Raw genomic sequence first — 144,179 nt, 5'->3', positions numbered from 1 at the left:
GTAGGAGTACTGTTGATTTATGTTGAATGTGTGTCTTTTGAATTTATGGAGAAGAGTGTGGAATAACTCCTCAAGATTGTCTTGTGTGTCCTCCATTGTTTTCTTCACTGTGATCTTGACAGTGGTTGGACCCTCCCTCGCATCTTCCCTTGCTTTCTCTGCTGTGGCCCATTGAGTGAATGCAACCTTTGCTGAGCCATCAAATCTGGAGAGCTGAACAGTCTTGTCTTTGCATTCCTTGCACTCATCATACATGCACATTTTCCTGGAGGTGTCACAGGTTATCATTTTAGTCAAACTCTCGAGATCTGAAGTATCTATAAGCCTCAAATTATGCAACTTCTCAATGACAAATCTGAGATTTTCATGGATCTTGCACAGACATGTGTTCCGGTCTGAGAGAGTGGGATGTACAACCCAAAATGGGTGAAGCTTACAGAAAAGGGAGTATGATATGGTGTTTGTGTTTTCAGTAAGACATTTTTTGTGAAGATTTTTCACCCAGAAACCTTTTCTGCTTCTTCACCTTGTTCTTGGTAATTGTTTGTTTTCGTCCAGTCGTTATCCGACTGTTGTCATCTGGAATGAAGAAGGTTTTGACTTTGGACTTGAAAGCAGCAGTGAACCTGTTTGTGGGATTTCTGTTGGTGGAACAGAGGTCTTCACTCTGAACACTGCGACACTTCTTTGAAAATCCAAGGGCATTTTCGGCAAAACCTTGTAGCCTGTACTTCTTCACAATCCTCCCCGCTGTTACCTTTGCTATTAGTTGTTTTTCTTTTTCTTTTCTTGCTTTACAGTACTTATTATTTATGTCTTCAGTCAAGGCTTCATGATAGAGTAGTGTTTTTCAGATTTTGGAGCTTACTCTGCCCGTCTTAGTTAATTCATTTATTTTTGAACGAGGGGAGTCATTCTTATTTAACCCCCTGAGGTCGGATGACGCGCGGGCGCGTCAACTCAATGTTTACTAAATGTTTCTATTAATATCTCCGCGATTGTGCAGCACACATAAATGGTTCTGATTTTGCCATAATCGATAGATTCTCAGCTTCAACGTCCTTATTCTCGCAAGATCGTACGTGACTCATACAGAGAGCAAGAGGGAAGACAAGATGACCGTTCACCTTGCGTGATTGGTGGGCTAGCTTGCCTGTCTGCATTTTGTGTGAAACCAACCAATAGATGCGGTTGAAATCCCTAAGTACCCTCCCATCTCCTCACGGTGAGGAAAATACCAAACTGACACGGAGAGAGAAAGAGTAAAAAAGTCCGCGAAAGAAAAAGTCAGTGAAAAAAAACATGGCAAAAACATATATAAAGAAGAGGAAAAGGAAGAAGAAGACGGGGAGAGATAATGGCGAAGACATTGACATTGAAAGACGTACTTGCGGCGGTTTTGGAGAGCAGCGACGAGGATGAAAGGCGAGTTTCCGAGCCTGATGGATTTTCTTCTGATGAAGATGAGGATTATGATCACAGAAGAGATCCAGTTGAAGACGGGTAAGCGTATTTATTTTATAAAAACATTGTTCGCATGGTGCTCTTTGTGCTAGGCAAACTGTGACCATCTTGGCTAAAATAAGCTGCGATGTGCTGCTTTGTGTATCTGAACTTTGACAAATTGACTGCGCCTTTAGCAAAGTGTTTACTTTATGTAAAAGTTATTTTCTTGTGTAAAACTGGGGTACACTTACAAATAGTAACATTGTAGGCATGTAGGCTGTTCTTGGTGGTCTCCTTTTGATAACTAATGTAATATTTCTTCACCTCAATTCACAATTTGAATAACATTATCTCTTGTAGTGATGAATCGATATGTTTTGGCCAAATTGATAATGCAAGTCCTAACTTATTTGTTTTTGTGTTTTTTCAGAGAGGATTCACAGCTACCAGGGCCCAGTGTAACACAGGCAGCCTCACCTGTGCCTGCCACCAGTCACCAGGTCACCACCAGGTCACCACCAGCCCTTACACAGCAACCATCATCACCAACCCGGCCAGCCAAGAGGTCCCGTACCCCCCCAGCATCAACCAGCACTATTTCTAATATATAGTTCATCTTTGGTTTGAAAAAAAATGTTGAAAAGTTGACATGTAATGCAGACAAGAAAACATGAAAATGTGTACATTTTGTGAATATTGTTAGTAGTGAGTTTTTTTTCACAAAGTAAATGATTTGCTTGAAAGAAAGACCTGTTGTAATGCTACTTTTTCATTTGCACACATCCCATAAAGCTTGATATGTAGTAGGAAGTTATTGTAGTCCTATTTTATCTCAGTCCCTCTAACATTTGGTGAAGGTAGAGTCACAGACAAAATGTCACTTTAGACAATTATTATTCATTATTAGCCTGGAAATCCAGACCTAAATCTAAAAGATTAATGGTCTGGTGTCGGTCAATGAAAATCGGCCAGCTCGAGGGGCGGCACCAAGCATGCATTTGAAAATCTCACAGCACGCAATTGGATAACACTACGACCAATCACAACAATAAACCCCATACGCTTAGCTACCAGCGGAGCTAACTGGTAGATTAGACTCTTCCGGTCGGCAAAACAGCAAAAACACCCTTCTTGCAAAGGAACGATTCGAGCGCCGTCTTCTGTTCCTCTTTTGGGAAAAAGCCAAGTCTAACTCGTTCATTGTAGTGGCCAAAGCCGTTTCAAACAACTGCTATTCATCCATATACACTGAAAAAATGGCAATGGGCAGATTGTTGAATTTGCACAAATGCATTTCGTATTTCCTACATGATTATTTTATGTTTCTCATCTAAACATATTTTAGTCTTGTGCCATTCATTTAATGCTGAAGGATGTTCAACCTTTTAGAAATAATCATGTTTAAATGAAAGAAATTAGTTATGTTTTCTCTGGAAACTCCGCCCCCTGCGAACACGCAAAGGAAAAAAAAAACCAGTTAACTGCTCTGCTGCGTGCTGCAGTCCGCCATTTTCTCTCTCGCTTTGGAAGGTGGAAGCTGCAAGTTATCGTGGTGGAACGCTGAAGCCTGAATGTAATTAACATTTTGAACTAAAATGTCATTGAGAAACAGTTAGTAATCCGTTTGAACGTATTTTCACCGAGGTAACGTTTTTATGTAAGTTACCTTACTGATTTTATGGAAAGGCAAAAGTTAGTGCGAATGTTTAACGGTGGTTAATGGTCACAGTAACTTGTTAACCCCTGTTTAATAGCATGACTTGTATTAACGTTTTTCAAATTGTGTGTAACGTTACAGTCCTTAGGGCATGTATTCATATTTTATTCTGTGTATGACAACTAATTCGCGTCAGGGATTGATGGCGCCAAATACTTTTGGGTGGGGGAGGGGATATTACTTAAAATAACGTAAAAGGCCGTCTAGCTGAACTGTAAGTAACGTATATTTTTTAAACTTGATTACAAATAAAATACTTGTTATTCTCTGTTTATTGTGAATTCTTTCAAAGAAAATTGGCGCCAAAATTGGCGCCTTGGCACTTGGCGCATTAATTGCAACGGAAAATCCTGTCAGGGTGACTTGAGCCAACGGGGTGGGGGAGGGGATGTTACAGTAATCGACTTAAATTGGGAAATACTGAAATCTCATAAGATGCATGCCACACTCAAATTTACTTTAATATTTCAAATCTTACAAAATTGCCTTAAAATTGTGTTTTATGCTGTAAAAAAAAAAGCTTCAGGTTGGCCCAGCCAATATGCGCGACTCAAGACACTGTTTCTATGGCCTGTAACTTTAGCTCCAGTTGCAGTGACATGCTTGGCTCTCTAATGCTGCCTTCACGTGCTATCGGAATTAAAATAAATGATAATAATCATAATTTTGTGTGTATGTATCATCCGTGCATGGAGACGTGAAAGAGGAATCAAGTTGGAGTTCACGGAAACGGCAGCGTCTTCTTTGAAAAGCCCCTGGCTGCAGCTTTCCCGCGGATAAATTCAAGTTAGTGAACATGTTTAACATTAACGTTATAATGGAAAGTAAGCTTGTCAGCTACTCAGCTAACGTAAGATCAGCATCGAAAGATCAGCTGATGCAATAGAATACCTATTGACATTTTCGTCAACGAATAAAAACTAGACGAAAATGTTAGATAGTGACGATTTGGGAAGCGATCCATTCAGAACTGATATTAGATGCGCACATTTGTACTGTAACGTGCTGATGTACCCAGCGGACACGAGTTGGCATGCGCTGCATGTCTCATCTTTCTGTGCGCACGCACACACCCGACCCGAAGCGTGCAGCCATAGACACCTATACAGCGCGCGAGTATTGAATTGAGCTCTGTTTCGTGTTTGAATGGACAAATACACACAACATTATGTCTAAATGTCCGTTTTGCAGAGTATTCACATAAAATATGTCGGTTATGTCTTAAACAGTTGTGAGTGTATCGGATGTGCATCAGTGTAATTCTGGATCCGCATGTCATTGGAAATGATCCGATGTCTTAAAGTGAGGGGTAATAAACCTAATGCGGTCTGTGTCCTTATTGGGTCCTAATATTGATCAAGCAACAAAAGAAAAGCATTCACTGCTCATTAATAGCTTTAATAAGGATTCATTATATTTTATTCATTTAAATATGTCTACTTGAAAGAATAAAGAATGATGTATGCAAGTAGTTATAAATAATGCATATATCATTAATTGAAAAGAAGACTGTGTTCTACTTTAGGAAAAGTGGTTTTTTCATTTAATCTTAAGATATTTTTAAAATCACAGTAGTTAAATCTGTATCTGTATTGCATGCTCAAACTTTAAAATCAATTATATTAACAAGTTAATAGATGTTTTATCCAGGAGATACCACCTGCTGTTGGTGTGGCCCGAAAGAGGCACATGGCAAAACAGAGAAAACGGACCCTTGAAAGGCTGGACCAGGCCAAAAGAGTAAAAAAAAAAAAAAAAATTTAAGTGCAAACTATCAAGACAAAACTTTTGCAAATGATAATCTTTCAGGTCAATGGTGGTTAAACTTGCAAGTAATCCGCAAATCGCACGCGCGCCGAAAGTCTAACGTTAGTCAGTAGGAATCACGGATAGACTACGATCTATTAAAAAAATTAACTACTAGTCACTAATGAAAGCTCATTGTAAGCCTTATTGTTAACACTGCTACAATAAGAATTTATCAGTTTTTCTTTCTTTTTTTTAAAGAAGGAAATATGCTCAATTCTCTAAAATCCTCAACTAGCCTACCTTTGGGATAATGTTATTGCTTTAAAACTAATGCATTATTTTTTATATTTTACAGATATCAGATTCATCTCGTCAAGTGCAATTTGACTTGCAAATGCTCTATAGTTGTGGTGAGTATTTTTGTAAATCTACTGCAAGTATATTTGATTGCTTTTTTCTATTTTCTATTAAGGCTGGGTAAAAAAATATTGATTTCTCGATTTAAATCGATTCTCATTTTTACAAACCGATATTGATTCTTAAATACTAGGAATCGATTAGTCATCCTGTTTTCAGTTGATGAATGAATGGAACATTGTAGCGCACATCCCATCCAATAACTCACAATAATTTTTGTGCTTTGTTATTATTGATTTGAAACAAAGTCTCAGATATTTTCTTACGAAATTCAAAAACATAAATACCGTTTTGATGCTGTGGCATAAGATTGCTCAGGCTCAGCTCAAGAGAAGCACATGATCTTCTCTTCCTCCTTAATAATACCAGGTACAGCGCAAAATAAACATGAATGAGCATCTGAAAAGTGTGTTAAAAGGTAGAGTACAACTTATCGAAATCCGTGTTCAATCACTGTTTCAACCGTGGAAAGACGTCAGTAAATCAGCTTGTAAACAATGTCATGTAACATCACATTTACCTCAAAAAACATATCCAGTGATGAACTCCTTAGTCAGCTAGAAAAATTTACTTGGAGCATTTTGCTAAATATATGCACCAAATTAAATATTCATTATAATTTATGTTCTTCAATATTTAATGCATGTTTGAATAAATCTGTCAAGTTTTTATGACAGCCACCAACGCAGAAAATTTGCCATGTATTGTACCTGATATCCAAAATAATCGATATTGAGTCAAATTGAAAGCTGAATTGAATCGAATTGAAAGTTTGTGAATCGAATTTTGTAATTTGTGTCAATACCCAGCCTTACTCTCTATGCAAATGTAAAAATGAATTAATTCTTTTTTTCTTTTTCTTTTTTTTTCTCTCTCTCTCTCCAGTGAATGTGGCAGTGTAAAGGGTGCTCAGTAGCAGTTCCAAATAGATTGGCATTACTAAACCATTATAAACTCAAACATCCACACTTTGGACGTACAACCCATTATCCATGTACGTATTCAGAATGCCCATGCACATTTAAGACATGGAATGCATTAATTGTACATCAAAGTAGAGTTCATTCTACACAAGAAAGTCAGACACTAAAAGATTTGTCTATATTCAGCTGCCACTTATGTTCATGCAAGAACCTAGCAAATGAAAAGTCTTTCAAAAGCGAGGAGGGGAGATGGGAAGAAGATTGCAGACCATCATGGAACCCATGGCTCAAGTATGTCAGGATTTAGTTTGTGTATACACATTTTATTGAGAAAAAGACTGATATATAATAAGAGAACTGGGGCTGGTTGCACCATCTGGATGCACACCCAGTTGTAAGACTAGGTTGGACGTAAAAAGCATATTAAGTCAGTTAGGAATAGCAATATGGCCACTCAAACACTTTTGGTGGCTTAACCTCATGCTGGGAGTTTAGGATTCCATGAGCAATCAAGTCATTTATATAGATCAGTGGGGGTATTAAAAAAATGTCTTTAAAAAAAACCTCTGCTCTGCTTGTCACCCATGGCCAGGATGATGATGTCGATATAGGCCGAGAGTGTATTATCAAGGGGCTCTGCGTATACCTCAACGAGGACCCAGACAATTTAGTGAAAGAGTATGTGGTGAGTCCAATTTATCTATTGTAAAAAAATTTTTTTTTTTTATTCCTAGTTAGATAATTGATCAGTCCCTTTCACAGGATTTTTTTCACGGCCTAAAATGACTAAATTTGCAGTGAAAATATACCACAGATAACAACAACAAGAACGTAGTATCATGCATTCTATCAGTTGCTGTTCTGGCGCCTCTGTCCCAACATACTGAACAACGAGACGTATATTCACATGAAATGTTAACGCAGCGGAGCGGGACACTGCAGTTCACAAAAGTTAATAATTTGCATGTGCTTTAATGCCTTGTTGGTTAAACATTTAATTTGCGTGCTGATGCGCTGTTCTAACGTGTGCGTTTCTCAGCGCGTAGATGTGACGCTCACATGAACTAAAAGCCTGTCTACCAGCGCCTGGATATTGGACTAAGTTATCTTTCGAGTCTTATTGTGCTAATACCGTCAAATTCACACAAGGTTTACATAAACAAAGTCTGTTATGTCGATGCGTCGCACCGACTCTTAAAGGGATACTCCAAGGGATACAAATGTCATATTGCGATAATTGAGGTCAATATTGCGATTGCGATATGCGATATAATAAACAAATGGTTTCATCATGAGTCAACTTGCTTGCTTCTCAAGGAAAATAAATGCACACACAGATTAGTGATAATCTGCCTAAAGAAAAAAGTTATTTAGTCAAGAGCAGTGAGTGTTTTTCTCTGTTCCCTTTGTTCTTTGATTAACTTTAGCGACAGATATAATTAGTGGCTACTGTGTACTGTCCCTTTAAGACCAGTCACTGCTGTCAGAGACGCGGATCTCACACACACCTCATTCTTCACGAGTCACAACTCTACACATTCATCATAAGACTACTCTTATGTTATGGTACATTTTGGCATAATTGTTTGTGTTATTGTTTGTTCCAGATCGAAAGAGAACTGTATTCTGGCATGCTGTTTTGTGCGCACGCACGATATTAGCGCAAGTCTTTCTGTGTGTCAGTCAGGATATTCACAGGCAGCGCGTTCATTTTGGCATACATGCGTGTTCGTTCTACCGCGAAAGAGAACTTGATACTGGCGTGCGTCTATCTGTGGGTCGTGCGTGTCAGGAGGAGATTCACAGGCATCGCGTTCTTTTTTGTCTTAACGCGCATGAATGGTTTAAAAGCATTTGCATGAATAAGAGCGGGATCATGTAACACTAGCCAAAGGATGCCAAAAATTAACAGGTGCTGCGTTAATTGCGTTAACAGGCATTTGTTTATTTAATATAAAATCGCAGCATTTTGCATCATATAATCGCGTAGGCTTGACATCGCGATTGCGATACAATTAATCGTGCAGTTCTAGTTATTTCCTTAACTAAGACGAGTTGATACATACCTCTCTCATCTCAGTGCGTGCACTCAATCGCTCTAGTGCGCGGCGACACTTTGATATGCACTTAGCTTAGCCCAGTTCATTCATTAGGAACCAAACAGAGATGAAGTTAGAAGCGACCAAACACCTCCACGTTTTCCCTATTTAAATACAGTTACACGAGTAGTTATACGACCAAGTATGGTGACACAAAATAAAACGTGTCGCTTTTCTTAGCAGGTAAAAAGGATAACTATAATGTATGGCGGAATAGCACTTGAAGTTGAGAGCACTTCGACTGTGTGTGCATGTGTTCGCTTGTTCGGGAAGTCGCAGTGACATAAACCGTTACATTCCAATAATTTTGAAAGAACAAAGTGTTTTTGGCTAAAAATCAACTTAAACTATTACACAGTGTAGCTTTAATTACTTGCGTCTCGACTCCCTTTGCCATTGTATGCTACTGCGACAAAGCATGTCGGTACATTATTATAGGTTATAGTCTATTGCTGAACTGATGCCAAATCGTCCCTGTCTGCATCGTGATGCATCATAGAATTTCGACACCCCTATTGCATATGGACATATATTTTGAGGCAATCATTCCACATCGTCACATAGCATGTTTTATTGAGTATTGAGAAAAATACTAGTAAAGTTTCAGAAAGCACAGATCCAAAAAAAACATTGTGATTATCCATACGCCTGCCGTAAGGTTGCTGACCACTTCACAATTGGATATCTTGGATCTAAACTTGTAGGACTACCATCCACAATAGAACTGAGGTCTAACAGTAATCTCATTTTGTCTGTGGATTCTGCAGGATGGTGACGAAGCCTTCATCCAAAAATCCACAGAGGAGACCACAGTGGGAATTTACATTCTAAAATTCCGTGACAGATCAGACGACATCTGGATTATCCTGGAAGGCCAGAGCATCTTGCAAGGCTTAGACAACTTTGCATTAGCTACGGCAATGCTTTTTGGTCTTATGTATGCCTTAAATCTCAACTACCCACCTGAAATGAAAAGTACATTTGAGGTACTGCAGAAGATAGTCATGGAGCTTGAAGGCTCCACTCTATCCAAGAAAGCACAAGTTCTCAGAAACAGACTCTATGAGTGAGCTGTTTCCATGGTACGGCAGGATGGACACAAGGTTAGTTTCCCATTTCTTGCAATAAGGACCATTTCCTTTACATTTCACACACTCGCAAAGAACTTGCTTTGGTAAAAAGTTGAATGTGTTTGATATGAGTAGGTTGGCCACTGTTTATTTTTATGGCTGTTTTAACATGTGCATAGTTTTTGGTTAAACCTATTGGTTAAAAGGACACTCTGATAAGAGTAAAGTGTGATAAGAGTAAAGTGTGATAAGAGTAAAGTGTGATAAGAGTAAAGTGTGATAAGAGTAAATGACCCTAAATTGTGATAAGAGTAAATGAGATAAGAGTAAAGTGTGATAAGAGTAAATGACACTAAAGTGTGATAAGAGTAAATGAGATAAGAGTAAAGTGTGATGAGTAAATGAGATAAGAGTAAATGACACTAAAGTGTGATAAGAGTAAAGTGTGATAAGAGTAAATGACAAAGTGTGATAAGAGTAAATGACAAAGTGTGATAAGAGTAAATGACAAAGTGTGATAAGAGTAAATGACACTAAAGTGTGATAAGAGTAAATGACAGTGTGATAAGAGTAAGGTTGGGTATTGGTTGGGTTTTATCCGATACCAGTACCTACTCGGTATTTTTCAAACGGTTCCGGTGCTTAAACGGTTCTTAAACCGGTACTTAAGAAAACGAAACTGCACACACTTTATCAAAAAAATAATATCTGTGTGTGTTTTCTGAAAAAGATTTTCTGATTTCTGATTAAATTAAAAATTGTGCTGATGTAGCCGAAAACACTTAAGTTAAGATAAAAAAATTGTCTTCTAATATTATTTATATATATTATATATATATTATATATCAATTATATTACATATTATATATTATAGACTTTTACAAAACAGAGAAATATCTGACACTGAGCAGAAATATTTAACACACAAAGTATAGCCTCATATAAATATACTTGATATACTTCATACTTGATATGCAAGATTTGCAGTTGGCATTAAAATACTAGTCTTACCCGAAGAGGAACACTGCAGCTGAACTTGAACTTTAGTCAAGAATGTCAGAGGTTTTGGGTTCTAATCCGCATGCGTAGTTTTTTTAAACCGATAATGCTCATCAGTGGTTGTATATCAAGCAGGGACACTTTGTGTGCATTATATGTTGTGATTTCACCAGAACGAATAGATATGAGGCGCCGTCTAGGGCTTAAATCGAACTTCATTCACGCACACATAAAACGCTTGCATACACATACTAAGTAGTCACACATGCATGTATACTGCTGAATGCTCCAAGCCTCCAACTATATGAAATGCACAACGTCACATCTAAAGTCGCTCACGCACACACACACACAAACCGCGCACATACTCATCTGAGACGCGAGCACATCACACACACACACACACATAAACTCGCGCACATACTCATCTGAGACGCGAGCACACACACACACACACACACACACACACACACACACACACACACACAAACTCGCGCACATGCTCATCTGAGACGCGAGCACACACACACACACACAAACTCGCGCACATACTCATCTGAGACGCGAGCACACACACACACACACACACACACACACACACACACACAAACTCGCGCACATGCTCATCTGAGACGCGAGCACACACACACACACACACACACACACACAAACTCGCGCACATACTCATCTGAGACGCGAGCACGCACACACAAACTCTCCAAGCACATACTCTTATATAGACGGCGCCTCATAAATAGATCGATCTCTGCAACGTATTGAAGCGCGCGTCCGAGTGCGGTGTGCGCGAGCCACAAGAGAAAATAATTTTCAGCGCTAGATCGTCTCTTATTTAACAAACGAACGAAATGAATGCTCTGCTGGTTAACTGGAGATGTTTTGTTATTGGATCATTCGTGCCGCGAGATGTTTTATAGGGGGCGCTGAAAAAAGTCAGGCACCGAAATCAGGCACCGAAAGTTCCGTTCTTACTCGGTCTGGTTACTACCGTTTACGTCAGAACCGGTTCCCTATTGGAACCGGGTTTCGGTACTCAACCCTAGATAAGAGTAAATGAGATAAGAGTAAAGTGTGATAAGAGTAAATGACAGTGTGATAAGAGTAAATGAGATAAGAGTAAATGACACTAAAGTGTGATAAGAGTAAAGTGTGATAAGAGTAAATTACAAAGAGTGATAAGAGTAAATGACAAAGTGTGATAAGAGTAAATGACACTAAAGTGTGATAAGAGTAAATGACACTAAAGTGTGATAAGAGTAAATGACACTAAAGTGTGATAAGAGTAAATGACACTAAAGTGTGATAAGAGTAAATGACACTAAAGTGTGATAAGAGTAAATGAGATAAGAGTAAAGTGTGATAAGAGTAAATGAGATAAGAGTAAATTACACTAAAGTGTGATAGGAGTAAAGTGTGATAGGAGTAAAGTGTGATAAGAGTAAAGTGTGATAAGAGTAAATGACACTAAAGTGTGATAAGAGTAAATGACATTAAAGTGTGATAAGAGTAAATGAGATAAGAGTAAATGACAGTGTGATAAGAGTAAATGAGATAAGAGTAAAGTGAGATAAGAGTAAAGTGAGATGCTGTCATTGTTCATTGACATTTGTTCATGGATTTTAAGCTTTTTAACACACAGAACTACTTGCTTCTGTAGCCCATACTGTGAAAAAATGAGTTGTACTGTTAAAAGAAATACATCAATTTGACTTCTATTATGCTTTTAAAATTGAAAACAAAAATGTCAAGGTATGCTTTGGACTACTTGATACTCATACTACTTGATACTTATACTGTTAACATTTTCCTCTACACCTGTTTGACGGTGTCCTTGTCTTCTACTGTTTTTTTTTGTTTGTTTTTTTGCTGTTTACTGTATCTGAATGATCATTACTGTTCACCTTTTTCACAGCATGTTTGACTGTGCCTTGTCTTTGACTTAAAGTGATGAGTTTACTTACATGAGTACAAATGTGCTGTCATTGTTCAAAATCCACACAAAGGGCTTACTTCTAATAGCACTTACTGTGTATAAAATTGATTGTAAATGTAAAAAATAATACAGTGATTTGATTCAAGAAATGTGTTTGCTTGTCTTGCTGCTAAACTGTACAGTAATGTTGTGAATGTACTTAAAAACAAGTGGATGTAGAAAAATACATTTATTGCTTAAAGTCAGCTTATAGTATTCTAAAACTTAATCAGGTTAGTTTTATTTATTGAAACCACAGCATATATGAATGGAAAAACATACAATTTTTTAGTTTAACAAGCACAAATTATGTATCTTGAACATATATAAATCATATTTATTTAAACAAACAAATTATGCATCTTTAACATACAAAAATCATGTTTGTTTAACAAGCACACATTATGTATCTTTAACATATATAAATCATGTTCGTTTAACAAGCACAAAATATGTATCTTAACATATAAAAATCATGTTCGTTTAACAAGTACAAATTATGTAGCTTTAACATGTATAAATCATGTTGCGTAAACCTAACTTTATTATGTGCAACCGATGTGCATATTTTTTTTATGTTAATCCAACAGGTTTTTTTTTTTCAGTGTAGGCATCTTGCAATGTTTACTAATGACTTCGACGTCACAGCGCTGTCGTCTTCTGTTTAGCTCGCCTCTGGCCCGCCTATATCAGATAACCCGATATGATTGGTGCAGCTCAGATCGAGGGGCATATTTAATGAGCTCCATTGATCGACACCAGAGTAACTCGCTGAGCAAATTCAACTTGTGCTCTCGCGAGAACTCTGGTTTACCAGGGTAATTCATTATAATATAACAAAACAAAAATCTACTGGTAACTTAGGGGTTTAAATCATGTACACCATATAGAAAAACAATTACTCATCAATGATAGGCCTGCTTCTTATTCTCTACATGTATCCATTTATTTATAATCCTAACTGCACACAACCCTGACCTTGAAGATCCTAACTCCTGCTTTGACTGTTGGACAGGATCTGGACTCAAAGGAAATGTGTCCTGACTGTGTTTCCTAGCCTCTGCTTTCTCTTTTCTCTTCTTTTTCTGCTTACTAACCCGATTTTAATCCAAATTTTAATCTTAACCGTTCTATTTCATCAGAAACGATCTGTAAACAGGGCTTTAAGTGTAAAATACCGAACTTGTCCTTTAAAGCAACAGTACATTATTTATAAATAAAACAAGTTAGTGTGATGGGGTGGCAAGTCAAACTGAGGGACGCACACAAATAACAAAATATTTACAAAAAATACGTTTTATTTTGAATAAAATATATCTTTTGTGAAAAGGGACACACATATAATCCTAAAAATAAATGTTTTTAAAAAAAATACATAACTTATTTGCTGATTTTTAAGATGCAAATGTCATGTTGGTCAACACGGACATGTGAAATTGGCTATGAACTAATGAAAAGTTATTAAAATAGTATGTTTTTCTTTAAAAAAATGTATATTTTTATCATACACTGCAAAAACTCAAAATCTTGCCAAGTATATTTTTCTAATTTCTAGTCAAAATATCTCATCACACTTAATATAAGACAAAATCACCTAAAGACCAAGATTTAAGTGAGATAAAGGAGCTTGTTTTTAGACAGTGCATCTTGAATATCTTGTTAAGTGAAACTGTCTTGAAAATATCTTGTTTTGAGTCATATCTCAGATGAAACAAGCTTTTTTGACATGTCATAAGGTTTTTAAGCTGCTGTGTTATTTGTAAAAGACAAATCGTCTTGTTTCAAGAACCAGACTTTACTTGAATTAAGACAACAAATCTGCTTTATTGAAAACTGCAGGTCAACATGCCCAACTCACAACAACTCACAATGCAGAGTACAGTGAGTACGTATAATATTTAAGTATTGACAGCAAAAAAACTTTATTTATTTACGTATAGACAACTTTACCGACGTACACATTTGTACGTATTCCTATTTAACTTATGCATATTAATATTGTGGCATTAATGTTTTGACTCTATTGCATTCAATTGTCTTATCAATAAAATTTTCAGTCACATTTATTAATAGTTTAATGTTAACTTACTCATAAATAATAACATTTAGCTCTGTTCGTGCCTTCTGCTGCAAACTTGTTTTGGAGGATTAGCCTACATGGTGTTAAACAAGAATTTAAAAATACCTTCTTTAATCGTTTAACCATTTTGTAATATTTGGTTTATTTACCGTGAGACACAAAAGGCGTTTTCTCTTATATACCCATAATACACTAAAACACAACATAAATTCACAAAAGACATCAATTTTATTAGCTTGGTGTAATCCAAATCTTTAGAATCCATGCGTTGTTTGCAAGAAACAGATCCAAATTCAGCCCTTTATCCAGTGATCTTCAACTCCATTTCTCAGCAGATAACGTAAACGTTAAATCCCGGCATTGTGGTGAATTCAAATTCAAAAATTGCGCCTGAAGCGTTACGACATGTTTTACGGCAGTGATATCAAACGCTCATTGGCTCTCGCATGTTTCGTCACAGATTGCGACATGCCGTGTTTAAGTTGGTGTACTACATTTGAAATGTGCTGAGTCTCAATTCGCACACTATCCGTCCTAAATAGTATGCGAAACTAGAATTAGTACGTCCCAAATCGTAGTATGTTCAAATGAGTATTCCAAAGATACCCGGATGGTCTACTATTTCCGGTTAGAATTCGAAGTGCAGATCAATGCACACTCTAACGGCTAATATTGCCCACAACCCATTGCGTGCGGGAGGGAGGAGCTTTGTGGTGATGTAAACATGGCAGTCGGATGCAGCAGCGGAGATACGCCCTCAGTTTTTAAGTGTAAGAATTAAAATGTTTAACCCTAATTAAAGTTATATTTTATTGTCTCGTAATATTAATGGGTTTATGTTGTGCCAATAAAGCACCGTGTTTATCTTGTAGGGTCCGATGAAGATACTGAGCGCCTCATTGCAGGCTACAAAACAATAAATAAAAAGGCTCTAGTAAAATGTCATGCAAGTGTCTTTTTTATGTATTTCTTTTGATGTTTCTGTCTGACTTATTTGTAGTAATACTGTGGCTGTACAAATGTTAACTTTATCAGTCCAACCAAAGAAACATGGTTACTACACTTTTACTATAGTAAAAGCATGGTTCATTTTCATCTGGGTATTTTTGAGTATTATACATAAGTATAAGATTAAGTATAAAATACGTTAAACAATAGTTACACTATAAACTTTAAATATTTTAACTCAGAAAATAAATAGCTTTCGTTACACACATTTGCACATGAACGTCAGAACCAGCCGCCTCACAAACGACCTGCGTTTGGTTGATCTACGACGACGCCCTGCTTCACTCCTACATTTGGTAAAACACATTGTAAATGTATTGTGGAAAAAAAGATGGGATTAGTAAATAAAATTATATTGGATATATAAGAATGAATAAAATGTAAAATGTTTTGTTAACAGTCGCGGTGTGCGTAACTAGGCAACCACGTTCTCGTTTACGTTGCATGACGTCATCGAAGTATGTCCCAGAACGTGCATACTCTTTTGCTACACACTCAAAAGTATGTACTTTTTCATCACAAAAAAAGTACATACTTTTAGGTCGTAGTATAAGTAGGCGAATTGGGACTCAGCCATGGAGAAGCGCGCGCGCCTTCACAGAGCGAACCGAAACCGGATTAACATTTTCATGGATTAATAACTTAAATTCTGCTCTGTAACGTTACCTCATACACAACTATTATATACTGCCAGAGAGGACTGCGACACATCGTCATGTGAACGACTTTTGGTACCGGTTTTGACATGTTCTCACTAAATAAATTATTGTGATTAAACGTGTAACGTTATGTCTGTTGTTTTTCTTTATAATTGTAGTTATGTAGTTTTAAGAAATGGTTAGGTTTAGGGGTAGGATTAGTGGCTCAAACTATCTTTTAATGCTATTATATTGTTAATAAAACTGCCATTTCCCTACACATATCTGTCCATTACTTTTTATCCTTTTAATATTGTCTATAAAATGGGTATGTTTAGGTGTGGGAGTAGGGTTAATGGATCTTACATTTATAATCTATAAAATGTTCTACTGTGTTTTCATATTGCAGTTCCATAAATACTGTGAGCCAAAATGTTGCGAAAAATGAAGCTGTTTCCCTTTTATGCAGTACTCTGGGACTTTTTGCTGTTTAAATAAAAATAAAAGGTTAAATGCAAGTCTATTTTTCACTTTTTTTTTCACTAGTAAACAGTAGTTAAAGTCTTGACTCTAGAAGGTAAAATGTCTTGAATCTAGAACAGTATTACTTTTCTTGAGCTTACAATATACACTTAAGATGATGACAGGATGGTAAATTATGGCTTATTATGGCAAAAGAGCACTGCCTAATACGAGTCAGGAATGCTAACTTCAAGACATTTTGTCTCAAAATGCCAGTTTCCAATCTTATTTCAAGTTGGTGGTGACTTAAATCTAGAACAGTGTAACAATTATAGAACTAAAAATGAGTTAAATACATTTGAAACAAACAGGATGACTATAAAAAAAATGCTACTTTTGAGGGGAAAATACTATTTTTGAGCATGACAAGCTTATTATGAGACACAAAACATCACAATACTAGTAAAATATAGCTAAAAATGAGTTTTCCCAGCTAATTTCAAGATCACTCATATCTTGTAAGGCTTAAATATAATGTCTTATTTCAAGAAATCTTACCAAGAGAATTTTCACTTGTTCCATTGGCAGATTTTTTTGCTTATTACAAGCAAAAATATCTTGTATTAATTATTTTTTTTTTGCTTATTTTGGGAGTGGCCTTTTTTCCAGTGTATATCATGTTAACAAGAACACTTGAATGAATAACTTTAAAATTTGTAAACTCATTTTGGGACATGTTTGTGCCTTATGCATCTCATCAAACTTTGAGGTCCCAAATGGCACCCGTTTCGTAGAATGACTCATACATCACGCAGAGAGCACGAGAGACAAAAGCGATGTCAGCTCGCAGTGCTTCGTACATCGTAAAAACAATGATTATCATAATAGACAAAACACATCACACATGTAACCCAGACTCAAATTAGTCAATTTGCAGTCAATAGAAAAAAAAAAACTATTTTTGGCATATTCACCCTTCCAGTAAAACTGTTTATGTGGAAAAAAGACGGTGATAAAAGAAAATTGAGATAAATAAAATGCTTTATTAATTATATTAGTAATATGCAAATTACTGCAGTAAAATTGATCCAATTAGAGTTGGAATCTGCACTGCAGGTGTAGATTTTCCAATTGAGTGTAATCAGCAGCGATGCTGACTCCGCCCACTGTGAGACGCGGACGAGACTGATAGAGGGAGATGAAATGGAAAACGCATGAAAACAAAGCTTAAGAAATTTGAGATAAACGATCTAATTTTGAGAAATCATTAGTAAACGACTATTAAACAAAGCAGATAAAAGTTATTAAGTGTCAATTTGAAAAGTTTTGTGAAAGAGCTTACCTGTTATGGCCTTGTTGATCCGGAATATCGAGCCTAAGCAGAGCCCGTCTACAGAGAGCCTTGGCACTTCCTATTAGCCCCATTGTATCGATCTTGGTTGCAGTTCCATTAGAATTCCACTGGAGGTGATCGCGGGCAAGTGCAGACTGAATGGGAGTCTATGGGGCTAGACGGCTAAATGTGTCTCTTTCACCCGATTGCCGTTGAGAAATCTCAGATTTTATTGTAGGTTTTGCAAGTTCAACATAGGTTATAGGTCGAAAGTTCAATGAACGAGTACTTATTTCTTTTCGATTTCTTATGGTGCGTTCACACCGGACGCGAATAGCGCGTCAGGCGCGAGTGATTTCAATGTTAAGTCAATGCAAAGACGCGTTACGCGTGTAAAAAATTCCTGCGGCGCGAATGAGGCGTAGAGCGCGGCGCGGTAGACGCGAATACGCCTCATTCGCGCGTCAAGTTCGCGCGAATGGCGCGAATTGAGCGTCTGGCGTGTTAAGCGCGAATGTTTTATGTAGTTCTATTTGTGCATTCTCGTGTTTGACGCGAATTCGCGTCTGCCGCCCGAGTTGAAAAATCTGAACTTCTGCGTCAATTCGCGCCGCGTTAACCAATCAGGAGCCTGCTTGCTGCTGTCACGTGGTGAAGTGACAGTTTATAATGTTATTTTATGTTTGGCCTCAATAAATTATTTTGTAATATGACTAAAATGCTTGGTGTGCAAAGCAAATCTTTCACATAAAAACTCGATTTCAATATATGAGAGATACTCATTTTGTTTTGAATGCTATTTATTCCATATCTATTCTAGATTATATGAAACATTATTATTCTAATGTAAAGACAACAAACACAATTTAGTGTATAAAAACTTTGTTAAAAAATCACAGGACAGGTTTCACTTTTGGAGGCTGGCTCCATTTATTATCAAAACAAAAATAAATGTTTACATTTACATTTACATTTAGTCATTTAGCAGACGCCCTTATCCAAAGCGACTTACAAATTAGGACTAAATTCAGCGAGTCATCATAAAGAGGCAAAAGCAACAACAACGCAGGAAGTGCTCAAAATAGGAAGTTCAGGTATTATTCAGAGTAGCATAAGCCTGATAAGTGATGTTTCAAAGGGAAAGGATTTTTTTTTTTTTTTTTTTTTTTTTTTTTCTATAAGGTTAAGTGCTCACGGAAGAGATTGGTTTAGGTGGGTGGGGGCGAGGGTGAACCTCGCGCCGGGCTGTAGAGTGCGGGCTCGACAGGCATAGACCACTCGAGGCCGAGGCCTTATACGGCCTACGCTGTCCTCGTCAGCGTCCTCACCGTTAGGTCCATCAAACCTAGCTCCTGGAGCAAATTGTGAAACTCCTGAAACCCTCCGGAGGGTCTGGTGGACCCGAGTACAGCGACGATGTCCCCTACGCAGCTGTTTCTGCTCTCCAGAGCATATACGAGCGGTAACTCTCTCGATTAATGCTAATGCTCGATAAACATCTAAAAAAGATGGCCGCCAAAACTTTCACCTCTGACGCGCGTAAATTTCGCTTCAAACTTTTGTTTTTACGCGCGTTAGACACGCGAATTAACACAAAGTGGTCAAGCGTCAAACTAGACGGGGTAGACGCGAATTTGACGCGCTATTCGCGTCCAGCATTACAGTTTGAGTTGTTGTTGCCCATAACACGCTAGCATTCTGCTAATGACGTCAGCATTCTGACGTCATTGACATTTTAAAAGACTTTTTAAACCAAATAAGTGACTCTAAAAAATCTAACACCCAGCAATGTGTAATTTCTTTGCATCTCCTTTCGAATACAACATTCAAATTACTAGGCAAAAAGTTATATCCTGAGAAAAGTGGATTTTGAGGGTTTTTCGCCATAGACCTCCATTCATTCTGCACTCGCCTGCGAGCGCCCCCGCATGGACAGAGACGTGTTACTGCAGCCAGTCCAGAAACCGGAAGTAAGCAGAGAGTGCCAATTCTCTTCCTATTAGACATTCTCTGGCCTAAGTTAGTTGAGCCATCGCTGGAAAAAAAAAAAGTGTTGAAGCTCATTGAAATTTAAAGACAGCTGCTCCTGCAATAATGTCAATAATTGAGGTAGGAGAATTGACAACTATGAAGAATGCAACTGATCATGGAAATGAAAAAATGTACTAGCCAATGGCGATTCTATTGCCAAGGTGTATGTAGAGGGTTGTAAAAAACTGTTTACTGACTTACTGGCTGACTCTGGACTAAATGCTTCTGATGATTCAGACCTTGTGGGTGAATGGTGGAGCGTTGGACGAGAACATCCAGAAACTGAAAAATGAACAGGAAGGTTGAAAGACTTTGTTTTGAGCCCAGACTTAAAAATACTTTATATTCCATTTGCATTGTGAGCAAGTAAAGTAGAATAAATAAAAACATGAAATTACTGTCTGAAGATGCAGGACTCTCTGGTTGTCTAATGGCGGTGTTAGCCAATTCTGGGGGTGCAGGTAACTGGAGCAGCATTGCATTTTGTCAGGGTGTAAACTCAGGATTTCAGGCTCAGAGTCAGAGGATTCTACATGCTCTGTGTATCCATAATCAGATTTGTTATCTTGTACAAGTTCTTGAAGTCCATCACTTCTATCACTTGGTACTGAATGAATATCAAGGTTGTCATCACTATCTAACTGAGCAATGGCATTAACTTCTGCTTTTCTTTTTCTCCAACTTCTTAAGTATGTCATATCTGCAACATTAATATAATTGTATGTTGACATTATAGATTTTTGAAATTGATTAGATTTTTAAACATATAAACAAAAAGCTTAATAGTGATTGCAAAGAAACCCAAAACACAGAAATTGGTTAATCAACTTCCCAATAATTATAGGAGGTACATTTATGTGCAGACATCATGATGCTTGCTACAATTTAAATAGTGTATTCCTGGATTCTCTCAAGGACTGCCAAGGATATTAATTCTCAATCTCGAACTTCACCATATAGCTAACAATGGGGTTTCGTGCTTGCTAAAAACACAAAACGGACCACTTGTTTAGCCGTACGGCAAAATTGTGTCAGTTAGGCAAGCTAGCTAGCTAGCTGAGGTAAGCGCAAGTTTAGAAATAGCCTAAACAAAGCTGAAATTTATTAATCTGGCTATCTACGATGTAACATAACTAAAAAATAAATCACAAACAGTTAAACCTTAATGGCTTATTAATATCCGCATTTTGGGAATTTCACACAGATAGCTAGCTAACTGTCCATCGGTGTGGTGTGTACACGTGGTAGCTAGCCGCATAATGTCTAGCTAGTACGTTTACAATAAAAAAAAGTCAGGTTTGGTTGAAATAAGGTTTATAATGTTACACTTATTTTGCCATCATAGCTAATTATTTTGTCATAGCTACTTATTTTACACAGCTGCTTACGACGTTTTCGCTTTCTGGCGTGAAGAGCTTTCTGGCTGTTGGCTTGATGGGTGGAAAAATACAGAGCGCGCGCTTCCTCTGCTGCATGCATGTTCGCGCGCGCGCCTCATTGCTGCTTCTTCTTTCGGTTTTATGGCGGTTGGCAACTAACTTTAATGGTGCATTACCGCCGCCAGCTGGGGTGTGGTAATTCTTTCCAAGTATGAATCCTCATTGCACGTACAGTTTCAATGCATTTTTTTTATAACTTTGACGGAATATGTAAAACTCTTTACATTTATTTGAGATAATAATGAACATGGTTTGGTAGTTTGTTTTCTCCGTTGTTCAAGCATGTATAACAGACTATCCTAGCTGTCTTAGATGGTCAGTTGAAAACACGTAGTCAAACAGTCCGGCCGAAACTACTTGGTTGAAATCGCGTCGTAAGCCAGTCCAAGGCGGACCAACTTATTTTCAACCATATTTCAACGTTGAAAGATGGTAATTGTTTACTGGGCTACAGATGTATTCGTCGTCACTGCCCTGAAGCGCGAAAATCAGCCTTTTAACTTTCAACCGCCCGTTGGGCTCATTGTGTTGTCTCGTTCTTCATCGAGCAAGGATACGTGAGTATTGCGTTCAATTTACCTCAGCTAAATAAGATACGTAATTATTCAAACACATCCTACAACTTTATTTATAATGTGACTAATGTAGCCTCGCTCGCAATGATTAGTTTTTCATTTGATTTGTCTGCTATTTTGTGTCATTCGTTTCTTTGCTTCTCTGGATTTGTTGATGTTTCCTGGACTGATTCTGGTAACCGACCTTTGTCAACGGGCTTTCGACTACTGTCTGCCATGTACAGAACCCGGTTTTGTTCATTAAATGTTCTGATCTTTGCTTTTTATGTTTTATTTATTATACTAAGAAGAAATTTGTGTATTCAGGTTTTTTTTTTACCCACAAATGTATGACTTTTGGAAGTGGAATTTGATTAGGCTACCATATGCAGTTTTAATATTGTTGAATTAACGTAACCTTCTGTCATTTTTACTCTTCAAAGTGTACACTTGCAGATGTTGATTATAATTAGGCTAATTTACTGATAGCCCCATTAAATAATACTAAGGATAAACAATATTTAAAAAATATATATAATTATCTAACATCTGACTAATTAAAAATTAACCTCAAAACATAAAATGATAAATGGGGGATTATCTATAGGCCTATCTAGCATAAAAACAAAAAATGGTCAGAACGTCGTCTCTCAGTTGCTGAATGTCACGCAACAACGTTTTGCTACAGCCCTGTCACGTGTTACAATGTTGCGAGCACGTAGACAGCGACGTTGCCATAGCAGAAATGCAACGTGCCACAGACGTTGTCACAACGTAATGTGTTTGCTGGGTTTACGTGCATGGTGAGGATTCATCAAGCCGCGCTGAGAGAAAAGAAAGATGGCGAGCCCCCAGACTGAATTTGGATCTTTTACTTCTTATCCATTTAGGCCTTGTTTACACTGTCAGTGATTTTTTTTTTCTCTCGATTTTTTTATATTTTTTTCTCTTATGTGACACAGATCGGATGTGTTATATGGCAGTGTAAACAGGAAAAAAATGCATGCATTCGGATATTTCGAGATCGGTTTCAGGCCTCATTCATATGTGGAAATAAATCGGATATGTGCCAATGCGACTGTCATGTAAACAGGCAGATCGGGTTTTCTGAGCCATTAGGCAACGTCTCCGCGGTTTAATGACGAGAGAAACCCCGACGTGCATCTGCAAAGGGCCTGACGAAACGTTGTGTCGTCGTAGGAGAGGAATGTGAAAAAACGATGACAACATATTGTTGTACACAAAAAATTTCGGACCCACTGCTCCTCGTTAAAGCCAATATTTAAACACAATATGCTCCCACCAGTCCTGAGATCTCTCTCACACACAATAACTGAAGCATATGTGCAATGATGGAACTTTTCGTCCTCCTCCGCCTCATAATCATGGTGATGTTTGGCGAACTTCACATATATCGCAGAGCTAGCATCAAGCATATTTTGCGTGATCCGCCCATCTGTGCAAGATAATTTAACCCTTTAAGCATGCGTGATGTTTCAGATAGTATGGCAAGTGTAAACACATAAATCGGATATGGGTCACAGTTGAAAGAACGTGTAAACGGACGGTCAAAAAAAATCGGTTAAAGGTAACAAATCAGAATTGGGCATCAAGACCTGCAGTGTAAACGAGGCCCAAGTGGTGTCGTTTTTTCCTTCTGAACTTTGATGGACTCGGGTATATTTTTCTTTCTGAACTGAATTTATCGAATGGACTGATGTGTGTATAACCTTTATTTTTGTAGTTTTGTGACCTTATTTACAATTTGTTTTGTATATATATATATATATATCTTAAAAGAAGTGTTATTTGGTTATATATACATATTGTAAATTTTTTAGGTCAATTCATGTCAATTGTTACTCTAATTGAATCATCTGGGTTAAAATACTGATTTGAGTTTGCATTTGAAGCAACTGGTTTAAACTACTGTAAAGACAGGAAAATTAGGACCTTAAATTGAAACTAAACTTATTAATCTACAACAAATAGTCATATTTAAATTAGAGAAACCAAGAAATTCAAACCTAAGCCGAAAAGAAAAGAGGGAATTTATCAACCAGAAAGTCAAGAAAGAAAAAGTTTTGTTGAAGAATTTATTTAACTTGTTTTCTTTTTGTGTTCATCCACTTCTTTCAAATAAGAACTTGATTAGGGTTGATCATATTGTATTTCTCCCCCCCACTACGTCATACATCGTGTCAGGAGTTACTTTCTTTTGGCATAAGTCGACTTTAGTTTAAAAAAATTATATTTTTCATACACAAACGCATCGCTTCGCTTCAGAGGGCCTTTATTTACCCCCTGGAGTTACTTTTTACTGGATTACTTTTATGATGGATGGATGCACTTTTTAGGGCTTCAAAATCACGTCTGTATTTGTCTGAAAGAAGAAAGTCATATATACCTAGGATGGCTTGTGGGTGAGTAAATCATGATGTAATTTTTTATTTTAAAATAATAAAGAGTAAAGACACTATAAACTATGGATGAATAATGAAGATTAATGTTACTAATAAGGATTTTTGTTACCATTACTAATGGTTCAGAGACAACAACAACAAAAAACCAGGGCACAGAGAGAGCTAACTATGGAAGGAATATAGTAAGTGAGAATATAATTGTGAAATAGAATACAGGAACAGAGGTGGCAAAATTGTATTTTTAAAATGGGCATAAAAGAGAAGAGAAAAAAAACCCCCACAGGACAAAGAGGTATCCATGTACAGAGCTAGAAAGCAAAGAATAGTGTGTATGATGGAGACACGGACACAAAGTAAAGCAAAAAAACCTTGGATGACCAGTGCGGGTGAATCCGGTAATTCCTCTCTTTCCATGCCGTTCCATGCCAGTGCGCTCCATGACGTTCGCTCAAATCACGCTCCAACATGAAACTACCCTGCTATTATTTTTGACATTACCTGTGACAGTGGCAGCAGCCGAACGCTCCTTCTCCAAATTAAAATTGATAAAGACTTATCTGAGGAGCAGCATGAGTCAGGAGAGGTTGAGTGGGCTGGCTATACTATCCATTGAGCGCACCAGAGCATATATATATATATATATATATATATATATTTATTAGGGGTGGAACGGTACACAGAAGTCACGGTTCGGTTCATCCCTCGGTTCAGACATCACGGTTCGGTACAAGTTCGGTACAATGGAGGGAAAAGCAAAACAAAAATGTAGAAGGCATTTTTTTTTTATTGTGCATGTGTCTGTGTAGGCTGTTCCACCAAAGGAAAATAAATGTCTCTTTAAATAAGTTTTATTAATAAAGTAAATGCATAGAACCAGTGTATTTGTAGTGCATTGCCAATAGTTTTATATAATTAGTTTATTAATTAAATTAATAAAAAGACAAAAAGACCTTGAGATATGTTTGGTAATTGTACCTGAATGAATTTTAAATTAATTTGCTATATTTCAGATCCATATATTTGTTTTCCTTAAAATTTTAATAACACTAACTTTATTCTCATCTGAATTATAAATAATTTATTTCTGTATAAAATAATACTACCATTAAAAACAAATTTGATTTTCTTTTAATCAATGTAGAGTGTAACTTACTCACTGTGTTGGGTGACAGTTGTTGGTTACAGTTTGACAAGAGTTTACAGTTTGACAAAAGCACAATGTTGTGTTTTATTTATTATTGAGTGTACACAAATATAAGTAAACACTTTGCAGTTTGAATGATGTCCAATGAACAAAATTAGTATGTTTTTATGTTTCCATTGTTCGATAGCACCCGCGCCTCTCTGAACACACACACGCGCGCGCGCACGCACGCAGGCACACACACAACATATTCCAGCATTGCAAACTTGACATCGCAGCCTGTCCATTATAGCCTGTCTATGATTATAGCCATAGATATTATGTCTATGATTATAGCCCATAAGTTATAGCCACGGAGCTTCAGAGCTAAGGCGGAGCTACAGATTAGGTGTCCCTAAAGAACCCGCGTATCTAACAGTAGTTCCGCATTACATTAATTAATTTGCACGCAAGTTTTATTTATTTTTATACCGTGTATTCTCCGTGTGTATTCATGCACCGAACCGTGACGCCCGTACCGTCTTTTTGTTTCTTTTTGTTAGCGATTGCTTCGTTATATCAAGTTGGAGTCTGCATGTTGTGTTATATAGAGTCGATGGAATAATTTCTATTCGAAGTTACATTATTTTGGCAGTTCAACTCTAAGCTAGATCTATTATGGTTGTCACGAATGCGAAATGAACAAGTAAGTTAAGTTATCGATTGCTTGGCGCGCCATTAACGTTACATTTAGATTAGCTCATGTTGCTCCCTATCACTCTCCCAACCTTTAGTCAGTTCTGCACGGTTAAAGTAATATGTAAAAAGTAAAATGTCTTATTTTGGCACAACAATGAAAAAATAAATATATAATATAGTGTAATTTGACATTCATGTTTATATACATTGGGCATAATACTGCACTAGTTGTATTACTTTGTGACAGCAATGTTTCTTTAACCCTAGGAATAATGCACAAATTAGAAAAAAACGACATGCTTTTTCTTACTTTGTAATCATCTCATAAAAGCTTTTATTGTAACAATAATACCCCTTTTCCACCAAGGCAGTGCTGGTGCCGGTTCGGAGCCGGTGCCTACTCGCGAACCAGTTCTTTCTGTTTCAACAGCAAAGAACCGGTTCTCGGCCAGGAAAATTGGTTCCAAAGCGGCACCAACTCTTTGCTGGACTAGAACCGTTCTTTTACCACGTCATGCTGGGGGCGGGGTTATTGCGAGCTACAACTAGACAGTGACCGCCATTGCTAAAAACAAAGCGCTAGCTAACGTTAGTAGAAATTATTGCTGAAAGATGGAAACTAAAGCGAAACAGTGGTCGGTGGAGGAGACTAATTGTTTGTTGGCGGTATGGTCCTCGGCAGAGGTACAGGAAAAAATCGAAGGTGCTTCAAGAACAAAACATGTGTTCGAGCAGATCCAGAGGGAGATGGCTGCAGCGGGGTTTAACAGAACCATAGAGCAGATCTAGTTAAAAAAAACTAAAAAAGGATTACAGGGACCAAAAGAAGGAGTTGGGTCTAAGTGGTGATGGACGGCCACGTTGTAGAAATCCTCATTTTGAGGTTCTGGACTCGGTCCTCGGCGACAGACCAGCGTGCCAGATCACCGGGGCATTAAATTCTGCCACTGCCATGCTTGAGTCTATGATGGATGAGACGCCGCTGCAGGGTATTGCCAACAACTTTACTGATTCCGGTAAGATTAACTTTTCTAATGTTTCACCTTTGTTACAAACCAACTATACATTTCTTAGCTGTTTTGTTTACAATGCTACTTGTGCTTGCTTTTATTACATCAGGGAATAAATAGACATAATCTTTGACATAACCTACCAAAAAGACATAACCTACCAAATAAATCAATAATTTAACACAAAATATTGATTTAAAAAAGAGTTTATTGATTTAAAAACGATTATATTTAGTGAACTGAACTGCGTCCATAGCAACGCACTGTTTTTCATGGCAACGGTCTGTTATCCGTTATTAACGTTTGTGATTAAAACACGGTCTTATTTTTGTTGTTTTTAGAGTTGTTGGGCATTGATGATAGTGAATCTGACCGGGAGCTACCGCTACCACTCCACTGCAGCTCACCAGTACCGTCTTGCAGCTCAGCAGCTGAAAGCTCCACATCTGCTTCTTCCAGTCAGCAGACCAGAAAGGGTAAGGATTCTTGTTATCAAGAAACTGAAATATATCACTCTTCATTAAATTTGATTACATTTGCATTAAGTGCCTAATGAACTAGTGGTAGTTTAGGGATATGATAGTAGACATATGATATAAGGTGTATCAGTGTAGTAATACAGTATAATATAATATTATTTTGTTAATATGTTGCATTGACTCTTGTGTTTGATTCTTTACAATTGCAAAATACACAAGGAAGATCTGTGTTAATTGTAGTGTTGTTTTTTTTTTTTTTTGCACAGGCAAAAGGAAACGAGACATGAATGGGGAGCTGCTGGAATATTTCGAGAGGTCTGATGAAAGGTTCCTGCTGCACTGCAAGGACATGAATGATACCTTGATGAAGAAAATGGATGCAGACTCAACTGCAATGCTTGGACTCATGGAGCGTATGGTCATGGTGATGGAGAGGCAATCCCACTGATGACTGCTACTGAATCAAAGAAACAATGTTGCACACTGCACTGTACACACTTTAATAAAGTTTTTAAAGTGTTTTGTTTTTTTTTAATAAATGTTTTCTACAGAAACTTGTCTGCTGTAGTATGCTTAATCAACACAAAAACAAATGCAAGTAATCAAGGTTTAATTTTTATTTATTTTTTTACATTTGTGCAGATTAAACTGCTGAATTTCAGGAAACCAGAAAGAGAGAACTATTAACTCAGCAAGTATGTTACATCTGGTGTTATGGCAGTTTAAATATTTAACAAAAATACAGCACAGGTAGAATAACAATGAGTTAAGAAAAAAATAAATCAGTCATCCCCTCTACAAAAGTACTGTATTAACGCAGCTCTGATGTCAGCCCCTTCTTGATTACCATGTTCAGGTACTGCCTGGACAGGAGGCTGAATGTTTATAGGCCTATCTTGATGCTCCTCTGTAAAGTTGTCCCCATGTTCCTCACAGATGTTGTGAAGCACACAGCAGGCGAGTGTCATTTGCTTGCTCAGCTCCAGCCTGCAGTCGTTTCTTTTTAGGAGGCACCTCCATCGACCTTTAAGTCTCCCAAAACACATCTCCACAACTGAACGTGCACTGCTCAGCCGGTAATTGTAGGTCTGTTGTTCATGTGTCAGTCTGCCAGTGTCTGAAAAGGGCTTCATGAGCCAGTTCTGCATGGGGTAAGCTGGGTCACCAATTAAATAATGTCCAACATCACACCCAGAGATGTTCATTTTGTTTTGGCCCAATAACTCCCCGTCATTTAGGACTTCCCACAAATGTGATCGTCTCAGTACTCTTGCATTGTGAACACTACCTGGATAGCCAACGCATACATCCCAGAAAAGACCTTTACCATCAACCACTGCTTGGAGAACAATCGAATGCCATCCTTTCCGGTTGTAATAGTCTCTAGGGTACTCCTGTGGTGCTATTATAGGGATGTGACTTCCATCTATTGCTCCAACACACTGTGGTACTCCCACGATTTTGAAAGAATGTGGCCAGTTCTACAAACTTGTCAGCGTCAGGAAATGTAATGTGCACAGGAAGCAGCACCCTGTTGACTGCATAGCAAAAGTCTTGAACACAGTTAAAGACGGTGCTGAGGCCTACCCCAAAAAGATGGCTTATGGTCCTGTATTCGCTGCTGGTGGCCAGTTTCCAGATGGCAATTGCCACTCGCTTTCGGATTGTGACACACATACGGTAATTTGTGTTCCTTCTCCCCATGACAGGCCTGACTCGACCACAGATGTACTCAAATGACTCCCGGGACACTCGGAAATTCTGCACAAACTGCTGAGCGGTGAAATCCGGAATGATTGTGTCCCACCAGTGGCGAGATCGCGGGTGTGCCCAGACAACAGGCGGTCTCCGTCTTGCGATGTGCCGCAATACTAACGTTGCTTGTAAAGATAAAAATATTTTTAGTTGATTTCCAATGTAATCGATAACGTTAGATAGTCTGCGCCACCGGTACATACGGTAGCTAACGTTAGGGACATTAGAGCTAACGGCCTTGCTTTTGCTAACATCAATAATTAGAATCAAAACATGTTATATAATTACCCTTTTTCTCGAACGTAACCTCCGTCTGTAGTATTCCAGTCGAGCTGCACAAATTTGTTCTATGCGCCGTCTTCTAATCCCAAGAAAGGATCGCATAGCCAGGAGAAACATTTGCAAAAAAACCATGTAGTCCGCCATTGTAAATGTTTATGCTTGAAGTTGGCGCAGCCGCGCAAGCGTTTCTGGGAAAGCTATGACGTATGGCAATGTAAACAGTGACGTAACGACGTCGTTCGCTGGGCTCTCTAGTTCAGTGGAAAAACAAACAGGTTCGGAGAAGGTTCACAAGTTGAACCAACTTTGAACCAGCACTAGTTCCGAACCAGTTCTTTTTTGGTGGAAAAGGGGTATAATAGATGTTTTGGGTTCAGGCTTGGGCGTCAGTTTGGTTTGAAATGTGCTGGGGACAGAGACGCATTCGGAAGTGCATTTTCAGAAGTGCTGGGTACAATGACGCATTCATTTTTTTCCCTCTCTTTCGCGCAGGTTATGTTTTGAAAGACGATGTCCTGTAGCTCAGGCACTTTTCAACAGGCCCACCCAAAAAAAATAAATAAATAAGCTCATAATTTGTGCTAAAATAGTGTTTAGTTTTAAAAACCATTTTAAAAAGCTGGTTATATTTTGATGTTTCTGCGCAAGTTCAGCAGACAGTGAGGTTCGGGTTTGTTCCGATCAGAGCTCGTGAGTGGAGAGCGCATTTCTGAATATTCCGCTCCGCTCGTTCATTCCGCAGGGTCGCTCGCTCACCAGGGGTCTCATTTATAAAACTGTGCGTAGGAACCTTACTAAAAGTGTACGTGCGCCCGAAAGCCAAAAATGCCGTGCGCAAAAAAATATTCAGACTTATAAAACCGTTCGTACGCCAGAACCTGCGCAGAATTCACTTTATAAATCCCAGTCAGCGGAAGATTGTGCGCACATGCATCTCCACCCCGAAATAACCATATATGGAGTTTACAACGCCTAGTTTTACTATGCAGATCCTCAAATGCATATCATTTGCATATGATTATTCATCCACGTGATAACGTTTAACGGTACAAGATACATTGCATTAATAAAAATCATGTAGTTTCCTATCCTTGCCTTGTTTTTGAATACATAAATCAAATAGTGTATAAAATACATTTCAGAGAAAGTTTTTCTCAATCTTTTCCACTGGCCAAATTGTATTTTTAATTGATTTATATTTTTAATGGAAACAGATAGGCCTTGGGCAATATTTGCACGAAACTATTTTCTCAGACAATCTGGTATTATCATGATAAGCAATTATCTCTGTGGTTAAAACATTAAAACACAGCACGCCACAGGAAAAGTGTTCAAAAACATCGCATCCACAACAAATATTTCTATTGATTGAATTTGAATATAAAAAATGTTGTAACTTTTCAGTAATGATTTCATGTTTAAGTGTTTAACTCCATTAATTTGAATGGCATATTTAATCTAAATGTTTATATCAGAAGTAAAACATAGTTTAAAATCATTATTTTATTTATTTAAACTGTTATTTGCGTCAGTTTCACTAAATGGTTTCACAGTTTCACTTCCGCTCGCTCGCGCGGACATTTAAGAAGGGATGGATATTTGCTTCAAGTGACAGGCTTGGTGAGTGAAATTATATTTGTATTTAACTTTCTGTATATTCTGTATATGTAAAGACACTTAACTCCAGCTCACCATCGGTGTCGCCAAACTGCTCCATCTCCAAAACGTTCGTACGCATGGGTCAGAGTTTGCATGCAGGTGCGCAAATTTTCCCGTCAAGTTTGTTTTTATAAATCACAACTTATGCGTCAGAAGTGGCGTACGCCTCTTTCATGGCCTGTTTTGTGCGTACGCAGCGGTTATAAATGAGGCCCCAGATGTCCTGTTGCCTGGTTCGAAATCGAAAATATGTGGAATAAGGGCTGCTTCCGACTAAAAGTTTTTTTTTCTAGTCGACTAGTAGGCTAGTTGTTCATGTAAGTCATTCGTGGACAAATCGCCCCTTTATATTCATTTAATTACTTATAGCCTACAGGATAATGAGCGTTTACGTAATATAGCCGCACTCAAGCGCACGACCGCACGCATAAAGCTTGCCACGAAGAACCGGTAAAAGTAATGATTATGAATGCGTCTAAATGTGTCTAAATACGCTGTGAATGTGCATTATATGCTGAGTTTCGGTTCAATTATGAGACGAACTCCAGTTCACTCGCCGGCGCCTCCATGTTTGCTATATGATTCTGCTATATTTACCTCTTATTTATTAAATCCAGGCAATTGGTTCATGAAACATTGATTAAAATTAAGATATAATTAATTCCAAACGAAATTCAATTTAAAGAAAGGCAGCTGTTCTGTTTGAGGTCTCTGTGAAAGTTTTAAAGCAGTCTTTTAGTGCCGCTTTCAGAGCGCTCACGTCCGTATCAGAGAACTTCAGGCGGCTTGACACGTTGTTTTTTCCCTCATAAATGTGAACACGAAAAATAAAATAAAATGAATATTATAATGGATTTTTGTTGGGTCAGACAATGATTACCAAATTTCTCTCTCATATTGCTCCTCATAAACCACTGAAAACGGTCAAAAAATCGAACCAAAAGTCAAATTATTATGACGGAAGTTAAAAGTGGTGGGTACAAAATGACTCATGATGAAATCTGGTGGGTACGCGTACCCACCGTCCCCACCGAAATCGACGCCTATGGTATGTTTTTTTATTATAATAAACTTTTTTTTTTGTAATTTTGTATAAATACCCGTGTCTCCATACTTTTCTGTCTTTAGTGGGGAACCTGTGCGCGGATAATATTCTCTGGGTGAAATTCCCAGGGTGGCGTAGTCTAAACTAAACCATATAACATATATAGTGTCCTTTGTATTTTCTACTTGTGGCAACCACAGGGACAGAGCAGACTCCCCAGACCAATGTTCAATCTTAAAAGATTGAGCTTGGTCTGGTGATAGCCAGACTATGCTTATACCTCAATTCAAATTAAACTCAAATTCAGGGAATAAATTGGAATTCTCATTTAAATTCTGAATGATACTCAAAATTGCACAAAATTTACTCCACAAACAATTTAATGAAGTTGCTGAAAAAAACACCAAACACAAAGTATCAGTTCCATTAAGCCCCGAAAATACCAGATTTGGTAACAGCATTATCTGCTTCAAAAGTAATGACTTAATAAAATGATACATCTTCTCATAGCCATTATCCTTTTACCTCCTAGAATGAAGCTATACGTTACCTTAGTTGCTGCATCTCTCTCCTTCTGCTCTTTCTCCAGCTGTGTACGCAAATATTTCTTCTCCATCCTGTCCTCAGTGATAACCTCTTCCATGTCTCTGCACTGAAAAAGTTTTTTGCAGCTTATTGATACTGATTCTCTCAAAAGGAATTTTAAAAGGAATGCAAATCAGGTTACAGTTAACATGTAACGCAAATGCTTTTCATATAAAAACCTTTTTGGACAGCTCTTGAATTCGTGCCTGGCTGTTGTTTCTTTTATTCTTTAGAGCAGTAATCTCTTGCTCCTTCTCCTTCATGTCTTTTTCATACCGCTGGATCCAAAACTGGAACTTTTCCCCTAAGTTCTTTTAGGCACAAACAGTTCAGTGACAGCAATTAATCCTGGTGTATTTGCATCAGAATAGGCTTAATTAAAGTGCTTACAAACAGAACTCCAAGCATAACCAACAAGACAATTTAGTCAGCCAGCTTCATTACCAAAGTTTCAGTGGTGAGCAGCATGGAAATTCTTTCTTAGAGTTAGAATTCTCAACTCCTCTCCGAGGCCTCATGGGACAGTACAGTGTTTATCAGATGTGCACTTCAGAATCTCACTGGAAGTCAAGTCATATAGTAGGTGATCTGGGTACTTGTAGCCTACTGTATTATGAGTATTATGAATAAGAATGTACTACTCATCTCACATTCTGTTTTTCACCTACTATAAAGTAGGGACGTATACACATTCGGACACAGGGATAGTTCAAAATAAAATTCGCAAACAGCATAGTAAAGTCGTCTGGTTGGAACATCAACTCTCGAACTGTGGTTAGAAGCATAGTTACTCATTATCAGGAGCACAATAACAAGGGGAAGGTTAGGATGATTTCAGGGGGCCTTATCAGAGAGGCCATCTAAATTGCCATCTTGAATTAAATAACATAAGTTATTATTCCATCACATGTGCATGACATCATTAACAGCAGTCCTATAATGTTGAACCAACATAGTTCAAATGACACTATTACTAAGACTGCATTTACACTGCTGGTCTTGATGCCCAATTCCAATTTGTTGACTATTTTGGATTTGTTTGATGACCAGCTTACATCTTCTTTTAAAAGTGAAAAGTGATCTGCATTTACACTATATATTTAGTGAAACAATCCAAGGTAGACATACTGATCCAGAAAAAGGAAGTAAAAATGGCGCGATTTGCAATGGATGCGGAGGAAATTACAATACAAGCTTTTGCCTTCCACACCATCTTTAAAAATCATCAATACATTGAGTTGAGCCTTCGTCCTCCATTGCGCCATTGAAAAGATTAATGTGATCGCAGTTGGTGTCCACCTGAGTTGACGTTATTTGCCATCATCGCTTTTTCAATTATGTATGACTCGCATTGACAGGGGAATATCCTGAAGATCTTGATTTGGCTTGCAGCTAAACTCTGCAGGACAGTGGCCCACCAGGAGCAAGACTTGACACCCTACTCTATACCAATTGGGGTACAATCAGAGGTGCACATCCCTGCAAGTACAAATCTAGTTTGTTTTACAAAGCTTTATGAATTACGTTACATAAAATTAAGTTGTATTTCACTTACTGCATGTTGTCTTTTTAGGAAGCTCTCCATCTCCATGTGAACATTCTTTTCCTCCTCGGTTTTCTCTTGCACCATCTGAGAGTGCGACCAAAGGTGGAAGTTGTAAATCAAAATATGATGGTATGTGGGTTTTACAGTATGTTTGGGTATCAGAATTATTGGAATTGGAATTATAAACTTGTTAATTGGAAAGTGAATTTAAAAAGTCCTGACTTCTGTCACTTGACCGTATTGATGTAAAAATGACCAAAATGGCAGTGGCAGTTAAAATTAAAATTAAAACGCCATTGTTCCTGAATGGACTTATAAATTGTTAATTAAATGTTGGCTTGTCTGAAAGTTTAAAAAGTAACACAAAATGATGCAACATAGAGGTTGCAGAACAAGTTGTCAAACACACCCGAACTTCATCTTCCAGTTCTTTCTCCTTGTGACTGTTGAGTCTCAGCCCTTGGCAGACTAGCTGTTCGGCATAGCTCTTCACAAATTTCTCTTGTCGGTTTGTCCTCACTCTCATGTTCTGTGCCTGCACCCTCAGGTAGTCCAACAACTCCTCAAGCCTCTGGGAAGAAAATTGTTTTTTTCAGCCAAACTGAAAGCCACATGTGTATTTGTCCAACATTTTAGACCAATGTTCAAAAGTAAAGATGACGCAGTACTTTTGTGTATCAGCTTTTGTCAACAATTAGGATTCCTTGCATTGTGACATTAGCTATGTTTCCATCCAAAGGTTGTGAATTTAACTAATGTGCAAAATTGGAATATTGCATGAAACATTTGCTTTCTGATAAACTGGCACTAAATATCATTACCTAGTTATGGCATGAAACTCTAGATGGCGCAGGCTGATAGGTCCAACTCATTTGGTAGCGATCACGTCATTATCTACATAGCAAAGCTGATTGGTTGTTGTTGCATCAGCGGCCTATGAGCTGCGGCTCAACATTCAAACAAATACCGATAGTGTTGCTGTTAGCAGTCTGCAGCGTGCTTTCAGAACGCATCTAGAATCAACATCTAAGATAAATGATTGATGTTTTATTCCACATCTCTGTGCATATTGTGTGGTCCAGTTATTAATTCCTAAATGGAGCCATCTTTACAAGTTTTAAACTAGCTTTATGTTAGAAATGTTTTAAACTAGTGTCATGTTAACATTTGCACGAATCACTGAAATGTGAAGCATATAGCAGAAGTGTTTATTGTATGCAACAGCAGTATTGCTGACATACTATTGTATGTCATCGCTGTTTTATATGGGTTAGCATGGATATGAAAACAGTTAAAGTGATATAAGCATTTGCGCTTTAAACAGCGTTCATAGATTTAGCTGCAAAAGTTTATTGACAACGCATTCATTTATTTCCAAGAGCAATGTTTTTATTAGCTATGCTAAATTTGTGTGGTTGATTCAGATGCTTGAATCATGCTAAAACAACAATCAATACAGTTAAACTAAGCCTCTGTTTATAGTCTTGTGGAGTGATTTACTAAGCATAAGTTGGAGCGTTACGCATTTGTTTCTATGAAGCAGCAATTGGTCTATTGTTTGTTTCTCTGTGAGTATACGCTATGCTATGGATGAGGAGGTTAAAGAAAAATAAGCAAAAAAAAGACGTTATTTTATTTCAAGGGTAATGTTTTCATTAGCTAGGCTTAACATGTTGATGCAGCGTCAGAACAAGATTCTGTCATACATTATCACTCCAATTGGCTTTTCATTTATCAAATAAGACCATGAGGGTTTTGTAATCATTATCAAATGACTTATTGATGATACTTGCTCAGGTGGTTGCTGGGTTCCTATCTCTATCAGCTTGTCCATCTTTATATCTATTGTAGAACACATAGCATGCATTTATATAATGTTAAGCAGGTCGGCAAGGCAGCCAAGACACACATAGCGTTAACTCACTAGTGCTAAGCTGGTCTGCAAAGTAGCCAAGGCACGCATAGCCTTAAATCACTAGTGTTAAAGGGGTCATATAATGGTACATGCACTTTTACAAGTTAATTGTACTGAAATGTGTGTTGGCAGTGCCTTTATACAACAATCATAAAATGATAAAAATCCATCCAGTGTTTTTTTTTTTTAATCTCCTTATATGTTTTCCCCTGTCTCTAATCAAGCCGTTCGACCGTGTGACGCCACACGGTCGGACGCCCCGCCCACGATTGTTGATTGACAGCAGCGTTTCAAATCAGACCCGCCCTCGCTCGTGAGCGAGCTGTCAGTCATCATAGTCCGCGTGGTCAGTGTTGTTACGCATACGCTGGATCGCTGTCTATAAGCAGAATGGTGTCTAAGCGATTGTGGTGTTCTGTTCTTGGGTGCAATAAGGAACACAGCAGTCATTTTGACGAACCGCTGAAGACGCAGTGGCTGAGTTTGTTTTTCAATTCCCCACGATCAACGTCAATGCTTTCATGTTTGCGCGAATCATTTCACACACCAGACTGCTTTATAAACGAGGGTCAGTATAAAGCTGGTTTTGCTAAGAAAGCTGCTCCTGAAAAAAGGATCGGTACCAACTATTTGTGTTCCTGCTGAACCTCCAGAAGAAGAAGTGAGTGTAACGTTTTATTAACCTTTATATTAATCTTTATATTAATCTTTGCAAATCGCTTGCACGCTTCACGATGAATGCGGCTGTTTACACTCAGGGTACATTACGGCATTTTTCTATGTACGACGTTCTCAATATAATTCATAATCCCACGTTTATAATGAACAACGCGTTATGATTATTGTGTTATGGTTATAACAAATGGTGTACGCACAGAACAGAGGGGCGGGGTGAGCAAAGCGCATTATCATTTAAAGACACATGCACTTAAACGGCGTGCTGAAAACAGAGCTGTTTTTGACCAGGTAAAATGAGTGTTCCCTTTCGAGGGAACTCGCACTGCGTCGTTGAAAACGACTCTTTGGGGACGCTCCCTTAGCGTGCGCCTCTGAAGTATGAATGAAACTAATCCAATCCTGATTGGTGTTGCGTCATGACGTAACATGTGACGGCATAACCGGATGCATAAAAGTGACGCTGGCACACACACACATTAGCTTTCGCTCTTCAGCAAGCGCTCTCTGTGAAACTGTCTGTCTTATTTGATGTTGTTTGTCAGCCTCTATATTATGGCGAGTGAAAGATACACTAAGTGTGTGCACCCCTGCCCTATATTTCTCACGGGTGGAGACACGCATCAGTTGTGTGTACACTGTTAGGAGCGCAGCACGCACAGGCAGTTCTCGAGGGGGCTGCCTGTGAACACTGTGAAAGTACTGTAGAGTGCTGCGCTCCCACTTGGCTCGCGATCCCCGCGGTTCGGGTCCCGCGTCCGTTGAGGCGGCGCGGTGGCTTGGATCGTGGGGATCGCAGAAGGATCTCGCGGATGAGAACGAGACTGCCGAGGCACTTTCATGTTCATCATCCGCAGATTCTATAACGCTCGCTCACGACGCAGAAGCCCGCGATGTGGCTTCTTCTGCCCGTGACGAGTGCCCGATGCTCGAGCTATCTGCTTCTGAGGAAGTGGATGTGCTCAGCATCGGGGACGAGGAACATGAGTCACACTCGCCGGTGTTGTTGTAACCCAAAATAAAAATAAAAAGTTGTCCCACTACATTGCAATACAGAATCTATAGCTCGGATCTCGCGTTTGTCGAGGCAGCGCGTAGATGACGGCTACTCTGCAATAAAGATTCTGTGTGGGTGCGAGGCATGCACTGTCAGCTCCTGAGGGTGCTGGCTGTGGTTTTTAAGAAATATCTCGACGCACACAGCCGTGCGTTTCGGGTGTTTCAGCCTCGAGCCCGTTGACTTTCTTTTCGAAGAGATGAAAGCCAAATATATTGTGAACGACTCATATCTCGCGTTTGTTGAGGCAGCGCTTAGATTACGAGTCTGCAATAAAAGGGACACACGCGATCTGTGAAATAATACTGTTGGGTGCGAGGCATTCACAATCAGCTCCTGAGGGTGCTGGCAGTGTTCACTTCATTGAGAAATATATCGGCGCGAGTGCAATCCGTGCGCTGTCGGATGTTTCAACCTCGCACCTGATGACTTTCTTCTCGAGGGATGAAAGCCAAATATATTGTAACGGTTCGAATCTCGCGTTTGCCGAGGCAGCGTGTAGATTACGAGACCGTATAAATAAATATTAAAACAGTATTGTCTGGTGATTATGGCTGCATTCAATTCTATGAATTAATATGATGGAATTGAAATGATGGAATATATTATCTGACTTTAGGAAGTTCGATATTTTAATTCAACCTACCATCCAGACCGTGTTTCACTTATCGAGTGTTTTTGGCTGCATTTAATTCTGAAGAATTAAAAGGATGAGCAGCGAACATCAAAAATCGTTTAAGATTTTTCCCTGCCGGTCCTCCGCTTCAGGGTATCGAAAACGAGACGAAGATGGCTGTCCCCCCCCGTGGAGGTATGAGCGAGAATCGCTCCTCCGCGGAGCCCTCAGGAAATCGATGTTTGTATCCAGCTTCAAGTGCGCTTTGGGACACATCGGTTTTCAGCGAATGCACGCTGTAAAAGGCGCCCAAAAGGCTTGCGACCAGTGTTCGCGTTCGCCAATCGGAACTGTTTTCAATTTATTCCCTGCCGGTCCTCCGCTTCAGGGTGTCGAGAACGAAACCCAAAGAGTCTCCCCTCTGGGGGAGCCCTCAGGAAATCGATATCTGTATCCCGCCGTAAAGTGCGCTTCGGGCCACAATGATTTCCAGCGAACGCACACCGTGGCGTTCACCCCAAAAGCTTGCAATAGGGCACCGTCTATGGTCACAAAATCTTTCTCGACTTTTTCCTGCCGGTCCTCCGCTTCAGGAGGTCGAGAATAGTGCTCGAAAAACACCCGAGGTCAGTCTCGAGGGGCTGGTTCCCTTAGTAGATTTTGTAGAAGAATGGCAACGCCTTCCGAATATATCTATATGGGTCCTGAATATTATAAAATATGGGTAAAGACTGCAGTTCGGTCACCGACCTCCCAAGTTTGCTGGGGTGGTACTGACTGCAGTGGTTCCAGAACAGACTCGGGTTATGGAACAAGAGGTACAGAACTCTACTGGTCAAAGGGGCCATATAAATTGTTCCCCTACCAGAGAAAGAGTCCGGGTTTTACAGCCGGTACTTTATAGTTCCAAAGGAGGATGGCGGGCTGAGGCCGATTTTAGATTTGAGGCAGTTGAATAGTTTTCTCTGAGGAGATTCAGGTTCAAGATGCTCACTGTTCCCATCATCGTGAATCAAATCAGATCCGAGGATTGGTTTGTCACGATAGATCTAAAAGACGCCTATTTTTATGTCTCCATCCTTCCATGTCACAGGAGGTTCCTGAGGTTTGCTTTCGGGGGCAAAGCGTACCAATATCGGGTTCTTCCGTGCGGCCTAGCACTCTCTCCCCGCACGTTCACTAAGTGTATGGATGCAGCTCTGGCTCCACTGAGGCTTCAGGGCATCCGTATTCTGAATTATATCGATGACTGGCTCATATTGGCCCAGTCTCGAGAAATGGCAATTCGGCATCGAGATGTCGTTCTTGGCCACATTCAGAAATTGGGGTTGAGACTCAACACTAGGAAAAGTGTGTTAGAACCAGCTCAGAATACTACTTTTCTGGGCATAGTATGGAATTCGGTTACGATGCAGGCACGTATGTCTCCCGCACGTATCGAAATCCATCCTGACCATGGTGTCAGGGATAAAGCTAGGCCAGGCCATCACTGTAAAGCAATTTCAAAGACTGCTGGGCCTCATGGCAGCGGCATCCAACATAATTCCTTTGGGCCTTCTTCACATGAGGCCCCTTCAGTGGTGGCTCAAAGCCAAGGGGTTTTTCCCCCAAGGGGAATCCGTTCCGTATAATAAAGGTTACGCGCAGATGCCTTCGTTCCTTATTAATATGGAAGAAATCTTGGTTCTTGTCCCAAGGGCCAGTATTAGGGGCGTCATGTTGCCGGAAAACCATTTCAACAGACGCTTCCCTCACTGGCTGGGGCGCGGTTATCGGCGCTTTGCCAGGGGTCTGTGGCAGGACCTTCATCATTCTTGGCATATAAATTGCCTAGAAATGTTGGCTGTGTTCAGGGCTCTGAGGAGTTTCCTCCCAGACATCAAAGGTTACCACGTCTTGATACGTTCGGACAATACATCAGTGGTAGCGTATCTGAACCGACAAGGGGGACTCAGATCGCGCCCTCTATCCAGATTGGCGCATCAGATTATTTTATGGTCCCAAGGGAAAATATTATCTATAAGAGCAATATATGTCCCGGGGGTTCAGAATCAGGGAGCAGACATCCTGTCAAGGCAGGGGCTGAGGCCCGGGGAATAGAGACTCCATCCAGAGGTGGTGGAGCTGATATGGCAGAGGTTTGGACCAATGGAAGTGGAGCTGTTTGCGTCTTGAGGGACGTCCCACTGTCCACTTTGGTTCTCCCTCACTCATCCAGCCCCGCTGGGGTTGGATGCCATGGTACAGGCCTGGCCGAGGCTTCGCCTGTACGCTTTCCCCCCCCCGATCGCTCTGCTCCCGGGAGTCCTGGAGAGGGTCCGTCAGGCGGGCATCAGTCTTCTTCTGGTAGCCCCGTTTTGGCTGGCCCAAGTATGGTTTTCGGACTTAATTTCACTCCTGATAGCTCCGCCATGGCAGATTCCTCTGAGGAGGGATCTGTTGTCTCAGGCGGAGGGCAGTATATTCCATCCTCGCCCAGAGCTGTGGAAATTGTGGGTCTGGCCTCTGAGGGGGCTCAGTACCTAAATGCTGTTCTATCATTTGGGGTGCACGGAACCATACTTATCTCTGGGGTTCCGTCTACTAGGAGATTATATGGCCTTAAGTGGAATGTTCTTCCACTTGGTATAGAGAACATGAGTTAGGCCCAGTTAACTGCCCAGTGGCTTCAGTTCTGGATTTTCTTCAAGATCGTTCTCTGCGAATCTCTCCCCGTCCACATGGATGGTGCACATGGATGCCATTGCGGCGTTCCATGCACCACTGAATATTGGGCCTTTGGGGAGGCACCATCTGGTCATACTATTTCTCCTTGGTACATAGAGGATGAGACTGACAGTCAGGTCCAGGGTTCCTTCCTGGTACCTAGTGGTGGTTCTCGAAGGGCTATCCCTGGCTCCCTTCGAATCCCTTCAGTCGGCTTTGCCTAGGACCTCACGTTCTAGATAGCCTTTCTCTTAGCTACTTCTTATAAAGAGACTGGGGGACCTCCAAGCCCTGGCATTAACGCCAGCTTGCTTGGGGTTTGCCCCGGCGGAGTTAAGGCCATCCTGCATCCGAGACCCAGCTATGTGCCTTAAGTGCAATTTAACATGGCTAGGTCCATGGTCCTGCAAGCATTTCATCCTCCACCACATGTGTCGGCAGAAGAGAAGAGGTTCCTTGCTCTGCCAGTCAGAGTTCCGAGTATTACCTTGAGAGGTCCTCTTCTTGGAGGAGGTCGGACTTACTGTAGTGTGTTTCGGGTCACCTAATGAGGGGCTCCCGGCTAAACAAACCATAAGTAGGCCTACAAGGTGCGCAATTTGCCTTCACCTTTGGCTGTAAGGGCTCATTCTACTAGAGGCATGGTGTCCTCTAGAGCCCTCCTCTTGGGAGTGCCCCTCCAGGAGATCTGTGAGGCAAGCCGGTTGGGCTACCCCACACACTTTTATCAGGTTTTATAGTCTGCACCTCCCTAGTACGCCTGGCGCACATGTGCTCTCGTCCTAGATGGGTGCCTGAGTTCAGTTTCACTCTAGGGCAGGCCTTTTCTCGGTGCGTGGCCTAGTGGGCATTCGTTCCCCAAAGAGTCGTTTTCAACGACGCAGTGCGAGTTCCCTCGAAAGGGAACGTCTCGGGTTATGACTATAACCCTTGTTCCCTGAGAAGGGAACGAGACACTGCGTCGTCCTGCCACGCCCCTCAATGCCGGAGAGCGGCTTGCTTCATCGCGAGGCTAATGTGTGTGTGTGCCAGCGTCACTTTTATGCATCCGGTTATGCCGTCACATGTTACGTCATGACGCAACACCAATCAGGATTGGATTAGTTTCATTCATACTTCAGAGGCGCACGCTAAGGGAGCGTCCCCAAAGAGTCGTTTTCAACGACGCAGTGCGAGTTCCCTTCTCAGGGAACAAGGGTTATAGTCATAACCCGAGACGTTTTCTTACAATACTAATGAGAATTTTTAATTAGTTTTAATAACAAAAATGGCATTATATGACCCCTTAAAAGCTGGTTGGCAAGGTAGCCAAGGCGCAGATAGCCTTAGGTCACTAGTGTTGTTTGTTGGGGGTTAATTCATGTATGTTACATGCAGCAGCAGCAGCAGCATGCTCACAGCAATGTCTGTGAATGTATTGGCAGTAGCAAGTCCTGGTACTTGCTCTGCAGCAACGTAGCACACTTATTCTACCAAAACCAAATACACTAACATTGCCAATTCCATTACCATGCCAATCTCTATTATTTACTATACCAATCTCCCGAGAGTTGTCATGACAGAATTACCTAGTTCTGACATGGAACTCTAGATGCCGCAGGCTTATAGGTCTAATTCATTTGGTAGCGAGTAGTGCTGCATTAATCGCAATTTCCATGTAATCGCATTTAAATGAGATGGCTTATTGCGATTTTGAAATCACAAAGGCTGAGATTATTTTGAATGCGCAGCTTGTCACTGATGTACGGCTCTGTAAACGCTGCTCCATCTTGAAAGCACTGTGAGTTTGAATCACTTATAACGTGCATTTGAAAAAGCAACACGTGTCAAACAGCTTTCCAAACATGAGAAGCATTTAATAACCTCTTGTCCAACAAAAGACAACATTTAATAACATGCTTTTACTCCGAACTCACTTCATAACGACAGTTGAGCATTCTTCTGTGAGATTATGGGGCTTCTTACACAGAATAAGGCAGTTGTGTGTTTATTGGTCATGTTTAATCAATCAAAGCATTTAAATCTCCTGTTTATTCAGCTACAGCGATAGGGATTTCCTGGAATGACGGGCGTTATCTACTTCTGTGGCAGGGCATATTTGGCATGTCTGCACGAGAGCACCCTCTGGTGTTCAGATGGAGCAGCATTTACTACCGACCAGCCGCACTGCACTGACAAGCTGCGCATAAAATAATCGCAGCCTTTGCCAAATCGCGTGCGGTTTCAGTGCGATTAATTGTGAAGCCCTAGTAGTGAGTACATCATTATCTACAAATCACAGCTGATTGGTTGTTGTTGCATCAGTGGCCAATGAGCTGCGGCTCAACATTCAAACAAATATCGGTAGTGTTGCTGTTAGCAGTCTGCAGCACGCTTTCAGAAACCATCCACCTTTCCCAGCTCCACCTGTATAGATCTGCTATGAGGTTAATTAATGTATATTACAAATGCAGCAGCAGCAGCAGCATGACTTATGCGCATTTTTAGTATAGTATTATTATCATCCAGCAGTTTTTGATACAATATCCCAAAATGTGTATTAAAAATAGGTGGATGGAAACATAGCTTTTGTTGCCATGAAAGTTAAGCACACTTCATGCTTTACAAACACCAGCGAAATATGCACAGTAAAATCAGGAATATTATGTTAACAGTGTTCAAGTCAAATAAATATGAATTAATTAAAAATGTTCTATGCAAAATGACACAGATGATTACCTCGCACTCCTCTGTTTTTTTGCTTGTGAATGTCAAGTAACTGTTTTTGCAGTGCTTTAATCTTGAGACGACCCTCTTCCTCCCTACAGTTTGTGTAAAATGTGGTTTATGTTCACTGTTTGAGGCTACAAAGTACAGTACATGATATTTTGGCTTAAATAATTTGTCAGTTCATGTTAAGACCTGTTTATTATGTCCAGAAGTTGGACTTTCTTCTTCCGGTCCTCTTCTACTGCTCGACCATTAACTCATTTAACACGTCTGACATAAACTGCCTATGGGATCAAAGATGATGTTGAAATGGTTTATGAAACATTAAGAAATGTTCAAATCAGTAAATAAATATACAATGATACATATATACATTTTCAGTAACAGTAAATAAATATAATTTTTTTTACTTTAAATTAAAAACTACAGCTAAAACTGTTAATTACATATAATGCATCCCTATAACATTGAGGAAGTGTGCACGCATACCTGTCTCTCTGTACTTTGGCCAGGTTGTCATGAGTAAGTAGACTCTCCTGACTACTTATTTGCTTTTGGGATTTGTGTAATTTGCCTGTGAAATCAGACAAACTGCTCCCAGCCATCAGTCGATCTGTTTTTAGTTGCAGTTCGGTCCTTTGCTGCTAAATATTGAGTGATACAAAGAAAAACATGATTGTGAGATAAAACAGCAATGATTGCATGCGGACAATGAGGTGTTATAACTAGTGTGTGGTGAGCTGGCAATAAAACCATACAAGGAACTCTTATTAAAGGACAATTCCGGTGAAAAATGAACCTAGGGGTAATTAACACATGGTTACCGAGTCGATCGTTCTCTGGGATGCGTTTTCATGATAATCGAATGTAAAGAGTTTTATCTCTAAAAACAGATTAGCTTATAACGCTAGTATATGGGGCATTGAATAAGTAAAAGTAAATCACTAGTTAATACCACTAACAAGGCTCAAAATAGCCTCACACTAACACGGTAGCATAATGAGGGTCCCTACATGCAAACCGAAGCATTGAGAACTTTGTAAGGCCCTGATCACACCTAACGCGTTTTTCAGGTTCGAAAACGCGAGGTGCACAGCATACAAGCGACTCCTTGTCAGGCATCAGGTGAAGAAGGGCACAGGCAACTGTCTCCTCCGTGACAACACTACCATCCTTGACTCAACACCTGCAGCCATGACTATCGCACTCAGAGTGGATGTGGAGCCTGTAGAAGTTCTTGTGCCAGAGGATGACACTTTCTCTCACACTTCCTGATGTTGACAGTCTGTCTGAGTACAAGGAAGCTGCAATTGCATACATTGCAGGCTTCATTGTGAAGAAGATGAAGCAGAAGGTCACTTGCATGCCATGCTCACAAGCAATAAACACAGATGACGTGGTACATGGATTCATCACTCTAAAGAACAGAGGTGGCCTACAGAAACCATCACCAGGCATTATTGCAATTTGTCAAGCGACAGAAAAACGCTTCCAGCAGCTTCTCAATGCCAATGAAGGAAAGCCTCCACGGGGAAAAGGGACAACGGCAACTATAGTCACCCAGGTTCTGTCTGCTTGTTCCGAAAATAATCTTTTCCCACAGCTACACAGCCACATGTTTGACATGTCTGTTGAAGCCAACCATGTACATGTTCTAGTGAAGATGGCTTCTTCATGGTATTGTAAAGTTAGATTAAACCATATCGCGAGGCGGGAGACAAAAAAAAAACTAAAAAAAAAGGCAAGGTAGTTCGCAGAAAGCTCACAAAATTAATCCATTTCTGTGGAGATTAAACTAGTTGTTGTAAATATGGTTAGTATGTGTTTGTGTATATATGTACGAATGTACTGTATGTGTGTGTGTGTGTGTGTGTGTGTATGTAAACTCAGCAAAAAAAGAAACGTCCCTTTTTCAGGACTGTGTATTTCAACAATAATGTTGTAAAAATCCAAATAACTTTACAGATCTTCATTGTAAAGGGTTTAAACAATGTTTTCCATGCATGTTCAATTACCCATAATCAATTAATTAACATGCACCTGTGGAATGGTCGTTAAGACCTTAACAGCTTACAGAGAGTAGGCATTTAAGGTCACAGTTCTAAAAACGCAGGACACTAAAGAGACTTGTCTACCGACTGTGAAAAACACCCAAAGAAAGATGCCCAGGGTCCCTGCTCATCTGCGTGAACGTGCATTAGGCATGCTGCAGGGAGGCATGAGGACATGCTGATGTGGCCAGGGCAATAAATTGCCATGTCCGCACTGTGAGACGCCTAAGACAGCGCTACAGGGAGACAGGAAGGACAGCTGATCATCCTCGCAGTGGAAGACCACATGTAACAACACCTGCACAGGATCGGTACATCCGAATATCACACCTGCGTGACAGGTACAGGATGGCCACAACAACTGCCCGAGTCACACCAGGAACACACAATCCCTCCATCAGTGCTCAGACTGTCTGCAATAGGCTGAGAGAGGCTGGACTGAGGGCTTGTAGGCCTGTTGTAAGGCAGGTCCTTACCAGACATCACCAGCAACAATGCCGCCTATTGGCACAAACCCACCTTCGCTGGACCAGACAGGAGTGGCAAAAAGTGCTCTTCACTGATGAGTCACGGTTTTGTCTCACCAGGGGTGATGGACGGATTCGTGTTTATCGTCGAAGGAATGAGCGTTACACCGAGGCCTGTACCCTGGAGCGGGATCGATTTGGAGGTGGGGGGTCCGTCATGGTCTGGGGCGGTATATCACATCACCATCGGACTGAGCTTGTTGTCATTGCAGGCAATCTCAATGCCTTGCGGTACAGGGAAGACATCCTCCTCCCTCATGTGGTACCCTTTATGCATGCTCATCCGGACATGATCCTCCAGCAGGACAATGCCACCAGCCATACTGCTCGTTCTGTGCGTGAGTTTCTGCATGACAGCAATATCAGTGTTCTGCCATGGCCAGCGAAGAGCCCGGACCTCAATCCCATTGACCATTGAAGCACGTCTGGGACCTGTTGGATCGCAGGGTGAGGGCTAGGGCCATTCCCCCCAGAAATGTCCAGGAACTTGCAAGTGCCTTGGTGGAAGAGTGGGGTAACATCTCACAGCAAGAACTGACAAATCTGGTCCAGTCCATGAGGAGGAGATGCACTGCAGTACTTCAAGCAGCTGGTGGCCACACCAGATACTGACTGGTACTTTTGATTTTGAGCCTCCCTTCATTCAGGGACACATTATTCTATTTATGTTAGTCCCATGTCTGTGAAACATTTTTAGTTTATGTCTTATGGTGTTGACTCTTTTAGTGTTCATACAAATATTTACACACATTAAGTTTACTGAAAGTAAAAACAGTTGAAAGTCAGAGGACGTTTCTTTTTTTGCTGAGTTTGTGTATATATTTGTGTTTGTGAATAAATATTTTCATGTAGTTAATGTTCTTGTGTAGATATTTATGTGTGTGTGTGTGTGTGTGTGTGTGTGTTTGTAAAACATTTACTGACTGTGAGCTGTAGCTGAATACGCCTGTTCTGTCGTGCTACTATCAGTTCTTTAATATGTGGCCATTTTATGTGTGTATGTAATATAAATGTGTGTATATATTCTAAGTGTAATATAAATGTCATTTTCATGTTGTCTGCGTCTTGGTTTGTTAAGTACGTTTTGTCCAGTATACCGATACTCACTCTTGGCTTGCACTTGTTCACTTTGTATAAGCCATAAGTTCAAAAATGTAACATGACATGTTGTTACTGAAAAACAAAAAAATACCCACAAAACAGTTGTTGTTCATTTCACTTAATCCTGTTTGCAAGTTAATAGTAAAAAGTTTATATTGGTTCTTTAATATGTGGCCGTTTTATGCGTGTATGTATATTCTAACTGTAATATAAATGTTATTTTCATGTTGTCTGCGTCTTGGTTTGTTAAGTAAGTCTTGTCCAGTGTACTCACTCTTGGCCTACACCTTGACGTGGTGAGTGGGCTTTCTACTAAGCTAGGCCATAACATTTGCATTGTATTTACCAGTATTTCTGTTTTCAGATCAGCCTAAGGTGCGGAACAGTTTGAAATCCTAACAGATGGAGCAAAAGCTATGTTGACCAGTGGCAACTTCTGATTTCAAAGACTTTTCATCAGATCAGTGCCATTCAGACACTCAGCAATGTTATTTAAAAAATAACTGGGACTGGGTAAACTCCATAAAGATCAGTGCCATTCTGCAATACTGACTATTTACTAGCTTACAACATTTTGTGTTATTTACCTGTAATGCTCAAGACATAAATGTAAATTTACTTCCGCATCTAGGTCTTCAATTCAACCTACTGATTGTTTTTGCTCCTACTGCAATTTAATTGTAAATGTTTGACAGCATAGACAAAACTGGTTTGATAGTTAAATGTAGGTCACAGTTGATCGAAAAGTTCCATAAACATTTGTAAGTGTTTTCATTTTCAAGTTCAGTGCCATCAACAGTAAGTTTGTAAATGAACAGACATTGGTTTGGCATAAGTAAAGGGAAGGGTGTAACAGTCCATCAGTCCTAGACAAAAAAGTAACATGTACAGTGTCAATGGGTTCAATATCATCATTTGTTAGAAAAGTTCCATAAACATTTTAAAGTGCAAGTTCAGTGCCATCAAATGCAGGTTTGTTTCTGATCCTTAAAGAACAGACATTGGTTTGACATAAGTGAAACAGTCCATCAATTACAGACAAAAAAAGTGACATGTACAGTGTCAATGGGTTCAATATCATCATCATTTGTTATTTACAGTTCACAGAAAGGTTCCATAAACATTTAAGTGCAAGATCAGTGCCATTCAGACACTCAGCAATGTTATTTAAAAAAATATGAATTACCCCAGTAGACAGATGATAGTAGACAGACAGCAGGTGGGCAAAGAAAATGGCAGTACATAGTGGAACTGGGTAAACTCCATAAAGTTTGAACCTGGTCTCTCAGAAACAACGCAGGGTTGTCAGGCACTGTGTGGATGGGGTGCTGGGGGCACAAGTCTTTCTGATAGAGGCTTAGCCCAGGGTCTTTAACAGAGAGTGGTGTGAGTAGACCACTCGATGCCATCATATATAATGGACAACATGTATGACATACCCTGCAGTATTGCAATAACGTTCCAGGGGTTTGAGGAGACCGTTCAGTTCATTCGTGGTAGCCCTTGAGCAAGGAATTTAACCCCGAGTTGTTCTGGGGAGATAAAATAAATTAATTAATAAAAAGGTGGGAAGGTGGGGGGCAGCTACATTCGCTGTGGAATGGAGAGGAGACCCCTGGGATGGAATGGCCAGGGTGGATGAAGGGCTTTTCTTGTGGAACGGGGAGTGGTGGGCAAATAAAATAAATAAAATTGAATTGAATTGGTGAATGAGGTTTTTTTTTTATTTATTTTTTTTTTAAATAGGGAATGGGGCAAACAAAAAAGGTAGAGGAAGAACAGTAATTATGTTAAAAAGTGTTATGGCCAGCAATGTTATATGAATTTAAACTAGATAAAAGGTACACCACACCACATTTAGTATTCAAAAGCCTGGCCATTTCAGCTGTAAAAGGCATGTCTAAAAGATTAATCCAGAACCACCCCTACTGGATTAAGTCTTTCAGACATTCAGAGATGCTATTTAAAAAATATTCATTGCCCCTAGTAGACAGATGAACCTGGTCTCTAAGAAACAACGCAGGGTTGTCAAACACTATGTGTGGATGGCGTACGATCCCCCCCTTGAGACCCAACACAAAGCTGGCCATCACACTGTTCACCCATACCCGGGACCGGTCGATCTTCTTTGGGTCTGTGGATCCCCATCGACGACGCTGGGTGATTGCAGATATGATGATGGTCATCTGTGGGTGCCGCCGATGGAGATCACACAGGTCCTGCTTCATCTCTGTGGCGAGATCCACGCTCTTCATCTTCCCCAGATCGTTCCCGCCGCAGTGGATGAGCAGGACCTCCGGGACTGTTCTTCCTCGCAGGGACTGGGAAAAAAGGGGAGGATGCCACGCCACTTCAGTCCACCTCAGCCAAACCACTTCACCTGGGCATCTAGCCCCAGGTTAGAGCCCAGGGACCTCCTCTCCACGGCGAACATAGCTGTCCCCCATGATCCACACAGTGGGAACTGCCAAAATAGAAAGGTAAACATTTCATTACAGTCATACCTGTGTAACCTACAATGTAATGCAATACAACACAATAGTGCCAACTAACAACACTTGTAATCACCAGTAGTCACGATTGTGATTTTAACAGTAAAAATACATATTGTGCAAACCATTACTCTAAAATTTTATTTAGTTTTACTCATTGCATAATCCATAACAAAACATCCCTTGTATATACGTACCTCTTACGTTAATGGCATCCATAACGAAAACTGCAGAAAAACAAAATGAATATTAACATTAAACAATTGGAAATGGTGACCAAGTATATCAAGATACTGCCGGCTCTTTAATTAAAGTTAGACTGCCACTGACCACTCGAGCGACAGTGCTATTTGAAATGGGTCTTTAGTGACAAAGTATACCAACATTGGACTCTTCAACTGGCTTTAACTAACCTTCATGTCGGATCATAAAATGGCTGCAATTTCCAATGTCATGCTGATATTTAAGTAGCTGCTAGACAGCCACTGACCACTCTAGCGCAATATAGATGTTATATTATGTTAAAAAAATAAAATAAATAAATGATGTACACCTAATACAATACTAAGATTTAGCAAAACATTGACGGAATAAAGCGAGCTAGTTGATTTTAACGTAAATTAATGTTAACGTTACAATGAAATGGCCGCCGCATATTCAACTAACTTGTTAACTGTTCACATGAGTTTACCCGGATAGTACCTTGCAGGATACTTAACTATAAGGTGTCTGAACATGCCTTTAAGAGACATACATGAACTTCACGTTACAACTTACCAGCAAATTCAGATGGGTTGTACTCATAGACTGTAAAAAAATGGTTGTACTCTTCTTCAGCAGCTTTGCAGTGAATGTAGTCGATCTTGTAACGTTGGTTACAGATAGCGGAGGCTGCTTGGCTGAAGAGGCGGGTCCACCGGCCGGCTCAGTCTCACACAAAGCCCGCCCTTTTACCCATATATGGATTGGCCAAAAGGTGGGCGGGGTTAGGATTTCCCAAGATTTTCAAAGATGGCGCCGCCCATACCCCCCATAAACGGCTTCAAAACCGCTCTTCAGAAAGTCAATGGGTGACGTCACAGACGCTTTGTCCATATTTTTTACAGTCTATGGCTTTAAGTGTAAAATACCGAACTTGTCCTTTAACTACTTTTCATTTTACAAAGGTGGATGAGTTCTGTAGATTCCAAACCTGGCCTCAACATGATGATGTTGGACATGTTGAAAAGACGACAAGAGGAAGACCCAGCTAAATATGGATGTGTGACTCTCATGTTGGATGCCATGGCTATTAAAAAACATGTTCAGTACAATCCTCATACACAGAAAATGTCTGGATTTGTGGATATGGGGGATGGTATGAATGAAACTGATGTTGCCACCGAAGCTCTTGTTTTTATGGTGGTTGGCCTTCAAGGCCATTGGAAGGCTCCAATTGCCTACTACCTGACCAACTCTCTGTAACCAAATACACAGAAGGTCTTAATTGTGCATGCCTTGGAGGAACTGCATGAGTGTGGAATAAGAGTGGTGTGTGTCACAATGGATGGACTCGCCTCTAACATTAGCATGTGCACCCAACTTGGGTGCCAGTTAAAGGCAAACTCTCTTGTGCCCTTAAAAACCTTTTTCGCACATCCAGTGACTGGCGAGAAGGTGTTTGTTATGATGGATGCTTGCCACATGTTGAAGCTGGCTCGAAATATGTTGCAGGCTTACAGTCCAATAACCAGCACCACTGGACAGATCAACTGGACATTCATTGTTCAACTAAATGAAGTTCAAGTCAAAGATGGTCTGCATGCAGCCAACAAGGTAACAGGCAAGCACGTGAATTTTGATTCCCAGAAGATGAAGGTGTCTTTGGCTGCACAGACACTAAGTTTCTCAGTCACTGTAGCTCTGCGCACATTGAGAGACCTTGGCTATTCACAGTTTAAACACTGTGAAGCAACGGCTGAATTCATTGAGGTAATACTATGCAAAAATGGTGATGAATCAAATGCTCAAATCAATCAAATTCTCTTAATGCAAACATTTGCTTTTAGATTATTGACAGGCTATTTGACATAATGAACAGCCGCAATCCACGTGCCAAAGGGTTCAAAAGTCCCCTGGGTTCTTGGAATTGGAGTTAGGGTTAGGTAAATAGAGTAGAGTTCTTGTTGAGAGCCAGGGAATATTTGATCAGTTTGGTGATGAAAGATGGCACAACCCTTCATCAACCAAAGAGGTTATTTAAAGTTGTCAAGCTTCTGTTCATGTGAAGAGTTCACAAGTTAATGACATCATAAGTTCATATGATGCTCTTGTTCCCTTGTTCTGGTCTTTTCACTGTCTCTTTTTGTTTCTGTTAGAATTCTTCTACAGGTGAAACTCAAAATTAGAATATTGTGCAAATATTTAGCAAAAGTTATAATGTTAACTAGAAAAAAAAAGTTTGTTGAGACAAACTTTAAGTTGGCTCGAGAAAGCCAGACCAGAGAGTTTGAAGAAGTTAGAAGTTTAAAGTAGTTAGAAGTTTTAAGTAGTTTTAAGTTTAACCTGTTAAGCTGCAACGCCACTTTTGAAAAATCCCCAGAAATGACATACCCAAACTGAAACACATACAGTTCATGAACCCTTTGCACTAAAAGCACAAGTATGATCTCATTTGAAAGCTGACACCTGGTAGTTTATTGTAAATGTAGAATTAATTATTGTCATAATGAAAATATATTTTTTAAATAGCTTCAAAGTTTTGTAAAGTTATTAGAAATGTATTTTTATGAAACATATTCATGAAAATAAAATTGAAGTGGGCCCTGGAGCAATCTAGAAATGCACTGCAGCTAAAGCCATATGTCTGACCATGTTATATTTAAAATCTGAAAATGATAAGTCTAAAACTCTGTATTTAGTTAAATGTTTTTCAAGATCATGTCAAATGATTTTATTTTGATTAGACTCTAAAAATGCTACTGATGTTTAGTCATCATCTAAGTCATCTATTCAGTCTATTGTCTCTATTGTTTTGTGGTGCAAACGAGCCCCATTCAGTCTCAGTCTCCCCAGTACACATTCACACACCTCTCCAGCCTGGTTATGGATCTAAATATGCATATCTTTTGTCTGCATTATAGTTACTAACGACTGGCTATTCACAGGCTATTCATAGGGTTTCAGTCCCTAATTTATTTTATCAAAGTTCTCACTTACATTTGAAACTGTATCAAATGCACTAAAACATTTCAGAAAGTAGTTTAAATTTTGATTGATAAATTAGTTAGAAAGAAATAATAGTTAGAAAGAAAGAAAAAAGATTAGTTAGAAAGAAAAAGAAAGAAAGATTAGTTAGAAAGAAAGAAATATTAGAAAGAAAGATTAGTTAGAAAGAAAGAAAGAAAGAAAGAAAGAAAGATTAGTTAGAAAGAAAGAAAGAAAGATTAGTTAGAAAGAAAGATAAAGAAAGATAGATTAGTTAGAAAGAAAGAATGAAAGAAAGAAAGATTAGTTAGAAAGAAAGAAAGAAAGAAAGATTAGTTAAAAAGAAAGAAATGGTGGATTAGTTAGTTAGAAAGAAAGAAATGGTGGATTAGTTAGTTAGAAAGAAAGAAATGGTGGATTAGTTAGTTAGAAAGAAAGATGGATTAGTTAAAAAGAAAGAAAGAAAAATAGATTAGTTAGAATGAAAGAAAGACTAATTAGTTAGAAAGAAAGACTGATTAGTTAGAAAGAAAGATAGATTAGTAAGAGAGAAAGACAAATTGATTAGTTAGAAAGAAAGAAAGAAAGAAAGAAAGAAAGAAAGAAAGAAAAATAAAGATTAGTTAGAAAAAAGATAGAAAGAAAGAAAGAAAGAATTAAAAGACAAAGATGGATTAGTTAGAAAGAAAGATAGATTAGCTAGAATGAAAGAATGAATGAACGGTGGATTAGCTAGAATGAAAGAAAGAAAGATGGATTAGTAAGAAAGAAAGATGATTAGAAAGAAAGAAAGAAAGAAAGATGGATAAGTTAGTTAGAAAGAAAGACAGAAAGAAAGAAAGATGAGTTAGAAAGATTAGTTAGAAAGAAAGATTAGTTAGAAAGAAATATTAGTTTGAAAGAAACCCAAAAGATTGGCTAGAAAGAAAGAAAGAAAGAAAGATTAGTTAGAAAGATAAATTAGTTAAAAAGAAAGAACAAAAAATAGATTAGTTGGAATGAAAAAAAGAAAGACTGATTAGTTAGAAAGAAAGATAAATTAGTAAGAAAGAAAGAAAGATGAGTTAGAAAGATTAGTTAGAAAGAAAGATTAGTTAGAAAGAAATATTAGTTTGAAAGAAACCCAAAAGATTGGCTAGAAAGAAAGAAAGAAAGAAAGATTAGTTAGAAAGATAAATTAGTTAAAAAGAAAGAACAAAAAATAGATTAGTTGGAATGAAAAAAAGAAAGACTGATTAGTTAGAAAGAAAGATAAATTAGTAAGAAAGAAAGATTGATAATTGGTAAGAAAGAAAGGTGAATTAGTTAGAAAGAAAGAAAGATGGATTAGTTAAAAAGAAAGAAAGATAGATTAGTTCATTAATTAGAAAGAAAGGTTGGAAAGAAAAAAGGTTAGAAAGAAAGAAAGATTAATTAGAAAGAAAGAAAGATAGATTAGTTAAAAAGAAAGAAAGATAGATTAGTTCATTAATTAGAAAGAAAGGTTGGAAAGAAAAAAGGTTAGAAAGAAAGAAAGATTAATTAGAAAGAAAGAAAGATAGATTAGTTAGAAAGAAAGAAAGATGGATTACTTAGAAAGAAAGATAGATTAGTTAGAATGAAAGAATGAATGAATGAATGAAATATGGTGGATTAGTAAGAAAGAAAGATGGATTAGTTAGAAAGAAAGATGGATTAGTTAGAAAGAAAGAAAGATGGATTAGTTAAAAAGAAAAAGATAGATTAGATAGAAAGAAAGATGGATTAGTTAAAAAGAAAGATATATTAGTTAGAAAGAAAGAAAGGTGGATTAGTTAGTTAGAAAGAAAGATTGATTAGTTAAAAAGAAAGAAAGAAAAATAGATTAGTTAGAATGAAAGAAAGAAAGACTGATTAGTTAGAAAGAAAGAAAGAAAGAAAGAAAGAAAGAAAGAAAGAAGGATGGATTAGTTAGAAAGAAAGAAAGATGGGTTAGTTAGAAGGAACGATAGATTAGTTAGAAAGAAAGAAAGATAGAAAGATGGGTTAGTTAGAAAGAAAGATAGAAAGATGGGTTAGTTGGAAAGAAAGAAAGATATATTAGTTAGAAAGAAAGAAAAGAAAGGTGGATTAGTTAGTTAGAAAGAAAGATGGATTAGTTAAAAAGAAAGAAAGAAAAATAGATTAGTTAGAATGAAAGAAAGATGGGTTAGTTAGAAAGATAGATTAGTTAGAAAGAAAGAAAGATAGAAAGATGGGTTAGTTAGAAAGAAAGAAAGATATATTAGTTAGAAAGAAAAGAAAGGTGGATTAGTTAGTTAGAAAGAAAGATGGATTAGTTAAAAAGAAAGAAAGAAAAATAGATTAGTTAGAATGAAAGAAAGAAAGACTGATTAGTTAGAAAGAAAGAAAGATGGGTTAGTTAGAAAGAAAGAAAGATGGGTTAGTTAGAAAGAAAGATAGATTAGTTAGAAAGAAAAAGATAGAAAGATGGGTTAGTTAGAAAGAAAGAAAGATGGGTTAGTTAGAAAGAAAGAAAGATAGATTAGTTAGAAAGAAAGAACAAAAGATATATCAGTTAGAAAGAAAGATAGATTAATTAGAAAGAAAGAAAGACGGATTAGTTAGAAAGAAAGAAAGATATATCAGAAAAAGATAGATTAATTAGAAAGAAAGAAAGAAAGATGGGTTACGTTAGAAAGAAAGAAAGATTAGTTAGAAAGAAAGAAAGATGGGTTAGTTAGATAGAAAGAAAGATAGAAAGAAAGAAAGATATATCAGTTAGAAAGAAAGATAGATTAATTAGAAAGAAAGAAAGATGGATTAGTTAGAAAGAAAGAAAGAAAAAGAAAGAAAAGAAAGATGATTAGTTAGAAAGAAAGAAAGAAAGAAAGATTGATTAGTTAGAAAGATAGATTAGTTAGAAAGAGATAGATAGATAAAATAGTTTGTAGATAGATAGATAGATAGATAGAAAAAGTTTGAAGATAGATAGATAGATAGATAGATAGATAGATAGATAGATAGATAGATAGTAGGGGTGTAACGATTCGTTTTAACAACGATTCGATTCGATTCGCGATTCATGGTTGTCGATACGATTCAAGGACGATATTGGTTCATTTAGAACGATACGATCCGAAACGATTCATTGACCTGAAATCGATTCAGTGACTTTAAAAAAAATTCTTGTAAGGGAATCAGGTATCAATTAATTATCGATATAAACAAACAAGTAAACAACAATTAATGTCAAATGCATTCACATTTTATTTTAATAAGTAGGACTGAACGATTATGACAAAAATGATAATTGTCGATTATTCCCTTGAAATTGTAATTGTGATTATTAATTACGATTATCACAACATTGAATGATGTTTTGAATAGTTTGGCCATGGGACCCACATTTCCCCATGGTCATCAAGCCACGACCCACCTTTTTAGGAATTATATAAGCCTATTATAATACATTTGTTTACACAAAAATTGTTGACACACAGGTTCTGTCCCCCTTTACTTAACATACAAAAAAAAATTAAATTTGTAAGAATATGTCAAATACTGATAAACACACTTCAAGGTTAAGCTATTAAATAGCACTCCCAAACTAGTTTTTGTTAATACAATCTTGGTATGAGCCACAGTCATATAAAAATATACAAAATAACCAGTAAGTGGCATTTTATTATGGAAACAAACAACAGTTTGGTGATACACCATGGTGATACACAATACTAGTAGAACTGGTAAAGAAACATGGAAACTGCTCCTGATAAATAGCAACACACATGACGTACCAATAACGTAATTTATTGGTATTTTACTTTTATTTCTTAAAGCTGCCGTCTGCAACATTTTTTTGATCATATTCAGTGAAATCGACACTATAATCCGACAGAACAACATAAATAAAGTGGTTTTAGAAAAAAACCCGAGCTTCTAACTCCACCTGGAGCGTGTTATTTGTTTTGCAAAAATCCACCGCTCCCGGATCATCGGGTCCAATCAGCGCTGGGGGGGTGTGAGATCTGACTGTCAATCACAGGTCGTGCACACGCCACAGATCCCACTCCCCCTCGCGCTGAGTCACGCACATTAATATCACATGCACACGCGTGAAGTTCGCAGGTGTGTTGGATTGTACGACGCGTGATGGCGGAGAGAAAATCTACTAACAAGCTTCCAATTCCTCGGTTATTGCTATCTATGGATAGATTAGGCAGGGCAGCCTACCTCCGAGTCCATGGTGTTGATCGATGCTGAAGAGACGGACTCGTTCACAGAAAACATGGTGCACACGCACTGACGAGCACGACCTCGATGGGAGGGTGCTCGCTGGTAGTGGGGGAGGGGCATGAGAGTTGTAAACATTCAAAATTTTGGCTAAGTCGACTCAATCTGCCAGACTTGCCGACTGCAGCTTTAATTCACTAATTTACGACGTTGCATTCTCGTATGTCTTTTGCACTTTAGTGAAGGGATACAGCGCGCTCCGCCGCATTTGCGCGTGCAGTTGAAGAGTGTGCGCTCCTGCAGTATAGCGGCTGAGAGGACAGGGAAGTCCGTTTTTCTGAGGTGAGAGACTTTGCGCTGCTTGACTGTTGTCTCGCTGCTGCTGGCGCGTCACGCATGGCGACAACGTCACAGATAGGCAGACTGAATCGAGTAACGTTTAACGCCTTTATCATTAAAAATGCAAAGAAAAAACATCCATATAAAGTCTAACGTGCTTAAATCCAATGCGGTATTTCCTAGTATTGATATAATCGATTCATTACCTTTTAAAACGATGTTAGATCGATATATGTCGCCCAACTTGCCGAGCACAGATCGATGCAGTTGGATCGTAGGAATATAAATCGATACATCGATGTAGTTGATGAATCGTTACACCCCTAATAGATAGACATAGAATGGTAGTTTAATTGAGTCTAGGGCTTCAGGGAGTTTAGATTTGAGTTTTTGGCTTGTACACTAATGGGCCACCGTAGTCTTGGCTCAATTTGAGCACTCTGCAATGTAAGTCTATGGGATTTTTATGACTTTTAATATTAATTTTTAAGAAAACTGAAAGTCAAATCAGTCTGAAAAGATATAGCAACTCAAGTCAGAACAGTCTGAAAGTCTGACCCGAGTTTGGAGTTAGTGTCAGAAAATTTTGGGTCAGAAGAATAAGAAGAACTAGAATGTACATTTCCTGAAGAAAATGTGAAGTGGTGCTTGCAGTGGCAAAATTCGCCACTGGGCAGATGCTAACACAATTAACATGTTGTGATTAGACATGTGCCGGTATTCGGTAATGCGATAAATCGCGGTAATGAATATGCACGATATTGTTATCGCGGGCACTTCAAAATACCGTGAAAAATAATAGATCAGAATTTATATTTATAGAACGCGCATTAGCTTATTTTCCATCAACCTCTTAAACAAACACTGCGTATATGCTGCGCGAAACACGTGCGTGCACTGATGTAAACAATCCCCACATGAAGCACTGTGTGCATTCGGCGCAGTGCACACTCTAGTCTAATGTAAACAATCCTCACATGGAGAAGAAGCACGGCGGAAGGAGGAACGCTGCCGAAGATTTATCCATAGACAGTAAAATAAAGGATTTATCCCCCTTCTAAAAGCAGGGCTGTCAACTCTACGCATTCAGCGCGAGACTCACGCAATTTACACTTTTCACACGCTCTCGCGCCACACATACATTTTCTCACGCAGAGAAAAATCACGGAGCAAAGAGGACACTGACACCCGACAGACTAGACAGAGCAGGTGACTTATGATATGAAAAGACTCCTCAGCTATCAGGTTCTGTCCATTTTATTATGAAATTCAGACAATAAATACCGTTTTGGCGCTTGTAAATGTGACGTGACCGATCGCTGTAGCGCCTCAGTTCAAGCAAACCAATCATCTGTTACTTTTTATTTAAAGATACAGTACAGCTTACCGAAAGGTATTTATGGCTCATACATAATATCGATCAATCAGTGTTTTTCAACCACGAAAAGAGGTCAATAAAATTGCAGGTGAACAATTATGTCACAGTTACATTTACCTCAGGAAAGCCATTTAATGACCAACACGTTAGTTGACTAGAATTTGTTTTTTTTGCTATTATTTGCTACATATTTTGCTAAATATGTGCACTATATTACATTTGTATTATATTTTTACTTGTGTCATAATTGTTATTATAATGAAAACCAAATTATATTTAATTTAATTTGTTAATTTTTAAAGGACAAGTTCGGTATTTTACACTTAAAGCCCTGTTTTCAGATCGTTTCTGATGAAATACAATGGTTAAGATTGAAATTTGGACAAATGCTGCTGGCCCGAGAATTTTCGGTTTCTGTGGTAGCACCCCCCCCCATAAGCCTTCTCATTAAATGTATTATTGTGTTTTGTTAGTGACAAATTTGGGGAGAGAATAAATATTCCAAAACTTTCTGAAAATACAGTATGATAATTAACTGTGTGTCTTCTTAGCTAAAATGCTTTCTGGAATACTCTTAGAAAAAGTCCTAAAATTAGGACTGACATGCCCATTATTTTTAAGAGTTTATCCTAAATCGGCAAGTTAAGAGCTACTTTTAGCCATAATAGCCCCTGATCTGTATATTTCTGTATATTAAATAGTTTTGTAATTTGGAATATTCTTCTTTATCTCTTTTTTAGGTCGAGGCAATAAAGATAAATAATAAAAAAATAGGTACGTTTCTGTTCAAGCAGAAAAAACTTTGTTGTTTCTCGAACTAAATTGGATGTACTAGGAACTAGTTTGGTTTGAGCACAAACTAGGGCTGCTCGATTATGGAAAAAATCATAATCACAATTATTTTGGTCAGTATTGAAATCACGATTATGTAACATGATTATTTCACATGACTTTGGGAACGTGTTGCAATTATTAAAAAGGCACCTTTCAACAATTCTTAAAAAAATCTAAATTTGAACATTTATTGTACTTTTTGAACTATTTTTGGAAGAACAGTATGTGTTCAATAACAATCCTTTTTTGGAGAAGATAAAATTGTTCAAGAGATACATTGACGACTGTTTTGTGATTTTTCATGGCTCATTATCTGAATTTGAACTGTTTGTTTTATACATGAATTGCTTAATATCTTCTATTAAGTACACCTATACAGCGAGTGCCACTAGTGTGAACTTTTTAGACACCTGTATTTCTCTTATTGATGGACATATTGTTTCTTCTTTATATAGGAAAGACACAGAGAAAAATAGCTTACTTCATGCCACAAGTGCTCATCCAACATCCCTGAAACGTGGTCTGCCTTTCAGTCAGTTCACCAGATTGCACCGTATCTGCTCTGACAAAAATGACTTTGAGGTAAAAGCAAGACTTCTATACAGAGACTTTAACTCTAGGGGATATCCCAACAGTTGGCTTGATACAGCACTAAACAAAGTACGTGCCTCTGGTACACATTCGTCTAATTTGGTCTCCAAACAAAATGAGAACCGCTGCATTCTAAAACTGACTCATAGTCCTTTGAGCAGAGAAATTAGAAACATTGTTAATTCTCATTGGCATATAATTAAAAGTGATTATCTACTGAATGGTCTTTTTCAAAATTTGCCTCTTTGTGTCTTTTCTAGAAGCTCAAACCTTAGAGATAGGCTGGTCCATGCTGTAGTGATGTTACATATGACACTGAAGCTTCGATGCGCGTATCACACAAGCGAAACAATTTCTAGTGAAGCCCCGTATCGGGGTGTGTATCGGTTTACTAGAGTCACGTGATCGATGACAACGAAGCCTCACTTTCTCTCCAGTCACGTGCGCGTTTCGCTTTGGGTGTCAGAAGGCTCGAACTCCAGATCTTATTTAACGAGTCGTTGCCTCAGTCTGGTTGATGTGTTTGTGAGGAGAGTGCTGTAGCCTACTTTGAAAGTTAAACAATATATTACATTTAAATAAGCAAAATTAATTTTTCGATACTTAGGCTATTATTTTTTGTTGTTGTGTCTTTTTGTTTTTGTAAAATCTTTGCACTTTTTGGTGATTTTAGATAATTTGGTGTTGGTATTGGGGTTTAGGGTGGGATTAAGGGAGAGGGGTGTTGGTGTTTGGTGAAGGGTTTGTATTTAGAGCAATGGCAACATCCAAAAATATAAAAATAATTAAAAACTTGATCAACTTTCTGTCATTCCATACAGTTGATTAAGCACTATCAGTAACAAGTGTGTTAAGCACATTTAATAACAGATGATCCTATCAGACAATGTCCTTATTCATTGTGTGTGTGTGTGTGTGTGTGTGTGTGTGTGTGTGTGTGTGTGTGTGTGTGGAGAGAGAGAGAGAGAGAGAGAGAGAGAGAGAGAGAGATATAGAGAGCCTACATTAGATCTTATTGAATCATATAAGCTCATTTTATATTTTAATTGTCACACTTTAATGGGTAAAATAATTTATTTAATGAACAAATCAAACACAAACATGTAAGGCTTTTATTACACATAACATTGAAACTATGGAGTGTGTTGTGGTTGCTTCATCTGCCAGAGCTTCTAACACAGGCTTCTGGCTGCTTTATTTTAAATAACCACCAGATGGCGCTGCTCTCGGCGCTGTTCTCGACACTAGCTTTGAATCTTTTCCAGTCAGGGGAAAGCCTCAGTGATTCATGAGGCTTCATTTCCCCATCCCTACCATGCTGATATTGCCACGCCTCCTTCTGGTACTCTTTCTAATGCCCAGGGTAATTTTCCATGCAAAAGTTGCACTTCCTGTTCACATTACCTTAAACTCCAATCTTTCACACATCCGCACACACGTAAGATATATAAAATCAAGCAATTGATTACATGTAAATCTACTCACGTGGTATATATTTTGATCTGCCCTTGCCCATTGTTGTATGTAGGCAAAACTATCAGGGCTTTACGAACGAGAATTTTGGAACATTTGAGTGCAATCAGGAGATGTGATGCAACTTCGTCTGTTTCCCAACATTTTCAACTAGCTAAGCATGCAATTTCTGACCTGAAATTTCTGGGCATTGAAAGAGTTTTGCCTAAAAGGAGAGGTGGTGATGTAGATAATAAACTGCTGCAGAGAGAATCTTTTTGGATTTTTGAACTCAACAGTCTTTTCCCGAAAGGGATGAATGAAGAGATAAACTATTCATGTTTTCTGTAAATGCTTTTATTCTTTTTTAGAGATAAATATTGTTAACTTTTCTATTAAAAGAATTGTGTTCCTATTTGTTCTCTGGGTCTGGGCTGAAGCCCCTCCCTTTGCACCTGCTACTTGTTTCCTGATTACTTATCGGGTATTAATTGACTGCATGTCTGGTGTTGATTCATTATGAGCATTGAGAATAGCTGGATGGCTGAAACGTCTGCCCTTGCTCTATTAAAATAATTGATTGTTTTTGTTAAAGACTTTGTCTATTTTTTCAGAGTGCGAACCATCTACAGTCTCTTCAATATTTCATTGGTTTTCACGCACCTGGACTCACAACTAGCCTTCATCTGAGCGCAACAATATTTCCTTGTCTTTTGACTTTTTGAACTATTAAAATAAATAATAAATACTTCAATAAGTATTTTAATAATTCCCGCAGGTCTACCACTTATAATTCGGGAAATTCCCCCGCAAACATTGATTCACTTTAGCATGTAGATTGTATGAGTAGCCTAAATTAATCCACACATATTATAAAATCAAATCAATAATTGTAAAACTCAAAATGGGTTGGACAAGGCAAGCGTCAAAACTACACTCTCGCGTTTAGGAGTAGGGACATGACAGAATTGTCACTTGCACAATCGGGCCAGCATTGCATCATAACTAAAGTTGATAATTTTTACTTCTTTTTAAGTCTTATCAGTTTTAACATTCAAGCTGAGAGAGAGCCTTTGAGTCCCTGGTATGCACAATCTAGAAGTGATGTAATTTTATGCTATGTTTTATTTATAAATATTATTCTGTGGTATATCAGTGAAATTTGTTATAGACTATTGTTTTTCTAACATGACAGGAATGTTACCCCCTCTCTTTAAAAGTGTTGCAACTTACCAGAATTGGAGGGAAAGATATAAGGGATTGTGTCCACAAAATTCTTGACAGGTATTTTTAACAGGATCCCTACATATAGGAACATGTAACATGCATAACACAAAACACGTAACATTTCTTGTCACAGTTTGCCGGTCGACAGAGGATGTGACATATCTAAACCAAATGTGGTTTATTGTAATGAACGGGACCAACTATACACTTTATTCACCAGACCACTGTCTGAAACAAGAAAGCTGTGGAAAAATAGGAAGAGTTCCAGAAAACTGCATTGACTGCCTTTTTTATATTTCATAAAAGGGCAAATTGCTAAAAAAAAATCTAAGCAAGCCTCCTCTGTCATCCGGAGCCATATGTCATCCATATGGAGCAGATGGAGACGATGGAGGAGATTAAATGCTATTTAATTATCTGAAATGCAACCATGAGACCGCATAGAAACTTGACGTGGAAGGTAAAGAGGAGGGGATTCGACAGGTGCAGGGACAGGGAAAGTATGTCATTGGAGCTATCAAATGGTCACCTCTCTGTGTTGTTTTCTGGAATCGATTAAACAGAACCACATCTCTTTAGTCTACTCTTGGCACTCTCACCCATGCTACAGTTCCTGTAGATTACCACACACATGTCATTTCTAAATGGTGAATTTGTTTCCTCAGGCTCTTTACCAACTGGCTGATGGCAAAATTTAATATGAAGGGGAAGAGGTAGAAGCAGAAACTGCCTCTGGAAACAACTAAAACCTTTGAAGCAATTAAAGGCACACAGCATTTTCTTTACATATTTATATATTTTTTGTTTTTGTTCAACTCTTGCAGTTGCAGTCTTGAAATGGGACAAAGAAGCTACAGAGGCTACAATCAAGCTTCATGCAGCAGAACACCTCAAACATGCGCCGGGAAGGAAGGGAGGTGGAGGGCATACAGGGGTGTAGGAATTTTGCATGAGTACTGTATGTGTGTAGTTTAGGGGACTTTATATTGTTTTTTGTTCACTTGCCAGTTCACTGTAACCATAGATTTGTTTTATTTAATCAGCCTGTTCATATTTTGCTGAAAACCATTAAAGATGGAAAAAAAATATTGTCATTTCAAACTATTATATATTTTTTTGTCCTTTTTAATAGATCAGATGTCACTTATTTCCAATAAGGCTACTAAAATGTATTTGCATATCTTAGACAGGTGCGAGGATAGCTAATTATTTACAATTTTAAAGCAGTAGTTCTGCACACTGCTTTTACTATGACTAGAGTGAGTTTTATTGAATACTATGTGGTCATCCAACCTTTGAACCTGATGAAGGTTTGATGACCAAAACATGGTTTAATAAAGCTAATAGTAAGACAGAACTGAACTCTGGCCTCATTAAAAATTAAAATAATACAGTTGATTTGTGACATCTGAAATCAGTTCAAGAAATGTGTCATAAAAACTTGTATGAATGTCCTTTAGACATCTGTAAGTGATGTTGAAATGACGTCTTAAAAACGTTCATTAAGAACCCTGTAAAGATGTCTCTTGGACGTCAATAGCAACATTTAAAAGACGTTTAAAAAAGACGTCTAATGAATGTTCACTATGTACGTCAATAGTGAACATTAAAAAGATGTCTAAAAAAGACGTAGCAAAAACTTTCATTCTGGCTCCTCAGTGGACGTCTTATGAACGTTCACTTTTTATGTCAATTGGACGTCCATAGTTAACGTTAAAAAGACGTCTAAAAAGACGTCGCAAAAACGTTCATGCTGGCTCTTCACTGGACGTCTTTTGAATGTTCATTTTTTATGTCACTTGGACGTCAAAAGTGAACATTAAAAAGACGTCTAAAAAAGACGTCGCAAAAACTTTCATTCTGGCTCCTCAGTGGACGTCTTCTGAACCAGGGACGTCATTAGGCCTATTTTAGGGGGGCTGAAGCTACCCCAAAATGTTCCTAAGCCCCCCTAAATGATAATAAGAACAACAATAACAATTCGATTTATCAATAACCGTATCCTCATTCATATTTAGACGCAACAAATAATATATATCCAGCTACAAAAAATAGCCGAAAATTCGGAAGTTGGACAGAAGTACAAAGAGTCGTTGTGCTATCAAGATGATGCACTGCACCATCTCGTTGCATTGGTGTGAACTGTGTGGCAGCTTTCAGAGCGTTGCAGACCGGAGCGCTGCAAGTAACTGGAGGATTCATCTCGTCTCGTCGTTACTCTAGTTGGTCTGAACTCGCTATGCACCCTCCTGCCCACACACACCGATACACACGCTAATGGTGAAAGGTAGATTGGTAAGTGTCGTGATACAGAGTGAAATTGTAAGTTGTTTTTAATTACCTGCTTACCTTTAGCTACGTTTTCGAGGTAAAGGAAAGGGGATATTTTGGTTTGCTATGGAAAACTGTAGTCTAGCTAGAGTGAACAAGCAAAATACAAGAAATGGTTAACTTAGCAAGCTAATCACAACTCTTTATTCTTTGCCAATAATATAACCTATCTCTATAATAGGCATATTCTAAAACAATATCAATCCCCATAGAATGTTGTTGTCACTGAAAACTAAATGTCATAGGGTCCCTGTTAATGCTATTACCGTTGTATCCTTCAATTCATTGAGCAGATGAGATGTATATTCGAAGATATTTTAGCAGAGAGAAAGAGAAGCAGCCGCAGGAGATTGGCAGGCCAGTTGATTCTGAGGGAGCCGGTGTGACTGAGGTCAGTAATGGTCTATAGGTCTAAGGATTGTTTTGTTTTCTTCAAACAATAAGCATTTGTTGGCAGGTCTAGACACTATGCATCGCCTAAACTAAATTATTTCATTATATTTATTATATATGCTAGCTATACCAATTTAACTTTCTGCATTCATTGGCTGTGATAAATTAAATAAATACGTAGATGTTACCTAAATGTAGGCTAAAGATGAGCAAATGCCCACAGATACACATGTGAAACTAAAATGAAAGCAATCCTACATACAGTACATATATACAGTAATCATTACTCCAAATCTTTTATTCCTTCCGCCATTAGGTTATTGTATTTAGACAGTAGCCATTTTAAATAGGATCCGTATCAATAGCTTACATGATAAAGAATGCAGTGATGCCTATTTTTTTCTTTGTCTTGTACTGCTATTTGTCATATTTGTTTAACTTACCAACTTTTTAGCTGTCTGGCCTCTGTTTGTCTGTTTTTGGACATTTTGGATGTTGTTTTATGTGACCAATTTGCATATCGAAGTCATGAAATTAGCATCAGGGGGGTTTTTTATCTTAAAGGATAAGACAGAAGGAGAGGCTGAGGAGGAAAAGGGTCAACAGGCAAGCTGCTTGAGGCAGGATGAGCGAGCAGGTCCAGAGACAGAGGAGCTTGAGCAAATAATAGAGAGAGAGGGAGACCAAACTGATCCAGGGAGAGAGGAGCAAACAGACCAAAAGAAGAAAAATGAAGAAGCAACTGCAGCAACTTCTTCCAGTAATGTGCTTGATTTAGGTAACAAAGATACAGGGCCCCGACAGGTGAAGCTGAAGAGCTACCCACAAGATAGCTTTGGTACACAGAACAGGTCATTTCACCACAGCTGGTTTGAAAAGCACAACTGGTTGGAATATTCAATCAACTGTAATGCAGCTTTCTGCTTCCCATGTCGAGTGTTTGGCAAAAACATAAAACATGATGCTTTGGTCAGTAGTGGTTGCAAGAACTGGAAGAAAGCCTTGTTTATATTTGGCAAGCATGAGATGGCACGCACACATAAGGATAGTGTTGTTGCATGGAAAAGCTACCAGGCAACTAGCCGACGGAGATGTTGCACAGATGATAGCATCTGCAAATGCAAGTGAGATAGCAGAGAGAAGAGAGTATCTAAGGCGAATTGTTGCAGTCACTTCCATGTTAGGGAGACAGGGAATCCCCTTTCGTGGTAATAAAGAAGGCGAAGACGAACCAAACAGAGGCAACTTTCTTGCTTTTATGAAGCTTTTAAAGGAGTTTGATCCGTTCATTAAAAAATATAAACCTCCATCAAATGCTACCTATAACTCACCAACATCTCAGAACGAGATTATAGATTGCTGTGCTCAAGAAGTGACCAATGTCATTGTATCTGAGATGACAAAATTCAAAATCTATGCCATTATGGCAGATGAGGCAAGAGATGCACGGTCAGAACAGCTGGCTGTTTGTGTTAGGTACGTGTCAAGTCAAGTCAAGTCAAGTCAAGTCAAGTCAAGTTTATTTGTATAGCGCTTTTCACAATACAGATTGCATCAAAGCAGCTTCACAGTATTAAATTAAAATAATACAACAAAGTTTGTTTCAAGAGGAATTTATTGATTGATAAAATTAAATTAAATATCCCCAAAATATCCCCAACTGAGCAAGCCAAAGGCAACAGTGGCAAGGAACCGAAAAACTCCATCAAGTGACCTAATGGTGTCCTAAAACTCCATCAGGTGCCTTAATGGAGAAAAAAAACCTTGGGAGAACCCAGGCTCAGTCGGGGGCCAGTTCTCCTCTGGCATCTCCTCTGGGTGTCAGAGGGGTAAGTGAAGGAACGTTTCTTAGCATTTACAGAGATAAAGTCATCTGATGCCCGGTCCATTGCTAACGAGCTGCGGCAGCAGATCCAGAAGAATGGTGTAGCAGAACTTAAGTGTGTAGCACAAGCATATGATGGCACAGCTGTTATGAGTGGCAGAGTCCTGCACGGGTCCATTTTTGGAGACCCGCCCGTACCCGCAAAGTTCAGCACCAGATCCGACCCGTCACCCGTGATAATATCAAAATTAAATCCGCACCCGCCCAGACCCGTTAATATTTGGCCCGTTACCCGACCCGTGCCCGCGATAAACCACACAGGTGAGGTGTTCATGTAACATGTAAGGGTGCGCTGCCAATAATGCACCTAAAAGCTGTCACAAAGAACTGGGAAAAATAATGATTATTAATATGTCAAATATATCAAGGAGACATTTCAATTGTTTATTAATAAACAAGTGTTTCCTGTGTCAAAGATGACGATGCTGACTCGCGATCTTCGCAGTAGTGAACGCGCCAGAGAGAAATGCACATTTCATACGGATTATAAGCAGAGAGCAGTCTGTTTTCTTTCGTTTTGAATTGTTTTGTTTAAAAGTACACATTTCATGCTTTCTATTTCTCAGGTCTGTGAGGCAAGTAGCTTATACGATGAGTTTCGGTTCATTTAAGAGACGATCAGTTCACGCGCGGTCGCCTCCGTGTCCTGATTATAGTGCCTGCCTGCTATATTTACTTATTATTTATTAAATTCATTTATTAAATGATGAAAGATTGATTAAAATTAAGATACAATTAATACAAAACGAAATTCACTTTAAAGAAAGGTTTTCTACAAAAACAAACTTAATGAAGTGATCAAAATCATGTCTGCCCACTCCATTTGTCTCACGATATTCGGGATCATCTTATCTTATTCATGTTTTTCACTTTTAATATAATCAACATGAAATTTTTTTTAAAGTATATTATTTTATTTAAACATGAATCTGAAACTAAATAATTTTTTAATGACTGGGCTACAACACATAGGCCTATTAGCCTACAGTACAGAGAAATTTAATGTCGCAACTTGGTCGGACTAAAAGGGGAGAAAAAAATTTATTGGGTCAGTCCTAAATTGACAGGGTCGGTCGGGTTACGGCAAACAAGAATATTTTTAAGGATGGCCTGACTAAAACACATATTTGCGTATGTGTAATGGTAATTTAGACATACAAATATTGCACATATTTTTCATCCGCTACCCACCTGCAAGGAGTTCATTATCCGCCCGCATCCCTGCCCGTGAATTTTAGGAATGTCACAATCCACCCGTTTTAGCCACTTTTATGCGAGTACCCGACCCGTTGCAGGACTCTGATGAGTGGGTCCACTGGAGGTATGCAAGCATATTTTAGAAAGTTCCATCCTGAGGCTATCTATGTGCATCGTTATGCCCATGAGCTAAACCTAGTGTTGTGCCATACTTGCAGGGCTGTTTCAGAGGCTGTGGAGCTTTTCAGCTTGTTGGAGAGTGTGTATTCTTTTTTCTAGTAAATCATCATAAGTTCATAGAGGCTCACTCCAGGCTTGGATTGACAGCAGTTGAGCTCGTACAACTTTCAAACACTCACTGGGCGTGCCAGCTGCGATCCATTAATGCCATTCTTGAGGCATTACCTTCCCTTTTTGAGTGTCTCTCTGTCATTGGACAGTATACTCTGTCAACGCTCAAACCTGTTTTGTCAAATTTCACTATGACCTTAAAATTCTGGTTCTTGGGTTAAACTGTATGCAAGCCAAACTACACAGCGAAATTACATTCTGATTGAACCAATCCATAGCGCAGTTACAGTAATTAGTGTAATTAAATAGCATTCTGTGGACAACTTATCTTATATAGAGAGGAATTAGATATAGTATGCTATTACTTTATCATACATTTACATGATCAGATAGATAGCATTTTACCTCATTGCTTATAGAATAACTCATCAGGAGCAAAGTCTGGCCTAAGTAGATTCCCCCATGTAGCTTTGATGTGTCTAAAAGCTAACATTACAGTAACTTTTCTTTAACAGAGTAGAAATGGAAGAAGAGGATATGTCTGTCACGTTTTACTTGTTAACATCTTGGTTTCTTGACTGGTTGTTGATATAAGTGTAGCTCTAGATGTGAGTGCAAAGATTTTGCAAACACAAGTTACAAATACCCTGGGGGCTAAGCCTCCCCCTGTCTTCCAATCCTAGTGACGTCCTGTTCTGAACGTTCGACAAAGACGTTAGAATGACTACGTGTCTTTGCTCAGTGGGCTCTATCAGATGGTTTACAGAGCACATTTTATGTGTCCGTGATACATGTGATGCAAATGTAGATCTCACCTTAAATGACCTGTTGCAACCAAATGGGCACCGGATCTCCAGACCTGACTGAATTTGGCTCTTCAAATGAGACAAAAACTGTGATAGGGTCCCACATTGAGCTTCACAAAAGTCTACATGGCATTTAAATGTTTTATCACACATCTGTGCCTGATGCTCTTTAGCAGACCGGTGATGTTCCCAGTGACGTCTGTAAATGTGGGACTTCAATGAAGAAAACTACACCACATCTAAATCCTGATTTAGGCACATTTCTATGCAATTTCACATGCTGCACAAAACTCAAGATTGTACTGCTCTCATTATTACAGAAGTGACAGATAATCATGTTCAACTGCAAAAATCTAAACTTAACAAGCTAATACACAGTGGTGTAAAGTAACGAATTACAAATACTCTCGTTACTGTAATTGAGTAGTTTTTCTCAGGAATTGTACTTTATTAAATAGTTTAAAAACATTGTAATTTTACTTGAGTACATTTTAAGTGCTGTATCGGTACTTTTACTGCGCTATTTTCCCTACATTATATATTTATTTTCATAATAAGTCATGTGACTCCATGCGTGATTGATTCCCGTCAAATCAAATCGCGCGCAGAAAACTTTGCATCAAACCAGCATTAAACAGACTTCAAGACACCTGGCACCAATTTATTTTAATCATGGAGGAAGAGGAGGGAGGAAGTGTGGTGGTGGATGCGTCAACATGCAACAGCTCAAATACAGCACTTCAGCATCCTTGGCCATACCTGAAAGAGCTTTTTGAAGTTAAGACGAAGAAGACGATCAATTGTGTGATTATGTCATGTCAACTTTGCTTGCCTAAGCCAGTTGAAATCTCGGCATTCAAGAGTTCTTCCTCTAATTTGAAAAAACACATTGAGGTAAGTTTCGAATATCTGTCAAGTATCATACAGTATATCTTGTTAAATTGTATAATAAAATGTGCATATAGTGCACAAGTTTGTTCATGTATGGGTTTATCATGAGTGTGAATGTTTGACAACCGAAATTATTCTGCCAAAAATAGCTAAAAAAGCACTGTGAAAAGATCGAATAAATTTTACCGGACAATGGTGTTTTTGATGACGCGATCATAGCACCCATGATAACGACCAGCCTAGAGTAAGAGGCACGCGTGCTTTATAAAGGGGTTGTTGCTGGTTACTGTATGATGACTGAAATCATGAAATTGCCTTAAACAATTACTAAAAATAAACTGCAGAATGTTACATTTTCTAATACACGCACAAATGGTATGTATTCTGTTAGCGCTGCACGAGCTTGCGGTGCCATCTGCTGGAAACACTTTGTTGTAGCCAATTTTGATATGTGTTATGTTTTTTGTTGGTGGTAAGTTGCATGGGGGTGACGCTCTTCCACCTGCACACCAGGGGGCATAGACAGGACAGGGCATCACAGTGGTTGTGGAGGCTACATGAGGAAATCACAGGTGAATAGCGACAGGGAATTACGATCTGGGGAAGCCACACAGTTTTTCAACCGTGCATGCGTGCATGTGTGGATGTTCGTGATGGATTTTGTCATGGCCAGCTATTAGCATCATGTTTACTGTTGCTTGCATACGTACAAGCTCAATTTACATCAGCAATGCAAGCAGCAGTATTTGTAAGTAATTCTACTCTGCATAAAATAAAGTGTTAATCGAATGCCATGGCAGACCTGATTTCTTGCACCATTACGCGTTGGAGACGACTTCAAATTCCCTCAAGTGTTTTTTTTTTTTTGTGGTACGATCGCCACTACACACTTAATTTAGTTTGTTTGTTTACCAGGCTTCAAAGTGCATTAGGCATTAACCTATCATCACTGCTAGATTGTTGTCCCTTACATCAATTTCGTTTAGCATGTAAACGCATTAACCTGCTTTCTGTTGACTTATTGAAGTGGATATTTTAATGTAACGTGTTCTCACATGTTGATTTAAAATCTTAGCCCATGTATAGCAAATAACTTTCATAAAACATCAGATTTATATTTAAATCAAGTTTATTTTTTTAATTGCAAACAAAAATGATCAGTGGTGAAAATTGTGAGTTACTCAATTCTGAAGTGTATTCTTTTTACAGAGAAAACATCCATTGAAATTAAAGCAGTACAATGAATGCATCTTGAAAAGAAAGAACAGAGGTGTGATTCAGCTTTGAAACAGATGAAGATTAAAGACTTCTCTGTGTCCTGCAGGCAGGTTACTCAGTCCACAATTGACTTGTAGTTGAGTTTGTCTGTGAAAGCCTTCAGCCCTTTACCATAGTTGAACTTCCTACATTCAAAAATCTAATCTGTACAAAGCAACCTAGCTGTACAGTTATGTCCAGACCAACTGTGTAGCTGAGAATCGAGGAAGCAGCCGCAAAGATAAAGAAAAACATAATTGCTGAGATGGCAAAAGTCAGTTATATAGGTCCCACTACTGACTGTTGGACAGCACGACAACGCAGTTACATCGGTGTAACAGCACACTGGCTTGATGAACCTACTCTGGAAAGAAGGTCTGCTTCCATTGCCTTCAGACGCTTGAAAGGTTCACATACATTTGATTTGCTCGCAGGGACCTTGGATGACATCCACTTGGAATATGGCATCTCAGAAAAAATTGTCAGAACGACAACTGATAGTGGATCAAATTTGATCAAAGCCTTTAAAGTGTATGGTGAACAGAGTCAGCAAGAGTTAATTGGTGATGACTCTGCTGAGGCAGTGACACTGGAGTGTGAGAATGATGCAGAAGGATTTGAAGTTCAGGACACCTGTTCCATTTTAAACAACACTAACAGTGGGTTGGAGTATCAAGCCCAAGCATCAGCGTTGCATCTTCTTAATTTGGTGGCTACTGTGGATGCTTGTGGAAGCAGAAGCTATCCCATTCAACATTTGCGAAATGCCAGGCATTATACAATAAAACCAGCTGGTCTGCCATCAGTGCTGAGATTGTGCAAGGAGAATGTAAGCTGCAGTTCATTCAGCCCAACCACACACGATGGAATTCAGTGTACAATGCTGCAGAGAGGGTAATGCGGATCCTAAAGGAGCAGGGAGAAGCATCCCTTCGGGATGTATGTGCAGCATTCAAAATGAAAATGTAAGTCTGTTTGCTCAATCTCACTTTGTTCTGATTGGAATAGTAAAGGAATTGTTCACTTAAAACTGAAAACTGTCACTTACACACCCTCAAGTTGTTTCAAACGTGTATGAATGTCTGTCTTCTGCTGACCATAAAATAAGATAGTTTGAAGGCCTCGTAGGGCAGCGAAGCAAGTGCATTCTGGGAGTTGTTGTCTTTCATCCACATGAGCCAAAAATTAATTTTCTGGCTTTTCTCAGTCTAGAAGGCTCCAAATAAAAAAATAATTTCACATTTCTACTTCATAAATGACCCAATTTAAATACACATTCATCTTTCCAGAGGTGAAGTATCCCTGTCGGAAAGTCTTTTATTTTCTGTCGTTTTATTTTGAAACTGTAGTGATGTCATTTCCTTTCCGAGCGCATCACATCCTCATTCCCGACTCCGCATTCTGTGGGATGGTGGCTCTCGTGTGCGTAACCTAAGCGAAAGTAAGTTTCGTCCTACACTAAGATGCAAATATTGCCATCGGACTTGTTCAGATGTTGTCTACTTTAACCTGTTTTCCTGTTAAGTATATTATACGCATGGTTTTGATATTTTCGTGTGTATTTCTTTAGTTAATAGGTATCACGTGACTGTTATAAGCCGTGTTAGACTGGAGATTGTTTCCTTGACATTATTTCAGCCTTAAGCTGTATTCTCGAGTGCTATATTTCAGTTCTTATGCCCTTTAGTCCTACTGCTAAATCGTGTTTAGCCTCTGTGTCGCGGTCAGACGCACCTAGAGTGTAGTTCGGCACTCCCTGGCCATGCGCCCCTCACGTGCTGGGCGAATGGGGTGCAGTTGCGCCCGCTTCCACTAGAGGGAAGCGAAGACCACCAAATCCATTTAGTATCTCTACTTTGCCCCATTAACCCTTTGTATGCCTGTATATTAGTTATTTATGACTCTTTTCAGGTTATTTGACCAAATTAATATATTTTAGTATTCTGATTCAATGTTTATTATTGTATTGGATATTACTGTATACTTTTGTACATTGTGATTAATATTATTTTATTCTTTGTTTCTTTTATAGACCACACACACACACCCACATATACCTATTTGTACACCAATGCCTGTACCCAAACTTCAATAATAAAGTTTGCTGGAATAATTTCTCCGTGCCCTTCTCTCTGACCGGAGCCCTGTCAAAGGAAACTGTCAGACCAGTATTATCCCCTTCAGAGTGTCCCACTCTATCACAATCCCTTTAATTGCAATGTTTAAAAACTTGCATGACTACTACCAATAACAATGTAAAATAATTGTATACCAAATAGTTATCAATTTAATAGTAATATGACAGCCTGGCCACACTTTCATGGTGAAGAAAATATAACCAGCTAATCGTAAATCTGTGACTGGACTCACCAAGCAAATTCAGTATCATAAAATTGGACAAATAATCTAGATTATCCCTTTTGCAACGTCACAAAATAAAAATAATAGTTACGATCTTTATGACTGGTAAATGAATTATTGGATGTAACAGGATTTCACGTTTACACTAAAGCATGAATTACTGGCTACACACCTTGTCTCACTCTCATTCGGGGTCCTCCTCCGGTAATCGTAGCACACAGGTGAGCATGAAAATTGAGTGGTTATACAATCACAAGATAAATGGGCAGCTGTTTCTACCACAAAATGAGCAAGTTTCGTCAATATCAAGATATTTACAGATGGATGAATCAAACCTGTCGCTCATATCTTTTAAGTTGTTGCGCTTGTGATAACGTCGTAGGTCACATGATAAAAACAACATGATCAAGCTATAAAGTACCTACTCTTTTAGCGCTCGTTAAGTAAGTACTTATTGAAATTAAGAACCTACTCAGTGACGATGCGGTTTCGGACGCAGCCACTCGCTGATCTCCGCTCCAGTTCTGGATTGAGCTCTTCAGTGACCTGAGAGAGAGGCACCTTTTCAATGGCAGCCATGAGCATAAGTGCCTTCTACAGTATGTCTTCTTGAGCATCTTGCAGAAGGACCTTGATGAGTACAGAGAACTTTGGAATAACCACACCATCCGAACTGTTCGTCAGTCTCGTTGTCATTCTGGTAAACCAGAAGCAATGTATCACCTGCCCTAAAGGTTCGTATTTAATCCATGCAATGTGTGACCATGTTCAGTAAAAATCAGATTTAATTTTCACTTGATTAAATTTACACAATTCCACAACAAACCCCAAATGTACAAAGCAAAAAGGTGGATTTTTCTGATTCAGTGTCTTTGTAGTTGAAGCAAATATAATGAGGCCATATTTGCCAACAGATGAGGGCCTCGCAGTCAAAATTTGGCTGATTTGTCATCAAATTCAAAACTATTAAAAATGTAGGTGTTGGGTTATAATTTATTACAGCTGGGGAACTTACTTAAATAATGAGCTTTTTTTAACCTAAGCCTTTATAGTTTTTAATATAAAAATTTGTAATGAGTTGCCTCATGGTGTTTTACTTCTGAATGGCCTTGATTGTGGATTCCAAGTGACACAGGAAGTCATTCAAGAGTTTGAGAACATCCTGCCACCGCAGCGCAGTCCTTGTGGTGATGGTAATCTCCAAGTTCATTTTGCGGACTAAGAGAGACAGAGTGGGCTGTCTCCACCAGTCAACTGGATAACTGCTGTTGAGAATTACATAACACTAAAAAAATATGTCTGGACTCTAAAATCATTAGTTTCTGATTCTGCGATATACGATTATTTGTCTGTTACACATGCATATGTTACCTATGCCATTTCAGTTAAGGATTTTCATAATCTAATGGGTAGCTTGATGTGCTATTTGCAAAGAACATTCATGCAGTATGTCATGCAGGAGGTTATTGATTCTGGAGATCCTATGAGCAGCCTTTACACACTATAAAGCACAGTATTTGTTATATCATCTCTATTTTACTCATCTGGACAATATAGTGTAAACGTATTAACTGCTGACTGGGTAGAGACTTGTGCAGAAGTCAGAAAACTGTATTTTTTAATTTTGTAGAAGGCCATAAACTCTTTGTTATTTCTGAATGACGTACGTCCAACAGCCTCATACATTTCAAACAACTTTATTTGTTCGCTGCATGTTTACACCAATGTTTTTCCTGAACATCAGTGATTAAAGCTTGTGTATAACATTAAATGTTAAGTTTTGTGCCAAGAACATGGCATGAATTTCTGTACAAAAAAAACCTTTTGGTCCTTGATGAAGTGGATGTTGTCAAATTCAGCTGTGCTTATGACACGGCTCTCCAATTTCCAGTCGTCATTAATGAAGTGACCAGTAAACGCCGTGTATGCTCGTTTGTTGAACTCATCAGTCCACATGTCAGTGGTAATAGCTATGCCACAATCCAGAGCTTTATTTATCTTCTTTGAGAGGATTTCTTTTTTTTCTTGCGCGGTCGCTTTGGCTCTGTCAGCAGTTTGCCTGTGAGGGGGTACTCTGCTGGCATCCACACGTTTGTAACGTGAACCAATGTTAACTAGACACTGGGCTACGGCATGAAATCCGTCTCCAGATCCTATGCCGAAGGGCCGCAGATCTCGACAGCACAATTCAACACAAGCGTCTGTGACTTCGGACTTGACATGTGCTGGTACTTCACTTTTGAGGAAAGCGGTAATATTTTGAGACGTGTCACTGTCGTCCTTTTTCTTAGACTCCCCACAAATATGTCTTGACATGCTGGAAGTGCCCGTTTTGTGGCTCTCGTGTTTGTATATTTTTTCACACGAGTTGCACTTCACGTAGCCGATACTGCTGTTGTCTCCTGCAGCAACTATTTCTGAGAACCGGTCCCAAACATTAGATTAAGCAGCCAGACCTTTTTTTCTTTTAATTATGTAAATTCCCGACCTCAATTTCTCCCGCACCCCGTCTTCCATCCTCACTTTTATGTCTCCGTTTTTGTTTTGGCTGGCGGCGGGAGCTGCTTGGCGCGCCGCTTTCGTGACGTGTCACGTGACGCCAAAGGTTTGGGGACATCACGCAAGTTACGTTGCTACGGCCTTCGTATTGTAACCTTATCAAAGAACCTAATAAAATATGAAAATTGATATTCCCAAATATTTAATATAGGCTGGAAATTGCACACAACATTATTTATTTATTTATTTTTAATGACCTGCCCCAACCCGCACCGCAAATAAAGTGACAATTTCTTTCCCCGCCCCAACCCGACCCGCGGTGTCCGCGGGTTATGAGACGACCAGCGCATCACTAACGTGCACAACAGTGAATGCACATGATTTTCCTTCCAGACATCCCATAGCAAAGCAAAATTGAAGATGAGATCTCCTTTGGTCTCAATTAGTGCTCATTTATATCTAGGAGATGTAAATGTGACAAAGTGGTTTTCTCATTCTTCTCAAATGTCTCTCCTGAGAATTAAGTCTCACATTGAGCACAGTGCAAGTTATCTAAATTCTCTCACAGCTGTCTCTTTTCCTGATCTCAACTAAGAGAAAAATGAGACATACTGTGCCGCTTTCAAATATGTCTCAATTTGATCTCAGTTATATCTCAGTGAGAAATATGTCTTGTACTGCTCACTATTTGAGTTCTCAGATTCTCTTACAGTTGTCTCTTTCTAGTGTTTCAGCAAAAAGAAAAAATAGAGTAGTGCAAGCGCTCAAATTAGTCTCAATATGAGACATTATTTAATATTATAGCTCAATCATATCTCAGTTTATCTCAGCGCAAAATTTAAGAAAAGAAGTAATCAATTCAGGCAAATAATTTGAGATGGTTTACATAATGTTCAACTTACAAAATGTGTTTATTTCTGACACAAGCCATACAATTCATTAATTACAATTTTGAGTTCCAAAACGTAACCCATCAAAACATAAGCCATGATGTGCTCAAAAGACACCGCAGCTGTGAACTTTCTAAATGTTGACATTGTGCTGACAGAATTCACAGCAAAACTCTATTGTATAGAGCAGTAAAAGAGTGTGTAACACATAATAGAGCACATGCTGTTTTAATTCAATTCATTCAAGCACCCTGATAATACAATAGAGGCAATTCATCTTGCCACCACACACCCTGGCTGAAAACAACTTTACCCAATATATGATCCAAGGAAACTACTGTATTAACAGAGGTTTCCAATAGGGGAACAACATGACTGCATGTACCATTTGTTACACTATCATGCAGCAAAGAAAAACCAGCAACTTTGAATTCATGAACAAGGGCCCATTTGGCATATGAATGTTCTGAGGTAAAGAAGAACTCAATCTGTCCATACTTTCTTTGTCCATCACTAGAAAAAACGACTGTAAAATTGTTTCTTCTATTGCCTTTCCCATAGTGTTTTGATGTGAGATAATTTCTCTTAACTTGTGCCCTGTGAAAGATCCTTACTGTTTTAGAACTGATGCAATGACCACTATGTCTTTCCAATGTAGAGAGTTGAACTGTGTCCAGTTGAAGTTCACTAGATGCTCCATATAGTTTGGTCCTAGACAAATCATTGTTTTCCTGACAGAAACTATCATCTTTAGTCATCCGTGTGTAAAATTCAGCTATGGCATTCCCTGGTTTTATGGTTTGTGAAATAACAGGAATAGACTGCACAAGTTTGACTGCATGGACCATCTGCATAGGTATATTTTGAGTGCCATGTATGAGCCTTAACAAATAGCCATGCTTGTCCTCAAAATGGAAACACGAATGAGTCCATAATGGACCAAGGGCCTTCACACTGTCTGCTAGGTGCACAAGAAGGTGTACATTTGCAGTTTCGTACCGCTCACCATATAGATTAGCCATTTGGGAACAAAAGTTCCACAGTAGTTTCTCTCCATGATCAATCTGTTCAACTGATATGGATTCCATCAACAAAATGAAAATGGCTTCACTTAGTAGAAGGAAGTGCTTGTAGTACAGTGTTGCAAGAATTCCACGGAAAACAACAGGTCCATAGAAGATCAAAATATCCCGATATTCTGATGCTTTAAAAAACATTCTGTGAGATGTCACTAATCGAGGATATCGAGTGGAGGATGGAGGAGAGATATCCTGAAATCGCCTGTCAATTTCCTTTGCATTTTTTGCCATGCTGAAGGGCTGACGAGAAAACTCTGGAGAAAACCACAGAACCATCAGAAGGCGCATTACTCCAAGAAGGACTGAGTGCATGTAATCTATGGCAGTGCCTTTGATAAGGTTATAACATTTAAGTTTGCTAAGCCAACAGGGACCCTTCACCCCTTTAACGGGGGTTTTGGTCTCATTTGCGATTTTCATATCAAGAGCAAACTTTTCATTTGTGCGCAGTGGGCCTTTTGGATCTCTATGTTGGTATGGAAATGCATGAACATGTCCCCTTTCCCCTGTCTTTACAGTCTCTCCTGGCTGCTCACATTTATGACATCCAAATTTCCCATTGTATTGCACTGAATTAAGGACTAATGCTTTAGCAGGTAAGTCGCATGTTCCAGCAATGGTGAGCACTTTACACACAAAAGGTTCAGATGTCAACTCTGCAGGTTGCACAAGAATTCCATCATCTGCAAGTTTACTCAGTGTGTCACCTAGTGGTCTAAGGAATGTAACCATGGATGGTTTTGAGTCCCCATACCAAAGTCCAGCAAATATCATATTCTCTCTTTTTGTGCGTTCCATGAAACTCAGTTCATTGATGATACAATAAAAAGGCCACACTGAAAACTTAGACGATTTGAAAATAGGTACCCCATCTGTGTTCCAAGTAAGTGAGATGTTTTTAGGGTCACTAAGAGGACCACCCCCATCTACAAGCTGTTTGTAAATTTCTGCATCATATATATCTTCAATGTTGTTAGGATCTGTCTTCTTCCTGCTTAATCTAAAGTTAAGTTTCTCCTGAAAACCTGGCTTGAGAAACAATGACCTTATTTGAGCATCAATTGGAACCTCTATGAAGGATGAGGATCTTTCTTCTGACACACTGGTCCCACAAGATAGACATTGTAATTGTTCACCTTCTAATGACCCAAAACAAGTACTGCAATATTTATGCAATACAATAGGAGATGATGCAGCATGTGAGAAAAAAAAGTCTTTTAACTTCTGTACACTGTTTAAGCAGTCTGTATTCAGACTATCAGGACAAACCAACTTAAACATTTTAAGCAAATCACTAAGGGCCTTATCAGTTACTTTATGACAGTTTACGTAAGCCATGATGATCAGAAGGCTCTCTGCAACAGTTATTGATGCATTGTCATATAATGGTTTGTGTGTTGTGTCCTTGAAATTTGACTCTTCTGCACAGTCCTCACTCAAACCCTCTTCAAATCCCTCATTGAACAAATGTCCATCATCATATGTCCAATCCCCCACATCAGAGAGAGCTTCCTCAAATAATTGAGATGGATCATACTCAGCATTGCCATGTAGTTCAGTTGTTAGGTCATCAGGAGGATCTCTGAAGGCTGATCTGGAAGATGGTTCTTCATTGTCTTCGATAGAGTTAACAGTTGAAATACTCTCTTGTGCCACGCTGCCTTGTGCTGGTAATAAAATAGAATAAAAATCATTAAGGATCAAAAAACATCTTGTCACAACACAAAACCTATATCGTCTCAACCTGTATATCACTTTCTTACACTCAGATTATTGTGTCATATTTTAGCAGGATCTGGGGTCTCATTTATAAAACTGTGCGTAGGATCCTTACTAAAAGTGTACGTGCGCCCGAAAGGCAAAAATGGCGTGCGCAAAAAAATATTCAGACTTATAAAACCGTGCGTACGCCAGAACCTGCGCAACATTCACTTTATAAATCCCAGTCAGCCAGAGTCAGCGGAAGATTGTGCGCACATGCGTCTCCTCCCCGAAATAACCATATAAGGAGCTTACAATGCCTAGTTTTACTATGCATATCCTCATCTGCATATCATTTGCATATGATTATTCATCCACGTGATCATCTAACATGTTTACCGGTAGGTAGCCTACAAGACATTAGTCAATATGAAATATGGATGTGCGTCACGTCACATTAATAAAAATAATTTAGTTTGCCTTTTTTTTTAAATAAATAAATGAAATAGTGTAAAATACATTTATTTTTCTCAATCTTTTCCACGGGCTAAATCGTATTTTTAATTGAAACAGATTTAGACCATGTTGTGCATTATTTGCACGAAGCTATTTTCTCAGACAATTATTCATCTATTCATTTAATATTCAGCTATCGTGATAAGCAATTATAGTTAAAACATTAAAGCACAGCATGCCAGAAGAAAAGTTTTCAAAAGCATTGCATCCACAACAAATATTTCTATTTATTGAATATTTAAATTTTTGTCAAGTCATCTTCATTTATATAGCGCTTTTAACAGTGTAGGCTGTTTCAAAGCAGCTTTACAGAGACAAATGGATAATACTTGGTATTATCTAGCTATTTATCTAGCTTTTTCTAGCTAAAGTTAGTTGTGATTAATTCACTTCCGTCGCAACGTTCATTAGTTATTAAATTAGGGGCCGCTAAGACGACACCGTTCTCTCTACACAGACTTTAATGCGAACCTGTGATAAACTCTGATGGCGTTCACATGCGCATTAAGAAATTATTCTAAGATTATGTGCATTTCAATCTATGTTCGCAGATTATTTCTCTCTCTACAGACCAAGATCAAATGAACTTGTCTGGCGATGTAATGATTTCATGTAGGCCTATTTTAAGTGTTTAACTCCAATGAGAATGAATCTAAATGTTTAATATTAGAAGTAAAACATATAGTTTAGTAAATTATTTATTTATTTATTTAAACTGTTATTGTGAACATGCACTGTAGCCTATTTATGATTACTACTCATAATGAAGATTTACGGTTTTACGTCAGGCTATATTATGCGTCAGTTTCACTAAACGGCCCAGCGCACTCGCTGACGCGGACATTTAAGAATGGATGGATATTTGCTTCAAGTGATATGCTTGGTGAGTGAAATTATATTTGTATTATCTTTCTGTAGTTGTATAATTTTCTTTGATTTTCTGCCTAAAAGTGACCAAAAAGACATTTAACTCCAGCTCACCATCGGTGTCGCCAAACTGCGCCGTCTCCAAAACGTTCGTACGCATCAGAGTTTGAGGGCAGGTGCGCAAATTATCTCGTCAAGTTTGTTTTTATAAATCACAACTTATGCATCGAAAGTGGCGTACGCCTGTTTCAAGGCCTTTTTTGTGCGTACGCACGCTTTATAAATGAGACCCCTGCTCAGTGACAAAATATACTGTACATCATTACAGACAGACAGACAGGCAGGTGTACCTGGCAGGTGGTGAGAGACTTGATGTCCGAGAGTGAGTGCGGTACATCCTGCATGGACACCTGGATGTTGGGCGTGTTCCCCTTGAAGTTCAGCGTTTTGGGTTCCTCCAGGAGGCACCCCCCCCTGCTGTGTTCCGCTGCTGCTACCTCCTGACACAGACAAGAGGACACATCAGTGGTTCACACCTTTTTTTCTAGATCAATATTAGAGTCTTATTTTGCTTAAATTACATTTTTCAGATTTCTCACCCGAAACAGATTTCGGGTGAGAAACCTTCTTGTAAGAAACTCAAAAGATAAAAAAAAGAAAAAGAGAAGAATAAGAGAAAGCTATTTTGCCATGCTTGGTTTGACCAACTGTAGACTGCATTCTATCTACTAATCTATCTATTTACAGGGCCTGTGATTCTTAATCAGAACTAATTCTGTTCAGGATCTCTCTCTCCTCTGCACATGGGACTGGGTGTGGCTTTGAACATTAAACACAGACCAACACATTTCATAAGTTACCTAAATATTGCTAATCAGTCTCCACATGAACACTGGTGGCTGCAGGGAGGGATGACTGCAGGGAGGAAAATAAGGCATTAAATATCCTATCTGCTGCAAATTTACTGCAACACAACTATGCCAGGCTACTCACCAATTGTGCAGCCCGTCTTGGTCGTTTATTTGGGTCTTCTTCATTACCAGTCCTTCTCCATCGTTTTCCAGGTTTTCGTCTGGTCATTTTGACACTCCAATACTATATAAATACAGACCCCAGTTGATGGAATATACAGTGGAACTTTTTGTAAAAGTAAAACTCTATATTCTGATGAAGCGTTTATTCAGTAACAGAGGTTTAGATCTAATCAGCTCTTTAGTAAACAGAAATACATTTCTTAGAAAGTGTCAATTTTCCACTTCCAATTTTCTCTGTTAATTTCTTTGTACCATTTTGATTTCCCCCTACGATAGATAAAGTTTCTCTTATTTTATCACTTCTACTTTCACTTGTTTATTCTTCATCCTGCATGAATTCTCTCTCCTAATTGGACAAAATAAATATCCCGAAAATGCATTTTCTGTTTACTGAACAGCAGGGGGAAACAGGGAGACTACGGTCATTTTAACAATAATAGCAATAACTGGTATCAGAAATAATATAGAGCTGTTTTATTAATACTCGGCTCCCACAATTTCAAAATCTTAAGTCAAACTACAAAATAAAGAACAAATACAGCTAGGCTTATGATCACCACTGAATGAATACCAGAGTTTCAATGTCACTAAGACATGTTTTGTGCCAAATAATTCCACAAATACACACGTGTATTTCTCATATGTTTTGACATTTCTGAAGAGTCTGAAGTCTAGGAGATTTGTAACCATAGATATATATAGCGAGTTGTAATTATTTTAATAAAGAATAGAGTTCTGCTAGTCTGGGTAAACCCTGCCCTCTCTGCCGGCGATTTGATTCTTGAACTTGGTCTGGTGATAGCCAGACTAGAGTTCTGTAGACAAAAATTTACAGTAGGCCTATTAGCTAGGTGTAGCTAAGTAACGTTAGCATAGCTAGTGGTAAGTTAGCCCCTTGAATGTGGCATTCGCAATGCGGTGACGTTACTCCAAGAATCCTACCTCATGTGTGATAAAAGTGTCAGTTATTACTATTACCACTACTATTACTTACCGTTAGTCGTTATCCTTTACAGAGAGCTTTGCTGTTTCTTCCAAACTCGAGCCATTTCTGCCCCAGACTCCACAGCGGGCAGTGCAGTAACCGCCGAAAAAAGAAGAAGAAGAAGAAGCTGAACGTTGCACGTGCGGGAGACGTGACCGGTAGTGCCAAGACCACGAAGCAGCTCATTGCATGGCTCACGATTGATTAGACTTTTCACCTCGAGTGGTTAAGGTTAGGATAGCGGATTGGTCAGGGGATAGGACCTGAACAAATACAATTTTTGTTATCTTTTTTAAAGAATACAGGGCTTTTAAAAATAATTTAATAGTATAAAGGAAATATAATCTGTGGGTATACTCCAGTCCAGCGGTGGCGGTAATACAACAACAAGTTGTCAACCGCCAGATAAAAATTGAAGAAGAAGCCAAGTCTTGGCGCCAATTCGTAATTTCGCTGGGGTGAGAGAAGTGCGTTGGTCACTGCTAGTGCTACACCTGTTGGCTTTTGCCCCTGCCACGCCGAAGAGGTAAGAATGAAATTCTTTTGACATTATCATAATAATGGAAGGTGGGGATTAGGTAATTAGGTGTCTGTCCAACAAGTAATTAATTAGTCACAGAAACACTAATCCGACACACCTGAATTAAGTTAAGCTTCACCAGTGCGTCGGCGCACTGAAGCGTTTTTTTATTTATTTAGTTCAAAGTTACTATCAGATTTAATGTTATATCTTGACAAACTATACATCATTAAAAAGATATAATTAAGTTTCAGTATTTGACCACTATTGTATTCTGAGAAACTTATAGTGACAGTTATGTCTTAATTTGTGTCAGGAGTTATGAAATGAAAAAATGCGTCGATAACTTTAATATGAATTATGAGCGTCAGCTGGTCCATTCAGAAAAAAAAACTGTGCTGTCGTCATGACAGCGATTCACAAAACAACGTCCCTCAGGGCTTTTAGCTCAATAATTTGCAGACTTGGAGAAATATTGATATATTCTCATAGATTCACATCATATTTCTATAGACAGGAATAATATTTATTGAATTTATACCCAAATGCGTCGATGTAATCATTATGAGCGCTTCTTACTGAGATGTGCTGTGTTTTCAATTCATACCAATAGCCTGAGGGCGCTATATGCACAAAAATACTCCATATATGGAACATGAAGAAGAGCCATAATCATGTGACCTTCAAGGACGTCACTGATAGCAGCTACACACAAAGCTAACACAGAGATCGCTGTAATATGCAGATACAGACGCTTTGAAGACAATAAACATGATTGCAAATGATATTTGATTTGCCTGTGTTCTTCAAGCAATGCCAGGTATTTTTTATAATAATAGATTATATTTATAATGTAATGCTAATCGATATAGACTATCATCGTTCATAATACTATACATAATATATTTTCTGTCTGATTTTTTTTTATCTGAAGCCAAATTAGATCACAGAAGATTATTTAAAACACTCGACTTGCGTTATAAAGTAAGTTTGGAGCACAAACATGGTTTTAATCTCATAAATGGTCGTGTATTGATGGTGTGCTAAGCTAACATGCTAGCTAGCTCAGGTGCACCTGCCACCTAGGCTAGAAGTTATTCTTTTATGTTTTTTTTTCTAAATAGTAATGCTTACTGCAATGTTTTAGTGCATTTGATACAGTTTCAAATGTAAGTGAGAACTTTGATCAAATAAATTAAGGATTGAAACCCTATGAATAGCCTGTGAATAGCCAGTCGTTAGTAACTATAATGCAGACAAAAGATATGCATATTTAGATCCATAACCAGGCTGGAGAGGTGTGAATGTGTACTGGGGAGACTGAGACTGAATGGGGCTCGTTTGCACCACAAAACAATAGAGACAATAGACTGAATAGATGACTTAGATGATGACTAAACATCAGTAGCATTTTTAGAGTCTAATCAAAATAAAGTAATTTGACATGATCTTGAAAAACATTGAATTAAATACAGAGTTTTAGACTTATCATTTTCAGATTTTAAATATAACATGGTCACACATATGGCTTTAGCTGCAGTGCATTTCTAGATTGCTACAGTGCCAACTTCAATTTTATTTTCATGAAGATGTTTCATAAAAATACATTTCTAATAACTTTACAAAACTTTGAAGCTATTTAAAAAAAAAAAAAAATCATTATGACAATAATTAATTCTACATTTACAATAAACTACCAGGTGTCAGCTTTCAAATGAGATCATACTTGTGCTTTTAGTACAAAGGGTTCATGAACTGTATCTGTTTCAGTTTGGGTATGTCATTTCTGGGGATTTTTCAAAAGTGAGGTTACAGCTTAACAGTTTGTCCAATAATAGAAGACAGGAAACCAAGGAGCTGACTGAAGTTCAGGAAGTAGTGAAGCTGTGCATAGAGCCTATTAAGATCCACGAGCAGTACACTTGTGAAATATCTAATTGAAATATTGATTAGCCTACATGTTACCAGATGTTCATTTATTTTATTCATTTTCTTTGACTGTGAAATTCTAGGGTGTGGCAATTCTTGAAAACCATGATTTGATTTGACTTTTGATTTAAAAAAAATAAAGGTCACGATTTAATTAAATTTAAATTTGACTTAGTTGACTGGACTCGCCCTCCTATTTTTGCTCTACACTAGCTAAATATCTCTGAAATTTCAGATCTGAAAGTTCATAAATATTGTGTCACGAGTCCGTATGTTGTGAGCAGATTTTCTGCAAAAGCTCACCCAAGAATAGGGATGCTATCATGGTTCATGATCTTTAAATTATTTTAATCTTGGTGGTTTTATAGGTTATAAAACTAACAATCAATTAGGAAAATAATTGGATTTGATTTTTGCTCATTTTGATACCATTCTTGCCTCAAAGATATGAAGTGAATTAGGTTAAAATAGTGTCTATTTATATTATACTTAGCGTTAATGATCTAAAATGTATTTTTTTCATTAACAGGATGGAGAAAAACAAAATGCTGGCAAAAAAGAGGCTACGGGTTCCCACTCAGAAAATGAAGGACCTGAGCTCCCCTCCCCCAAATGAGCAATCTGGTAAGTATTAACGTAATAGTTTCTGTTATATACGGGGGTAATAATCATAACATTATTGTCCAAATAATGTCTAAAAATACCAGTCTAAATTGTTGTGGCCAAATAGAAATAGAAATTAAACATTCCTCTCTCTCTCTCTCTCTCTCTCTCTCTCTCTCTCTCTCTCTCTCTCAGGGTGTGTTCCATTTGTCAGATGGGAGGATGGTTATACCGGCAAAATCTTTAAAGGATCTGACATTTTGGCAAGAGATGAGGCTCCTGTGCAGCTGCAAGATCTTAGATCAGGAGACCCTGTTTTAGCAAAGTGGTCAGATGGTAAATTTTATAAGGCCACTGTTGAATATATTTCAGGGGAAGATCAGGCTAAGCTGCCAAAAGGCCACCCAACTCCACAGGAGTCCTTAAAGGCGATGAGCCATCAGACATAACGTCAGGGTCTGACACCATTATAATAGATAGGAGCCCACTGTCTGAGCATGGCGATAAAATCCATCGCTGAATCCATCACCTGACGGGGGACATGCAACAGGCCGCAACACAGCTGGACCACCACCCTATGGGTAGGTTTGTCATAATTATTACATAATTGCCTGGGCCCATGAGTTCAACACTTTTTATCATTATCCGATCAGATTTGGCAAAGTTCAAAACCAAAAAAAAACAGCATTAGGATAACTTTGTTATCCAATCTATGATAATAGAATAGGCTCTATGCACAGCTCCACTACTTCCTGAACTTAAGGCTGCTCTTTTATTTCCTGCCTTACATTATTGGACAAACTGATTAATCCACGTGTGTCTGAGTCACAATGGTCAGACACAAGTGGATTAATCAGTTTGTCCAATAATGTAAGACAGGAAACAAAGGAGCTGCCTTAAATTCAGGAAGTAGTGGAGCTGTGCGTAGAGCCCATTACTGTATTTCAGTAAATAGTATGTGAATGACTCGTGGGCCCTGATGAAAATTATTTGCTATTATTTTTGCTTAATGATCAGAATCGTTTACGTTCATCTTTTTACGAGCTCACATGTCACAACATATTGTGATCTTGTTGATCAGCTATTTCCAGTATTGAAATGTTTTATGTTTTTAAAGTATAAAATGATTATAAATATGGAAGATTTTGGTCATAGTACATTTATTTTCATTATTGGTACTGGCCATCATATACATAAAAAGAGTAGACAGCCCCAGTTGTCAAGGCAGCATCTACCCTTCATTTATGTCTATGCCAGTCAGTTCTTTGTAGTTATTGGTCAAATCTCTTCTGGGCAATTTGTGTTTACAGAAATGTCATTTCTGGTTCCATGTAATTTTATTATAGCTCTGCCAAAGGGGGGACCATTGGTCCATCACCCTACAGAGGCCATACACCCAGCCCATCACTGTATGACCTCAACACCTCTGGTCCATCACCTGGTGGAGGCCATACACCCAGCCCATCACCGTACAGCCTCAACACCTCTGGTCCATCACCTGGTGGAGGCCATACACCCAGCCCATCACTGTATGACCTCAACACCTCTGGTCCATCACCTGGTGGAGGCCATGCAGCCAGCCCATCAGCGTACAGCCTCAACACCATTGGTCCATCACCCTACAGAGGCCATACACCCAGCCCATCACCGTACAGCCTCAACACCTCTGGTCCATCACCTGGTGGAGGCCATACACCCAGCCCATCACTGTATGACCTCAACACCTCTGGTCCATCACCTGGTGGAGGCCATGCAGCCAGCCCATCAGCGTACAGCCTCAACACCATTGGTCCATCACCCTACAGAGGCCATACACCCAGCCCATCACCGTACAGCCTCAACACCTCTGGTCCATCACCTGGTGGAGGCCATACACCCAGCCCATCACTGTATGACCTCAACACCTCTGGTCCATCACCTGGTGGAGGCCATACACCCAGCCCATCACCGTACAGCCTCAACACCTCTGGTCCATCACCTGGTGGAGGCCATACACCCAGCCCATCACTGTATGACCTCAACACCTCTGGTCCATCACCTGGTGGAGGCCATACACCCAGCCCATCACCGTACAGCCTCAACACCTCTGGTCCATCACCTGGTGGAGGCCATACACCCAGCCCATCACCGTACAGCCTCAACACCTCTGGTCCATCACCTGGTGGAGGCCATACACCCAGCCCATCACCGTACAGCCTCAACACCTCTGGTCCATCACCTGGTGGAGGCCATACACCCAGCCCATCACCGTACAGCCTCAACACCTCTGGTCCATCACCTGGTGGAGGCCATACACCCAGCCCATCACCGTACAGCCTCAACACCTCTGGTCCATCACCTGGCAGATGCCATGCAGCCAGCCCGCAAGAAAATGCATGGACACCATGTCAGGATTGTAAGGGGGAGTTTGAAAGAATCCTACAGGAAAAGAGAAGGATCGATGAAGTCATCTCGAGAATAGGCAAGTAATTTCTAATTGCTAATTCATTCGTGATGTAATTGTTCTGTACCTATATTAGTGATTGGGCCTTGAACACATAACACTGTTTGAACTATCCTAGAAAAAAGGCAGAAAAGTGGGTTGTGGCGTTAAAAAGTATAAATGGTATGGGAAGGTGTATAAACTAAGCTTATTTATTGCACATCATCCTTGATATTGTTAGCAAATTAGAAATAACACTTAATTAAATTATAGCAATAATATATTATAGTATGAACATAATTTAACAGCACAACAATTCATTATATTAATTATTATTGTGATAGTTTAATGAAAGTGCGTAAATGGGCTAAAGGTGATCAAATTAATCTGAACTGGTACAATTAAGTAAAATCCATTTTCACTCCTTTTTCCTCAATATTAATATAAATTAAGTGCAGCAGTATTAGTTTTGAGTTCTTGTTTCATCTTCTTGGGCGGGCCACCCAAGTAAAGCCTTTGTAGGGGACACACTAGTTAATGGTGGGCTACTTAAGTCTTGGGACATATTAAAACATGCCTATATGTTTGGCCTTACATAGGCATTCTTCAGGCCATGTAGAAAGACATGACATCACACGAACAAGCTACTGTATATGCATCTATTGGTCCCATAAGTGCAATAACCATCAGCTGTGGAAAAGGGGAATACTCAGGTATACATCATTGGAAGATAGCCTAGATGTTTAGAATTAACACAGGACATCAGCTGTAATCAATATAATCAAGGCTTGACAAAAAATGACAAGAAAAAAAAAATGAAATGGAAATGTTTTCTTGTGACAAGAATTAAGATTTTTTTTTTTATTATGGTTTGTTTGTCAAGCCTTGGTTTTATTAATGATCCCTCAAGTGTTCATTCTATATACCTCCCACAGACATATTCCAAAGTGTCTCTCTCTAAATATTTTTTTTTTTTCTTGTGGTGTTGTAGCCTATGCAAGGTTATCTAGGCATGTTTTAATTATGTTAAAAAATAAACTTGCCTGCCATTAAAGCTCTTTAACCATTTTAAAGAGTAGCTTGGTATTTTCTCACTCCTGTATTGTTCGTACTATTTTTCCCTTTCAGATCCAGGCCAGGTCAGAGAGCTTCAGACTCTCTGCGACTTAATTGGAGAGAGATATTGTGGCAGCCCAGCTTCACCATCAGGCCAGCAGGAGCTGTTTCCTGGGAGCGGCATATTCATCTCATCATTCCGCCTGGCTGCCATGAATCACGCATCAAAACCAAATTGCATGCGTCTGTTTCATGCACTTTTTGATCATTTCTTCACTGTTGAGGAGTGTCAAAATGCAGTGCCCTTTGGTCGTCTGGCTACAACCCCTCAGGAAAGGAAGGAAAGCAGGTCCTTGACCGTAAAAAAGTTGACGGAATCCTAAGTAAGTTTTTTCAAAATTAGGCTCTGTGTGTTTTTAGGCCAGGATAGTGGGAATGATTATATCCAATCATGACAGTGTAGCAATGATTGATGCAAAGTCTGCGAAACTACTTCTGGCAGACAACTCAAGCTGCGCCCATGCTGATCAGCTGATCAGTCACATGCCCTCCTCATCCAAATAGGGCGGGCTATTTAAACCCCCCACCCCCACCCCCACCCCCACCCACCCACCCACCACCTTCTCATCCCTGGCTATGCTTCTGCTGCCTTGCTGCTGCATACATCTTGCTGCTGCTGTCACCCATTAGCCCTCCAGGATTTCGCGGGCTTTTTTTGTGATTGTTGCGGGCTAAAATGCCTAATATTGCGGCAGGTTTTCTAAAAAGTTGTGATGAAAGTTGCAATTTTTTTATAGGTTAAAACTGCAAAGGTAGATAGATTTTTACCTAAAGTGCTCATATTATGCTTTTTGTATTTTTCACTTTCCTTTATTGTGATATACAGGTGCTGGTCATATAATTAGAATATCATCAAAAATTTGATTTATATCAGTAATTCCATTCAAAAAGTGAAACTTGTATAATGTATACATTCATTCCACACAGACTGATATATATCAAGTGTTTTATTTCTTTTAATTTTGATAATTATAACTGACAACTAATGAATTCTCCGCATATATTTAGTCGTGGCAAAGTGTTTTTTAATTGTCGATTTCTGTTTATGTTTGACAACTATATTGCACATCTTTCAAAACAGTTTACCCCCGCTTTTGTAAAGAACACCTGGGGGGTATTGCACAAAACTAGGATAAGGGATTAAGCTGGGATTTTCCAGTTATCCTGGATGAATTTAGTTTTGACTTGTTTGCACAAAAGCAGAGGCACCTTAGTTACCATGGAGATTTATTCTGTGCAGCTAGCCTGCTCCAGACCAGGCTAACAGCCAGGATTTATTAATCCTGGGGCCTTTTCTGTTCACTCAGTAGTTTTATCTTATTGTTATCAGCCTGTATTAAAATACAATAGGTGCATAATTGATGTTCTGTTAAGCACTATTACTATTTAAAGTTGTGACCAAGCCAAGATGCACATACTAGACTTGGTCAAGCCTCGCTTTTTCAGTTATCCTGGATTTGTTAAATTCTACTTTTGTGCAATAGCCCCCTGGATACAGTTTTTCACTGTTTTTTGCTGTTAGTTTTGTAGGCAAATGTGAGACATTGGTAGCACACATACATGTCTGCGGCGTCTTCTGAACAAAACAAGGAAGTGAGTTTGCTGACGTATGACAACGCCCTTTGCAGGAGACCGCAATGATTGGTCAAAGTTGCAGAAACGTTGCGGTGATTGGTCCAAATTGCAAATCGTACTGAATTCACAGGGATTTGTTGAATTTGCGTTAATAGTTGCGATCGCGACATCGCGAAATCCTGGAGGGACTGATTAGGTTTTGCAAACCCACCTCCTCCCCAGCATCCACCTTTGAGCTCTGTCTTCATGATCCCCTGCAGGGGGTCTGCTTCATTCCCTGTAATGTCTTGCAAAGCAGATCATTCAGGGAACAAATTACTGAGTCAGAGCCTGATGCCAAACCTGCTGCATCCATGCTCAAGGATGCTGTGCTTCAGCTTGCAATGCTTATAAATTATTTGTTCTAATTTCAGAGTTGTCTGACTAAACTGTCAGAATAGAAGTTTAAAACCAGAAATGAAGTTTTATCCAGTATCACTTTATAGCACCTGTAAGGATAACACTGTTGTTTTATTTATATTCATGATTGGCCAAAAAATCTAACTTGCTGATTTGCAATTCTCTGAACTGAAATGGACGTCTCACGGTGTTATTTCCTTTTAACCTGAAGTGCAGTTGTATATGGTCTATGTGGTAAATTTTTTTATCAAATTACTCATGACAGATTTTAATGCTCTTGTCTTACAGCTTATGTCCTGAGATGTGCAACTCTACCGGACTGGGAACCAATTGAGGAGGCCAAGCTCAAGAAAGCCTTTGTGAACAAATGTAGGGCCAGAGCAGGCTCCAAGGAGTAGGCCACTGATATAGCCTGTCCTATCTCTCTCTCTCTACCCCTTCTTTTATTTTTCTTATTCATTTTCATGGTAATATGTTAATATAGTTAGTAGTAGTAGGCAACGGGACCGCCAGACCGGTAATGACCATGGCAAATTCACATATGGTAGTCTACTGCCGGCAACGGCACCGATCGGGTCAGAATGAACACCATCAACGACAACAACTCCTATTGGCTGCTCCCATTCACCTCCGGTTCAACCTCGGAGTTGGTACATTCCCTTTCCGGTTGTTGATATTTGTAAATTTGTCTTGGTGTTTGTAAAAGTGTGTTCTTGGTAATTTGTTTTCTGAAATTTAAATTTGTTTCGGGACTTGTAAATGTTATAGTGATGTAATTTTTGTTTTATGATATGTAAAAATGTTTTCTAAAATTTAAATTGGTCTTAAATTACAAGAGAAAGAAAATAGAGAAAGCCACTTGAAGTGCTCTTGTTATTATGAAAAGATATCTCTGTTAGCTGTTGCTCAAGTAGAGACAACTAATGAATTGTGTTTTGTTTTCTCTCGCCATGTACTGCCTATTTGGTGACATATGTATGAAAAAGACACTTTTTGCCACATAAACAAGTGTAAACAAATCAGATTCTTTTACATTTACCTTTGGCCGTTTTGGAGTCCAGATTGAATCATGCTCTGGAGTCATGGCGTTTGAGTCATCCTCTGTCTGAAAAACAAGTGCATGGAGTGTAAAGGGTCAGCAGTAATTATGAATGATAATACAGGTACCATCCAAAATAGTTTGAAGCTCAAGTGTGTAAAAACTTCAATGATAAACATATGACCAGTGGCGTCTCGTCGAGGCAAGGGAGGCACAGCCTACCCAAGATTTTGATTTGAAAATGGGAGAAGGTGACGCTCCTTAGCAATCACGCCACCGGCCTTGTGCCGTTCTCTCATGGCTCTCGCCCCGCCCTGCTTGTCACACCAAGTTTTCATGGGACTCAAGACTCAGCAACAGCAGTCAACTTCACTAAACGCCCAGTGCGCTCACACAGACATTTAAGAAGGGATGGATTTGCTTCAAGTGATAGGTGAGTGAAATTATATTTGTATTATTGTGTTGTATGTGTGTATTTTTCCTCAATTTCTGTCTAAAAGTGACCAAAAAGCCATTTAAAGCAGTTAAGCAAATAATAATAATAATCGTCATCATCATCCTCGGCAGGGGATCCCCAGACATTACAATTTAGTGTGCCTCCTCTATTTTAAAACCCACGAGCCGCCACTGCATGTGACAGACAACAAATCATCAGTTAATTCTATTTAACTAAATTAAAATAAAAGGTAATTGAACAGGAAGAGACTAGATGAACATGTGTTTGGACAACATCTGCACCTGATGTTGAGGAGTCTCATCGGAGTGAGTAGGCCTATCTTCCTCAATATCTATTGTAGTCTGACAAAACATATGAGAATGTAATGTAGACAAAAGTAATAGAAAGGAGGCAAAATGAGAGAAATTGCGAATTAAGGTCATTACATTTTAGATTTGACTATTACAGAGGCCATATCCATTTTGTGCGTCTCTATCCACTGACACTCAGCCTTTTTTATTTGCCCAAGGCTCTCTGTATTCAAACAAAGCAAAAGTGATTATAAAAGTGTTGAGCAGAATCTTGAACATATATTAAAAACCGTGAGGAAAATGACGAATCGAAAGCACAAAGTATTTCTTAATAGCGAGGCTAATACAGTACTCTAGGCTAACTAAAAAAACTCTCGCAATCTTGCTAGCTAAATACGTCACGAAATCACTTTACGAATCTACCAAATCGATGTCTGAAGGTTAAGTAACAATGAGCTGGGCATCATCGACCATAAAAATTATAGCGCTAAAGATAAATTGATTCACTTACCGTTTACAACGAGTATTTAGGCCGGAAAAGCTTTCCAGACGCATTTAGGTGGTTTTACTCCCACCGCTCCGTGTTCCACCAGGCCATTCCTCTTTGGGTCATTTAACATTTTTCTGTCCTTCACATGCTTCTCCAAGCCCACATTTACTCGGCACATATTTGTTTCTCTAAATACCCGGCTATGTGTAAATGTGGCCTTAAAATGGAGCCGTCTGTGAAAAGGAGATTTTACAGAAGATATTTGCGAGATGACAACGAACCCTTACCCCAGACGACAAAATACTGTATGGAGAAAATTGGTAATGTGAACTATATACTAATTGAAAGGGCACCATCCAGTGCTCGACAGTGCAGAGTCTGCAGACCGATCCAGGCGCATTTGAAAGTTTGCCACTAAAATAGAAGAGTCGCAACAAATGTATTTTGATTTTTTTTTTTTTACTGAAATTTAAGATCATAAATATTCATTGTGATTACTAACGTCTTAATTATAATTGTACAATGTCTTACTTTGGGCATGAAAAAACAGGGATAACAGATTTTTTTATTTTTTTGGGGGGGGGGGGGGGAATTGTCAGTAAATATCAGATAGCGTGATGTTGCTATTAGTCTATCTATGCTATTAACACATCAGAATCAAGTGTTTCAGAGAGCCGAGTAATAAAAGTCTACCATATGTTTTATTTGCAAGTTTCAAATACCAGAACACCTAATATTACTGACTTTATTTCAGATCCCAGTGACAGGTAAATAAATAAATATATCTTTAACGTGAAGTCCTGTTTATCCTATTTTTGGATTTATTATAGATATTTATGCAAACATGAATTACACTGAAATAAACAATGTCTATGCAGCTGTAATTCTGATTCAATTGAAGATGACAGCATCATGAATCATCCAGAGGTAAGATCACATTTGGATATAGCACATTTATAAGGGTTGTACTAACTGCAAAATGCATGTATTCATTGAACTCATTACTGCATTGACATTAATTATTTTCTCCCCTCAGATGTCTCTTGATGACCATGCTGGCAAAGACAGTGCCTCTTGTTTGGACTCTGACTTTGAGGTGCGTTCGAATTTGAAATGTTTTTGCATCTGAGAAATAGTTACGTGGTGTTACGTTATGTTTAGGGTGATCTCTCAGAGCCACGAGTTGTGCTTATGAAACAAAATATTAATACATCCTTTCCAAAAAAGAAAGAAAAAAAGACCAAACTTTTGTTTTTTTATAAAAAAATATTTTTATTCAAAGAATCCTGAAAAAACTATAACAGGTTATAAAAAAATATATTAAGCAGCACAACGGTTTCCAACATTGATTTAAAAATCATTGCCGTTTTCTGTGACACACCACAGAGCTCTGTTATAAGTTGCTCCATAAACTCTTTATGGGACAAGTTACCATGTAGCTCTTTGTGCACAATGAAAGAGTTGGTGGAAGCAATGTTCAAGAAGTGTAGAAAAATCTTACTGTACCACTTCATGGTTTTGTGCAGTGTTGTACTGTAACAGCTGATCAGACAGGTCAATATGTTTGTTGTATGCAGTCACAGGTGCAGAACATGGAAATGTCTTTGTCCTCCATGTATCTTGTGTTTTCACCCTCCTCTGCTCAGTGTCTCCTGTATAAGCAGGATGGATGGTAGGCCTGCTGGTTAGCCTTGGCTCTCTTGGGGACAGGTGCTTGGACAAGTTCACTGTCACATCTGAAAAAACAAACAAACAAAAAAAACACGTGAGCATGCTGATAACACAATTAAAGAAATTGTATTAGCATTATCAATCACTAATGGCCATGGATTAAAAAAAGACAGCGTTTTTTGTCATTTCACACAAGAATAGGTAGGTTCCGTCATAGGACGGAGAAATATCTATTGATGGGCCGTAGACCGCGTCACTGCGAGTATCTGTTGATGGGCCATATAGCCTGCACGCATTTAGTGACGCACGCATTTAGTGACGCACGCAATGAATGGATCATTCGCGAACGACACAGCTACATTTAAAAAAATGTACACCTGTATTCACAAACATCTGTGCATAAGGCAGTACTGAAGCATAAGCAGTGTCATAGGCTAACCAAAACCGAACATTTATATAAAAATATAATGTATTTAGACAGTATCACATATTTTACCGGAGGCTGAAATATATTTGCACTAAATCACATTATATAACCGAAGCAGATATTCGCAAACAAGCTACATTACGCATAAGGCAGTATTTTAGCATGATAATCAGTGATAATCAAGCTAATCAAAACTGAGTAAAATATATTTAATATACAAATGTTTAAAGTAGGGCTGTGAAAAGATTAATCGCATCCAAAATAAAAGTTTGTGTTTACATCATATATGTGTGTGTACTGTGTATAATTAAATTTGTATATATAAATACACACACATGCATGTATATATTTAAGAGAAATGTGTTATTTATATATAAAAAAATTATATTTATATATAATATAAATTATATATAAATATATACAGTATATGTATGCAAATATTTCTTAAATATATACATGCATGTGTGTGTATTTATATATACAAAATTATTATACACAGTACACACACATATATGATGTAAACACAAACTTTTATTTTGGATGCGATTAATCGCGATTAATCTTTTCACAGTCCTAGTTTAAAGAGTAAACACAAACTTTTATTTTGGATGCGATTAATCGCGATTAATCTTTTCACAGTCCTAGTTTAAAGAGCAATATCACATTTAAAAAAGCTTCCACTTGAGCATATACACGAATGTTAGGGATATTGTAAGGCAATCTTTCCTGTAAGATGTCAAAAGCTAGCCAAAACTAGGCAAAATATAGTCTGAAAATTCATATGAGTTCTATATTATCAGAAAAGGAATTATATAACAGTAAACAACTTACTCCGAACTTGTATCCTCGGCGGGATCAATTTGCTCTTGAAAATGCAGCCGTTCGTCGGCGAGTTGCTATCTTTCTCTGAGGAAAAGGTGAATTCTTCCTCGCTGTCCAGAATCATCTGAAGTTCGTCTTTACCGGAGTACCTTACCATCATACCATCCTCAAAACGCGATGAACTATCAGTGAATCTGATGAAGAAACTTCATGTTTTTATGGCATTGATCATGGCATGTGCGATGCATAGATCACCTGAACTATTTACCATGTGAATAGCGCCGGGGGCGTGGCGGCCTCAGCTCATTAAAGATAATGAAGGGAGAGCGAAAAAACGGTACCTCTCCTTGCTTTCAAACGGATTACATAAGATGAGAATATTTGTTTTTTACATACATTACATCATTTAAAAGAAGAGAATTCAAGCTTCATAAAGACATATCTCACGTGTCTGTGTGAGAAGTATTCACTGAGTAACAGTTCATTTTCGGACGCGTTTCAGAATGGACTTCACTGACAGAGAGAAGGCAGAGCTCGCATCTGTAACGGATGACAGAACAGGATGTAAATGCAATAACGCTCTTTATTGGAAAACACACAATGGTCAGAACATTGAGCACAGATGGACGCCAACACAGCGGGACAGGCGGACGGACACAAACGCTGGTGGAATGGTGACGCAGGGACCTCGGTGGGCAACGGTGCTGGAGTCCTGTGATGATCCCTCGTGACGGTGCTCTGGTGCAGTGAATGATTCCTCGTGGTGGTGCTCGGTAATCCAGTGCAGAGTGCAGGTAATCCAACGAAGACACGACACGGGGAACACAGGAACAGGCTCGGGAAACACACCGGGAAACCACAACGATCCGACAACATGAGACACCAGTTACTGAACATATAAAGGGACAAACAATTGGATCCAGCTGGCGCTACTGATCACTGATGATCAGTGACCACGCCTACAGACACACACACACAACAGCACGTCAGACGAGAGAGAGACAGTGAATTCATGAACCGTGACAGTATCATGTTCATTTTTCTTTATTTGGCGAAAAGCACAACACTTTGTTTTTACTGTGAGTATACGCAAAAAAAAATACACACTTAACAGGATCGAATGATGTATAACACAAGTATGTAAGATCAAAATCAACAGTATTTTGAGTCTCTTTTGCACTGATAAGAAAAAAAACAAGCCTATCGCGCCGGCACGATAGCCGACCTCAGGGGGTTAAGGCCTCTCTGTGTGCAATCGAGCTCTCTTTCCATGAAATGCGAAATACCTCTAGTTTTGTTTTCTTCCAGTTGCTCTCCATTTTTCTGGCTGCTCTCTTAACCCTCTGAGGTCTGAGCTGTTTTCTGGGCCTGGAGGTGTTCTGACATGCTCTGACATTTGTGTTTTTTTCTGTTACTAGTGACATTTTCATGGCTAAAGTCTAATTACACTGTATTCAGCACAAACTCTGCTACAATAATATATCAGCAGCATGTATGTAAAAGTTTGTAGTTTTGAGATAATGACATTTATGCGTGGTTTGTGAAAATACAAAAAAAAATTGTCACTGAAATAAGGCCATGAAACCCATACTGATTATTTCTTCACAAGACTTTTGAAAATTGTATGACGTAGCCTAGAATATTTGCTCCAAAACTATGTGAAAATCACCCTGACTGCTCATTCAGATAAGACAATATATTGATTTAAAATTTCTAAGACGTGTTTTGTGTGACTAAGCCATATTCAAAGAGGCGTGATCATCTCATGAATATGTAAGCTTTTAACACCTGAGAAAGACAAAGACACTCCCCTAACTGCCCTATTAGGAGCGATCAGGCCCTGTCATTCAGAGCAACCTTGCACAAAGAATGAGGAGATTTAAAAAATAATGGCTTTTAGATTGTTTGGATTTATTTACAACACAACATAATCCAAAAATACACAACAAATGACAAAAGAGCACATTGAAAACAATGATCCAAAGACAGAGACCTTTGTGCCATTCCTAAAAACATTGTACATACCATTTCCAAGGTGTTTGATTTTCACTTTACCATGTTCATGTACAGAGACTCATGTGAATGTTGAAGTCAGCAGGACTCAGTTGCATCTGGTCCCTGAAAGAAAAGAAAAAAGTGAACATACTGGTATCAAGAGAAACTAGGCCTGCACGATTTTGGGAATACATTTTAGATTTTTCTGGTTAAAATTGCTTTTTAAAATTCACAGAATACACACACTCACACAAATGTTTCCAACAATATATAATATAAAGAACACCATATTTGTTGTGCCTTGTAGGCATAAGCTATGTGCAGTACTGCATAAAATAATTTTATTTTACAAAGCAGCCTATAAATCTTCCAAAAGATTTCAGTAACAATGCTAGAGAAAAATATATTGATTATCTTATGTTACTTCAAATGTTTCCATTCGTTATGATGATATGAAATGAGATAATAGTAAAAACATAAAGCCTAATGTTTGGTGCATTTTTCCTTTCAAACGCAATCGCGCTCCAAAATGTGATACATTCAAACCCACAGCGTGCTCCAAAATATGATACATTCAAACGCCATCGCGCTCCAAAATATTAAACATTATGGTTATACATATCTATGTTTGAGCAGATATCCACAAACAGTATTTAACAGTAAACACGGGTCTAAATAGTATAATATTCACCATATATCTAGCAACAGTTCAACTGCAATGTGAAGTTTATGCAACAATACCATAAACTAATAAGTAAGAATTTCTTACCTTACATCTTTCTTGTCTTCAAATCGCGTTCTTCTTCTTCTGATGTAAATCCAATGTAAGCTCACAGCGCGTCTTCCAAACTCGACGAAAAGCAGAGACTTGTGAAGTGTTTTGGTGTTTTGTGTTTGAGGTAACGAGGGCGTTCGCGTTCCATGTGGAGATTTGCATGTGAATCTCTTTTGCGCGAGTGGGCGTGGCCGAATTAAAAGTAATTAGCAAGCGTTTGAGATACTGGACATCCTGTTGGTTTTATACAAATTACTTAAACATATAATATTTGTTTTCAGTTTGAATCCGATCATTTAAAAGTACACACTTAAATGTGTATAAAGGTATATGGCTCATAAATGTGTGAGAAGTATTCGCTGAGTTTTGTTTCAGTTTATAGACGTGCTCAAGAAAAAAAAGTTCACCGCGACGGAGAGGCAGAACGCACACCCTGTTTATTTTCTTTATTTTACAAAAGCACAATGTTTTGATTTGATTGTAAGTGGACACATACAAAAGTAGAAATATCACAGATTCTTTTTTTATATTTCTTTTTTCTGTATAACCATAAATGACGGAGTAATTTAAGTTTATTGTACTACAATGTGAAGAAAATCCAGCAAAACGCGGGGGCGCGTTTTCCGACCTTAGAGGGTTAAGGGCCCGAGTGTGCTCGTTGTACCACGGCGTTGGACTATTTTCATTAATATTCTTTAAGCGCAACGGAGAAACTGTGTCTAAAGTGCTGGAAAAGAGAGAGTTAAAAGTTTCTGTCGCAATATCAAGTTCTTCTAAGCTATCTGGGATGCTGAGATGATGAAACTGATCAGGAAGATTATTAATAAAGCAATCTTTAGTGGCAGAAGTGATAGGTCTAACATATTTGTAACATGGAGTCGGCTTTGCAGCCTTGGCTAAATTAAGTTTACACAAGACTAGATAATGTTCTGAGATGTCATCGCTCTGCTGCTGAATTTCAATGGCATCAACATTGATTCTGTGTGATAATATTAGATCTAGAGTATGATTACGACAATGAGTAGGTCCTGACACATGTTGTCTAACTCCAATAGAGTTAAGGATGTCTTTAAATGCCAGTCCCAATGCATCTTTTTCGTTATCTACATGTATATTAAAATCACCAACAATTATGACTTTATCTGCAACCAGTACTAACTCTGATAGAAATTCCTTGAACTGCTTTTAATTCTAGACAGTTTATGTGCTGAGGCAAACATATCCACCTCCGCTTTTCCAAATATGTCTCAGATCATTGCTACTGTCCTGGGTTGCAGTCTCCACTCCCCCATCCCACCAGAGCTATGAACTATGTGCCCTCCAGAAGCTTGCCAGAAGCCATCTCAGAAAGGCACAAAATCACTTTCACTGACCTTTATCTAGGCTGTTCCCTGCTGGTGGAATGACCTGCCTAACTCAACCCGAGCTGCTGAGTCTTTAGCCATTTTCAAGAAACTGCTGAAGATCTCTTTTGGCAACTGAAGACTCAAATTTCATCATTTAATGTTGTTTTTAGTATTATTATTATTTTTTATTAATATTCATAATCAGTAGTACTATGTATCTCTTTTATACTTTTTATATACATTCATAATCCTTTGTACTCAATGTATTTTGTGAAGATATGGGGGAAGAGAGACTTTGGGGGACTTTGAATGTGTGCTGGACTGAGATGTATATTCAGTGTTTATACAAGCATAGCATAAGGGGATATACATTCCAACGTTAATGGAAACCATATGTTCCTGTGGTAATGTATGTGGTAATAATAATAATAATAATTTGTTACATTTATATAGCGCTTTTTCTGAGACCTCAAAGCGCTACACATAGAAGGGGGGAATCTCCTCAACCACCACCAATGTGCAGCATCCACTTGGATGATGCGACGGCAGCCATATTGCGTCAGAACGCTCACCACACACCAGCTTACTGGTGGAGAGGAGACAGTGATGAAGCCAATCAGTATATGGGGATGATTAGGAGGCCATGATCGACAGAGGCCAAGGGGCAAATTTGGCCAGGATGCCGGGGTTACACCCCTACTCTTTTTCGAAGGACATCCTGGGATTTTTAATGACCACAGAGAGTCAGGACCTCGGTTTAACATCTCATACGAAGGACGGTGCTCTTTTTGGCAGTATAGTGTCCCCATCACTACACTGGGGCGTTAGGACCCACACATACCACAGGGTGAGCATCACTAGCACCTCTTCCAGCAGCAACCTGTTTTTTCCCAGGAGGTCTCCCATCCAGGTACTAACCAGGCTCAGCCCTGCTTAGCTTCAGTGGGCAACCAGTCTTGGGCTACAGGGTGATATGGCTGCTGTTCCTATGGTGATATATAGTTTTTTCTTGGTTATCAGTATAAAGACTGAGCTTCTTTGTCCGAAAATCAGGAAGAGATGGTAAGGCTGCTGAATGAAGATATCTGTTTGGTCCGTTGTCTCTTCCTCCTATGTCTTATATTAAATAAATAAATAAGAGATCTCTTGGCAAAATCACTGGTGTCTGTTTCCATGAAATCAAACAACAGGGGAAAGCAAGATTTTTAAATCAACAGCAACACTTTACCCATTATTACTAACACTTACTATTCTATATTAAAAAAACAAACAAACACTGGCTACATGTACTATGCTAGACTGGGACTGGTCACAGTACTTGCACATTGCTGCCCTATTGTTAGTTTGATTGATTCTATTGCTCTTCTCATTTGTTAAGTCACTTTAGATAAAAGTATCTGCTAAATGATTAAAGTGCCCAATTATGGTTTTTCAAATATTCCCTTTCATGCAGTGTGTAATATAGCTGTTTGTGAATGCAACCGTTCTGTAAAGTTGAAAGTGCATGATAAATAAAGTTATTGTCTCTCAAAAGAAAGAATAAACTCTGACTAGAAACAATATTCACACATTTCAACATTATCGACAAGGAAGCTACATAAATAAGACATTTCAGCAATTACAAATTTTGAGGCAGGAAAACCAGACTGTCCACAGCATCTGGTTTGAGTGCGGCCCTGTGGCACGTTACAATGTTGCCACCAGTGCTGAACGCTCTCTCAAATGGAGCGCTGGTGGCAGGGATACATAAATACTTCTGAGCTAGCTTTGCAATGCGGGGGAAATTTGCCTTACAGCATCTCCACCATTCAAAAGGGTCTGCATCACTGTCAACTGCTATGGTCTGTAAGTAGGTTCTCAGCTCCATTTTGATGCTTTCCTCTTCTGAGAGTGTATGTCTACTGCAGCCCATGCTGCTGGTGCTCTGCCTTTTGAAAAAGCTGGACAAACTAGTCTTTTTTTTTTTTTTTTTTTTTCAGGAGGAGGAACAGGCACTGCTGCTGTTGCTAGCCCCTGAGAGAGTGTCCTGTTGATCCTTTAGTGACTTTATTTCGGCGATTGCTCTGAATATAACCTGCTCCACTTTTTCTTTCTCCATGTAGGTTCTGAATCGTGGATCAAGAAAAGAGCCAATATCGAGCAGGTCATCTGTGACCATATCTGAATTTTTATCTTTCAAGTAGGCTAGAATGTTTCTCTTCACATCCTTGGTCAGCTGATTATCGTTCTCTTCATCAGCAAGAACGGATGTGTTGAAGAGATGGAGTACTGGCTTGAGGTAGGAGATGCTGACATAGACTGAACCAATAGACTGAACTCGTAATTAATTAACTATTATACCAATAGACTGAACTCGTAATACGCATGTGCACGCCATCAGCGTTCTCACAGGTTTCGCGTTAAAGTCTGTGTAGAGTTTCCTGTTAAAACGGTGTCGTGTTAGCGGCCCCTAAGTTAATAACTAATGCTGCGTTCACACCGGACGCGAATAGCGTGTCAAATTCGCGCCTGCCGCGTCTAGTTTGACGCTTGACCACTTTGTGTTAATTCGCGTGTCCAACGCGCGTAAAAACAAAAGTTTGAAGCGAAATTTACGCGCGTCAGAGGTGAAAGTTTTGGCGGCCATCTTTTTTTAGATGTTTATCGAGCATTAGCATTAGCATTAATCGCGAGAGTCACCGCTCGTATATGCTCTGGAGAGCAGAAACAGCTGCGTAGGGGACATCGTCGCTGTACTCGGGTCCACCAGACCCTCCGGAGGGTTTCAGGAGTTTCACAATTTGCTCCAGGAGCTAGGTTTGGTGGACCTAACGGTGAGGACGCTGACGAGGACAGCGTAGGCCGTATAAGGCCTCGGCCTCGAGTGGTCGCTGCCTGTCGAGCCCGCACTCTACAGCCCGGCGCGAGGTTCATCGCCCGCACCCACCTAATCTGTCATTTATTTTTGTTTTGATAATAAATGGAGCCAGCCTCCAAAAGTGAAACCTGTCCTGTGATTTTTGTTTTTATACACTAAATTGTGTTTGTTGTCTTTACATTAGAATAATTATGTTTCATATAATCTAGAATAGATATGGAATAAATAGCATTCAATACAAAATGAGTATCTCTCATTTATTGAAATCGAGTTTTTATGTGAAAGATTTGCTTTGTTGTGCATTTTAGTCATATTACAAAATAATTGATTGAGGCCAAACATAAAATAACATTATAAACTGTCACTTCACCACGTGACAGCAGCAAGCAGGCTCCTGATTGGTTAACGCGGCACGAATTGACGCAGAAGTTCAGATTTTTCAACTCGGGCGGCAGACGCGAATTCGCGTCAAACACGAGAATGCACAAATAGCACTACATAAAACATTCGCGCGTAACGCGCTGTAACGACAATGACTATGACATGCGGTCCCATGCTGTTCAGAGACAACGAGTTTGTTCATGGCGCCTCCAAGTCTGCTTGAACGGTCAAAATTGCATCTTTGTGGCTCCCCCGAGGGACATTTGAGTCACATAAGGAAACCCTGTTTTGGAGAATCCCCTCTAAAACCCCCATTTCAGCATGGACTCCCTGTGACTTTTATAGACTCGTGACATTCCAGAACACACACACACATACACACACACACACACACACACACACACCAACATCCTTTTGTGTTTAACTTTTAAGTATGTAACTCAGGCTTGTATCTGAACTTCCTGTATGCATGTGTGATTAATGTTGTTTTGATTATATAGTTATGATCTTCGAGTGTTTGGCTCTGAAAGGTATTTTTAAAGAAGGTTCCTCAATAGTGGTTTTGTAACCCTACCTCAGACCATAAAACTTTACGACCCAGGAAAGCAGACATTCCCAGCAGTCACGTCCCAAACACACCACACACAGACCCACAGATTTTCCCTTTGACTTACCATAGGACATTACCAAAATGTTGATATATTTCTGAGGTGCCTTTTGTTATGACCATGTCATATTGGGGTGTCTACGATTTTGTCATGTGGTAATCAAGACTTTAAATGTGTGTAATTCTGCATATCTCCTGTATCTTTGCATTGCTACAACCTTCATGGGATGCGTTTGATGTCTTTGTAATTCTCTTAATCTAACGGAGTTGAATTCCGATAGCAGAATTCCGATAGCAACAATTCCGACATTGTTTTATAAGTTCATATGTCTGGAGAAAATCCTCTCAAGTTAAAGTCAATCATGACTCATTCGAGTGGGCGTGTCTAACCGGACAAAGGAATCTTCCCGCTCGAAAATTCTCGACAGCTGATTCGTCCTACACGAAGGAGGGGACGGCACATGGGACACTGATAAAAGTCCAAACCTTCAGTTTCCTCGCTCTCTTATCTCTCTTCCAGCTCTCATCCAACTTCTCTTGACCCTCTTCCTCGGCGCAGCGCTTCTCCAAAGGAACATCTGGAGGAGGCCCTGGCCTTCTCCATCGAGCGAGCACATGTTCGAGTCGTAGCTGCGTCCCTTGCAACTAAGATTTCCAGCCTCTCCCATCCCGGGAGACGAATCTGAACTTTCTCGGTAACGTTAAATTCAAGTGAGCCTTTACATCGTCTTGCTAAACGACCCAGAAGACGAAGCTAGACGCAAACCAGCCGGACACGCGCACGCGCGCCCCCTCTTCAGCACCACACTGAAAGAGCACAGAATCTTGCAAGTAACGTAACTCTCTCTAAACGCTGATTTCAGGTGTCCAGGTCTTAGGTCTGTGAACTAAGTTACCCTCTATCTTCCCTCTATATCTTTCTTTCTTTCATTTCATTTTCACTCTGATCACGCTATGTTTATGTTTTTGTTCGGTTAAATGTTTGTTTGTTTGTTTGCATTTTTACGTACGTTTATGTTTGTAGTTTATATAATCTCTAGTGTGTGCCATTTTATTAATAAACCCATTTATACTTTTAATTGTCTCTGTGTTTGAAAAACCACCTTATAAAAGTCAATGAAACTAAAAAGATCTAAGCTACAAGCTCGATATTGACTACCTTGAGTAGTTTTAATTCATAAACTCAGAAAGTTTGATATTCGTGGCCAGAAGATAAAACTTTCTTGGAGTTTGAAAAGGGATACCCCCTTCTTAACTGTAATGATCAGACAGTTACAGAACAAGGGAATCTCGATAATTGATAAAATAAATGTACATGCGACTTATGAATTATGACCATGAGTCATAATTATTAATATTCCCAAGATTCCCCATATTCTTGAGCTAATTCACATTTACCCAGAGTCGTTATTGTTACAGCGCTTAACGCGCCAGACGCTCAATTCGCGCCATTCGCGCGAACTTGATGCGCGAATGAGGCGTATTCGCGTCTACCGCGCCGCGCTCTACGCCTCATTCGCGCCGCAGGAATTTTTTACGCGCGTAACGCGTCTTTGCATTGACTTAACATTGAAATCACTCGCGCCTGACGCGCTATTCGCGTCCGGTGTGAACGCACCATTACATTAGAATAATTATGTTTCATATAATCTAGAATAGATATGGAATAAATTGCATTCAATACAAAATGAGTATCTCTCATATATTGAAATCGAGTTTTTATGTGAAAGATTTGCTTTGTTGTGCATTTTAGTCATATTACAAAATAATTGATTGAGGCCAAACATAAAATAACATTATAAACTGTCACTTCACCACGTGACAGCAGCAAGCAGGCTCCTGATTGGTTAACGCGGCGCGAATTGACGCAGAAGTTCAGATTTTTCAACTCGGGCGGCAGACGCGAATTCGCGTCAAACACGAGAATGCACAAATAGCACTACATAAAACATTCGCGCTTAACGCGCCATACGCTCAATTCGCGCCATTCGCGCGAACTTGACGCGCGAATGAGGCGTATTCGCGTCTACCGCGCCGCGCTCTACGCCTCATTCGCGCCGCAGGAATTTTTTACGCGCGTAACGCGTCTTTGCATTGACTTAACATTGAAATCACTCGCGCCTGACGCGCTATTCGCGTCCGGTGTGAACGCACCATAATGATCGTTGCAACGGAAGTGAATCAATCAAATTAACTTTAGCTGGAAAATAACTTTATTCAAGAACTGCTATAAAGCCAAAACAATCTCTGTTACTTTAACCCCCTGGGGTCGGGCGGTATCGCCGGCGATACCAGCTCGCTTTTTTTTTTATCAGTTCAAAAGAGATTCATTTTGCTCTGTTGACTTTGATATTACAAACACGTTTCATACGTTCAATCAATCGATTCTGTTAAATGTGTATTATTTTTGTGTATACTCACAATAAAAACAAAGTGTTTTGCTTTTTGCCAAATAAAGAAAAATAAACACGAAGCGAGTTCTGCCTTCTCTCTGTCAGTGAAGTCCATTCTGAAACGAGTCCGAAAATGAACAATAACTCGGCGAATACTCAGTCAAACAGGCATACAGACACACAGGCATGAAGCTTGAATTATCTTCTTTTAAATGAAGTAATTTAAAACAAATATTCTCAGTTCATGTAATCTGTAAGAAAAGAGCGAGATGTCAGTCGTTCTCATCTCAGCTCATTACGTTTTAATCTGCCCCGCCCACGGAGAGCGCGCGCAAACGCAAATGACTGAGGCAATCCACGCAAACCTGTGAATGCCCCCATATCAGCTCGAGAAAACACAAGTTTAATCAGATCATTGTACTTGTTTACACCGTCTCGCAGCACTGTGAGGAATAATAATAATGGAAAATGTACCTCAGAAGTGCTGGTATTTCGAGGAGCAACGGATGGAATACTGTAGTAAGTTTTTTTTCATTCTCAAGTAAATCGCGTTTCTGTTTGTGAATGACTGAACGGCAGAGATGCGCTGTTTACCACAGCTAATCGCATTTCTGAGTGTGAATGAATTATGATGTTTTAGCAAACTGTATTGCTATACTGAGATGAGTAAAAATCAAATTAACATTTATATGCCCTAATATTTCATAAAAACAACGTTACAGTCAGGCGTTTCTGTGTGTGAATGAATGTTTCATTTTTAGCAAACTGTATTGAGTAAAAATCGACTGAAATATGTTGAAATAAAATGTATTTGTATAAGCAACGTATTAAACTGCAAATTAACATTTATATTTCTTATAATAAAAACGAAAGACCTATGTTACAGACATATGAAAGACAACATTTCGTTGACTAGTTTTGGATAGATTATACATTTTTACTGTAAAATATCTGCCACCTCAAATAAGCTTTTGTTTGCCAATTTTTGCTCATATGTTAAATATAGTATGTTTTGTCAAAAATTAAGTAATCAAATAATCAATCAAATCCTTAACTTTGAAATATGTATGATATAATGTATACTTTAGTTTTTACAAAGAAAGATTACACTTGAATTGTTGTTGTAATTGTAACCTTTTTAATAAAAAAATATATTTACAAGGTAGATGTAAACAAACTATTAAAAGGTAAATATAATCCTTTTCTTTAAATAATTTTTATTGTGTTTTATTGGTGACAAATTTGGGGAGAGGATAAATATTCCAAAACTGAAAATACAGTATAAGAATTAACTGCACAATTACTAGACATGTTTTTCTTGGATATTATAGGCCAATTTGCAAGCACAATTTGTAAAAAAAACAAAAAAAAAAACCCAATTGAGATGCTTCCAACTGTTGCTCTTGCATTCTTTCTTGTGGCTATAGGTGACACACCTGAATGAAAAAAAAAATTGACATGCTTCCAACTGTGAACCAATTTGGTAGAGTATATATATATATATAAATTAGTGGTGGGCCGTTATCGGCGTTAACGTGCTGCGTTAACGCGAGACTCTTATCGCGCGATAAAAAAAATATCGCCGTTAATCTATTCTCCAAGTTGAGTTGGGAGATGGCTCTATACTACACAAGCTATGATGACGCAATCTACCCGCGGCCGCGAGGTAAACCCGGCTGCAACGCATATTCGTCGTCATCTTAAGTAAACACGGCTGAAAGTGAAAGCTGCTGAAAAAGATCGGTGCAACATCCATTATTTGGACTTGGTTCGGGTTTAAGCCGTCAGACGAGCAGCAGCAAACTATATACAGAGTGTGTGGGGTAACAGTTCGGTAAGTTAACACATGACTAATCCGTTCTACCACCTCAAATTCAAAACGAAACATGATATCACTGAATACCAGCGCGCGCGTATTATTCCCATTCCAATATATCTTAGTGGTGTAGCACATAATCTCGATTTTAAGAATCGTTGTTGTGTTTCTTTTTAACTGAAAAGACATCAGTTAGACAATTTTCTAATTTTAAATTTGGGGTTTCATAAGCTCCAACTAAGCCATAATAAACATTAGACCTACTTAAGTCTCTGCAGCTAGTGTACTTAAATTTTATTTATCTGCAAAATGATGTTGTATACTTACAGTTTTGCACAATATATGTTCTCAAAACTACATACACCCTTTAAAAAAAATACATTTAGCAGTTGTTTAGCATGGGTCTGTGTAATCTGTTCTGAAATGGTTTTATTATAATATACTGTATATCGTTATTGCAAGAGGCTGCAATGTATATCACAATATAGATTTTAGGCCATATTGCCCATCCCTAATTGATAGCCTATAGTAGTTGATAATAACATAGGCCTACCTAATGTTGCCTACGGACGGTAACAGTACAGTAGTAACCTTTTACAGTCTATGAGTAGAACAGCAGTTCTCAAGCAGTTTGTGATGCATTTTGGAAACAGGAGATGAGCCCCTGGTCTAATGCGCCACCTGGCTTGAGAAACCCGTTCTCAAAGACTTACCCTTTTATAGTCATTATTTGGGTAGCACACATATTCTGAATGCCTTCGGCAGAATTCAAATGAGCCATTTTAATCTAGATTAATCTAGATTAATTTCAAAATTAATCTAGATTAATCTAGATTAAAAAAATGTATCTATGCCCACCTCTAATATAAATATATAAATATATAAATATATATATATATATATATATATATATATATATATTGCTCTTGCATTCTTTCTTGTGGCTATAGGTGACACACCTGAATGAATGGCTCATTAAGTATGCGGGCCCCATTGTCTCCTCAGGTGTGAATCACTAAATATGCATGATGGTGTTGAATTGTTGCCCCTTGCGCATATTGTCTTTACAAACAAAAAGTGTTTTACAAGATTTAAATCAATGTATTGTGTTATGTGAATGATTTAGGTAGGATGATTTTCACATCATTTTGAAGAAAAAACTCTAGGCAACGACATCCATTAGTCAAAAGTCTTATTGACACATATTTAGTATGTGTTTTGTGGCCTTATTTCAGAAACTTTAGTTTTTTCAATAACCATGCATAAACATTATTCTCTCAAAAATACAAACATGTTCATGCATGTTGCTCACATATTATGGTAGCCCTGTTTGTGCTAAATAGAGTGTAATTATACCTTTGCCATTAATATGTTTATAAGCAACTGAAAAAAGCACAAATGTCAGGGCATGTCAGAACATCTCAAGGACCCCAAAAACCCCTCAGACTCCAGAGGGTTAAACTATCCTTGTATCTCTGTAAAGCCGCTTTGGAACAATCTACATTGTTAAAAGCGCATTATAAATGAAGATGACTTGACTTGACTTGACATATTGCTCTCCAGACAAGGCATCTGTGAAGTCCTTGCATGGGCTCAACATCTTGCCAACTGAGGACCAAGTGCCTTGATTTCCTCTCAGCTTTTAGAACCTGACTAATGGCCCTCTCTTGCTCAAGTACTCTTTGTATCATCATGTGACGTGATCCCCACCTGGTAGGTGTAACGAATGGACTTCCAAAATGCTCTAGGCTTCATAAAACCTTCCCCCTCTTCCCTGTTGTCATTGGCCCTCAAACCAGTTCTCTTCAAAGGCTGTTATCACCTCTGCTCTCCTGAATGGTCTCAGCAAGAGACTGTGTCTGCCACCCTCAAAGACAGCACAGGAGTCCAGACAGCACTAGCCATTTGGTTAAAGACTATACAGTTAAACCTCCAATACACAAAGGACATTTACTCCATTCTTACCCACAAACTTTCCCAAATGTTTATAGTATTTCTCCTGTGTTTTATGCTTGTCCCTATGTTTTATTAGTTATGACTAGTTATGATTCTTAAGTTATGTTAGAGTAACTTCAAATGTTGATATCCAAAGATGATGTATCACTGCTTTAATGTCTTCAAACCCCATTTCTTGGTCTCAAAAGAATCCTCTTTTGTTTTTATTATCAATGGTGTTAGGATAAAGTACATATTTGTACCATACTTTTATGTAAGGACTGCACCAATTCTACATGCCAGCATGAACATGCAAATGGGGATAAGATGAACAAAGACTTTCTCCCGGTCATCTTTGATTGGTCACCTCAACAAATGGGTGTGAACTGACAGGACCTTTAAGAGTATCTGATTAGTTCAGATCTTTGCTCAATCTCTTTGAGACAACATTCTCCTGTCTTCTTCCGGCAACTTCATCTTCAAGTTAACTTCTTTGGGTTCAACGTGGGACCAAGTTAATTTCTTTGGATTCAACGTGGACCACACCAAGAACCCAAATGAACGCTTTTGCCCACTCCAGGCGAAATCATCAAGAATCTCAAGAATCTCCTGCATCTGGACTTCTTCAGCAACCAAAGTCAATATAAGCACCTGTTCGCAGTCTTTAGATGCGTTAGTTATTGTGCCCCTTTAAGGTGACCCTGATTCTCTGATGTTTCTCATAGGTTGTGGTTAACTGATTGTAATCTTGCCATTCTCTTTTCTTCTCTCTTTTTTTCTTCACTTTTCTTTACTTTCTTGATTCTGTATACAATCTTTACTTAGTTTAGTTGTGTGTGTAGCCTACCCTAGTTTAATTTATTAAACCATTATATTCACGCTTTATTGTCTCAATGCATATTTATTTCACACTTTCACACGTTTTATGTGTACTTTTTATTTTTTATTAATTGATTTGGTATAATTATGATAAGCTTTAAAATTAACTAACTAATAAGTAATGAACTTCTTATCTGATACTATTAAATCAATGTGTTTGTTTACTTTTTTGTAGTTTTAAGCAATAAATCAGTTTTTAAGTACAATTAAAATGCATTTTATTGCACTTTAAAACATATACTGTACACTGTTAGCAATTGATGTAATTTTTACAATAAATTTTACAACAACATGTTGTATTCATGTTTTTATTGTAAATGCAAATGCATGATGGGAAATTTATGGACAGTCCTGTAATTTTATTGTAACTACACTGTAGAAGCATTATTTTACAGCCACCGCATAGCATTGTGGGATCGCTGCTGTTTGAATTTTTGAATTGCGCGGTCAACGGTAGGCTACCAGAGAATCAAACATTTTTGGAAGAAGAACACATCTCAGGTATGAAACGTTAACATGAAATCTATTTTATAAGTATATGGATATATTAATACCGTTGATTTGAGTGAGTGCTGCTGATTGTTTCGTTTGGTATATTTCAGTGACATTAGCTTCAGTGACGTTCGCCCCGAGTCGACTGAAAACAACCTGAACTGACCGCAGTGAAGTGGCGTCTTCTTACTCAATCCATACGGAAAAGGACCACATGCAGGTGCAAGGTATGAGATATTCACAATTTTTCGTTTGGTATATTTCAGTGACATTAGCTAGGCACGTTAGATCCCTATAACGTTAGCTCAACTCGCCCCGACTCGACTCGCTCACTCCCGGTATAAACAACCTGAACTGACCCCGGTGAAGTGGCGGCGTCTTGCTCAATCCATAAGGAAAAAGGTAAGCTACCACATCAGGTACAAGACACTAGATATTCACAATGGAAAAACAAACATGGTGAGTAGAATCGAGTCGAGCTGAGCTAGTAACGTAACATTAATGGAAAATCACCACAATGACGATAAAGCTAGCTCAAATAACGTTATCCCAGACTGTAAAAATAAGCATTAACGTTAGCCCGGTAAGCTTCCTTAGCTCAGGTTATTATTGCATTGATTACACTTGCTACCGGGCAGGCTGTTGTAACGTTATTAGGACTTCTGTTTTGCTGTCTTGTAATCGGTGGTCTTGAAGTCGTGGTTTGCACACTAGTACGGTCACTGAATAACATTACTTAACTTACAGAATTAAACGAAGATACCAGGATTGTAATTTAATTAATATTTCAAATAATGAGATTGAAATATGGGCTTTAATTAAATGACAATGTTGGTATCTTCATTTAATTCTGTAAGTTAGCTATAACGTTAACTGTGATAAAAGCTGAATATAGCATCTGGTATGTTCAGATGTTATAACTTTACTTTGTGCTTGGCCAACCAGGGTGAATGAGCAGGCATGTAAGCTGTCTTTATCTAAAATAACTTAAACCAACCAGCATCGTCATTAAATATTTTTAAGCCTGGGTTCTGTTGCTTTCACTGATCTCTTTGTGTTCAGAGAAGGCAGCAAATTATCAGTAGTATTAAAATCAAGTTAACCATTTTGTTTGTCTCAAATTATATGTGGCTGCCTGGCAGACTGTATGGAATATTAAAATAATAATAGATTTGTAATTGGTATTTGTTGTGTAATTGGTAATACATTTGGTAATGTTTAAATTTTTTATTCCCTAGCCCTCTGCCACAGCTGCTGATATCCAGAGAGAGACCCTACCAAGCACACCTTGCTTAACTGTACAAGGTATATTCTTCACTTATTTTGTTAAAAGGGTAGTTCACTTTTAAATGAAAATTACCCCATGATTTACTTACCTTCAAGCCATTCTTTCAGACAAATACAATCTGAGTTATACAAAAAAAACAAAAAAAAAAAAAAAACAGACACATCTAAGCTTTATAATGTTAGTGGATCAGTTTGAAGCTCAAAAAAGTGCATCTATCCATCATAAAAGAGCTCCACGCGGCTCTGAGGGGTTAAAATAGGCCTCCTGAAGCGAAGAGTTTGTGTAAGAAAAATATCCATATTTAACACGTCACAAAGTAAAATTCTAGCTTACGGCCAAACAGCCATATGTAGTCTACTTGCATTCAAAGTGCAACTTACGCAACTTATGACGTCAGAAGTAGCGTAGTGCGTCATGGCGTAGTGTAAATATCAGCAGTACTTTGCATAAGTTGCGCTTTAGAGTAAAATCTGTATGTTATTGTTCTTTTGGCCGGAAGCTAGTAATTTTACTTTATGTAAGAAAAATATTAATATTTAAAACTTTACAAACTCATTGCTTTGCTTCTGAAGGCCTTTATTAACCCCTCAGAACTGTGTGAAGCACTTTTATGATGGATAGATGCACTTTTTTGAGCTTCAAACTGATGTTGCAATCCACTGCCATTATAAAGCTCGGAAGCATCAGGGTGTTTATTAATATAACTCTGATTGTAAATATATTGTGAATTTTATCCGTTTCTAGGTCAGGATTTCTTTTTCAAATGGTTAAAATGTGCATTAAAAAGTTGGATGGAGACCCAGCTATTACTGTTAAGTGTCTGTTCTATGTTCTAAGTTGGTATTCCCATGCAGGACATTTATGTGTAAACAGAAGAGTCTGACGGACATCAGTTTAACATTACGACTTTCATTAATTAATTAAATAAAACATTTTGAAGTGTGGTTAAGGTAGCAGATGCTTTTGTCCAAAGCGTCATTCGATATACAGTGCATGCATACAATGACATTATATATTTACAAAAAACAATGTAAAAGCCAATGTAATTCTAAATGTTAAGTTAAGTTGTTAATATTAAATAAATACATCAAAATCATTTTCGTTTATGAGAAAGTAGGAATAGGTTACTTTTGTTTTTTACACAGTATTTGTAATTATTTAACAGATATGAAAACTTAAAACTTTTTTTCCTCTCTCTCGGTTTTCAGAACTTTTTGTGGAATCAACTCCCAGACGGGCTGCAAAGCAGAGAAGAGATACGGGCTCAACGCACCTGTTTACACCCTCCTAAGAAAACAGTTTTTAATAAAAGATTAAAAAGATATCATTGTTGTGTTTTTAATTGCCTAATACGGATAATTACAGCATTGTATTGTAATATTTACAAATAACAGGATATATACAGTACATTGATTTACAATATACATTTTTTATTCTGTCCTGTAAAAATACAGGAAATTCCTGGCAACTGAGTTGCAGTAAATATACAGTAAATTGAAATAAATTACAGCATTTTACTGTAATTATGCTACTATAATCACAGTAGCACTGCTGTATAAATACATTACTTTATTGTAATCGTAAACAGTAATAATCCTGTATATTACTTGCTGTAAATTTACTGCAATTAGTTGCCAGGAATTTCCTGTAAAATTACAATAAATTTTTAACAAGTAATGTGCATTCATTTGTCATATAGTCTATTTGCACAAAACAAGTTCACTCCGAACAAGAAAAAATTATTTTCAAAATAAATGAAATCCACTGAAAGCAGTTCCTTTAACATTATATTTTTCAACACTAGTGCAGTAATGACAATAGTCAGTTTGAACAATCCACTTAAAACCTGAATGTGAATACCAGTACTTGCACACATCAATATAAAAGATCAGGTATACATACTAGAAAAACTAAAAATCTTACATTTTTAGTTACACCAAGCTTTTCACATGCATAGCCAAAAGAGGGGAAATAATCAGTATATAAAGCATTTTATGCAATTCACTAATTCAAGTATTTCATTGCAATACAGCTGCAATGATTTCAGTCCCTTTCAATATTATTTGGCAGGGCTACGACATACATCTTCTCTTTCAACTCAATCATCACACATTTTCTTTTCAAAGACTGTGTATGCACTGCATAAATAGTGTTTGACTCTTTTACCTCATGAATAAACTTCATGTCAGAATCCCTACAAAGGTGACCTGCAGTCCTGCAAAGCTCCTCAACCATAACACAACTCATTTGTGCATTACAACCTTCAGGGTTAAATGACACAATGCTCAGAATCTTGCATAATGTGCCATCAGCTAACTCTACTACAGAGTTGTTTCTTTTTTGTTAGTTTCTGTGTGATAAAGTACACCGTTGATAAGAAAATGTTCATAATACAAGCATTGCTGTACCCTGACATCAAAAAGATCCTCAATAGCAAGCATGTGCTGTACTGGAATGGTCACTGGATGAGGATTACCAAAAACCCTAACCATCTCTGACAGTTGTGCTGATGTAGTCGTCTCTTGCTTACTGTTCTGCATTTCATCGAGCAGTTTTTTGACTGTGTCTTTGGCATTCTTCATGTCAAGTCAAGTCATCTTCATTTTGTTGTGGAAAAAAATTATCTTTTCTTTGTATTTTATTTTCAATGATTTAACAAATGAAATGCCATACATTTATTTGGCTGTATTTTGAGTTTCTTTTATAATGTTGATACAGCTGGGAGGTGTGTGTGAGACTTCAGAGGTGGAAAGATTCCCGGGAGTAGAGGAGCCACAGGTGTTCCTCTGTTTCTTTTGTTTGGTGGGGGCTATAAGAAATAGCTTTGAGGAGAACATTATAAAACTGCCAGAAAAACACCTCTGAGGGGTCTCACTCCGCCTGCAGCTGGTCTGTGGATGGACTGGAAACATTTCTTGCAAGAAATAAATATCTTTTAAGGACAATTTGATCATGATGTCTCTTATGCTGTGATGCTATTTTGTTAGATATTGTTTTGCTTTTACAATTTATATAGCGCTTTTAACAATGGAGATTGTTTCAAAGCAGCTTTACAGAGATAAACGTATAATTTAAGGTAACAGAGATTGTTTTGGCTTTATAGTGGTTCTTTAATAAAGTTATTTTCCAGCTAAAGTTAGTTTTGATTGATTCGCTTCCGTCGCAACGATCATTTGTTATTAAATTAGGGGCCGCTAAGACGACACCATTCTCTCTACACAGACTTTAAACGCGAACCTGTGATAAACACTGATGGCGTTCACATGTGCATTAAGAATTGGTTCAATAGTTATGTGCGTTTGAATATATGTGCGCAGGTTTGGCAGGTTCATGCACTTGTCTGCTTTGAGTGTGAGGTCTCTCCACTTGAGGAATCTCTTGACAATCTGTTGTTGGACATGTGTGGTACCATTACAGACCTTCAAGAGTGTGCCATTGAAAGATTCAAAAGAAAAGGTGGATGTAGCCCACAGAGGTCCACTGTTTCTCACACTTGCAGAAATGTGTGTCACCAAGTGCATATTTTCCTTGCCATACAACTTCTGAAATTCCATAACAAATTTCTTCAGTGCTTTCTCTGCATTATCAGTATCAACCATTTGTATCTTTTCCTGAAGCAGAGTATAAATGCCAAAAACAAGAAGGAAAAGATGGTTCCAGTATTTCTTGGAAAGAACACCACAAAGCACTGGTAAAGCATAAAACACAAGAAAAGATCTCCATTCTGAGGCCTTCCAATATTTGCATTCTTTTACAGAATGTGGGACTCTAGTTAACTATACTGGGGGTTGGATTGCTAGTAACTGCTTATCAATTACTTTGGTTTTTGTGCCAATGTACCATGGTTTATCATGGTTAGTGGAATCCAGCCATGTCATTAGCTGCCGTGTTACTCCTAGGCAAACACTGTGCTGGTATTCAGGCACAACCCCATTAACAATCTGAAAGTTTGCTAGCTTTATTTAACGAGAGGGACCTTTCACTCTGTAGAAAACTTTTCCTTCGTCCAAGCAGAGACCAGGAGACGTTGGGATATCATTCAAGCAGAAGTTATTCTTTATTGAGGACTTCGCTGTGCATTACTGCAGTCATCCAACAATCTAACTGAGTTCTATACAGTATAGTTTTTATACATTTACAAGGAGGAGGGACTTTTGGAGGTGGAGACAAATCCAAACAAAGCATGCAAATGTAGGGATGAATCTTTCAGTGATTTGATTCTATCAAGCGAAAACCGGTTAGGCAATTCTGCCCAATCAAGAGCAAACAGGCCCAATTAGCATAACACTATCATTCAAATGATCCAATCAGCCTGACAGTATCACCCATACCTTCACATGATCATAGCTTGGGACCATGACACTGTTCAGGAGGTGCATACAGATAAAAAGGTTAATGTCAGACATCTGGGTTGCTTGATTTAATCTTCTTTGAATATCATCATCTATGCCTCAAATGCTAAATTCTGTAACCTAAATTAAACATTTAATAAATTTGTAATCCTACAACTCCTATTACAGGCTGCTGAGGAGTTGCAGCCATAGCATGTTGAAAATGCATAGATTCACATCTGAGAGGAGGTACAGGACTTATGTAGGAGTATGAACCCCCACCTTTATGGTAGCAAAAGTCACAGCCATATGTGCCATTAAACTATTTTGTGTTTCAAATTTGTGGACGAGCCACTAGATCTGAACTACAGATCAGTGGATGCACCTTAGATGAATGTTGCTGGTTCTGTGTGTCTGTCCATTTAATTCTGATGATGCTCATTAACAAATGGAGTTAACAGAGCTCTTACAGAAAAACCACATGAATTTCACATGTGGTGACATGTTTTCCACGTGTGACCTCATGTGATCACATGTTAACTCATGAATGAGCTATTGACAGAATGAGCTATTGACCAAAGTAAAAAACTGACCAGATGCAGATTCAAAAATGTATACAAAATGTATTGAATAACTATTCACAATTACAGGATTGCAACATCCACATCAAAAGCAGTCATTCAATGGCACTAATATTGAGTTAGATGAAAATGAATGTGAAGTTACATATAGGCTTTTGTTTGCTGACACTTGTTACCAGGCATGCTCAGACGTTAATCTCGCTCAAAAGTGTTTGGCATTAAGCAAAAAAACAACACAACCACTTTCTTTTCTATACACTGTGTATTTTTCTGAAAGTTGGCATATGTCCAGAGCAATTAAATCACCAAATTCAGATGGTATTGGCATTACATGCTTAATCTGGCACCTAGATTCACCATAGTAGACTTGAAGAAACAATCTTGGTTTTGACACACACTTTCTCACTAGACATAATGCATGTTCACAGCCAGTGTGACTCACAACATTGGCAAAAGAGACTGTCTGGCAAACACTGCCATCAGATATCCTGACCAGAGTGTTATCCCTTTCAAGTTTTCTTCTGTAATTAATGCTCAGAAATATTTAAGAGTTAACTACAGCTTTGTGGTAAAACATAGCTTGATCTCTGACAGGGTATCCAAAATGTTGCTCAATAGCATCCCTTTCGTATAGATCAAGAGCTCTAAAGCAACCATGTCCAAAAAGCACAGTGACGTTCACTCTTCTTGCATGTTTAGTTGTACTATAGTCTATAGCCATCGAGCACTGTGTCAAACAGCTGCTTCACTCCAGGGTGAACATTTATCATCACAATCTTGCCAATGCACTCTACTTGTTTTAGTAAGAGAAAAGTTGTTACTATCTTTAAGGGTACAGATTGTGTGCCTTTGTATAATTTCAGCAGAAATCCATTGCACCCTTCAAAACTGTGTGCACTATAACACCATAAGGGTCCCCAGTTTATGACACTGTCATTAAGATGAAGAAGAATGTGAACATTGTATGTCATAAGTGATTGATTCACCATACAAGGTCTCAAAATTCTGCCCAAACTCATTCAGTTGTGTTATGCTTGGCACAAAAGGAGAAAGTGCTCAGAAAATCTACATGGAAGAACAGATTTCAAAACAATGGGAGCATAAAACAAGAGAAAAGCTCGCCATTCCGAGGCTTTCCAGTAGGCTTTGGTTATGATAGATCTAGGCATTCTTGTGATGTTAGATGGTGGTTGAAAATGTTCCATCTTCTTATCTATCTCATTGATTCTTGTTCCTATATACCAGGGCTCTCTATGGTGAGAACTGTCGAACCACAGGGTAGACAGCTGTCTCATCATGCCTAAATAAATGCTATGCATGGAGTCAACAATAAATCCAGAGACAATGTCAAAAAAAAGGCAGCGACATCAAAGGTGTGGGTCCTTTCACACCAAAGGTTTCACCAACCACTACATTTCTTCCACATTCAACCATATCTTTGTGAGAGCGTTCAGTCACATCCTCCATATAAGGATATACTTGAACATATCATTTACCTTTCTCAACTCTTTCCTCTGGATGTATAATTCTATTTAACGGATCTTCTATCGCCCTATAATCCATCGCGCTCTTTAAGATCACAAAATTCACTTTACAATTATGTCTAAAGTGTTAAAAATTAGAATTGATGTTTGCCCCACCATAGCAATCTTTGGTGTACCAAAAATCTGGTCTCAGTTTAATTCCAAACAACTGGATGTTATATCTTTTACCTCCTTGTTAGCTAGACGCCGTATTTTGCTCCACTGGAAATCTAATAAGCCTCCAACAACCTCCCAATGGTTAGTGGATACCATGTTTTTTCTGAAACTGGAAAAAGTAAGAAGTTCTCGGAAAAGCAATTTCTTCAGTAAATGATATCCCTTTATTGCTTACTTTAATTCTCTTAAAACTCTACCTCCTGGTTAATACGTGATTAGATGTGTATGTACGCATGTATGTGTTATGTATGTGTATATACGCATGTATGTATGTATTGTATATTATCTACTTGTATCATTACAATTTTTTCTATTCTCGTTTTTTTTTTTTTTTTTTTTTGGTGGGTATTTTCTTTGGTTTAGTTTTAATGTAAAAAAAAAATCCATTGTGTTGTAATATTATTTGGTTTAATAAAAAAGTTTGAACATAAGATCACTAAATTCAAGGCTTTTGGTCATACCTAGGATATTCAGAACCACCAAAGGAGGGAGAGCATTTTCACATTTGGCTCCAAAACTCTGGAATAGTCTTCCTGATACTGTTCGTTGCTCAGACTCGCTCTCCCAGTTTAAAACTAGATTAAAGTCGCATCTCTTCAGCCAGGCATTCATATAATCCCACAGTTCAAACTACAATCCGGCCTCTAGCTATACAAATAAACTTGACTTGACTTGACTTGGATGTAGACACCAGTTGCAGCCAAATTTCCCATTGAATTGCTTGATATTTTGTATCATAGCTCCTATCACATAGCTACACTATCACATGAACAAATTATAGCATATAAATAAGATTTTATAATCTTTCCCTTTAAACACCACTCAAAAGCTGCTGAACCAAGAGTTTTCATTTCACTGATAAATGGTCTAAAAAATTTGGATACGGTTGTTGTTTTCACACCAAACCATAGTCCTGTTAAAAACATGTTATTTTTCCTTATATTAGGTGGGAGATCATTTATGTAACACAACAAGGGCCAGACAGAAAAAGAGGAGGATTTGAAGATAGGTACACCATCAGAGTTAAAAGTAAAGCTAAAAGAGTAATCTTAGTTTAAATTTGAGTTTTTGCACATTTGTTTATACAATTTCCCATCCATAACATCTGAAATTGTGTACCTTGAGTACCTTGGCCTGGTCTTTTTGTAGTTCAATGACTCTCCAAGATACAAAGTCTCTAGGACATGTTTCAGTTGGCCGATAAGCGGCAATGTAAAAAAGAAGTTACCATTTTTCATTAGTTTGGTTTTGTCAAAGAACTGATTGCACGACTTGCATTCATTATTTGGCAAGTGGCAATCTTGTGGTATAATGAGAATTAACGCTTGGAGAAGTGTTTGCAACCATCTTGCGTCAATCCCACAGTTCCAGTAAAGGCCATCAGAAGTAGAATGGTTTGTCCAAGAGTAACCAATGCACCTTTGTACAGTGGGGACCTCATCATGTCATCATTAACCTAGAACAAAAAACAGGATCCCAATAAGTTATAGTACTTGTGGTTAAAATGAAGGAGATGTGTTCGAACCATTTGACATTTTGACAAACTCCCAGGCCCACTCCTACCCTCTTTCTAGGGCTATATGAAATGTTCTTCTGAACCCATTTCAGTCTATGCTGTCTTCAGTTGATGCATGAAAACATTTGTAGTAGGGCTGTAACGATATGCGATATGAAACCGAAATCGCGACACTCAGAGCCACGAATCTGTGTTGCGGTGTGAGAAGGCAGAATCTCGACACACCCCTTCCAACTCCCAGAGTTATCCTTCCCGTCCAGATCCAATGCGACCACATCTTTAAATTACTATTAGTATTATATGAAGTTAGCATTATAAAATACATACACCTACAAAACAAAACTAGTTGAGGATAAATTCTTTAAAATTGGACAATTCCAGTGTTATGTAGCCCAGTGGTTCTCAACTCCAGTCCTCGGGACCCGTTGCTCTGCACATTTTGTATGTCTCTCTTATCTGACACACTCAGTTCAGTTCATGGAGTCTCTCTTAACGAGCTGATGATCTGATTCAGGTGTGTTAAATAAGGGAGACATACAAAATGTGCAGAGCAGCGGGTCCCGAGGACTGGAGTTGAGAACCACTGATGTAGCCTACGTGACATTTGCAGTCAAAACTTGAAATATACAGTACTGTGCAAAAGTCTTAGGCATGTTAATACCAACATTTAATACCAATATATTGAAATGTCTGTTTATATATCCATACTCCCTTAAGTGACAGGATGCACGTGACAGATCCGTCCGATAAAGATGACGAAGTAGTATGTCCCAAAGCTTGCCTACTTTTTTGCTACACATTCAAAAGTAAATACATTTTCTTCACAAAAAGAGTACATACTTTTATGGCGTAGTGTAACTTAGGCGAATTGGGTCACAGCATATGGCTTTACACGATGACGATCGCTCTGATTGGTTTTAGGAGTTTTAGGTCTATCCAATTGCGCCCAGAGGCATTTGAGCGACGTCCGTTGGTGACACCCCTTTGGAAATGAGTTATTAAAGAAGCTTTGCCAGACCATAACTCAGTTACTACTGAGAATGGTCTGGTTTTAACCAGGCTACTTTAATACCAGTCAGCCCCGGTAATTCTGAATAGACACTTAACCAACATATATTTAGAAAGCCAACCCTAGAGAGATTATAGTTCAAGACTCAAAATTAATCAGACTGTTATTAATATTGAGATATATAAGCTCAAACATAAAAACAAAAACAACAAATATTAAGAATATTTTTATTAAATGTATAAAAATATGATGTGAATTTAGCCTCTTAAGTGTCACCGGCCCACCGGTGGGCCCAAATCCATTTCATATTTAAAACAGTAATATCCTATACTAAACCTAAACTAATCTTGACAAACTATATATCATTTGAAAGCTTACAATCTCTAGTTTTCATATTTGGTGACTGATTTTCAAAATAAATTACAGAGGAGCCGTAATTTATCAATTTGCAACAAGAATATTTTCATATTCCTAAGGCGTGTTCAGACCTTTATTTTGAAATAGCAATGAACATAAAAAATCAGGAAAGAATGGTACAAACCTCAGTTTGTTTTTATGCCAAGAGTTCAAAAGATAACATCCATTGAATTATTTTAGAAAAAAAAGGTCTGAAAATGTTTTAAATATAAAGAAAAAATATATAGATTCATCATTTGTGATGTGGCAGCGAGCTATAGCGCACATACATGTTATTTTATGTGTTTCTTAGAGGTTGAATTCATATAAAAATCTGCCAAACTTCCCATACTACTTCAGAATAGAATGTCTACTTCATAAATTGTATGAAAATTGTGGAAATAATGGTTCAGATCACTCAAACCACATATGGAAATGGAGGCACCCTTATATGGGCAGTAATGGAGTCTGGTTGTCACCTAGTGAAAAAGTTTGGTACTGCACCCAAACAAAATCTCACTGAAAGCTCATTTTTTGAGATATCAACCTAAAATTTGAAACACAACTTGTTCAGATTTTTGGCTTTGATTTTTTTGCAGTTTTAGAGTCGCCCAGGTTTTAAAAATATATATTTTATATAAAATATGAATAATTGGAGTCACGTGATCAGCTGGATAAGAAGGCGGCATAGTTTGATTCTCCTCACCCAGAATTGTGCATTTGGTCGGTAAATCTCCGTTGAAACATTTTATTTTTATTCCGTCTTTTCTTAATAATTACCCTTGGAGCAGAATGGCTGAATCGAACAAAAAATCCGCGTCTAATGCCTCGAAAAACAAAGGGAATCGGACTGATATGGAAGCCATTGCGGAATCAGTGTTGGAGAGACAGCGCGACTATCTTGAATCACGTTTTGACCAACTTCAACAAATGGGAAAGGATACGGAAGGGAAATTGTGTGCTATTCAGACCCACTTGGTGACTTTGTCTGACAGCATTGGAACCATAAATGCGGAGATGGGGAAAATACGATCGGATGTCAAAGGCAACTCAAAGTTACTAGCCACTCAAGAAGCGACGTTACAACAGATGCAGCTTAAGTTGGCGGACATGGAGGACAGGAGTCGACGGTGTAACATTCGAATCACAGGCTTGACAGAGGGTCTGGAAGGGTCTAGTGCAGTGCAATACCTGACGCAATCGCTCCCCAAGTGGTATCCCTCCCTCGGTAGCCTCCGGGGTGAAATAATGCGCGCACATCGGGTGTATAATGACAACAAGAAACGAGCGAACAACCGCACAATGATTATCAATGTCCTTCGATTTACCACCTGTCAAGAAATTCTGCGGGCCGCCAGGAAAAACCCTCTCACTATTGATAGTCGGAGGGTGAGATTTTTACCTGATTACAGCAGCTACACCCTTAAACGCCGTCTAGCCTTCTCTCAAGCAAAGGATAACGCCAGAGCCAAAGGCGTGGAGTTCTTCCTTCTCTACCCTGCTGTTTTGAAGATTAAGGTTGGTGGTCGAGTAGAGTCGTTCCAGTCTCCGACAGATGCTGAGGATTTTATCCACACATTACCGACAGTGCTTCCCCTTTCCTCGAATGCAGACGATGTCCCGGTGGAAACTGAAGGCACGAATGCTGAATCGGGCGAGTAGTGATTGTTCAAGCTGGATTCTGGTCGGGATCTGTATTGTTGTTTAATTTACTTCTTGGGCCACTGTTACACATTTGCAGAAACGATGGTGTAGATCGTTTGAATATATATATATATATATATATATATTTTTTTTTTTTTTACTGAAGCAGTTCGATAAGTGGCCTTAACTCAAGTTTAATTCTGTGTTTACACTATTTATTTGAATATTCATACTTAGATGCTCTAATTTATGTATAGCCCGCGGATTAAGTTGTTTTGCACACGCAATTTCTGCGATCAAACCCATCCCCCCCCCCCCCCCCCCCTTATTTTTTTATTTTTTTATTTTTTTATTTTTTTTCTGCAATTGTACATATGTTTCTAATATGTAGGCCAACAATTTAAGTGTTAGCTTACTTGTTCACAGTTGTTAGTTCCGGTAGGCCTACAAGGTCAGTAGTATAGTGATATATCTCACTTAGCCTATTTTTGTAACGTTACTATTACACTATTATGTGGTCAAGAATTTTGGTATTTTCAACGGTTCTTTAATGGTTACACAATTCTGGGTTGAATTATCTTTGCTACCCCGTACCCATAAATGGTCACGGATCAATACGATCTGTATGTGCTTTTTATTTACCTTTTTGATTTTGTTTTATCCTATTTTCTTTCACTGTTTTTGTTGTTGATGTCAAGTCAAGTCTGTGCTTTGCAATATCTGGTGAGGAAAACTTTATTGCAATTTCAGTGAGTGTAGCTTCTGGCAAAATATAATTTATATTTATGGGTGGTTCTTCAACTATGGGCACTTTTGGCCTTGTGAACTTGAGGTAAAAAAAAGTGTTCAAATCAAAATTGTCACAGTCTTAAGGCCCGTACACACCGGGACGAATATCGGCGCGCGTTATTCGCCAGCGTTTTTCAACGCGTTTTTTATGTTCACACCCAAGCGTTTTTCGCTGACGATGAGCCGAGTGAACATGCAAATTCATTCCCTGACATTAGATGGCGCTTAATGAAAAACAGAAATACAATACCACTCCATAACAGTCTATACTCTGCAATACCACTCCATAACAGTTCTCTTTTAACAAAATTTTTGTAGTCGCTGTCGTGTTTGTCATATAGTTCTTTATTCCGACACCAACGAGACCAGCAGCTCTACATTCATCTTGCCTTGCATCTTCCTCGTCATTTCTTCCCGGCAGTGTCTGTCTATGGGCAGTGTAGACGCTCCTTGGCGTATATCTTCTTCGCTGTTACGTATGTGTGCTCGGCAAGACCGTTCTGTGTTTGAGCGCCCCCAAGTTGTGTTTTACTGTAACTTCAGAAGCTCCAGACACGTGAGCAAAAGCGCCAATCTCATTGGTCGGATAGTTTTTGACGCGGCGCGTCAAACCCAAAAAACGAACCCGAGGCGTCTAAAAAAAAATTACGCTTTTACGCGTGGCGTTTTTCGTGTCGGTGTGCACACTCACATTGGCGCCCTTTGTTTAGTCACGAGGCGTTAAACGTCGGCGAATATCGCGCGCGAAATTCGTCCCGGTGTGTACGGGCCTTTACAGTTAAATATAACTAGTCTAGTTTAATGATCCATAAGAGAACGCACTTACAATATAAGACAAATTGGTGTTTTTTGACATATTTTCCAATCCGCACTGAACAAATGTAATTTCCATCACATGTAAATATTTGATTATTATTTAAAATTATTATGATATACATAATTTCTTAACAGTGTAAGACCACTTTCACACATAGTTTTACCAATTTATACCTATATTGCAATTACCATAGATTTGTGGATTAAGTAAATTAATTGTCATGAGGCCAAAACACAAAGCTTACATCCACCACAACCTGAAATATAATATTGCATTGGTTAGATACATTTCAGAAAAATAATTACTTGTGTTATTACATTAAGTGGAACATTATCCCATAAACTATGCAGAAATTTTTAATGAGTGATTAGAATTTTTTACATATTTTTAAAAAAGTTATGAGGTGGTGGAAATGACTGGGTGTTGTGGAAATGACAATGAATGGACGTCCCATGTAGAAAAACAGAAAACATTTATTTGAAACCCATTTAACAAATCATTAGTCATTAGTCTATTTGGTTCCATAACCAGATGAACAGTTACAGTCTTACTGTAAACAACTTTAACCACAAATAGTCACATGAAAAATGTAAGTTACGCATAAATTGTAATTGTAAAATTGTAACATTCTAATTGTAATAAAACTTTATTAAAAAGATAAAAATTATTATCTAATAATAATAAAATATTCATATGCAGCCACTCAATCTATGAATTGCACCTTGTAAGCATAAATGTCATTTCCACCTCACCTTTGTCATTTCCACCCAAGAAGGTAATGTGGTGAAAATGACGGTGGTGGAAATGACAATCCTACAGTATTTAGTAAAAAAATCCAAGCTAGTATTACAGATTAGCTTTGAATTGGTAGTTTGCATTGCATGCATGCAAAATACATCTATTTGTGTTAAAAATTCAGTTTATTTACAAACTCATTTGATGTTACGCCATGTTTGGAAATGACATACAATAAACATTTTAAAGGGACATTACAGCATTGTGGTGGAAATTACGGCAATGCTGTGGGACAACTACATTTTGTATATAAAATCACATTAATAGTTGTCTGACCTTAAATACCTCAATTATGTTTTGATTCTTTTACTGATACTTTATTCAGTCATTAAAAACAAATAGATAAATCATTTTTTTACACTTCTTTTTCATTATTGAAGATCAGAAGTCTGGGTGTGGGACAAGCACAAAACAGCAATATTTGCATGTATAATGATGTTTAAAAAGGTGAAAAAATCATCGTAGACTACCGGTAAAAAGTTCCTAAAGTACTTTCATTGTAAATTTAACTATGAAAGTGTTAATTTTTCAAAATTAAATGTTTTTTATAAAATATGATCAAAGGACATGAAAGTGCCCATAGTCTAAGAATTGCCCTTATATATTGCCAGTGGCTGTTGTGAGAACTGTACATGATGATCATGAGTGAATTATCTATTCTAGTATGGAATTGCGATGGCCTGAATTCACCACATAAACGGAAAAGTGTTTTAACCTTGCTCCGGCAAAAGAAAATTAATCTTGCGCTTTTACAAGAAACTCATTTGCTGAATAAGGATTCTGGTCGTATCGCTAATAAATATTATCATACTATTGCTTCCTCTATGGCTAGTACAAAAACCAAAGGGGTATCTATTGTTTGCAGGCGTAATCTCAAAATTAAGGTGTTGGACTTATGGGCGGATGATGCAGGAAGAATTGCCATTGCGAAAGTGGAACTGTATGACATAAAGATTGCTCTTATATCTATCTATGCACCAAATACATTTGATAATTGCTTTTATGATACATTAACACAAAGGATGTTAGATCTGACTGATTATTCATTCATTATAGGAGCAGATATGAATGCAGTATGGGATGTTAATATTGATCGGTCAAATTCGACTGCTTCCAGAGACCAGGAATTGGCTACTGCCGCTTTACATTCGTGGGCTAAAAGTTTGGGGCTTGTAGATGTATGGCGGTCTCTCAATCCCTCGTCAAAAGACTATACTTTTTTCTCTTCCAGACATAAAACTTTTTCAAGGATAGATTTTCTGTTTTCATCTCCTAAACTTTTCCAGAAAATTGATTATGCTGTGTTATTGCCTATCCGATTGTTAAGTCTGACGTCACGCGTGACGTTTAGCCTTTTCCGGGTCCAAGCGCTCCTCTCGTCCAGAAATAACAATGGTGGAACCTGTACATTTATTTACGATCACGTCCTTCTTAGTGAGGCACCCTTGGCGGTCAAAAAGGGTTTAAATTCCTTTAACACCAACAGAATGGTTAGTGTAGCTCATCACTCAGGTGACATAATTAAGGGTAGAGTCCAGGCATCATTGAAAAAGAAGATTTACGAGGTTGAAGTGAGTTAGCTCGGGACACGGGACACAGCACTGCGGCATTGTAAAAACACTCAATAATAACCAAAACACTCGCGAAAGCGGTAGGTAGGTAGAGAGGACCTGGACTTTGGACCCGGAAAGAGTATTATCGGAGAGTGGTTACGTCACGACTTAACAACCGAATAGCCCTCTCGGACCACAAAGGAATATGGTGCTGCGCTACTTTGGGCTGTTTATCCAAGCGAGCCACTAGGTGGCGATTCAATGCTTCCTTATTGATGAATGATGACTATAAGACACAATTTCAATCTCAATTAGAGGATTTTTTGAAGTTTAATGTTGATGACCCCAGAATATTATGGGAGGCTGCAAAAGGTTTTATACGAAGCAATGCTACACTGTTCTGTTCCAATATTCGCAAAGCCAGATCTGCCAAATTGCAAACTCTTGAAGCAGACTTTGTTAGACTGGATTCCACTTTACAGAGTAATTACTCTTCACGGATAGCAGTGGAACGGGACCTTGTTAAGAAAGAAATAAACAATATTCTGAGGCAACGTTCAGAATTTTTAATCCATAGAACTAGACAGCGTTACTATTTCCATGGGTCCAGACCTAGTCATCTTTTGGCTATGAAAATTAGGTCAAATGAACATTTTGCCGATATTTCCTCCATCAAATCCTCAGCGGGCATTATCACAACTGAACCCAAACAAATTAACGAGACGTTTCGTGTCTTCTATTCCAATTTGTACAAATCCGAGTCTCAGCCTGAACAAAATAGATGCAATGATTTTCTTAAAAAGTTAAATTTACCACGGCTAGCAACAAATGCTTCCACTTTACTTGATAGCCACATTTCTCTAAAATAATTGAATGAGGCTGCCCTTGCTATGCAAAGGAATAAATCACCTGGTTTAGATGGGATACCGCCTGAGTTTTATGTTGTATTCTGGAATAAATTAGGTGTGGATAATGTCAGGCGTCTTCTACATATAATCGATGTGGCAGTGGGTGCTAAGGTTCCTTCAGCAGTGTTGTCCCTTGATGCAATGAAGGCCTTTGATAGGATGGAGTGGTCATTCTTGTGGTCTGTTATGGAAAATTTGGGTTTTGGTAAGGGTTTTATACATATGATTAAGGTCCTTTACTTGAATCCCACAGCATTAGTACTCACAGGACAATTACTTTCCTCACCAATTGCTATCACTAGGTCTTCACGACAAGGGTGTCCTTTAAGTCCAGCTCTTTTTGCTCTCTCCCTTGAACCTCTTGCCCAGATGATTCGACAATCCACTGAGATAAAACCTATTTCCATTCACAATACTTTGCATCATGTAGCATTATATGCAGATTATGTTCTGGTTTTCATGGAAAATCCAGTACAGTCTATTTCTAGCCTGATGTCTGTTTGTGAAGAGTTTGGCCATTTATCTGGTTTCAAGGTTAACTGGTCTAAATCTGCCCTTCTACCTTTAAATGAGTCTGCTAAAATATTGCAGTACCCACCCATTATTGCTGTTGTTCAGTATTTTAAGTATCTTGGGATACACATTTTTCCCTCTTTGAACCACACTGTGACACACAATTTTTCAGAAGTAGGCAAGGACATCAAGAGAGATTTGGAAAGATGGATCAATCTGCCCAACTCTATGCAGGCCCGAATCTCTATTGTAAAAATGAATATTTTGCCTCGATTTAATTTTTTTAGTTCTATGATACCCCTCTCCCCTGCTGTCAACTTCTGGAATAAAATCCATGGTAATATCTCCCAATTCATCTGGAATAGAAAAAGACCACGTTTAAAACTGGCTACTTTACAGAGGAAGAGGGTAGATGGGGGTTTGGCAGTGCCTGATTGTAAGCTCTATTTTTGGTCTTTTGTACTCCGGCCTTTGCTTGTATGGTTTAACCCGTATACTCCTGTCTCTTGGCGCAAGATAGAAGAACATATTGTGCATCCATGGAATCTGGAAGACATCCTTTTCTCTAATGTATCAAAAAAGCAATGTCGGCTGCGCTTTGGTCCCATAGTTTCCCATCTTATTCAAACCTGGAGGTTAGTTGAATCTAGATGCAAGGTCTCCTGCAAGTGGCATACACAATCTCCCATATTTAATAATAAAGGATTGACAATTGGAGGCAGACCCATTCCTCCTTCACATTGGAGTAGGAGTGGTATTCTTCATTTGAAAGACATTTATAATGATTCTGATTTGTGCTCTTTTCAAGACATTGCAAACTCATTAAATTTGCCAGCATCCTCATTTTTCTTTTATCTGCAGCTTAGATCGGCCCTCAAAGCGTATGGTGTTCCTTGGCAGCAACCTTTGCTTGTACACCCATTGTATAAGTTGATTATTGCTCAAGGGAATAATAGGGGCTTGGTGTCCATATTATATAACTTTATATTGGAGGCCTCTTATGCCAAACTGCCTTTAGATAGGCTGTGGAGACGTGACTTTGGATCCAGAATTTAATTGGGAGGATGTTTGGGTAAATATAAAGGAGGCCTCTCGTAATCCTGACCACCAACAGATACATTTCAACTTTGTACATAGAACATATTTAACACCTCGTAAACTCCATTTAATGAAGAGATTAACTGATCCAACCTGTACCCAATGTGTTCTGAAGGCTCCAGGCACTTTCTTACATATGATGTGGGAGTGTCCACCTGTTTTGGAGATTCCAGATTATCTGATCTGGTTACAGCAACGATACCTGTAACGGTGCCTGTCCTGTTACTGAATAACCTAACAATGTTGGAACTTAATAATCAGCATAAGCGCACAGTACTAGCTGGCCTCACAGCTGCTAAAAAGATGATTGCATTGAGATGGAAGCCTCCTCATTCACTTTCTGTTAAATGTTGGATTCTTACATTTTTGGACGTGACTCTTCTAGAATTGTCTACTGCTCGAGTTAATGGTGCGAATGAAAAGACTCTCTGTAACTGGAACACTGTTTCTGAGTCACTAAAAGCCTGGGTGAGATGATCTCTTTTCTTTATCTGATTTAATTCAAGTTGGTTTATTCTGTGTACTCATTAATTCAAGTTCCTGAAATTAAGTTATTCCCCTTGTTGTTGTTTTTTGTTTGTATGTGTTTTTTTGTGTGTTTTTATATTATTATTTATTTTATTATTATAAATTTTTTATGTATATTGCAATGTATATGTATATTTTGTTTTTGTGCATGTGTGTATATAGATATACATCTTTTCTGTTGACTGCTGCTTGTGATTTTGAAATGCTTAATATCTTGTTGTTCTTTTTGCTTCAATAAATATTTGATCACAAAAAAATATGAATAATTAAATTTTTTACATTGTACATTTTCATAAACTCAAACTTATATAACTTTTTTTCTGTTTCACTTTCTTAATTTATTTCACTTCTACAGAAATCTACCAAATGTCTTCTTTAAAACAATACCAATTTTACGTCTATACTCCAAAGCATTCTTTAATTACAACCATTTAAGTTCGAAATGTGCATTTTCATGTCTATTCAAAAAAAGGGGGTGACACTTAAAGGGTTAGGATTGCAACTTATAAACACAACTAAAGTGTAGCCACAATTGTGGTCATGCTTCATTTCAAATCTAAAGGGATATTTCTCTAAAATTATGCATTTTATGAAGCCTATTGTGAGGCCATGTCAGGGGAGGCCCTGGCCCTGTAAACACCCATTTACAGTCTTTTACCCCTTTTCCACCAAGGCAGAGCTGGTGCTGGTTCGGAGCCAGAGCCTAGTTTCAAATCGGTTCTTTGTTTTTCCACCGCCAAAGCACCAGCTCCGAACCAGTAAAACTGGTTCTTAAGTAGCACCAAATCATTGCAGGGTCTAGAACGGAGCCAAGAAAGAACCGCTTGCGTCAGAGGCTGGGGGCGGGGTTACCGTGGCCAACAAGACTGAAGAGAAACTTGTGACCGGCATTTTTAAATAGCAGCTAGTCGAGCTAATAGCGGCTCGATTATAATATCTGTCTATGTAAGTTACGGCGAGCTGCACGAACGTGTTGGATTCGCCGTGTTTGGATGCCGATTTATTTTCGCAAACCCATGAGCATCCATAGTAACGCAACGTCTATTATTGTTGATGCCTTGTTCGAGATGCATCGGAGCAGCGTGGACCGATCAGAGCTGCGGGAGTGTTTGGAGATTATACGACTCCTTGTGCTTTTTGATCGCTTTCGCAGTGCTTTGATTTCATGTACTGATCGTTCTGCGAGAAGCCGATGCATCTCGAACAAGTCTGGTGTGTTTGTGTTTGGCGCTGCCGGACTAGCGTTGCTGGGCAACATGATACGTATGCAGTGACGTAAGATATAGCTCTGTTGTGGCTCTCTGGCCGGTGGAAACGCAAACCGGTTCGTCAGTCGAACCAACTCCGAACTGGCAATAGCTCTAGCTCTGAACCAGCACCCGGTTCTTGTTGGTGGAAAAGGGGTATATGACTGTCTAGCGAGGAGAATTGGCCCCATTCATGTTCTATTAATTTAAATCGACCAACCTTTCACACAAATGCTGGTATGAGACTTAATCTTCATTATTCTTTTATCCTTATTCTTTTGTTTGAATTCAGCCATTATAGCCTTTCTTCTGGCATTATGCTTAGCCATCTACATCTCTATACATGAATAATCCACCATAATCCATAAATCATGTTAGAAAACAAACAATAAAAAACTATTCTTGGAACTTTAAATGCAAATTCTTTTAAAAAAATGATTGTGTAAGCTCCACCCACTGGCCCAAAAACGGTATCTGGTGTCGTGGTCGAAGGAATTCAACGTATATGTCTTTTCTGGCCCTTCTGGAAAAATCACTTTTATTTATTAAACAGTTGATTTCTATTTTTAATTCTGACACCATGAATAATTTAATCTGACTTTAAAACTTTATCGACTAAACTAACTAGCTTCCGGCAGAGTTATTCGCTAACATTCACTTATTTTTCCACTTAGAAACTTATTTTACGCACTGAATTTCGTGCCAAATTAATACAATTACTGCTAAAAAACAAACAAACATACATTTGGACCAATATTTTATTGTGAGGATTGATCCTTTTTGATACAACGTCAGTATCAAAAGTATCAATACTTCAGGATCGATCCGCCCACCACTATACACAATGGTCATCAGGTATCTGTATACATGTAGATATAACTCATAACTCACAATCATTTCTTTGACTTACCGTTTTCTGTTCTGTAGAGTTTGAGAGGAGTTTTAGAAAGCCATCAAGCCAGTAACGGTTTTCCTTTGTCTTCTTCTCATCTAAGAAATAAAAAAGTCTGACCGCTTTGGCATTGGTGAGCTCTGAGCTATCTGACTTTAGCTCTACACCACCGAGGGTTGTTCCCAAAAACATGTCATTATTCATCGGATATTTTATGTTTGAAGAAACTATTTCATTAGGATTGTAATTTATAATGTCTAAAATTGCGTTTGATATACACATTCCCTTTGTTTTGGCACAGAGGTTTTCAAAGGTGTTTCCTGTCGTCATGCTTTTCACTTTTCTGTCTAGCTCTATAATGTCTTTAAAAGATACTTCAGTTAATATATTTTTTCCTTGAAAGTCTGTGATGATCAAAGAGGCATAAGTGCCTTCAGACGAAAGCCGTAGCTGAGAAAACTCTTCTGATTGTGGGAAATTTTCGACCACAAATGCCCTCTCCAACTTGGCAGGTCCATTGACAGGCGTAAACTGGTCTTCAATATCATTTGCCTCTCTCTCGTGAAGAAAGATGAATCCAGATCCAAGTGCAGCAGCCAAACATAAAGCTAATAAAATAAACACACATGGATGTCTACCAACAACATGACCAAGCTTTTCAAAGGCCAGAGACAGAGGCCTTTCGATACAGTCTGTTTTACACTTCGCCATCCTTCATACACTTCAACAGTCTACAGTGAATCTATTGCTCTTCTGCAAAGCCCCAGAAACATCTTTCTTCTACAATGACTCAATGTTTTCATAACGTACTTATAGGCTGAGCTGAACACTAACAAATAATTTGTTACTTATTCACAAAATAAGGTTACTCATTAGCAAACTTCCTTGTTTGTATGATTTTTCTTCATCACTGCCAGAAACTGCATGCTTAACTATTGGGCCATTTTCAATATTAAGGGACCGTGACTAGGATGTGGATACACAAGTAAATTCTAGTCTTCAAATAAATAATTGACTACAACACCCCAATGGAATTCCCCCATCCAGAGAAATATTTGATTGAACTCAAAACCTGCATTAGCTAATGCAGATTCACTTCTACAATGAGGGTAAAAGATGTGGGTCCAGTATAAAAATAAAAAACAATTTATTTTATGATACAATAATAAGTAAACAAATAAAAAATTCCAATCATCCACATAAGGACACTTAAAGGCATCAAGACAATATAATCTGACTAGAGGTTGCATCAAAAACACACATTTACAAAGCGAAAACAAATTTAAACAAAATATCTTACCTGCAGAAATGACCGGCACAACAGGATATTTTCCTTTAAAAAATTGTCTCACACAACATAAGATATAAAATCATGAACAGAAACTACTGCACGCAGTTCTTAAGATTTCACAACCTTTATCAGCCAGTAACCAGTAAACCAATGACTGTAATGAAATTAAGACCATTTTACCAATCACACTGAGACACTTAAAATGATACCAAACATGAAATGGAAAAACAATAGATTCACAAGATACATCATATGTGATATATAGACATTCTTAGTGAACTTTTGGTGACTTGACTCGCGAGAAGAGGAAGGGAGGAGGAAGGGAGGAGGGAGAGGGGGAATGAGTTGAAGTCAAACAAAGAGACAAGGAGATAAGTTTGGGCAGGGCAATGTCCTGTGCTTTGCTATCTGCTGTCCAGGATGCATTTTATGGCTTTATTGCAGGGTGAGTTTTGTTTTAGCAGGAAAATCAGTCCTTACAAGTGTTAAAGGGATAGTTCACTTTGAAATTAATTTTTGGTATGTTTTAGCTTACCTCAAGGGCATCCAAGATGTAGGTGTCTTTTTTTCCGCAGTAGTTTCAATTTTGATATTTTTAGGTCAAACCGTTCTTGTCTGTCAGTCATATAATGCAGGTCTATGGTCATTATCTCAAAACACAAGCACAGAGTCCAAATTAAAACAATTCCCCGTCGTCCAAATTAAAACAATTCCCCGTCGTCCAAATTAAACAATTCCCCATCGTAAGTACACATTGATGGCCTAAGACACGAAACGAGCGGTTTGTGTGAGAAAACGAACAGTATTTATATCGTTTTTACCACTTATACGCAGCCATGTCCGAGTGATCTGATCTGACGTGTGTGCAGACTGGTGCATAGATATATACACACTAGATGTCGCCTTGTCTACGGCAGTTCATTGGAACGAATGTCTTTAAGGCGACATCTAGTGTATATATCTATGCACCAGTCTGCACACACGTCAGATCAGATCACTCGGACATGGCTGCGTATAAGTGGTAAAAACGATATAAATACTGTTCGTTTTCTCACACAAACCGCTCGTTTCGTGTCTTAGGCCATCAATGTGTACTTACGATGGGGAATTGTTTAATTTGGACGACGGGGAATTGTTTTAATTTGGACTCTGTGCTTGTGTTTTGAGATAATGACCATAGACCTGCATTATATGACTGACAGACAAGAACGGTTTGACCTAAAAATATCAAAATTGAAACTACTGCGGAAAAAAAGACACCTACATCTTGGATGCCCTTGAGGTAAGCTAAAACATACCAAAAATTAATTTCAAAGTGAACTATCCCTTTAATAAAGTGGTAATGCTCCCTGTGTTACAGATCTGCTAGGCTCTCACACCAGCCAATCAGCCACCAGCACTCCCTCACCTGAGTTCTAATCACCTGCACTGTCCGGATAGTAGGATTCGTTGGCAAAACAGCCAGCGGGTTGTGGCGACTGGATACGCGCTAGTGATCCCGGAAGACGTGCAGTATCATGAAAACTGTCAGTAGCTGCTACTTGATGTTGGAGGTAAGAGATGGTGGCAACGTCAGCGGGACGAGAGATCAAAAACATAATAGTCGCCATGGGGTGTGGAGCAGGAGTTCAGCCAAAGTGCTGGAACTGTGGAGGAGCTCATAATGTGGCTTACGGTGGTTGTGAGATTAAGAAACAGGAAAACCAAATCCAAAAAACAAAAGTAGAAAGAAAGGTCGCTTATGAAGAAGCTGCTAGAATGGTAAATGGACAGAACAGAGACATCAATAATCAAGGGACAATTAGGATGCAGAGCAACAAAAAAGAATGAATGACAGGGTTCACATGGAAAAAAGAGACTTGGTTACATTCATTGCAGGAGTTATCAATGATGTTAAGTAAAAAAAATGATCAAATCCAACTGGTAGTCAAAGCTGCTGTGAACCACTTAGGGTTAGTAGGACTGACATGGGAAGAGGTTCCAAGAATTTGGAATTGTATAATCTACTGACAATACAAGGACAAGGCAATAGTAAAGAGGTATGGTGTGCAGACTTTAATGCTCACAGTACAGTGTGGGGGGGATCTCACACTGACTTAAATGGACGAGTAATTGAAGAGTTGATGGAGAATAAAAATTTAATCTGTATGAATGATGGTAGAAGTACGAGAATAAATGTAAAATTTAGGAGAACGGGAGGAATAAAAAAGGAATACTTTGGTCATATATGGAACAAAATAGCAAAAGAGCGTGGGGTGATTGATATGAAGGTTAGTCCTACAGTAGTATAACCAGTCATGGCCCCATGGAAGATTATAGGTAGGTGTGTTTAACCCCCTGGGGTCAGCTATCGCGCCGGCGAATGAACTATAACTCAGCGAATACTCAGTCAAACAGTCACACAGGCATGAAGCTTAAATTCTCTTCTTTTAAATGAAGTAATTTATATAAAAAACAAATATTCTCAGTTTATGTAATATGTATGAAAAGAGAGAGATGTCATTCGTTCTCATCTCATCTCATTAAGTTTTAATGTGACCCCGTCCACGGAGAGCGCGCGCTATTCAAACGCAAATGATCTGAGGCATCCATGCAAACCTGTGAATGCCCACAATCAGCTGGATAACACACACCGTGAGTAATCAGAGTGTACTTTACGACGCTGTGAGGAATAATACTATCTTAATAATAATCCTGGAAAATTTACCTCAGAAGTGCTGGAAGTTTCATTTCGAGGATCAACGGATCCAGCTGAGGAATAGGTCAGTTCTATATTTGCTTTGTTCTAATCGCAAGTGTCTGTACATGCAAAAAGACTGTTTAAATATGAATCGCGTTTCTGTGTGTGAATGAATGAACGCACAGATGCGCGCTGTTGTGTAGCTGGGTCAGTGACGTGCCACACTGATTTGCACTTCCAGGAGCAATAAATATTATATATTTATATAAAATAGGTTTAAAATTATATATATGCTTTAATCTCACATCATTTGTCCTCCTCACTGTTCATAATTGTGTGAAAAATTCAAAAATAGGTAACTTTTAGACTATTAATGTGGTCAAATGTCATACGGTCAAACGGAATTCACTTAAAGTTATTTAAGACAATTGCATTTAAAAAGCTTAAAAATGTTTAAAAATTATAACATTTTTCATTTGGCATATTTTTTCAAGTCTTAAGATAAGCATATTAAAGTATCAGTAAGATAGACCTTTAAGAAATGTCATTAGTATCTAAAACAAATTGTTCCGCAAAGACACATTTTCCCTATGTCATACAGTAAAACAAAGTTTGGAAGCCATTTTGGAACTGAATATTAATGACTTAAGTCATGTGACATGTGATGACATCACTCAGAGGACCCCTGAAGACCAGCCAAGTTGAAGGTAAGTTTAAGATTTTGCTCCTAAATTTCAGGTAATTTCACCTTTTCCAAGTGTGTTACCATGTGTCACAGATTTGGGTGTCATATGGTCAAACGTCAAAAAAGGGTTTAATACATTTAAAATTTGAAAAAATATTGATTTACAGGTGAAATATAAAGTTTAAAAGTCAAGGTCAAGGGTAAAGGTGGAAGGAGGTGGTCAAGCAACTGCCTGTTATAAATGACAAAGCATGAAACTGTCATAAGGGCAAACAAAAAATGTCATACGGACAAACGATTTTACCTTATGACATGTTGTTATACCATATGACACAGAGCATTTAACTGAATTATTTAGTTATTTCTTAATTGTTTTATCACATATATAGTTTGTACAACTACTATGAATTAATATTAACATATATAATACATTTCTGCCTATTTCAAGCATTTTTTCACATTATTACAGATGCCTCTTTCTAGTAAGGAGAGGGGTGCACGTTTCCGTGCAAAGCTAAGGGCAGATCCTGCAGCTAGAGAGGAGAACCTAGCCAAGAGGAGGGAAAGGTATAACTGTGAGAGTATATGATGTCTGAGCTCTGAAACCTTGGAGAGAGACTGATTGGTACCGGTCAGGTGTAAGCCTTAAATCGCCAAGGAGGTATCAGGTCCCGAAACCTCTACAAGTTGACAGAGCGCCTCCTGGTCTGGGCTCAGCACAATCTGCGCTCGCTGAGAGCAGCGCACGTGCCAGGCCACCTGAATGTGGGACCAGACAGACTGTCCAGGAACAATGTTCCGGCAGGAGAATGGTCTCTACACCCACAGACAGTCCAACTGCTGTGGAAGACATTCGGCAGAGCGAAGGTAGACCTGTTTGCGTCTCAGGAAAACGCTCACTGTCCGGAGTTTTTCTCCAAGAGCAGGGATGCGCTGGCCCACGTCTGGCCCCGCTGCCCGCTCTATGCTTTTCCCCCCGTCACGCTCCTACCTCAGGTATTAGAGCGAATCAGGGAAAACGGATGCTCAGTGCTACTTGTGGCTCCGTTCTGGACGAACCAAGCTTGGTTCCCGGTTCTGATGCAGCTGACGAGCACTGCCCCATGGCCGATACCAGTGAGGAGGGACCTCCTCTCTCAGGCCAAGGGCTCGATCCGGCATCCTCGCCCAGAGCTTTGGTCCCTACATGCGTGGGCCATCAACGGGTACCCGCCAACCTCCCGGTGGGAATATTAAACACGATCACGCAGGCTAGAGCCCCGTCTACTAGACGGCTCTATTCCTCGAAATGGTCTGTGTTCTCTGGCTGGTGCACAGCCCGTGGCTTTTCACCCTCAGACTGTGGGGTGACGGAGGTTCTCTCCTTCCTGCAAGAGCTACTGGATAAGGGCAGAATCCCATCCACGCTCAAGGTTTACGTGGCGGCCATAGCAGCGTTCACTAACCGACGCTTGGCCAGTCACTTGGAAGGAGCGATCTGGTCATTCGCTTCCTTAGAGGAGCTAACAGGCTGAATCCTCCCAGACCTCCCTCAGTTCTCATGTGGGACCTTTCTACGGTTTTGGAAGCCATGAAAGGTGCCCCATTCGAGCCAATCCAATCAATAGATATCAAACACTTGTCTTTCAAGACAGTGTTTCTTCTGGCTCTCGCTTCAGTAAAGCGTATAGGGGACGTGCAAGCGCTCTCAGTGAGCGCGACGTGTATGGAATTTGGGCCAAATGACTCGAAAGTCATACTCAAATCAAGGCACGGGTACGTTCCTAAATCCCTCAACACACCGTTTAGGGCTCAGGTGATTTCCCTGTCAGCCCTGTCGGTCTCTAATGAGGAGAAGGACACAAGCTTTCTTTGCCCGGTCAGGGCATTAATAGTCCGTGAGGCGGGCAGAAAATTGGTATCAAAAAGGGCACCAATTCTAATGTTTATTTTTCAAAACAGGCATGCCCCCTGACCACAAAAATGTATGATAGCAATGCCATGTAGGTAGCTTAAGGTATGAAAATGACACATTTTACATTTAAACGTGCTGAAAAAATCGAATTAGGCAAAATAAATCTCAACATTGATAAACTGTGTTATATTGACATATATATTGCTTTATATCTTCTCTTTTATGATGAAATATCACTGTGAAATGAAATAAAGTAAAGTAAAATCATATATAGGCTCTTTAGGACAGAAAATATACAAAAAACTAAGGAAAATATAACACAATTTTGAAATTGTATTAACACAAAATAATATTTTTTGCAAATATGGTTCAATATATCTCCCAACATTTCCACACAGGTGGTTTCCTCTTTGAATAGCTTCCAGCAGGTTTCACCACAGGTAATAAACATAGTCCTATGTTCAAGCTTGGTTCTGTGTACTGGATCTTTCCAGTAGCTCCGGATGAACTCTACCAGACTGTTCTTGTTACTTGGTAATGCAAGGAACTTTCTCCATTGGGTAATGCTATGTCCTGCTGCAATGTTGCGAAACTGGGAACCACTTTGTGAGCCCCGGTTTTGTCTCTCAATGTCCTTAATAGATTCGTCTGCAAAGACATCAAACACAACATCAATTCTGTGACTGTTGGGACAATGAAGTAGAACCACTGTTAGCAAATATTCTGTAAGTTCCCCAAAGGTTTTGTTGTCACATTTCAGTTTGTTGACGATAGCCATGCCATCAACAATTGATGCTGAAAACTGTGGAATTGTTTCAGCTGGGGCGACATTCTTCTGTAGTACAGACGCTAATGCAGCTTTGATGGTTTTTCTTAGGAGACCATCAGAAGAAGCCAGAGACCATGGAATTGGTCCATGGCCAATTTTAAGCATATGCTAAGCATAAGGAATCAAAATATGCTTGGGCATTCTTATTCTTCCTTGAGTCACTGCATAAGTTGTATCTTGTCCAAAAGACATGACAAGTCTTTGTACCTTTTCAGAAGCCTTTTCAAATGAGTCGCCACTCAGCAATACAGCCAAAAACTCTTTGATTTCACCAGCCAGATTTACTGATTTCTGATCAAGTTCTGAAGGATTAGGTGGCCATGATACTGACGGCCACTCTTTCTTGATGGCCGTGTGTAGAATCAAAGCGGTTTCCTCTATGCGGTCTGTATAGGTTGTTTCTTGACTAAGCTTGTCACGTATTTCACTGTTCTCCACAACAAGATGCTCCATAGACAGTGTCAGGGTACATCAGTATCCTGCCATTGTTAGACTTGCAAAAATGTAGGGAATCACCAAACTCTGCCTCTAGTCTTCTTCTGAGGTTCTTGATCGTTGATTCCATCAGAGTATCAACGCCACGTTTGTGCGATTCTACATGTGAGAATTGTAATCTTTATAACACAAAGATGTTCCATCAGTTCCTCCCGTATGCATTTAAACAACTCGTCAAATGCAGCTGCTTCTGTGGCTTTATACCTGTTTTGTTCATAAGACACTTCTGACCTCTCTGAAGGGGCATCACGAGATGTAAGGACTCTAGTATAGTTCCTGTAACAACTCTTGTGGTAGTGAGCTTCTGCTGCTATCAGCTCTCTGCTAGTAACTGCAATCATTCTTTTATCCTGGTTGGCTAGAGCTGCATTTCTAACTGCAGCATCAGACTGCCAAGACACAGACTGCATTAACGGCTCTCTATTTTTTGTTCCTGGTCTGAACTTTGAAGACTTCTCACAAAAGATGCAGATTTTTTCATACACCAATGAACTAGAGCTCTGAGTTCGTACGGCCCTTAGCCATTGTTTCTGTTGTAGTATCTAATGGCTTGCTTTTGAGTGTTTCCAAATCCATTTTCATTGTAAAGAGACTCCGGCACCTCCTGTGATACCATATGTGGAACCTCTCCTTCAGAACAACTCTCAGCCAAATTTAATATGTCTTTATGATTTCTTATTTCTGTGCCTTAACCATTGCTGTCCACGAATTCCAATTCTTTTGGTGTTGTTAAATTCTTCTCTGGGTCCTCTTCAGTGCAATGTATTAAACACTTGTTTTCAATTTTAGGCCGATTCTTTTGAGGAGATCTCTCTTCCTGAGCCTTATACATATTTCTGCAAGCAGTAAATTAATTTTATGTTTATTGTC

At 38.6% G+C, this 144,179-nt stretch overlaps 2 protein-coding genes, 6 long non-coding RNA genes and 1 pseudogene across 22 annotated transcripts; 6 read left to right on the top strand and 3 right to left on the bottom strand.

Moving 5' to 3' along the window:
- Positions 1-2,686: 2,686 nt before the first annotated feature.
- LOC309500668 lies at positions 2,687-12,409 on the top strand. 11 transcript variants are annotated; one of them, XR_014206649.1, is made up of 7 exons: positions 3,074-3,949; positions 5,268-5,322; positions 6,845-6,937; positions 9,119-9,658; positions 11,539-11,587; positions 11,722-11,818; positions 11,980-12,409. It is a non-coding gene; the product is annotated as an uncharacterized lncRNA (long non-coding RNA). The 11 variants fall into 11 exon arrangements; XR_014206652.1 differs by lacking the exon at positions 11,980-12,409 and adding an exon at positions 11,851-11,914 and having other exon boundaries at positions 11,722-11,787; XR_014206650.1 differs by lacking the exons at positions 11,539-11,587; positions 11,722-11,818 and adding an exon at positions 9,835-9,944 and having other exon boundaries at positions 9,119-9,697; positions 12,013-12,408.
- Positions 12,410-14,593: 2,184 nt separating this feature from the next.
- LOC309500184 lies at positions 14,594-16,642 on the top strand. Its single transcript, XR_014206494.1, has 2 exons — positions 14,594-14,993; positions 16,083-16,642. It is a non-coding gene; the product is annotated as an uncharacterized lncRNA (long non-coding RNA).
- Positions 16,643-27,153: 10,511 nt separating this feature from the next.
- On the top strand, positions 27,154-28,150 carry LOC309502152 (uncharacterized protein). Its single transcript, XM_082174418.1, has 3 exons — positions 27,154-27,216; positions 27,552-27,686; positions 27,956-28,150. Exons 1-3 carry the CDS (start codon positions 27,165-27,167, stop codon positions 28,135-28,137), a joined length of 369 nt encoding a protein of 122 aa, XP_082030544.1. The 5' UTR covers positions 27,154-27,164; the 3' UTR covers positions 28,138-28,150.
- Positions 28,151-32,644: 4,494 nt separating this feature from the next.
- On the bottom strand, positions 32,645-47,232 carry LOC309500482 (dynein regulatory complex protein 9-like; annotated as a pseudogene). The gene is made up of 8 exons (XR_014211796.1): positions 47,002-47,232; positions 44,729-44,883; positions 44,432-44,523; positions 44,249-44,331; positions 34,971-35,132; positions 34,571-34,645; positions 33,195-33,326; positions 32,645-33,082 (listed from the first exon to the last, which is right to left on the bottom strand). The product of XR_014211796.1 is annotated as a dynein regulatory complex protein 9-like (transcript).
- A 6,565-nt stretch (positions 47,233-53,797) lies between these two features.
- On the top strand, positions 53,798-55,976 carry LOC309500257. Its single transcript, XR_014206516.1, has 3 exons — positions 53,798-54,096; positions 55,671-55,766; positions 55,851-55,976. It is a non-coding gene; the product is annotated as an uncharacterized lncRNA (long non-coding RNA).
- Positions 55,020-55,517, top strand: LOC309500258. The gene is made up of 2 exons (XR_014206517.1): positions 55,020-55,079; positions 55,331-55,517. It is a non-coding gene; the product is annotated as an uncharacterized lncRNA (long non-coding RNA).
- Positions 55,977-80,795: 24,819 nt separating the features above from the next.
- LOC309502031 (netrin receptor UNC5B-like) lies at positions 80,796-84,668 on the bottom strand. Its single transcript, XM_082174356.1, has 4 exons — positions 84,604-84,668; positions 83,569-83,670; positions 82,926-83,075; positions 80,796-81,158 (listed from the first exon to the last, which is right to left on the bottom strand). Exons 2-4 carry the CDS (start codon positions 83,653-83,655, stop codon positions 81,054-81,056), a joined length of 342 nt encoding a protein of 113 aa, XP_082030482.1. The 5' UTR covers positions 83,656-83,670; positions 84,604-84,668; the 3' UTR covers positions 80,796-81,053.
- Positions 84,669-113,587: 28,919 nt separating this feature from the next.
- On the top strand, positions 113,588-116,440 carry LOC309501289. Of its 4 annotated transcripts, none has more exons than XR_014206849.1 (4): positions 113,588-113,839; positions 113,941-114,057; positions 115,069-115,135; positions 116,327-116,440. It is a non-coding gene; the product is annotated as an uncharacterized lncRNA (long non-coding RNA). The 4 variants fall into 4 exon arrangements; XR_014206850.1 differs by having other exon boundaries at positions 113,941-114,232; XR_014206851.1 differs by having other exon boundaries at positions 113,588-114,057.
- A 3,612-nt stretch (positions 116,441-120,052) lies between these two features.
- LOC309502119 lies at positions 120,053-136,240 on the bottom strand. The gene is made up of 3 exons (XR_014207169.1): positions 135,454-136,240; positions 122,408-123,186; positions 120,053-121,544 (listed from the first exon to the last, which is right to left on the bottom strand). It is a non-coding gene; the product is annotated as an uncharacterized lncRNA (long non-coding RNA).
- Positions 136,241-144,179: the final 7,939 nt, after the last annotated feature.

The sequence above is a fragment of the Leuciscus leuciscus genome, assembly GCF_965113295.1.
Source record: "Leuciscus leuciscus genome assembly, chromosome: 6".
Taxonomy (NCBI): domain Eukaryota; kingdom Metazoa; phylum Chordata; class Actinopteri; order Cypriniformes; family Leuciscidae; genus Leuciscus; species Leuciscus leuciscus.
This window is presented reverse-complemented; position numbering and strand designations above follow the sequence as displayed.

Coding starts and splice junctions, on each gene's coding strand:
- LOC309502152 (XM_082174418.1), top strand. CDS start 27,165: ATGATGGATGAGACGCCGCTGCAGGGTATTGCCAACAACTTTACTGAT. Junction 27,217..27,551: donor CAACAACTTTACTGATTCCG/GTAAGATTAACT, acceptor TGTTGTTTTTAG/AGTTGTTGGGCATTGATGAT. Junction 27,687..27,955: donor CAGTCAGCAGACCAGAAAGG/GTAAGGATTCTT, acceptor TTTTTTGCACAG/GCAAAAGGAAACGAGACATG.
- LOC309502031 (XM_082174356.1), bottom strand. CDS start 83,655: ATGACCAGACGAAAACCTGGAAAACGATGGAGAAGGACTGGTAATGAA. Junction 83,076..83,568: donor CAAGACGGGCTGCACAATTG/GTGAGTAGCCTG, acceptor TGTCTGTGTCAG/GAGGTAGCAGCAGCGGAACA. Junction 81,159..82,925: donor AGTCTCTCACCACCTGCCAG/GTACACCTGCCT, acceptor TTTTATTACCAG/CACAAGGCAGCGTGGCACAA.